Source organism: Chelon labrosus, assembly GCF_963514085.1.
Source record: "Chelon labrosus genome assembly, chromosome: 7".
Classification (NCBI taxonomy): Eukaryota; Metazoa; Chordata; class Actinopteri; order Mugiliformes; family Mugilidae; genus Chelon; species Chelon labrosus.
This window is the reverse complement of record NC_140343.1, coordinates 25,117,057-25,261,235: the sequence shown is the minus strand read 5'-3', so window position 1 is coordinate 25,261,235 and position 144,179 is coordinate 25,117,057. Positions and strand designations below refer to the sequence as shown.

General features: G+C 41.3%; 1 protein-coding gene across 1 annotated transcript; it reads right to left on the bottom strand.

The window, feature by feature from the left end:
* Positions 1 to 70,990: 70,990 nt before the first annotated feature.
* LOC311491190 (cadherin-2-like) lies at positions 70,991 to 134,954 on the bottom strand (the record flags this gene model as incomplete). The annotated part of the gene is made up of 16 exons (XM_084549047.1): positions 70,991 to 74,948; positions 79,774 to 79,935; positions 84,974 to 85,113; positions 88,624 to 88,857; positions 89,371 to 89,604; positions 92,688 to 92,830; positions 94,553 to 94,806; positions 95,624 to 95,809; positions 96,213 to 96,350; positions 97,637 to 97,809; positions 97,911 to 98,055; positions 100,516 to 100,671; positions 102,467 to 102,640; positions 105,282 to 105,511; positions 134,129 to 134,270; positions 134,883 to 134,954. The coding sequence occupies 16 exons, from the start codon at positions 134,952 to 134,954 to the stop codon at positions 74,742 to 74,744; spliced, it is 2,790 nt and encodes a 929-aa protein (XP_084405173.1). The 3' UTR covers positions 70,991 to 74,741.
* Positions 134,955 to 144,179: the final 9,225 nt, after the last annotated feature.

Below are 144,179 nucleotides of genomic sequence, written 5' to 3'. Positions count from 1 at the left end.
GTAAGTATAGTGGTTTAATTATTCTCTTATTATGTTAATATTATTTACAGGAAAAATGGCCACGTCCGTCTGTCTCAGATGGACAAGAGGCTGTATTGTTCTGGAGTTCTTTCTCAGCCCTTAACCATTCTCCTGACAATGCTTGGTGGACTTCAATTCAAATTTTTAATATTCACCAGCTCTTCAAAGAGTTGTTTATGAAATTAGTTAGTCCTGCAGGCCCTGGCCTGGGGCTAAAAGAGACCTTCTAGCACTTCATACACACATTTAATATCATTCATCTTGCAAACAGTGGAGAGATTTCAGCTGACCGAACTCAGCCTCCAAAATAAAAGGTAAAAAAGAATGAGGATAAAGTCTTTTAAGAGAATTGCAAAGCCTTGTTTTCAAGACTCTACTCTGAGATAAAGAAACATCTCTCTGAATGATGTATGTGTTCATAGACACTGCATGTGATCTCTGGTTTGAATTAGCTCTTCTTGCCCACCTCCACTGTTTTGGTGTTTTGATGTTTTGGCTAACGTTGTTTTAGCAATAGAAATGTCACTGTGCTCTCCACACAACAGCAGCTAGTCATTGATGCGGTCCTGTGATGTGCAAATAAGGAATGAACAGATGAATACCTTCAAACAGGCAGCAGTATTCAGATGGTACAATGTTTGAGTCCATCTCCCCATCCTTCGCCTTGAGAGCAGGAAAGACGTGGAGCTTCAGACTGCCATAATAGGAAACTAAAGGTCAGCGACAATTAACAACATCCGTCCAGGCTGCATTATTAATCTGACTGCTCAAAGTGGATCAGGATAAACTGGTGTGGTAAATCGTATATGAACTGTTTGATATGTCGAACATGACGGTTTGCAGGCATATTAGTGGCGTGGTTAATATTAATGCTGCATGTAATGGTCCTGCGTAACAACAGCTGTTCACCTGGAGAACCCCTCAGATGTGACAAAATCTGTAAAATTGCACCTCTTTACACCACTTTTCCCTGACTAGTTTAATGTAGCAGGCAGAAGTACTGACATCCAGACAAGTATTTCTATCTCCACTTAAGGCAAACTGTCGGAGTGGAAACTGGATTTGTGCCCGGTGTGTTCCTTCCCTCAAGTACTGAGGTTTGTGAAAACCTGTGCACACCCACAGCTTTATTTATTTGATGGAAATGTGTGTGGGGGCCGACCTACTTTTTGGAATTTCTTACCTATGTTTGAGACCACCGGTTGTGTTGTTGTTCAGCAAATCACCCTATTCAACTCATGTAGTAATCGATTTTACGGCAAGAACACCTCGACTAAGTTAAGAGAGACAAAAAGTAAAAGCAAGCCAGTCCAGAAATTGGAAGACCAGGATTGGCTCCCACAACTTTCTGGTTTGTGCTTTGGTGGGTAATTTGTTTACACTGCATAAATCCAATCAGCCAAGCATCCATTCGCAATCCAAGCTGGCATTGTGTAAGAGGTTAGATTTCCAGTCCATCAGGGTTAAGACGACTATTCACTCTGACGTTCACACCCACAGACAATTTGGAAATCACCAGTGAACCAAACGCCCATGTCTTTGGACTGTGTGAAGAGGCCAGAGCACCAGGAGAAAACCCACACAGAGAAAACAAACCTTTGGCTCGTACTGTTTTTATACTATTATATTTCTCTTCTCGACGTTTAAAGATGGTAAGGCACTTGATGATATTGGCAATAAGGATGATTAAAAGTATGTCTTCATCTGAATGAAAAGCTGTTTGTCACTTGTCCTTTTGTGTCCTCAGCTGCAGCGCCCGATCATCTGGTCTGTTACCAAATTGCGTAGTTGTCTCCGGTAGCGCCACTAAAAGAGTGAAAAGGAAGCATGCGCCGTTGCCGTGGTTACAGGAGCCCTGATGGAAGCAGACAGCCCTGGGGGAGTTATTAACGGGAAGACAAGTTTCAGATGATCGCGGAAATGTGTGAACTGCTTTCAGTGCTTCCATCAGACGTGTACATGCTTATTTTACATCAGTCTCGCAGGTACGGATTTAACCAACTCATCAGCACGTCTACCCTTCTAACCCCTAATCCACTGTGGTTTGACAGTTACTCCAGCTTGACACTGGAGATGGAACAGGTATCTGTTGCCTTCAGATAGCTGTAAAAAGAGGCACTGGAGGGAACACCTGTGTAATACATATTCAGTGTCATAGATTGCAGAGTAACCATTAACCATTAATTATATCAAAACAGCAAGAGACACAAATATCAAGCCTCAGTCTTGTTTAAAAGCCAAAAATATTTTGAAATGTGTCTTAGTGAGGTCCTGACACGAAAGAGACGGCTGTTCCACTATTAAGAAGCAGCTCGGGCTGTTGCCTAATCTCTTCAATGATTTAATCTCCACTTCCAGATTAAACAACCAGAGGCATGTGGTCAGCAGACCTGAATGATCTCATGCAGAATTAAAAGAGGAGAACTATAATCAATCCTTAAACTCACTGGGAGCCAGTGCAACAAAGCCAAAAACAGGAGAGATAAGGTCTCACTTAGATGTGCCTGTTAGAAAGTGAGTAGCAGTATTTTGAACCTGTTACAGGAAAAAAGCAGAGACCTTCACAAAGTCGGTAAAGGAGAGAAAAGACTTGACAAGGACTCTAGTTTACAGAAACTGAAAATGTTGCCAAATATCACTCTCATTACCTCTCTTTTTATCAGGAAAATATAGTTGTTGTTTTTTACATGTTGCTTGAGGAGGGCTAATGACGGTGGTATCCTGTTTATTTTTGCAGAGAGTTCCTTAACATGCCTAAGGACACAATAAAAATGTGTTGATTTTCATACGGCTCTTCTACAGACATGTCTGTCTAAGAGACATCATTCAGCCAAGGTGCAGATTTGGGTTTAAGACACTTAGCTGTAAAACAGTAGATGGAGTCCAACAGAGACATTGGTCAGGTGTCACGAAAGAGAAAGGCTTGTCCAGAGAGTGTGCAAATAGTATTTTGAAAACAGCGGAAAACTTTCAACGTCCAACGTTACTTTATCTTAAGCAACAATATTTGAGTCATATTTGAGATTTTGGCATGGGCAGTTTGTTCTCTGGAGTGCTTGGAGGCCACCTAAGGTGAATTTTTTCCTACCACATTCACCCACAGTGTTAGGCTAGCTGTCAGTGATTGTCACTGTTGTAGACATTTTGTCCTGGTGTCTGACTATAGCCCAATCAGCGTAAATCCATAGAAAGCCATACTTCATCCCCTGCACTGCCCCTATGAAGTATGGCTTTCTATCCCCAGCTCACTGGGGAGAGGGAACTAGTCAAGAATATGACTGATTTCAAATAGAATAGAATAAAATAGAAGTCTTATTGAAATTGTCCAGTAAAAAAAAATACAAAAACAACAAAATATAGTTAAGCAGCTCTCTGGTTCAGTAGCAATAAAACTAAAAGCTTTAGAAAATTTACTGTACAGATAAAAAGCACACAGTAGCGTACGCATAAATGTAATTAGTAATCGTAGTGACCTAAAGTGAGGGTACCTGATCGTTTTGCAGCTACGAAAGAGAGATCATCAAAATGTCAATGCAAGTGAATAATGTAATTTAAATAGTCGATTGTGATTGTGCGCAGTGTTGTAAATGTTTTAATTAATGACCCTAGTGCCACTGCTCTTTGATATGCTGATTGTCAATTGTTGCTTTTACATCCAGTGGTGTTGACTGATAAATGAAGATCCATCTTTTGATGATCAGTCCATTCATTGTAGAGCCAAACTCGTTACAGACCTTGTACTGAGGCAATGTCAGGATGTTCACAGCTCTCTAAAAATACTGCAAAGGTGCCATCTAGTGGTTACAGATCACACTGCTAACTGAACAGCAAAAATCAATAGTTAAGTGAAGTGTGACCAACAGCTCGGTTTAGCAATCCTTGCAACAATTGCCCCTCCTGAGACATCTGGAAGGAGCCATCACTGGATTATGTTTAGCACCATGGACAGAGTTGCAGCAGTCCTCTCTGACAATAAAGGTCTGACCTCTCTGCTGTCTTCTCCCATCGCCGATCTCCTGGCTCCCATCCTCCGGTGTCCTGCCTGCTCTGCCATCTCATTCAGAGCATTCAAAAACAGCATTGCTAAGAAAAATAACACTTTATCTTTTCCGTAACCCACATTAGCCCGTAGCCCAACACTGTGCAACTTTGTTCCACATCAAAAAGTAATCTATTTTGTGCAACGGTTAAATTTGAGCAGGTGGATATTGAGGAGGACTTTGAGGTCAGATATAGCTTTTGGTAAAAAATGGATTGTTATCAGGACACCTGCAAACAACATTTTTGTCAAACAAAACAAGGTTGATACTGTATGTGTGTGACTGCCAAAAAACAAACAAAAAACAAACATCATGGAAAGAAAAGTTTGTTAAACAGGTGACCGCATTGGATTAGCTTCACCACACCTTCTAGTGCCACTGGAACATGTCAACACACAACTGCAACACGTTTTGAACCATGCACAAATTTGAAAAAAAATGACCACTTTACCTTGAAACACTTAAACCAGTAGCAACATTAACTCAGTCCACAGAACTTACTTGTGACGTTGGACAATGATTTCATGAGCAGCCTCAAAACTGAATGCACATATTCTCAGCACACTAGCAGGATAGCACTAGCTCTGCAGCTGACATGGACAATCCGAAATGAATTAGCTTCTGATGATGACTGTCAGATATGAGATGGAGAGAAAAGGTGTTAGGACGATAAAGATAAACACAAAGAGTAAGAGAATGAATACAGAAACATACGAGGTGCATTATCCGTCTATGTGGTACATAATGCATGTCTCTGTATCAAGATCTGCAGAGGATCTTCCTTTCATCATTAGCCTCTATCTACATCTATGATCACCTGATGAGACCTTTACCATGTAGCCTACCTCAGTCTTCACAACCAAAGACTATTCAAAGAAAATAACTTGCATTACTGCAGCAAAAAAAACAAAAAACAAAACAAAACTTCACATTAAGAGCTGTTGGCAAGCATCCTTGACTAGTGTTGGCTCAAGTCTCATGAGCCAGCAGAAATCAGCAGAGTGTTGAGAAAATGTGTGCAGTCACTCTTTACTTGTTACCCGACAGAAACAATTACTTTCTGCACTATCAACTACACTATGGATGTAGCCACTAGCAACTCCAAAGCCATGCACATCAATACTTCCCATCTTATTTTGCCATGGTGCCACCTGAGTAGTCGCTCTCCTTTCATTGAGGCCCTAAGTGAGTGATTTTCCATTCAGGGAATTATGCTTCCTCCTTGCACCTTTGTCTTCCAACCTCCAGTAAGTAGTGTTTATTCCAACTCCATAAGGGTCATCTTATGTTCTCAAAAAGTCAGAGAGAATGTTTTTACTGGAAGCCCCATTCAATAAGAATCAGTTTATGATAAGTCACTTGATCAAATGGGATACAAGGAATGGCTGGGCTGTTTGGGAAACTGTAACAATAATTTGTTGTAGTGTACACAATCACAATCAGGCTAACATTATGACCATAATATTGTGTAGGTCTCCCTTGTGGCCCCAAAACAGTTCCGACTCATCAGAGAATGGACATGGGCCTTCTGAGGGTGTCCTGTGGTGTCTGGCAACAGAATGGCTTTGGGTCCTATGAGTTGAGGGGAGGGTCCTCTGTGGATCATCCCACAGATACTTGATCAGTTTGGGATCTAGTGAATTTAGAGGCCAGGTCAACACCTTGTGCTGTTTTTATGTTCCTCAACTGTTTTTGTGTGTGTGTCTGTGTCAGGCTGCATCCTGCTGGGGATGGCTGCATCCTGCTGGGGATGGCTGCTGCCATCAAGGAGTGTCATTGCTATGGGGTGGGGGTGCCTGGTCTGGTCTGGTCTAGGTGGGTGGTACATGTCTAAGTAACATCCACACAAATGCCAGGTCCAAAAGTTCCCCAGCAGAACATTGAATTGTATTGTCACAAGATGGTCAGTGTTATTTAGTTGTCCTGTCAGTGGTTTTAATGTTGTGGCGGATCAGTGTAAATGACACAGTATTGCTGCATGACCACAGTACATAAGCTTAAGCAAATTTCATGTGGCTATAGCACCAATGGCAACTCTGTTAGTCAGGCTTTTTTCATAAAATCGAAATGATTAGATGTGTTTAAACTGAATCCTAATCATAAACACTCAGCTGCAGCCTTGACTACAGTTTCTCCACTAGCCTAAGGCGGCTTTCTGCTTTTGTGTTTTAAGTGGAACACAGAACAATAGGATTTCTAATCTTTTGTTCTTTTAGTCATCATTAATATTAGTGCTCATGGAGCATTTTTTGGATATTTTTACTGCTCTATCGTTGCATAGTTTTCCTGAGTGACGAAATGAATGAACTGATCAAGCAGTATGTGTTCACCGTGTTAGTATTTCTGTACATTATAGAACAGTTGTGCACCATGACTGGTTACCATCATCTGACTGATTTCACATGTTCGTCTCTCATCTCGAGGCAGACAAATTGTGGTATTTGCTCCGGAAAATCGGTTAGATGTTGTCAGACAACAATATAGTAGTAAACACAAAAACCTTATTCAGTGTGAGATGCTTTAATCAAATAGGAACTGCAATGTGTGGTTCTACACATGCAGCAGGTCAGTGAACAACCCTCTTCATTTACATAGTAAAAAGAAGAATTATGTTTATTTTTTATTAGCTGATGAAAAAAAATATATCAATCGGCAACGTATATATAGTTTTTGTTGGGAAAAATAACACTGTATTAATCCTGTTCACTTGAAAACGAGTTACTGCCAGCAGGGATCTCCCACCAGTCCAGCTATATATTGATGAGGTTGAAATTCTCAAACCTTGCTCTGTGGACAGAGTCCCTGCCAGTGATTTACCAAAATGTTAATCGGCATTACACATGATGCGGCTAGCAATATTAACAAGTGACAGTGAGATATTCAGAGTCTTGAAGAGAATGGTGTGGTTGCTGAGAGAGTTGGTGACAAAGGCATCATCTTTTATGTGTCTACTGACAGTGCAGCTGGCCATGGATTAAGTGACTTTGTAGAGTCATTTCAAGCAGACAATGAGTGCAGATTCTCGTTGGAAACAAGAGAGCAGTTCAAGCAAGTGAAGTCGGATATAAAGAGAATTTTTAGTCAGGCATAACCTTCATGTACAAAATATTCCAGAAAGTGATCTAAAGGCAACGTGGCTGCTCGTCCGGTGACACATTCAAAAATCACAAAAAGCATGACAATGGTTCCTATTTCTAACAGCTTTCAAGTCATCTCTCAAAGATGGAATGACATCCAAGCAACACATAATTGAATGTATCCAACTCACCAAAAGCACAAATCCACCAAAATAATCCCATTGCTGCAACTAAGTGTAACATGAGGGTTCGATATATAGTTGTTGAATCACACTTATTGAAAAGAAACAGATGCATAAGTTTCTGATGCAGTGGGCTAATTTATAGTTCTCACTAGATCAGCTTTTAAGGACTTGACCCACCAACACGATGGTTGGTCGATGAAGAGTGTCGGGCTGTGAGCTGGCTGTTGGCTGTAGGTGCTCGTAGGTCTGAGACAGGGGTCACGTTAACCGAATATATTCCGTCATTGACCGTTTTTTTAAAACTGTGACGGACAAATCTGAAGGCCATTTGTCATTTTGAAAGATTGCAATTCACACCCTGACCACTCGGTGGCGAGTGACGTTATTAATTGGCTCTTTTCTCTAATCGCAGTTTGCATTCCAAACATCGCAGAACTTTTGTCAGTGCACGATTTCATGGTACACTGATTATACTGATGCACACATCAGAGCTCGGCTAACCATAGACATATATACAATATATATGTATATATGTCTATGTCTATAACGGCTACCAAAATGGAATTTGCATATCACTGATGCACTTCAACCCTACAGTACCGTCTAAGAGCTGTTAGCGCTAGCAGTCCCGTTCTGAGTACGGGCAGCCCAAACTTTTTTTTTTTTTTTTTTTTACCATTTAAAGTTACAATACTGTTCTGAAAAAGTACTTAAAGTTAATGAAAATTTAATGAAAATTAAATGTTAAATGCTAATGAATATGTCATTATCATTTTAAAAAATTAAAGTGACGGGTAAAAATAGATTATGACGGGATTTTTATGACAGTCAAAATGACAGACAACGAAAAAGTCTAGCGCAACCTCTGGTCTGAGATGTTGGTGTGGTGCGTCTGTATATTAACAACAAGACTATGTGAGTGAATCAACCAACCAGAAGCTTGAAGGTCTGATACTGAGCAAACTGTGAGGAACCACAGGGTTAGGCAGATTATTATCAGTTTTCAAAACTTTTTTTTGGTCTTAACAGAAACTTTGTTTGCAACTTGTTTACAATTCATGTAATCACCCTTCTTTTCACAACTTCCACTTCTATACTAAATCTATTCTCAGCTATAACTTCAGCTAGATTACTATTGCTTCATCAATTTTCTTTGGCTGTCAGATTCCAGTTTATAGCTGCCCATTTTCTTCTGCCTTTTTAACATCCCTCATCTTACAAGTTATACTTTTCAGCTTTAGCATTAACCTTTTCAGCACTCACACATTTTCTTCAGAAAATGCCTTTTCTAGTTTGTCTTAGTTTTTCTAAGCTCTTAATAATGCATCTGTTCTTTTTCATCAGGACACTGACACTTTGGCACCAGTGCTGCAAGGTGTGTCTGTTGCCATCCTCACGGTGCTACATTTTGACATTTTGATGAAGCTGACAACGCTGCGTGAGACCAGGCGGTTGTGTTGGAAGGGAATATCATGCTGCATTATATTCCAGACCTCTCTACTGCCTTGGCATACCTCTTTGGCCTTCTGTATGCCCTCAACATTGATTATCCAAAACAGACGAGGCACACCTTTGAAGCATTTCAGACCATTTTTTTTCAGCTTGGATGGCTCTCGATGCTCACAGCGCACGAGGTCTCTGAAAACAAAGCTTCTGCTGTGACTGTTATTGGGGTTCTTTAGCCTGTTCCAGTGTATCGTTGTTACACTGTGGTTAATGCTTATGTAAAACAAAAAAAACAAGTTAATCTCCTTGGCCTCTGAAATATATAATTATTTGGCAGTTACCAAGAGGTGCATATCTAGTGTTTCAGCTGTTAAATTCATTATTGTTTTGGTATAAATTTAATGTGTATATGCAATAAAAGTCCAATGTATTGTTGTTGTTGTTTTGTTTTTGTTTTTTATAAATGTCGAAGGTGGTTATTCCATCTGTCCACAAGTTGAATAAATATTTCAGATAACATTCAGCTGTAGTCTGTTTTTTAATTATCCAGCTATTGAGCATTTTTCAAATAAAATTACAGCAACATAAATTTTGCTTGATTTATAAAGGTAAAATGTATAGAATATGTGTTTGGTGAACCTAGAAATATACGCCATTGAAGGAATAATTGTACATATTCAACAAGAACATCTATGTTTAAAGAAGGTACACATACATGAAACTGAGGTGAATAATTGTTTGTTAATACAACAGAAAAATCTGAGTTTGATGAAAGTAGAAATACATGGCATTCAAGCAAGAAGTTCTTTATTAGTCTCACAGTATTATCCTAAAAAGGTGAACAAGAAGATCCAAGTTGGCAGAACTCTTGGCAAAACTTAAAAACCTAAGTTAAGTCAACAACAGCAGGCAAAAGTTGAGAAAACTCAAAAATCTCTTGCATCATGTTGCCTTGATATTTTACGTTCTCTCAACTTTTTCTTTTTTACATGTGGGCATTACAACCGACGGCGCGCCATCCATGACGGGCAAAAGAAATGGACTGGTAGCACTGGTTCAGAGAAAGTTAGCGGAGGAAAAAGCAGACCCAGCGGTGGCTCTGCACTGCATTATACATCAGCACACACTGTGCAGTAAATGCTTGAAATTTGAACATGTCATGTCTGTCGTCCTGAAATGTGTTAATTACATCAGTTCCAGAAGGCTACAGCACCGCCAGTTCTGGGCTTTTTTGGAAGAAATCGAAGCATCATGTGGTGATGTACTGTATTTTACTGAGGCGCGCTGGCTCAGCAGGGGAAACGTGTTGAAGAGATTTTTTGAGTTAAGAGCTGAAGTGAAGAGATTCATGGAAGATGGCAGACTGGTGGTTCCTGAACTGGATGATCCAGAATGGATAATGGATTTGGCATTCCTTGTGGATATAACGCAACAACTAAACATCCTGAACTTAAAGCTGCAGGGTCCTGGTCAGCTCATCGCAACAGCCTATGAGAGCGTGAAAGCCTTATCCACAAAACTGAGACTGTGGAAAAGTCAACTGTCTGCAAAAAAACCTCTTTCATTTTGCTGCATGCAGATCTTTGATGGGAGCGGGCACAGCATTCAGTGGTGATGAATATGTCTCTGCTATTGAAAACCTGCAGCAAGAGTTTGATGAGCGATTTGCTGACCTCAAGGCACACCGTGACACTTTCCTGATGTTTGCAGACCCCTTCTCAGCTGATGTGGAGAGTGTCTCCAGCATGTTGCAAATTGAACTCATTGACTTACAGTGCAACAGTGAACTGAAAACTAAATTAAGAGAGGCACAGGGAAAAGCAGGCAAGACTGGAGAGTTTCTCAGAGAGCTGCCTCCTTCCTTCCCAGAGCTGTCCAGAGTTTTCAGTGGTGTAATGTGCCTTTTTGGAAGCACATATATATGTGTGAGAAACTGTTCTCTACAATGAACTTTAATAAAAGCAAGTACAGGACAAGGCTTACAGATGCTCATCTCAAGGCTGTACTCAAGAGTTTCAACTGCAACCTCCATCAGAGTAAATATGGCTCAGCTATGTGAGCAGAAGCGCTGCCAGGTATCTGGCAAGAAATAAAGCGCAAATGGACTGAGGAATGATGTGTCTGTTGAGTGAAATGTTAAAATAAGTTATTTAAGGGAAAAAAATTAATGGCACTAACTGTCTGTGAAGGTTCTCAGTCACCCAGGTCATGGTATATTCAACAAAGGTTCAAAAAAGGCAACTGGACTTGTAGAGTTTTTTGAGAAGACGTTTCAGACGTTTCACCACTCATCCGAGTAGCTTCTTCAAAAACTCTACAAGTCCAGTTGCCTTTTTTGAACCTTTGTTGGATAACTGCACTAACTGATAAAATGTGCATACAAAGCTAGAGTTCTGTGTTATTTAATATGAAGACAGTATGAACAGAAGTGCTGTGAGTTAACTCATGAAAGGCTAGTTAGTTATTTAAGAATGAGGGAAGAAACATTTGCACTCACTGTTAATTTAATAGTTTTGTCTTATTATCATACAATATTTGAAAATAAACCGCATTTTCAGAAATATTTGTGCTTTCATTTTGATGCTCGAACACTGAAGTGGCCCCCCCACTGAGAAGACAGACAGAGTATTCATTATGCGAGTGAAAGTCATGCTAAGATGTTGTATTAAAAGCACATTTCTACTAATAATGAACTTCTGCAGCGGTTTATCCTCACATATAACACACAGATAACTGTAAATTGCCAGCCACTGAAGCATATTATCTGCACACATTAAGCTAAGATTATTTGTCCTCCTGCAAAGTCGACCGTGTTCGTCAATACTGCTGCCTGGGGGAGCAGCATTTGGTAAAGAGTCACGGAAATGACCTTTATTTGATGATAGTGATTGAGATATCTGACATTCTGCCAACCTTAGAACTCTAAATACTAGACCGCTATTATTAAATATAGTGGATATTAACACAGATGAGCATACAGTAGGTTTTGTGCAATACTTAAACCTCAACCTTAGAAAATTTCATATGAGATATTACAAGAATTGGATTCTATCAGTTGAGAAATATATCAGAAGAAAAGAAATTATATGACATATTCAGAGAAAAGCCTATTAAGACGTTTACGTGTGTGTGTAGTTGAAACCAGATGTTTACATACACTGTGTTAAAAGACAAACATTTTTCTTAGAGAATTTTGTATTACTTTCTTCAGACAACATTTGATTTAATTGGAGGCACACCTGTGGATGTATTTCAAGCCTACACCTCAAACACACTGCTTCCTTGTTTGACATCATGGGAAAATCAAAAGAAATCAGCCAAGACATCAGGAAAGAGAATTCTGGAGCTCCACAAGTGTGGTTCATCCTTGGGTGCAATTTCCAGATGCTAGAAGGTGCCACGGTCATCTGTTCAAACAATTATACGCAAGTATAGACACTAGGGATGCACCGAATATTCGGCCACCGAAAATAAAAAGACTTTTATCGAAACAACACGGCCGAAACAGGATGCTGTGATGATGCAAGCAACAACCGCAGCCAGCACGGGCATGTCTCCCGTGTGGACGTCTCCATTTTCGGTTTTCGGTTTTGGCCAAGAATTTTCATTTCGGTGCATCCCTAATAGACACCATGGGAATGTCCAGCCATCATACCGCTCAGGAAGGAGACGGGTTCTATGTCCCAGAGATGAACGTGTTTTGGTCCAAAACGTGCGAACCAACCCCAAAACAAAAGCTAAAGACCTTGTCAAGATGATGGCTGAAGCTGGTAAGAGAGTGTCATTCTCCACAGTGAAACGAGTCCTGTACCGACATGGACTGAAAGGCCACTCAGCGAGGAAGAAGCCATTACTCCAAAAGCAACATAAAAAAGCCAGATCACAGTTTGCAAATACACACAGGGACAAAGACCTTAATTTTTGGAGACATGTCCTGTGGTCTGATGAAACTAAAGTGGAACTGTTTGGCCGTAATGACCGTCGTTACATTTGGAGGAAAAAGGGGGAAGCTTGTAAGCCTGAGAACACCATCCCAACTGTAAAGTATGGGGGTGGTAGCATCATGCTGTGGGGCTGTTTTGCCGCAGGAGGAACTGGTGCGCTTCATAAGATAGACGGCATCATGAGGAAAGAACATTATGTGGAAATATTGATGCAACATCTCAAGACATCAGCCAAGAAGTTAAAGCTTGGACGCAAATGGGTCTTCCAAATGGCCCAATGACCCTAGGCCAAAGTAGTTACAAAGTGGCTTAAGGACAACAAAATCAATGTTTTGGAGTGGCCATCACAAAGCCCCGATCTCAATCCCATAGAAAATTTGTGGGCAGATCTGAAAAGGCGTGTGCGAGCGAGGTGGCCTACAACCCTGACTCAGCCGAAATTTCACCAAAGATGAGTCATACAAATGCCTGTACCGTCGAACTTCCACAGTTAACCTTTCCTCGATGTGCTGATCCAAAACAATCAATTCGAAAATTGCAGAGAAGCAGCCGGAAATACTAAAGTGGAAGTTTCATCCCAGTTCACACCTTGAGACTGGAGCCTCTGACTGATAATGGGTCATTTGAGTATCATCGATTGGAGGAAGAGGACAGGGCCAAACAGTGTCCCCCAACGATAGTTAAGTATGTAGCCGTTAACGGACACTAGTCATGTAAGTATTTGGTCCTTAACAGACACTAGTCAAGCGAGTTTCTGATGGGTAACACACACAGATGTTCCTATTTAAACCACACCCCACCAGACATTTAAAACTGAAGAAGCTACAAGAAATTCTACAAGACCATTTGCCTTTCTTTAATGTTTTTGGACTCTATTGTCCTTCTACATTGTCATATTTTCTCTGCAGAAATTAATATATCCCAGCACAGAATCTGCATATTCCTCCACATCTTTTCTATCGGCAAACAGCCACCAAACTACGTTATCAAAAAGGGATGGTTGATGGTTGGTTGGACCCTCCAGTCCTCCTAAAACTTACTCTTACGTAGAAATACAGTATGTCTCCATCATTTTGTTTATTGGGAGGCTTTAATCGAAACTGTTGTTGGATATTTCTGACAGGATTTATTGCACGAGTCAGTCCTCTTGTTAACCAATGTAACATGATGAACAGTACAGTTTCTGTGAGGTTTCAGCACCAGCTGTTCAGCCTTTATCACGTGACCTGCTGTGTGCAGGTAAATGGCTCAGTTCCGAGGCCGCTGATGAATTGTTTCCCTCTCAGCTTGAAGGCGTCATGGTGTTCTGACACTGTGTTCAGTTAATTGCTGATTATTCCCATACCAGTGGTAATTAGTATTTCAGCATAATGTAATTGATCCAGTGTGGGGGGTTCTGAGCAGAATGTGTGATTGGCTGACAGCTTTTGATTCCAGAATTTTAACCCCCCGCAGCGTGTCTCTGCAGAGGGACACTGGGTGATATTTCTGCTGTTTTAATTACAGTGCTTGGAAGTTGGCAGCAAGGGGGAGCTTCACCTGCTCAGATTTCTTAAGGTCAAATACGGCTCAATCTATAAAGTCACATATAATTAATTTACAGAGGCCTCAGCAACAAGTTAGTCTAGAACACTGTGAGATGTGCAGATAAAAACTTTCGGGGACAGTGTGACAAGGTAAGGTAGCATTCATATTAAGAATAAGGGCAGACTTAAACACAATACTGTATATACCAGCTCACTGCTCTTATCACTTCTCCTCCTTAAACAGCGCTAAACAAGACTAACAAGGTTTCATAAAAACAAATGACCATCAACACATCAATCATATAACTTGGATATAATGATGCCAAATGTAACCCAAAAAAGTTTGTGTCTGTATTCAGTCTGCCCAGAGGATGGAACCTTTCTATTAGAGCAATCACTTAGGTTTTCACCAGAAGCCTCTTTTAGGGCCAAATGTTTGTACAGAGCAATGTTATTTTACATCTAAATCAAAAAAAGAACTTGAAAAAGAAAGAACTTACTCCCTGTAGGGTAATTCCTTTAGACTTAAGACTTTAAAACAGCACAACCATTACTGCACTGTTGTGGTGTATGCCATGTCCATACTTTACAAAGTAAAAATTACACAATAAATTACCAGGCAGATTTCTCTAAACACAGTGGTCCCATGATAATGACAGCCCCAGGTGAATCAGTTTCTCCATTTGTGATTTATTTATTTTGTGTGTGTGTGCGTGCGTGTGTGCGTTTCTTTCAGGGAGTTTTATTTCCTCTGTGCGTTTTTCTTCTTCTGTCTCTTTCTCATTTGAGCATTGTGGAGGCTGCAGTTTGGGTGTAAATTCAGTAAAAACCAAGCTCAAATCAGAAGAGCAAAATCTCAAAGGATGATGAGATGGAAGACATGCCTGGGAGCACATTTTGATGTATCAGATTTTATCTATTGATGCAGTAATGTGTTCATCACATCGGTAAATGTGGATTCTCATGATATCATTACTTATTATCAACAAAACGTCAAAATATGTGAATGTCAATCAATGGCCACTGAAAAGAATTAAGTCTTCATACCAGCAGGTGGCTGTAGTCTGTGTTTGTCATTCAGCGAATCATTTTGTTGCTTTGAAAGAGAGATGTGAAATATTTGAATATAAAAGAATGTAAATTAAATAATGATTTAAGCAAGTTTCTCTTATTTCATTATTAGTTGGTGTGTAAATAGATTAATTTCTTGCTCTTTAACAATGACTATATTTACATGGTCTTTAGTATCCCGGTTTTGAGGCTTATCCCGGCAGTGGGCAGCCGTCAGAGATCGGGATAAGGTGTATACATGCTCCAGTATCCCGGCTTCTATCGGAGTACTCCAGGTGGCAAAACCGGGTTTCTTGAAATCGGGAAATGGGCATAACCCGGTTTCTGAATTCGGGATATGGTGTTTACATGGACAAACACAAAAACGTGATACTTCAAAAACCCGATCAAAACCGGGATACTAAAGACCATGTAAACGCAGTCAGTGTCACTGATCATTATCCTGGATTTGCTGCACCTAAAATGAAAAGTATGTGACGTACTGAATTAGATGATTGTGATGGTGATGGTGATGCTGAAGTTGTTTTTTTCGGTAAGTGCTCTTGAATTTGTATGGTGATTTTAGATCGACATACAGCATCCATTTTTTCACACAAACACACACGCTACTACAATAGACTGGCAACAACTCTGTCTAGCTCGGGGTTTGTGGACCCACTCTTTCTACTGAGCCACAGTCACCAGAAGTTATTTACATCCAGCGATGCTGAACTGATAAACCATCTGTTATTAATCCCTATTTGTTCTAAAGCCACATTCATTACACAAATAGTTTGTAGTTTAATAAGAAATCCTCTAGGGGTTATGGATGGTATTGCTACCTGAACTGAAGAGAAAAAAAATAAATTAAATGGTCATGACATCTCCAACCTGCACACTAGTACTTCTCATCATGATCCCTGAACATCACACTGCGTATACGAGTACTGACGTGTTAACGTGAATTCACAGAATTGTATAAATACCTTGATACCTCAGGCGCATTTTGCCAAATTAAGGCTGTGGTCCTTCATCAAGACACTGCACTGATGAAATAAAATACAAATACTAGGGATGCACCGAAATAAAAATTCTTGGCCGAAACTGAAAACCAACAGTTATTAATTATTAGTACCATTGCATTTATGACTGTTTACTAACCTCACTAAAATCAAGGCATTGCAATTGCATAAATTAAAAGTAATGTTTCAAAGAGTAAATCAATTACAAAATTCTGAAAATATTTATTTAGCTCATTCTCGGGCTGCTCGATTATGGCAAAAATCATAATTACAATTATTTTGATTGATATTGTAATCATGATTATTAAAGACGATTATTCATTGATTTGAGAACAAGCATTTATTGAACTTTTAACTCTGGTATTTCTTTTAACACGATAAGTTTGAACTGAAAAACAAGAAAAATACAAATAAATAAGAGAAAAATATATTAATAAAATTAATTAAATAATATATAAAAATAAAAAATAAACACTATCCCAGACTTTGGTAGGGCCAGCGTGGTTAATTTTTTTTTTCAACAATTTATTTTTAATACAAGATTAGCAAGCAACGGTACCTTGACCAATGAGGTGAGCGGGATTTCCGATTGGTCACAGAGCAGGAGACAGCCTGGGAAAATTTTTCGGTGGCCGAATATAAGGTGCATCCCTAACAAAAACCAAATAATACATCGAGACACTCAACCTGACTTGGCATCTTGGCATCTCTGAACCCTTTCATTGAACAGGAATCTCAGAATGATGCATTATGCAAAATAGTTGCATGAAGGTTATTTTGAGGAGCCAAGGTCTACAGAATCATATTCAGTTGCTGAATATGTAATACTCCTCACATCACTTCATCACTGTATAGTAATGGTGTCTTTATGTGACAGTTCATTTGTGCAAGAGCAGAGAAAATGAGACAAACACTGTATGCATGCCTTCATATTGCACTCCTATACATGCTTTGACAGTACGGTCTGAGTGGTGGTGGATGTGACAGTTGGCTGTTTAGTTCCACCTCTGCTGCTGTCTCCTCTGTCAGCCTCCGACACCTCCAAGTTCTCCTCAAAAAGCCCCCAGGCTCTTCTGGTACACCCGAACCGGGAAACGTTCTCTGCCCTTCACGCTCCGCTAGTCACCACCTGACATTTCTATGGTTAAAAAAAAAGCATTTCGGGAGCATTGATTTGTGGGAAAAGGCTGCTGGGTGGGAAAAGAGGAAAATCGATGGGCACTACAGAGATGGGGCAGGTACACCTGCATCCTACACCTCCTCAACAACAAAAGGCCAATGTAGGAAAAGAGAGCTCAGTGACTCCCAATCAACTGAAAATCACACGCTGCAGGCTGCGTCAGCAGCTCCCACTGAGAGTAAATTGTCTGTGTTGCTATTTCTGCTGGGTTTCTGCTGTTGGTAAAAGTCAGATGCACAGTGTGTCTCTGCATCTCCCTCTCACACACATGCACATGGCCTGACAGATAAGACACACTTCTTTACTTCAGGCATTACCTTTGATCCGCAGTGGTTAATTAATCTAATTTAAACACAGCACTGAGAAGAATGAGAAAGCCATTTCTCTGATTGGGTTCTTTAAATACAAGCACTGACTTCAGTAAAACTCATGTTATTAAAAGACAAATGAGCTGTCTCAGAGCTGCTTCTGATATCCTGATTTCAACTGAATCATGTGGATTATTCTGGGCTCTTGTTAACTCTCTTTCACATCCTACAAATCCTTTATTCCACAGCTCATCTTTAGCCATCCAGTTTTGTTTTATTCACTGCAGCTTAAACTCCTGAAATCCACAAGAGCTTTAATGTTTGGATCCTTTCATTTATTTATTAGTTTTTAAGTGGTTTGTTACCAAAGCACAAGTGTAGAGATTGTTCATATTGTTTGGTATTTTCAATGCTATTTAAATTCCAGTGGCAAGGTGTAAGATTATACATTATTTTCCCCTCAAGGTTTTCCAGTGTTTCCACAAACTGTGGCCAGCTTTCATAAACTTCTTTTGAGAAACCTGCAAACATGGACTCGCTATTATCTTCTTTGCTGAAATAGCGATATGCAGAGAAACAGTGTACATTTAAGAAGATATTTAAAACCAGCACTAACACAACACTAAGTTTGCTAAAATTTATCAACATATCATATATGGATCATATGTTGATATGTGACAGAAATCTAACATTATTTTCTATACAAGCTATAGACTTTAGCTGTATTAAAAAAATGTCATTATAAAAAGGATAATCTAGTGATTGTTTGACTAACTGGGTTTGATAAAAGAATTGTTCCACATAATGGAAAATATACTTTTCTAATTTCTTGAAGAGTTTTCAGATCAATACCTTTTTCATGTATGTAAATATGAAGCTGCAGTTGGCTAACTTAGCTTAGCACAGAAATTGTAAACAGGAAGGAACAGCTGACTAATCCATCTACTGGCACATCTAAAGCTCATTAACTGTCAAACCAGAGACCAAAAAAAGTAAGTCATTACATTTTGTAATTAAACTGTTATGTGCACACAGATGATATTTTATACATCAGCCAAATTAAATATTATGCGTTAATTTGTGGTATTTAGTGGTCCTGGTAGGTGGATTTCATTAGAAAAGGGTGGAATGAGGGAATGTTTCATCCAAAAAGCATTAAAGAAAGGCAACTCGCCTTGTAGAGTTTCTTGAGTTCCTGAATGACTAAGAACCTTCATGAGGGATTGTTTCCATCATTTGATATTGTTCGACCTCTTAACAAGGTGGTTCGTGTAGTTTGACTAAGCTGATGAATTGGATATTATCTGTCTGGTCTTGTATTTATCTAGGGGCCTTTCTACCTGTTGATACTCAAAGCACTGTACAGTCACAATGACACATCTACCCACTTGTTCACACAAACGCACACACATTCACACAACAGTGCCAGCACTGGGAGCAAGTTGGGGTGCAGTGTATTGCTCAAGGATGCTTTGGCATGTGGTCCATGTAGTCAATATCGAACTGAGCTGACCCCACAGAGCTCAAAGAAAAGTTGAGAAATTTAAACCACTGGCATCATTTAAACATGCTGGTAAAAACTATTAACCAAGACTCACACTAAGAGACACAAACATGGACACAAAAATCCATGTGTCTACACACCGGGCACAATGGATAATGTGTGCATAATGTGCATTTCCCCCAATCCACATGTCACTCAGTTCTACACCTGAATTTGAACTTAAATATAATCATTTAGTAGTGTTAGAGCATTGTTTCCTCAAAGACAACCCAAGGTTAGGTTAAAGTGTCGTATGGATGCTGCATACTTAAGTGCTTCAAATTCTGGAGTTGTCCCTGCGGTGCATTAGAAAAGCAACTGGCCCAAGACTTCAGTGTTTATCAGCTGGTTCATTACTTGCACAGTTGTATATTATCTTGTGCACTTGTCGGGGGCTTTATATCAAAATCTAGTTAACACTAGTCTAACACTTTTATGACTTTCGTTTCTGCTGTGCTGACATAAAGCAAATCTCTAAAAGTTCTGGTTCATCACAATGACATAATCCATCACAAAAAAAAAAAAAAAGGCACTACACCTGAGAGTAAATGCAAGCTTTGCCCACAAAAATGGAATGTATGAGAACATGATACAGGGTTTCTCATTCAATGTTAATACTATGGCGGTCCACAAGGGGCCAATTTGCTTCGCCATGGTCTCATAACGAATCGGAAATATTTTTGCACAAACAACGTTGTGCTGGTGTTGTGTTTTTCCTACTGCTCCCGAAAGCATCTCTCCCTCCCTTTCCTCCCCAAAGTGGCCTCCTCTGAGACCCTCCACACACGAGAAAACAGCACGGACAACTGATGTAGCATGTGAAGCCATTTCTGTTGTTCACTAATAAAAATTTACTTATTTATTTATTTTTTACAACTTTATTTATTATTTTCAACAAAACATTGACATAAGTTCAGCATTTCTTACAAAAGTTGTGAACCCCACCCCCCACCCCCCACCCCCATCCATGTGGCATCCCCACAAATAAGAAAACAAGTATACACAATACAAAAAAACAGACAAAAAAACAACAAAAAAACAACAAAAAAAAAAAAAAACTCAAACCAATCTGTGTTGATCATTATAGCACCAACATCCGGACCTCTGGCACATGAGAGAGACATATTTACCCTCCAAGCCGTGCACTGTATACCTAATTTTTTCCAGAGCTAATCCCAACATCACCTCTCTAATCCAATGGACATAGGAAGGAGGGTTCTTCGCCTTCCAGTTCAGCAGTATCAGACGGCGGGCATGCAACGAGGCAAAGGCTATTGCATTTTTATGGAGGTGGGAGAGCTTCAGCTCATCACGAGCTACACCGAAGATAGCTATCAAAGGGTCAGGCCGCAGTGTTTCGCCAGATATAGCTGACAGTGATTGAAAAATTGATGACCAAAAACCATACAAAGATTGACATGACCAAAACATGTGCCCCAAAGAAACAGGAGAATAAAGACATCTAGGACAGTTTGGTGCAACATTAGGGTATAATTTAGACAGTCTGTCATTAGAATAATGCAACCTGTGGACAACCTTAAATTGAATCAAGCCATGTCTAATACAAAGAGAAGATGTGTGTATACGCTGTATGGTATTTTTCCAGGTGTCTTCTGGTATCATTTCTCCGACCTCTCCTTCCCATGCTGCCTTGATTTTGTCCCATGTATGAGGGCAGCTATCAAGAATTAATGCATAGATCTTTGATATTGCTCTTTTAGTGGGTTGACTCACATTAAGAACTAAATACAGTAGGTCTTTAGAGGGTGGAGATGGGTACCCTGAGAAAAATTTAGAGGCAAAACTCCGAGCCTGAAGGTATCTGAAGTAGTGAGACTTAGGTAAATGATGGTCTTCACATAGAGATTTAAATGAAACAAAGCCATCCTCAGTGAAGAGATCTCGAAAGAAGACCAAGCCACTTCTGTGCCAAGCTGCAAATGAATGATCTATTTGAGATGGTGCAAAAAGATGATTAAACATTATTGGAGAGAAACTACATGTATTTGTCAAATTAAAATGTTTCCTGAATTGACCCCAGATCTTAATCGAATTTTGAACCACCAAATTTGAGTTCAGCTACTTATTTATTTTAATACCCGATATTTTGGCTCTTGACTTTATAGACCATGGAGGTATACAATTATTTAAAAGAGTTGGTCAAAACCCGGAGGAAAAGACGTAACGTGAACTAGCAAAGTTAGATTGAAAGTCAACAGTTTACTATAAATTAGATTTATTTGCTGATACTTTATTTAATCTTATATACATTTGTCCGTAGAGTGCCACGTCTCAAAAGTATTATGTTTAGTTTTCCTCTACATGAACTGCATAGACTGCTGCTGATGGTCGCTAAATCCAAAATTCGAGTTATTGCGGTAATTTAAAGACGGACTGAAACAAAACAGATGATCTTTGTTTTTAATAGTTGGGAAAGCATCATAATTAGCGGCTTTTATTTAGACAGTAAAATCATTTTTGGGAATTTTGTGGGAAACAATGATGATACATGTGTGAAATGTATCCAAAAAGCTTATTATCACATGTTTTAGTAAAAGAAATACAAATACTACTACTACTACTTTCAATTGTAACAGTATAACAAAACACATTTGGAAACTACATTAGAGTCCCATTAGAGTCAGGGCCTTGATCAAAGATCACCGTGATCAAAGGAGTTGCACATCCATCATAACCGAGCCACATTTCCCTTTTTATTAAATGAGCAAACCAACAGTCAATACACCACTGTTGATTTTTTCCTTGATGAAAACACTGTAGCGGAGCACTCATAAAAAAAAACAACAAAGTCTTAGTGTGTGTGTGTGTGTGTGTGTGTGTGTGTGTGTGTGTGTGTGTGTCTCTGTGTATGTGTTGGCAATAAGTAATAACAGAGAATATAATTATTGGAAGCAGGTCTGATTAGGAAGAGGCGAAGCTTCTCACTGCAGACTGGTGGGGCTGAATAATAAATGAAACGCACAGATAAAAGAGACTGCAGGTTGTTGCCCCCTGCACGTTGACACTCTCCCAGCAAGCTCCGAGTTGAGCATTCTGGGAGAATAAACAGGTTATTTAAAGATAAACAAATGTGGACGCTTCCCGCGCGACAACATGAAATTGTGTGGCACTGTAGCAGCAGGAGGGAGCAGAAGCGAGGACGCAAGTGACGAGTGAGACGATAGACCTGGCTTAAAAGTTGACCGTATCTGGAAAGTGAACAAAGGCAAAATTCAGCATTCAAGTTTAGATGAAGCTGCCGGGAGTTTATGGCACAATGTTTCCTTAACAACCTAAAAAATCAAGTGTATCTTTCTCCTTGCCATTACATGAAACAGTATATGACTGCACCTATTTTTGCTGAAAAGATATGTACCTCTGCATCTCTCTGAAGTGATAATCACTAATCAGAGTGACGGAAAAGGCTCCCCAGAGACTTCAGTAATGTTCTGCCTCTTTTAAAGGAACAGTGTCCACTTTTGAATACTGATGGAGGAAAGGATAAAAACAAATGCTTGCTGTGAGTCAGTGAGAGCAGTAATGCAACCAAATTGGGGATGAAGCTGTAAAAGTATGTGAACTGAGAGTTGCTGATGATTCTCTGTGATTTCATCACCACAGGTTAGTCCTACTCTTCCACCATTGTTAATGTTAGAACAATGATTATACACTAATCAGGCATAACATTTTGACCACTGACAGGAGAGGTAACATTGAACATCTGGTGATAATTCAATGTTCTGCTGGGAAACTTTTGGACCAGACATTCGTGTGGATGTTACTTAGACATGTACCCACCTAGACCAGACCAGGCACCCCCACCCCATAGCAATGACACTCCTTGATGGCAGCAGCCATCCCCAGCAGGATGCAGCCTGACACAGGCACACACACAGAAACAGTTTAGGAACAAATGAGAAAACATGAAAAACAGCACAAGGTGTTGACCTGGCCTCCAAATTCCATAGATCCCAAACTGATCAAGTGTCTGTGGGATGCACTGGAACAAGGCCAAAGGTCCCCACTAACACTGGAACAACCCAAAGGCCCCCACTAACAACATCCTGTTTGCCAGACACCACAGGACACCCTCAGAAGGCCCATGTCCAGTCTCTGATGAACTGTTTCGGAGCAGAAGGGAGACCTACACAATTTAAGGAAGGTTGCCATAATGTTATACTTGATCTGCATAGCTGCTGTCACCAATATAACGTTTGTACACACTTTTATCATATGTCCTAACTTTCCATAGCTCTGGTTGATATAAAGCCAAGAATATTGTGAATAGAATGTCAATATTATCAAGATGTTTTTTATGAAGTCGTTTTTGTGTTGATATTATTAGCTTGTGTTTGTAATGACTGATGACAAAAAGATTTGAACTGTTCAACTTCAGCCTTTTACTCATTGTCTGTGTTTGCGTATGTTTATGTGTGTGTGGGCGCGTGTGTACGTGTGTGTGTCAACTGCAGATGTGCAAACAAACATAACCCACAGCACTGAGACAAAAACTTTACTTTCAGATCTGTGGGATCTGGGGGAAAGAAAAAGCCTGGCATCTGTGTTTCGTTTCCTCAGGGATTTGAAGAACTCCTACCACCACAAGTCCTGAGAAATGAGAACAGCCGTCTCCCTCTCATTTACTTTTCTATTCCCACTGAGAGAGAGTTGCAGCAATGGCTACAGAGGCAAACAGCAACAAGAAGAAACGTTTCTTACAGTAACTGCCATCTCTGCCTCGGTAACAAGCATCAGACTCCTACCAACCTTGGGGATCGTGGGATCCTGAGAGCACCCATGAAACCCTTGGGGACCTTCTCAGTTCCTCCCCATACTCTCTTAAACACCAGAAGCACATCTCAACCAAATGTGGCATTTTCGCAGTTGTTAATTACTCGTTGTCCTTGCATGTCTTTCAGTTTAATTACCCAATTAATTTCCCTCATGCAATTACAACCAGGTGTACTCTGCAGTTCACGGCAAGACTTAGAAACAATCAAGCACCAAATGAAGAGAAAGAAAGAATAATCCATGGTGAGGGAAATAATGTAGTTACCACTCATTAACTCACTCAAGAAGTTAACCTTTCCCAAACATCCTATTAGAATGACTGACTTAATGTTGTTTCAAAAAAGGTGGTGAAGCATTATTAAATATAAAGAAAAGACCTTCCATACACTATTTTGTAAAACAAAACAAAACAAAACAACAAAAAAAAAAAAATATATATATATATATATAACAATGAAATTATATACATAATACATAATCAGTAATGCAAAAAATAAAGAAAATGTTATGATATTATCCATCATGTAATAAATAAAACAGACTATTTTATGGCCTACGTCACGTCACAGCGGTTAGCTGGCGGCAAAAACCACAGTGCAGAATATAAAAATAAAAATAAAACCCACAGAGCAGACTATGAAAATAAAATAAAAATAAAACCCACCGCGCAGAACAGGGGGCAGATGTTATTAAAATGTAATCCTGCTGTGCTGTAGTGTGCCAGAATCGGAGCAGTACGTTACTAGCTAAATAAATGCGATGAAACGAGAGAACTAGACCGAGGCGATCATTGAAAATGCTTATATGTGCAGCGACAATAAATAAAGTACTGTCTTTAGGTAGAAGGTTTTATTACTCGTCTAAAGATTGGTCATGCCCAGCTAATCGCAAATTAGAGAATTAAATATGATACTACTAGTTGTGTGTATGCGTTCACAAAATAGCATTTGCTTGCTCTCCCACTAGAAAGTTAGCTAACGTTAGAAATAATGCGCTAAACCGATACCTCGTAGCCTCGTAGCCACTAGTCCGTATAACAGCCTTCATTGGCATATTCATTATCGTATATAACTATCGCATACAGTATATAATACACGGTTGACATGTACAAGATGTAGCTACTTACCCTGCCATGCTAGCTAGCGCAGTTAGCTGTCAAGATGTAGCCCTTGGTTCGGTTCACAGTGTCCCAAGCCTGGTGTAGGTTTGTTTTCCGGCCTTGTCTCTAGCTAGGCAGAACTTCGACTGACACAACACAAAACCCATCTCTATGAACCTTTGAATTAAGTCCTGTTCATGACAATTCATGAAATAGTTGTAGGCATCAAAAGATTTATAGGTATGCCCATTTTCTCCTTAGTGTCCGTCCACGCTTGGCTTCTCTGTCAAGTACGTGTAAATGTCTGGCCGTTGCACAGTAGGTAATCCTGTTAGATCCTCCAAACATTGTGTTATTGGCACGGGCCGGCCAACCTGGTCCCGTCTATTAATGTTAACTTTTTCAAGGAACACCCTGGAGAGTGGTGACCGTACATTGATATAAAAACAAAACAAACAAACAAACAAACAAACAAACAAACAAACAAAAGCCGGCATTTTCTTCCTGGCCATGTAGAGCTCCGGGCGTCACGTGACTTTTTTCTTTAGTTGACACCGCCATATTGGCAGGAAAACTCTGAGGAAAGATGAATGGCGCCCCCGCTGATTCAGGCCGTCAGAGTTTACTGCGCACTTTCAACAGATAGAAATTGACCAGTAGCCTACAAGGCAAAACTCGACTGATTATATGTCACGGCCCCTTATCATGCTCCAGGTGTGCTTTTTTCAAGCACTGAACCACTGAAAAGCATACACTGAAAAACATTTCTGAGGAGGAGGTTTATGACAGTAACTTATCTACAATAACAAGGAACTGTTTAATCCAGAATTTCTTTCTTATTGTGAGTAGTTTCAGTGCTGAATGAGCAACATCCCTTTGTAATCCACAATAAACATTAGCCTAACTTGCTTTTACGAAAAGAAATCTTTTGGACATCGTGTTAAATAAACAAGCAGGGCCGTTTCTAGCTTTGTGGGGGCCCTAAGCAAGATGCTGTTTGGTGGCCCTTAGTTTGTCAAACCACGATGAAGAGATTCCTAACCCTTAGATGGTCCGCTAAGATGCCACAATATATTACGCTTCATGAGCAAAACAGGCTACAGTTAAAATTAAACATCTTAAGTTGAGCCACTCAGGCAAGTTAAACTGATAAAAAAACTGTAATACAAGGAAAACAACAATACTCTATACGTCAATAAATAAAACAGATTTTGTGTGTTTATACTTTAAATAGGAAAATACAACAAACCAACATCTATTTTAAAGTGCAACAATGAAAACAAAACAACACTTAAAATAATGCTTATTTAACATCACAGTCTCACACTTATCAGCATATGCCATCGCTCCATGTAGGGATGGGCGATATGGACTAAAAATTTTATCCCGATAATTTCTGGTATTTATCACGGTACCGATAAAAATGACGATAAATAAACACCAATTCAGCCTAATCTTTTTGACTATAATGCATCGGCAAGTATCTGAGTTGTTTATTTACCGGACTCTTTGGATGAAGTCGATGCTGCTTCTGCATCCTTGCGCATTTTCTGGCTTTCTTCATATTCTGGTTTGTGCTTGTGTTTGAGGTGGTGGAACAAATTAGTGGTGTTACTGTCCTTTTTATGCACTATTTGTTAGCAAACCTTGCATGTTGTAATTTGCTGCTCCGCATCAGACTTTTTAACCCCTTCATGCCTAGTGTAGCGAATTCGCGATGCACTGTTTCCGTTCAGACTGCAGCTGAAATAACGCATTACTCCAATGTCGGTTTATGCACATTCAAAAAAATCTTAGGAACCTTTAGCAAGCACTAGTTTCTTTTTTTCTTTTTTCTTTATTTAAAGTGAGAGAAGTGAAGTGAAATCAGAATTTTTAATCCAAATCAAGGGTGTTTCAGCACAGATAAGTTTACTTGAGACCCACCCAATAAAAATAAACCACAAACCTACGCTCACACTAGAATGCATGCAAGTCTCATCTTCTCACCCACACTAATTTAACATTCACACACACACAAAGGTTGGCTCATTGATTCACTAGACAGAGCGTTATGTGGAGTGTGACCTTTGCAAGTGTTCCCTCTGATGGAATGAAAGGTACTGAAACACCCACGACGCAGCAGCACCCCTCAGGAGAAATGTCAGTAATTAGCACTCAGTGCCAAGAGAGGTAACAGGCTAGATCACTCCACAGATACAAATAGTGAAGTGCGAGGACCATGACGATGGAATGAGAGTTACAGGTGACTTACTCAACAAATTCCCAACGGTGGTGTCACATGGAAGTTAATTAGATTCAGATATTTCAGAAATATTCTTTTAGATCCAGGGGTGCCATCTTTTCTTCTACTGGGATGTTCCACATTCTTTGTCATCCTCTGACTCTGCACTGAATTTTAAAGTGACATATCATAATGGTATGTTTCATACTTCTGTTTTTTTTTTTTTTATTCATACGAGCTACCGTATGTAGATTCCAGAATAAGCAAATAGTAAAGAATTTCCATGGGAGCAGAAGAACTGTCAGTCAAAGCAACCATTGTCGAGACAGCAGCCCATTGAAGCAAGAGTGTACAGTGGCAGCTTGAATGTACTTGTAAAGGTTCATATAAGTATCTGTCACACTGAGACATATTTTGTGTGAAGCCAATATTTGAACAATGCAAATTTCATGCCAATGTTTTAAAAGTCATATAACTGCCTTCAGGAACAGAATGTGAATGTTTGTTGTTTTCTGATCTGAGTCATCTATCAACTGGACCACATAATTTGTAACATTCTGTTTGATATGGGATTGCAGGGGAGCACTGTCTAACAAGTCAAAAACCCCAAAAGGTACTCAATTAGGTGGAGGTTTATTGGCTGTGAAAGCCATGGCATATGATTCACATTGTTTTTTTACTCATCAGTGCTTTCAGTGACCCCTCATGCCTTGTAGATCAGGGCTCAGTCATATCAGAAGAGACCAAACCCAACTAGATGGAAACATTTCATCCCAGAATAAAAGTGGTCACTAAAAATGTCCTTGCATTGTTTTGATCTGACCTTTCCCTCTAAAGGCTCCAGTATTGTATTGCCCTGGCCCTACACAAAGCTGCTAGAGAGCTACCAGATGTAGCAGTTTTTGTTTGGGTTAGCTTTGCCCTTGCTATGGGAACAACTAGACAATGTGCTTTACATAAAATACCCAGAAATGGATAACATGCAATGAAAGAGAAACAAAGTACAAACAAACATAAAAAATTATTTAAAGCTATAAAACATTGCATAAATCCACAAGTCCAGCCATTCTAGAGGTCAAGGCAACATAATCAAGAACCAGATACAATTTGCCCATGTTGGTCTAAAAAAGTCTAAAAAAAAAAAAGGCTTGTAAAAATAAGCCACATAGCAGAAGCCATGATGACCATTAGTTTTGTAATTTGAGAGGGAAATGGAAAGAAGGCCAAGACTGGAAGACAGGAGTGGGCGAGTTGGAGAACATGGGGCCCAGAGATGTCACTGGAGGGAAGGCTGTGTAATACCTTATGGGATATTAGCAAGACTTTGAATGTGACCTTACATTTTATTGGAAACCAGTGAAGAGATGATAATTTGTAGTCAATGTATACGCCATTTCGGATTTCTGGATTTTTGGAGGACTTGTTGCAGTTCCCATAACCCTTTAAATTGCTATTTTTTACTTTGATAAGCTTTAAAAGTACTTCATGTTGTCTAATAACATTTTTGGTATGAACTGAACAGAACTGAACTGTGTACACTTTCAGTTTATTTCCAGACAACTTGTTGTTTTTTTTAAGGAAAACTTTGAGAGACTTATGTATGATAGTAGACACATGTAGTTAGTTTAAAACAATACATATGTTGGAAATATAGTCTCAGAGTAAAGGGGTAAAGTCTAACATGTTATAATTATGACCACTCTACCACATGCCACAGGTCCAGTCAGCAGCGTAGTGAAGGGACACTCATCCTACCATGTCTGTAAACCATTGCTTGTGTTGTTGTTTTTTTGCATCACTGAACTCTCAAATGGGCATCTTTTATGAAAGGTCTTTATTCACTGTGACCCTCTAATATCACTCTATATAACTGTGAGTGAACTGTTCTGACACTCATTTGTCGTCACTTGTTTTCCGCTACATATCACATACTGCATGAGCATCACGTTTGTGCGCCGTCGATCACAATTTTCTGTTTACTGATATCTTTCCCATAGCTCTAAAGTCATATGTCACTTCAGCACACTGCTCTTATGAGCGGTCTGTCTGACTGCTCAACTGCCATCTGTGCCCCAACAAGTCACTTAGAGCGTTTCCCTGTTGCTATGTTGATACAAAATCAGAATCAAAATGCCCTGCAATAACTTTCATGCATGTTGCCAAGCTTGATTGGCTTATCATGCAGTGCACCTGTCTAGGCATCTACATTTGTTGTGTTTCTCCACATTTATTCTGGTTTACTCTTTAAGTTGTGACTTGTCCGGTATTTTATTGAAAGGTGTATAGATATTTGAATCTAAGTTGCTGCCTTGAACAAACTCCTGACCCCCAAACTCCAACACAATAAAGTAAAAACTATCCTCAGGGTACTTGATGCAAGAATGACAGTAATCTTTCCAAATTACTGTAATTTCTGTAATTTTCTAACATCAGAAGTTGTGGCGACTTATGATAGTGTTTATAACCAACATCAGCTATTCATAGGCAAAAGCACCTACTGAAAGGCTACCACTTGTCTTCATCCTTTAATGTTAACTTATATAGCATTACTACATTGAAAATAAGCAACTCTATTTACAGTATAAAAAACTTTTCGACAACAGGTAAACAGAAAAACAACTCTGTTTGCTGTCCGTTGGTAAAACATATTTATTTGAGCGCTGCCATTATCTTTTTTACATTTTCACAAACATTTTATTTCAAACTGAGGCAGACCTTCTTAATTAACCACACAAAATTCAACGTTTTAGGATTTGAATTTGAATTTGATTGATAAGTTTCCTCAGTCCTGCACACAATTTGGAACTTCCAAGTAACTAAGCTTGGATCAAAGAAGACTCTGTACTGGAGGGCTTATAAATTACCACTTATGTCAGATGGTTTGAAATTTAATGTGGAGTGAGAGAGGATAGTGAACGGGTGTAGGCTTTGGGATTCAAAGAGTCATAGTGTGCATGCACCTGTGTGAAACCAAAAACAGAAAGCTGTTCTTTTTCAACATTCACTCTCGTATCTTACTATGGGACATTCCCTCCGCGGCGACCTCCATATATAACACTACACCAGCAGGGACTTCCTCCTGCCATAAGAGCCCGACATTACGTCATTTCCTCAGTCTGAAACCTCTGCTCGTCCCAGAAGCAACCTCTCAGACGTGTAACTACGGGCTAGCTTTACAGTGGGTGGTGTCATTGGGCTTGGTCCCAAAATGTTGTGGCCATTGCCAAGTTTTGGTCTCTATAACTTGCGTCCTCATGCTGCACTACTTTCTGCCCTTTCTTAAGTGACAGCTCTCGCCAGTTATCGCTGAGAGTCTTGCAGGTGCTGGGCGCATTGAACCATAAGCCACTAAACCTGAATCTGAGCCTGTGCAAACCATACAAATAGGATGAGTGATGATGATTTCATTGTTTATTGACGTCAAAAGCAATGTTATGTAGTTGACTTCCCAGCAGGGTAAACTGCGAAACTGTGCTTGAAGTGCTCTTGAAGCATCCATTGGTCCCGTCTATGATGACTCCTAGCCAGTCCTGGCTTCTTGAAATGACTTCTAATACAAAATGTTCAACAGGTAAATTAATAGCAGACTAACTAGACATTGAAAAATTGCATTGAACAATTGGTCAGTAAGACAAGTAGCAAGACCCCCATAGATGGTGTCATTTATGAGTACAGCAACTTTGAATGTAAGGACTACTTTAGTATTATAACACATGAACTGACTCCTCATAATATCTAATTCAGTTCACATTTCATGTGGAGCTACTCAAGAATAGAGACCAGCAGGAGTTGGGTTGATAATGTGGAATGAATTAAAACAATCCGGGCGATTTGCCACCATATTAAAATCACCCCAAAGGAGTAGGCCACTCAGACCACTGCATGAGGCTGACTGGACAATATCTGGAGGCACAGCAGCAGTCTACAACAAACTGTGATACAAAAAAAATCCCCTTTTATTTCCTTTTCGTGGCGATTGCCCCAACGAAGAAACCGCCACTGTTCCACTGTTCCAACCTCAAAAACATTAAGTTCTATGAGATGTATTCAGGAAGAAAACAGCATTATTTCTATTTATTTATTCATTCATTTTATTTACCCCAACCAACTGTATCTTAATATAATCAGAGGGAAACTGAAAAGGCTGAATTGAAATGGGTGGCTTTGATCAGTATAGATACAGTTAATAAGTTCACTGCATAAACATACGCACTACATAAAAAGGCTGGTTGAGCAGATAACAGACTGAATAAAAAGACAGCAGGAAGTGCAGTGATGCAGGCGTCTTGCACACCCTCTCTGAGTCAGTGTGATATTTGATCATTTGATCAGCATATCAGCCTGATTCGAAAAACACTGCAGGCATGGTGTGGTCATGCACTGGAACAGAAAGGTTTTCAAAAGAAAGAAAGAGAACAACAAACCAGTTTTGCTTTGCTTTATATTACATTCGAAAATTCAGTGAGAATTAAGTAGCTGTCACACATTCAGCTGAAAATCTGCTGTGGAGGTTTCGAGTCTCCTTCTAATGAGTACATTCACCCAACCAGTTGAGGTTTGCCACAGTAAATGCAAAGAACAGTGACATGTTGGTGTTATGAATGTGTTAATTCATGCACTTGCAACCTACTTGCAGTATGTTTAACACCTCTTGTGCGACTGTGACTCGTGTAAAACGCTTTATATATATATATACATATATAGCAAATGAATGAAAGTAAGTATCCTGGTGGACAAGGCTCAGTGGCTCAATAATTCAGCTCAAAAAGTAGAAAATTACATTACATTAATAATAATTATGAGTTACATAAGAGTATGCAGCTTGAATCTAACTTGGGGAGAAGTGGTCTTACATTGCCAGGAACTATAAAAACCAATTTAGAAAAAAAAAAAAAAACAGTAAAAATATTAAAGGACCTGTCACATGACTTTATTTCGGCATGTCATTTTAACCGTTCAGCCATTTTAAGACAATTAAAATTAAATACATTCAGTGGAAACCAGTGCAGATGTGCTACATTATGAACTCCTCAATTATGTTTCGGCATGCTAAGCTCCAGCAAGTTTAAAGTCTCTGACAGTTGAATTTCACAGCGAGTGAACTGAAACCAATGGGCCCTCGGCATGAAGGAAAAGACATTTATAAATGAACACTTCCACCTCCCTGTATTGGGAAATAGTTGCCGGTGATGATATACGCCCAGGGGATCTACTATGCTTGTTGTGCATATGAAGTTGCGTCGTCCTTTAAGGATTTAACATTTTGGAAGTGAGGTGAGGTGATGAAGACTCAAAACAAAAAAAAAAACACCATACCAGATGTCTTTTGTTCATATTGAACTCCTGTGTAAGATTTCTTTCAGCACCAAATGTAATACTTCGCTTCCTATACTTGCTTTTGATGCCTGAATGCAAATTGAGAGTTAAAAATCATCAAGCCTGTGTTGGCGGCTTCTTAAGCTTGCACTGCCCCCCTCCCCCCGCTCTGCTGGTCCCTGTGTCTCGGGGACAGATGGTGAATGTCAGCAGCATGCCAGTCCCCATATCTCACCGTGGGCTTCTGCCATTGAGAGAGATGTTTTTGCATGATGACTGGGTGTGTCTTTTTAATCCAGTGAAGGAATGAAGGGGGGGGGGGGGGGGTGGAGGAAGGAAGACAGACAGAAGGAAAGATGTTAAGTGCAATTGAGGGCGAAGGGAAAAAAATATATAGAGATGGAAGTAAACCAGACAATGAGAAGGAGGGAAATAGGATGAGAGGGAATGAGCTCGGAGGAGGGAGAGTGAAGCAGGGAAGGATGAGACAAAGAGAGAATGGCACGGCAGTGAAAGTGACAAGGAAGGGAGAGCTAAAAAAAAAAGAAAAAAAGAAAAATGAAATTGCATGAAGGGAGGAAGGAGGATGCGAGGCCAAGGGATGGATGAGAGTCGGAGGGAGGCGGTGAGGAGGGATTTTCTTAGTCTTTCAAGTCGGCCTTATCTGGCATATTCAGTGAAGCTGATTGGTCCGGTTGTCATGGTGATGTAGAGGGCTTGGGAGAGAGAGAGAGAAAGAGGGAGACTTTCGAGTTTTGATGCCCTTCAATAAAACATGCCTCATAAAAGAACCCCGTGCATGCACATGCAGGGATACATTGACGGCACCACAAATTCTGGCACCCAGAACACACACACACATCCACACACACACACACACACACACACTGCAACTACATACAGGGAAAACAGCAGTATATATAAAAGCCTATACAGGTTTCTACAAATGTTTCTGCTTTTAGAAACACACTCCACTGACCTCTAATGGTCTTTTACACTTAAGCACGGTAGGGTGCACAAAACTAATAGCAGTTAATAGTAATCATTTTTACTGCAAAAACTAATTTAACTAAAACTAATTTGGAGTTAAAGCCTTGGTTTGACTCTGATTCAAGTTTTGAGTCCCATATTACTAAGCTAGTCCCAATTAGTTTTTACCATATGAGGAACATTTTCAAAATTCGGCCCATTTTATCTTTTAAAGACACAGAGACTATTTAACATGCTTTTATTTCATTGTGTCTGGATTATTGTAACAGCATTTTTACCTGTCTGAACAATGAATCAATCTCTCCACTTAAGGCGGTTCAAAATTCAGCTGCCAGGCTTTTAACCAGAACCAGTCAAAAGGGTTCATATCACTCTGGTTTTAGCAGGTCTCCGCTGACTGCCTGTACGTTGTTTTAGAATTGATTTGAGTGGGGGTGGGCCGGCGCACGCCCGTGTGTCCGGTCGCTGCCCTGGGGCCCAGACCGCACCCAGAAGGGTGGGGATTAGAGAAGGGGGGGGTTGGGGGGGGGGGGTACATGGGGATTGGTGTGCGAGAGTTGTGTGTACGGGTGTGTGTATGTGTGTGTGTTTGGGGGGGGGCGGGGGGTGTATGAGGTGCATGCGGATTGGTGTGCGAGAGCTATGTGTGCGTGTGGGTGCGTGTGTGTTTGGGGGGGCTGTATGAGGTGTATGCGGATAGGTGGGCGAGAGCAAGGTTGTGTGGGCGGGTGTGTGGGTGTGTTTGGGTGGGGGCTGTGTGAGGCGCAGGTGGGTTGGTGTGCATGGGGGGAGCGTGTGTTTAGGGAGGTATGGTGTGTGTGCTTCGGGGGGGGGGGGCGCTGCCCTGTCCCGCTGGTGCCGGTCGGGTAGGCGACGGGGGCTCCTCTGGTCCTAGCGGGGCCCCGTGCCCCGATCCTCCTCCGGGTTGGGTCTCTCGGCCGATGTGCTGCTGCTATGGGGCTGACGGGGGCAGAGGCCCACTGGGGCGGTTCAGGGCCCTCTAGCTGCAGTCGGTGTGGGCTCTGGCCGTGGGGGTGGCCGCTCCTGTCCCGTGCCGGCCTCCGGGAACGGGGGAACCCTAATGCTGGTAGCGGCTCGTCTTCTGGGGGAGGTTCATCTGACCCCAGACACACATTCCCGGGACCCCTCCCATCCTCCAGCCTAACTCACTCACACATGTAGGGCTTTGGGGGCATGCACACCATGGGGGGCGCAGCGAGGGGGGGCATCTAAGTGCCCTCGTTTGCTGCACCCTGGGATGACATGCTTCTCAGTTTTAATCACACTTAGTCATTAAACGTATGGAACACTGACAGCACACAATCACCCATGGGGGGTGGGCTATGCAGTGTCTGGTGGGCGGGGCCGTTCAGGAGGATAGGACCGCTTGTGTGGCCTCGCCTCCAGCGCAGTGTGGTCACTACCTCCCAATTTTAATCGCAAACAACTCACATCTCACAAATACCCATAGGTGGGGGTGGGGGGGGCGACTGGGTCGTCTTGTTCCCCTGTTCCCTGGGTGCGCCGGGGTGGCGGTGGGGGGGCTGGCAGCTCTCCCATGGGCCTGCGGTACCTGCCGGCTGTATCGCTGGGGATCTGCCTGATCCGGTGGGGACCTCGTTCTGGCAGGGTGGTGGTCCCGGTGTGGTGGCAGCGAGCCGTGGTTGGGGGGACTGCTTGGGGGGGGAGTACGGTGGGGTGGGGCCCTGTCGGGATGGGGGGGTCCCTGGGTGCTTGTCTGGCCGTTGCCGGCGGGGGGGGTGTAGGGCCCTGGAGATCTGGGGGATGGGTGTGGCTGCCGACTGGCGGTCACGGTTTGTTTGTGGTTTGTGTTATTTGTGTTCGACTGGGTGAGTCACAGGGGGAGAGCGTGTTAGAATGAGGGAGGGGGGAGGTGAGTAAGGTGAGTGCACGGAATGAGTGGGAGAACCTGGTGGAGGGTGTGAATGAGTGAGGAAATGAGAGGAGGGCTGAGTGGGATGGATGGAAGTGTATGAGTGAGTGGGTGTGCAAGTAGGTGGCAGGGGAGGGTTGGGTGGGTGGGTGGGAGGAAGGGAGGGGGAGCGGGGGTGGGTGCTGCCGGGGTCCCTGGGCGCATGGCTTGGGCGTGGGGGCGGGTGCTGGCCCGTCCCGGGCGGCCGTCTGGGGCGGCCTGGTCCTTGTGGGCGTCGGCTGGGCCGCGTGTCTGGTGGGGGTGGGGGGTGCTGCCCTCGGGCTCGTGGGGCCGTGGACCCTGCTCCGTGCCTGTCCCGGGTGGCTGGTTGCCTGGCGAGGTTGGTGGCTGCCTATCTGGGCCGCCGGGGCCTGCTCGCTGCAGCTGGGGGGGGGGGCTCTGGCCGGGGGCCTCCTATGCCACCGGCTGGATGGAGGCATGTCCCTCTGTGGTGTGGTGGTGGGGACACGCACCCTGGGGTTGCTGCTGGTGGTTGGGATCCTGGGACTTCCTGTCCATTGACTGCTCTCCTTGGGGGAACGGTTGCACCATCACAGCCATCTTTAAACACTCTTCATCCTCATTCTGCATGGTGACACAGTCACTGCATCCTCTGGTGAACATTTAAACCGTGTATACAAACCGTGAACATTAAGGACTACTGTGGTTTAGTTATCCGAGACCGGGTGATGTTCTTTGTTGTGTTTCTCAACAGGTGTAGCAGTTGCTGCTTGGTGTATCCCTCTTTTTCTCTCCATCCCCCCCCCCCCCCCCCTTTTTCTCTCAACTCCTGTCCACTCTATCTTTCTTTCTCTTTCTCTCTCCGTGTCAGGTTCAGCAATATTATGTAAAGGTCCATCCACCAACATGTATAAAAAATAAAATAAAGTTTAACTGAGATTATCAAGAGGAGCCTTATCATTCATAAAGCTCCCCTTGGCAAATCAAAATCTGCTCAGCACAATATGAAGAACAGATCATTATTCTGCTTGCCTCGATGCTGGACAGGACAAAAAAAAGAGAAAAAAAAAAAAAAAAAAAAAAAAGAATTGATTTGAAGACCTTTCGGATTACTTTTAAAGCCCTCCAGGGCCGCGTGGATCATGCTGGGTCCCACCACGTTGGGCATGGACCTTGTGAGGTCTACAGTGTGCAGAGATGACATGGTGACACATTCCACAAATGTGTTTTTTAACAGAAAAAGCTTGGCTCTTGCCAGACAGATTCTGGTACTTGTCAGTGGGAGCAACAGCTGCTTTAATGTTGCTGGTCTCTTGACATTCTCCCTGACCGTTTTCTTTTTTTTTTTTTTTTGGGTCTTCACATCAGTTTTGGGCGGGGGATGTCCCGTTGATGTCCCCTTGATACTGCCACTGTTCTGCTGTGTTCTATGTAATGCCTTGGAAGCACAACTGGAGCCCCAATCTGAGCGATACTTTTCAACAGTGAGGCCCTGTTGATGCTCTGTAAGCTCTCTCTCTGTGGCCCATGGCTATTGTAGTGACATTACATGTCATGTGAAAAAAAACCTGCTGATTTAACAAGAGCGTTTGAATTTTTATATCTATGGTACTAACTGAAAAGAATGACTCCTATCTGAAGAAGCTTAGCCTGAGAGAGAGACAAGTTTCTTGCATGTCAGTGGTCCCAAACCCACTGGAGCAATCACATGAGAAACCAAGTTGATTTCCTGACTTGAATTCAACACAAAACCTTCGAAAAATGGCAGTGTATGTTTCCACAGATGTTATCCATGATCCATATTCATATTTATTTTGCATTATACTGTATGTCTCAAATGGACGGGAGCATCCAGCTGCTCCAATCACACCAGTGTTAACTAAGACCAGATACACACACAGCAGGTTTGGGGACACACAACAAACATGTTAGTTTAATATTTTAACATTTTGAACTCAAACTACTGGCTAGAGATCAGTAATTACTGGGTTTAGACCTCAGACCATTGTTTTAGTCGCATTCCAACCCAGACACATATACAATGATGCCTCAACTCCTCCATACTCTTAAGCTCAGGTCCTCACACTATACCGCTAATTTGTTACTTCTCTATGTTTTACCTCCTTTACCCATTCAGTTGAACTTTGTTTGCCAGTGAACAGGAGAAGATACAGAAGAAAACTGATTTTCTGCTGTTGCTCCACAGCTGCTTGGCTATGGTCGGTCACGCTCTAGTTGTTGTTTTACTCCAAACGTTGTGCACTGAGCTGTCCCACTTGATTTAAGTGATTCGACTTATAGAAGAAGACAAAACTAAACCACAAATACCTCAAGCATGAGACAGATTGTCCATCATGGTCTCAAAAAAATATATATATAAGATGGAGCATATTGAGACTGACAACCAAACAAACAAAAAAATAAATAAATATATATAGTGTGTGACTCTGAAACATGTTCCATGCTAGAAATAGAAATCATAAAAAAATAATGCATTCAAAAAACTCAAATAAGAAGATAGGAAGGGAAACAAGAAGGGAAACCAAAATGTTAAAATTGAAAGTATTCACTTTGAAACTGAAGTCAACGCAGCTTCATTCTTATCTGAACTATTGGCTAGTTATTCTCGCAAGCAGTAGAGCAAAAAAAAAGAGAACCCCCCCCCAAAAAAAAAAAATAGTTTTTTAAAAGCCTTCCTCATGTTAGTTCAGAATTCCCCTTACTACTTAAGTAGTACTGCTTAATCTTATTTGTATGCAAGTATTCTCACTATCTTATGTCAAAACAAGTTGACAGAAAGTGGCAAGAAGCATCTGGTGACTCAGTGTGCATCAGGAGACGCAGAGGGAGGACTTCAGCACAGAGGGAACTGTGTGGTGCTGAAATCTTGGAGGAACAATCTGGATTTTGATTAAGAAGAGCTTAATATACTATATACTACAAGTCATCTGTTACTTATTAGTGATTCATTTTAAATGTCTATAGGTCCACAACAATACATTTTCCTTTACAGAGGAAAGAGGGTGTTGATAATAGTGAGAACAGAATAATGCATGGCAGCACATGTAGAGCATGTGTAGAGTTTTCTATGAGCCGTGGAAGTAAGCTGAACTAGGTTGTTCCAGACTCCCAGGGCTCAGTGTATAGCAACACTCCTATACATTGACTTTCCTGACACAGTACAATACTGCATTGTGGAAAAAATAATAATTGAAAAAGCTATTGCAACAGAGTTTTCATAAAGAGAAAAGAGGCAGGAGGTGCCACATGTTTGAATGAGAGACAAAAAAGACAAGACAACCCTATCCTTGACAGTTTCCTTGTCTGCCTCAGCTTTCACTTATTGTACATTGTAATAAGAGCACACAGCGTACACAGGTATAGACGTTGACTTCAAAAATACAGAATATATAATACATACGTACATATATAATCAATACAGAATATATATATATATGTAATTCTCCTGTCACCCCATATCGTTTGTTTCCTCCTTGTTACGCCTGTCGTCGTAATGGTTATTAGTTGATGTTTGTTTGTCTTTACATTGAGTAGGTGTGTGCGATGTCTGTGAGGTGATTGGTGGGAAGGTCCCGGTCCTGGCTCCCGATTGGCTGCAGCACGGAGCTCCCTCCTTTAAAAGCGGCCAAGATGGCGCGCCTGCACGGGCAGCAGGATTCTCCTCATCCTTCTCATCTCCCAACCGGCCACAGTTTTTGCTTCTTTGTTCTTCATTAGTTTTGTTTGTTCGTTTACTTTGAGTAGTAGGGGTGGACTGCTAGTTTTGTTACCTTATTTTCTCCTGTTTATTTAGATAGGGAGGTAAGTGTTTTGTCTTTTGTTTGCATTGTTTAGGTCATCTGATTTATTTCTAAGTAGGGTTGTTTTGTTTGTTATTTTGGCCTTGGTCCACCCCGACGATACATCCACTCATTGTTAAATAGTTTTATTTTTCTGTAAATAAATCATTTCTTTATATTTCAATCAATAGTGTTTTGGTGGCTACTTGGGACTTGGGGAAGATGGGGGCCTTTAATCATGTTGTGTCCCAGACACCCCTAGACGGGGCATAACACTCCTCCTTCAAGCTCGGGTCCTGGGAGCTTGAAGGGTCCTGTGCAGTATCGTAGCTATTCCAAGATGTTAACCTGAAGGAAGCAGTTCATGTGAGGAAACCCAACAATCTCTTAGAACTGAAACTGTTCCATACTGAGGAATGGAGAAAGTTCCTCCAAGGTTTTAGACATTTTATCAGAAGTTATTGGAGACCTTTAGTTGCTGTTACTGCCACACCAGAAACCAAAAACAATGGTTTGCTTACTTTTGCACCTCATGTACAAATTATTACTTTTCTTGGATAAACACAAACGTATAATACTTTCGTTTTATTTGTTTGTCTGGGTTCTCTTTGTGTGAAAATCCACTGATGTTTTAAATACTTTATATGCACAAATGTACAAAATTCTGAGGGGGCAAATACTTCTAAGAGACACTGTATACACAGAGGCAAGGGTCCACCACAGCAGAAGGGACACAGTCCAGTAAATCGTAGCAAATAGTGGAAATATGTACACTGCAAAGCATTACCAAGTAGCTGTAATACTGTACAGGAACTGTGTGCAGGGTACAACTTTGAAGTCTTGATGGGACTCATCAACAAAAGTGGTTAAGAAGAGCAGAGCAGAGATCCAGTGGGAATTCCAGACTGATAAACAGCCGCTGGCTAATCAACCAAACACAGGGGTGGTGGACAAGGAACAGGACAGGGCAGTAGTTGTGATAATTGTGGCAATCCCAGCTGACTGCAACATAAGGAAGAAGAAGAAGAACCAGGAAGGAACAATTGAGAGAGATGTGTAAGGTGAAGTCCACAGTGGCCCCAGTGGTAGTAGGAGTATTAGGGGCTGGGGCCCCCAAACTTGGAGAGTGGCTACAGGAGATTCAAGGTACAACATCTAAGATGATGTCCAGAGGAGTGCAGTACTAAGAACAGATAAGATACTGGGTAGAACCTCAAAACTTCAAGGCCTCTGGTAGAGGACCTGAGTTTGAGGAAGCTCCTTGAAACGTCTTTCACTAACAAGACCACACCTCGGTAGGTACAAAGAAGTTTATTTTGACCAGGTTTGGGGGAGGGAAAGGTAGAGGATGGCATGAGAGGGATCGAGGGGATGGGATGAGGGGGGATGGGATGAGAGGGGATAAGAGGGTTGAGGGAATGGGATGAAGACGTAGAGACCAGTGGTGGTCCTCTGATGTTGGGATGGAGGAACCCAGGGAGTGAGATTCAGGGTGGGGGCATCTCTCTGGAAGCTTTGGCTCTGTGTCCCCCCCGGTTCCTGCAGTGAGACTGTAAAGAAAGAACAGAGAGGGTTGTGGAGGAGAGGGCTTGAGAACTGAGCCAAACAGGTGAGGAGAGGTTGCTTGCAGCGAGGATGTTTGCGGCGTGGACTTTTTCCTGAACCTGAGTTATATAACTTTACCTCAAATGACCATACAGTTGAATTTGCACCTTTCTGATGCCATTTCAACATCAACTGAGTATTCATGAAGAGGATTTAGTGCAAGACTCTTATATTAGAGCATTTGTTTTCACCGTACCTATATATAGATATATATATATATCTATATATATATACAGCCTACATACAGTACACATTTGCACACACGTACACACAAGCATCTGTTTTGCACGACAGGAATAACAAGTCAGATAAATCCATGCTTGCCGACGTGCACACGGTCGTGCAGACACACACCTGGTCAGGAGAGATAACTGTTAAAGCTGTGAACAGAGCCAGAGTCTTCTGAGCCTGTAAAGTGGAAAGCTACAGTGCTGCTTCCTTCACAGCCTGACTGCTCACAGCTACACTGCTGAGAACGCCACGCAACCATTCATTCATTCAGCCACCCCACATTTTCCTCCAAAAATGGCCCTAAAACTTTCTGTCACGTGCGTTACACTGACCACTGGAATTTATGAAGAATGAACACGTGCACACTTTATGTATGGTTGTCAATTATCTGTCTGCCAAAAGCTCCTGAAATTTAGAAATCATTTTTAGTTGTAAATAATTAAATTTGGCAGGATGGAGAAAAAAATAATACAAGCATCTATGTCAATCTGACTTTTGTGCACAAGCCTGAAGTTAGGTCCTGGCACTCTTTACCCAAACTCGGTTAAGAACTTGTCATGGAAGTATCTTTTTTTGTATTAATCAGCCTACACACATACGCTACTACACTACCCATAATGACAAACTGAAAACGTGTTAATTTCTTAAAGGTAAGCACTCTTAGCAGTGGCTCCAAATGGGGATTAGTTTTGTCCTTTTCCTGTGAGGAGTATACAACTAGACTCAGTCCACTCGTGACAAATCAGATGGACTGTACATAGAAAAGAAAGAAACGTGCATGTGTCCCACAATGCACATTGCATTCGCATGAAATCAAACAAACTCTATGTGGATCTCCATGATAAAGTCATGGGATCAATCAGGGGTATAAAGCCATTTGTAAAGCTGTGTTCCAACTGCTCCACTGTTTTATAATGGGAGATTGGAATGACCAGGAGTCTTCCTACCCCACACGGAAAGAACCTATATGAGGATATATGCGCATATATGAAACCTATATGCAGTTTATCTGTGCACATATGCTGCATATATACATTATATATGCACATATATGATAATATATATATGCCGCATATATATAGCATATATGTGTATATATGAAAACGGACAATTTTATGTATGTCACATATATTCAAAACCTATATGTTTATATAGGTTCTTTCTGTGTGGGACAGTAGGGCTTCCATCCAAACTAAGAAGTTTTCTGTAGACAGGACAGACTCCAAGCACGTCCAGATATAATGTTCGAAACATGGTGGTAGTTGCATCATGCTATGTGGCTGACCGTCTCAGCAGCAGGGACAGGGAGACTGGTGAGAGATGAGTGAAGAATTCATTCAGACAAATGCAGAGAGATGAAGAAAACCAGCTCCAGAGTGCCCCAGTCTGAGACGGGAGCAATGGATCACCTTTCCGCATGACCCAAAGCAAAGGGTAGACGGGAAGACAACGCTGGGGTGACTTCAGGATAAGTCTGTTATTGAGTGGTACAGACTTTAGACCCATAAAATCCTGCCATTCACAGATGCTCCTCATCCAATCTGATGGACCCAGAGGATTGGAAGCAACCAAAGGGTCTCCGCAAAGAACTGTAGTAAAAGACCCTGTTGTACACGAGAGATTTCAGTATTTAATTTTTAGAGTTTGTGCAAATCTAAACCCAGATCATCACTTTTTCATTTATTGTTGGCCAAAAATTTCAGTTTGATTCATTTTAATAAGAAATACGGGGGATATAGTAGACTCAATAAAATGTGAATAACTGTGATGAAGGGATTAACTTATGCTGTATGTTATAATTTTTGAATTACTCCATGCAATTCAATTCAAAGTAAAACTTGTGTACCAAAATTGTCTCCCAAGTTTCTCTGTCGCTTCACATTTCTCACAGAAAACATGCACAGATCTCTCTGTTCCCACTCTCGCCCACCCGCCTGTCTACTTATCTAAGCAGATTGTTCAAAGGAAGAATTACTCCATTACTTTTATAGCTCTGCCAGTTTTTCGCCATTAATGAGACTGATTTGGGATCTTAATGCTCAGCTTACACAATTGCATCATATATTTCCCGTTTCTATCATTAAAAAGAGACAGTCTTGCTATTTTCAGTGCCTACCTTCAATTTCCATGTTAAAATTCTGTCTTAAAAGGATGAGAGGGCCGACAGTCGCTTTCACCATTAACTACTGTACTTGAATTTCAATTCTTTCTCACAGTCTGCAGGATTTGCTCCCTGTTATTAAGCTCAGATCATAAACCAAGAGAGAGGGGAAGTGCTCCTTGGCCCCAACTGACGACAGGCACACATACATTTGTCTGGCTCTTTGTTTTATCATGCGCGCACGTACAGTACGTGTGCATGCATGTGATCAGTGGATGAATGAATATTTGAGATCAGGTGGCTGGTGGTTTATCTCCTGTATGATGAGATAATGTATTTCTCTTTCAAGCAGATTCTTGACTTAAGAGAATATTTTTTTCTTATCTTATATCCCACACATATCCATACATTTAGGATTGAGACAGTATATTAATTATACATATTTATAGAGTTACTCATGAGATTTATGTGTTGTTATAGTGAAGAAAAAATTCCAACTAGAGCAGGAAACTGTGGTTTGTGATGTCTTTTAAATAGTGTAAAACATTTTGTTTGTTCAATTCACAATTCACACATATCAACAGATCATCGATACCCTGCCAAAAGTCACTTTTGAGCTTGTTTGTTTCCATTTAATTTCACACCTGTCTACCCACACATTCAAGCAGCACGGAAAAGAACGTGTCGATGAAGCTCATAATGTGTCTACTTGTGCGCTAGACATGGGCGTGTGTGAGGACCGAGACTTGAGGTGCGTCTGGCTTTGTGACACTGTGAAAAACCTACGGTGGTATCGTGGCAAGCTGAACTGAAATCCACTAGTAGAATTTAGGAGTTGCATGAGTTCAAATTTTTTAAAGTCATGTGTTATGTGATGAAAGTCAAGTCGACACTGACTAGTCTCTGATAATAAAAACACAGCAGAAAGTAATGCTTTGCAACAATGATATATTCTTGACCTGAATACATATGCTGAGAACATACAGCTCATGTGCTACATACTATGTGATGCACATATGTATAGCCTGTATAAAAACAGGCTGCAACTCAGCACCGTCACTAGCATTTAATAGTACTCCAAAGCATGTTGCTGGATGGGATATGAATTTGACGATGAATTTCACCAGCAAATAGTTAATTTGCAGCCTCCTCCTCTCTGTCATCCACACTGGTTTGTTGAAGTTGTTAAGTGGCTGCTGTCGAGAGGATTTGGACTGTTCCTCAGTTAGCGTTAGCGGGTGACTTTCCGTGACTGGTCGACATGATGCTTAAAGCGTCATGGAACAGCAATGAAGTCGAGAAACCGACTAGTCTGTACAACCCCTAGTAGAATTTATTACAAGTATTGAAACAAAGTCATGTCGTCCCCAATGAATCTGATCGGTCAGAATTAAGATTTTCATGAAAATTGTGTTTGAAGTAGATCCAAAGAGAGGGCCTGAAGGATTCAGTCCATGATCAGGGTTTAAAGTACTATGTTGTACTAAGCCATCGCCCATTCTGTTTTCAAGTCAAGTCAAGACAAGTCAAAGTTTATTTCTAAAGCACATTTTAAAACAACCTCAGTTGGACCAAAGTGCTGTACAAGCAGAACAATACAAACAAATCAACAATCCGTTACATTTAAAACAAATAAATATGAGTTGAGCTATAAAACATCAAATAAAAGTAAAACTGACAATTAAAAAAAAAAAAACTGTGCTAGCAAAATAAAAACAAAACAGGGGCAGCCAGTGAAGAGCATGAAACATTCAACAAAGCTCTGTTGACAGCTCTTGGAGGGAGCTGCATGATGCCTTGGTCTCAACTATGTTTTCTGAGCCGAAACTGCAGCTCACCTTCAGATAATCACACCGAGAACCAGTTTAACCGCACCGTCTGCTCACCGGGAAACTGCTTCACTATTTATACCCGAATACCTGTGCTGAATAATTCACAGCTAAGACTAACAGATACTGAATGTAGCTGTGCTACAGAAGGCATGGGTCACTGAGGTGATCAAAGCTAATCCTTCTGCTTGGTTTTCACTCAAAATTTTCTAGATAAGAGCCAAGAAGACTCATACATTTACAAATAAACATTAACTCAATGCTCATTTTGATCATTTTAATAAGCAGGTGTGGGAAAATAGGGGAAAATACTAAGCTGAAGAAAGAAGTTTCAAATATCCACCAAGACCAAAGCATTTAAAGGACAATGGTATTTTTATCCAGCTGCTGGTACATCTGCAGGCTTACCATTCCACCCCATAACCTACAAAAGTTCAAAGATTAATTTAGATGTTTGCAGCATAACTGTATGGATCAGTGGCATCTTTAGTAGAGAGGCATGTGCTTAAAGCTGCCAAAGAGAGCCAGCACATTTTTCTTTGTCTCCTCTTTTCCCTTCTCACACATATACTCCTTGTATGTTGAATGATTCTCATATGTTACAGCTTTTTGTTCTAGGTTTGTCCATAGTTACTAAGGGTGGGTAACACAACAGGATTGACAGATGTGACTAGAATGAACCTTTTGTGACTTTGCTACATGATAGCATGGAATTGCATACAAATAATGTGCCACTCATGTCATGTCTACGCATTTCCAACTTTTTTGTGCGTACAGATTACAGTACAGGGAGATCGGGTATGGTTGCAACACTTTTTGCTTAAGCAGACTTAAAGTATCTACATTTAGTTTTTCTACAAATGATACCAAATCAAACCAGTTCAGAACTGAAACCCAAGAAAGAATAAGATTCCATATCCACATGGTCTCCAAACACCATAATATCAAGCTTCATACCAGCAGACGATCATCAGTCAACTTCTGTATGTTTAACTTTCCAAAAGAAACACGCAAAGTGTACAAGCCAATGATCTAAAGATAATAGCAGTGGAATAGGGAAACTGTAATGTCAGAAAATGTCAAATAAAACAAGCCAAATAAAATCTCAGTCATTTCTTATATAAACATTTATGGGGATGTGCAGAAATGACCATTAAAACCAAGGACTATTTCAACATGAAAACATCATTTTCAAAGGTCATTCTAAATTACATGCAGACGAGTCGTCATATACTTTGCAATTATTTCTGCTGACATTTATTCATTTCTCACTTAGAGTGGAAAATTGCAGGCTTTTATGGTTTAATAATCTAAAGTATTAAGATGATGGGTGGTTACGTCAAAAATAGGTCTCTGTGAGTATCAAAAATGGTTGTTTTTACCCATGTGTAGCTTTATTATTATTATTATTCGCATGCTCTTCTTTTGTTTGTGGCTTTTATTCACTTTGATATCTAGCGTATCTACTATGGTATCATGCTCATCGGCTTGGCTGCTGTATCTAGTCACATTTTTACAAAGCAGGCGTGTTGTGTCCAGCTGATAAAAGACTGTCACACAGTGTGGATTTATGTTCACTATCTGAACATGGCCATCTCTGAGTCAGACTGAAAATAAATGCACCATTACTAATCGTGTTTCAGTTTTTCTACAAAAATGCACCCATAGTCGTAAAGGCCATGAATATCACAACAAAATGCAACATGACCTGTGCTATGTGTCATTCCAGCTCTTAAGAAAATTGTGAGGCTTTGGTATGTTTTGGCTGATCACTCTTTTTTGCTCTTGTCCAAAAACTGAAGGATGGAGGACATTTGCATGAACTCTTTTTTAACATTTTTCTGGAGTCTGGAACAAACACACTGTTGCCTACAACAGAAAATAATTCTAAAACTTTGTATTTTTTTTACTTGTTCCTCTGTGTGTTGTGATGCTTTACGTTCCTGCAACTGCTTTATCGTTTTATTTTTTACCCCGTGAATCCTATCCCCACTTCTGCTGGCAGGACGCACTGTATTTGTTTTCCAAAAAAAGTCTCGGTACAAAAGAACTGGTACAAAAGGTTGAAGAGACATTCTGATGATGCTTCCTAATATCCACTGATGCCATTTTCCTGACACCATTTTGAGGTTGACCTTTTGGTTTCCATCTGGTTGACTTACTCTGGTGCTGGAGTTTTCATCAGCCATTACACATAGACAGATTTTTTTCCTTTTTTCACACTTTTATTTTTATGTTTTTCTCTTCAGCCAGCCGATGCTGATGCAAGTGTCAACACTGGAGGACATTTCTCAGACAATAGAGGCGTTCTATTACTTATACCCCAACACAGTATTTTTCAGCAAATAAAATTTGGCATCAGAATAATAATAAAAGTTTTGGTTAAAAATTCAGATAAAAGTTTTTAAGCAACTATAAACTTACTTCATAGATGTGTATATATCCACGATAGACAAAAATTCAAAGGAAGCAGGTTCATCAAGAACTTTTGAAATAACTGAACATTTCTCTTTCTCTAGAACCTGTCAGGGTTGTCAGGTGCTGTGTTTGACAGAAAGTCAAGGTGAAGCAGGAAGAGATGAGGAGGAGGAGAAAGGCAGAGCCTGGTGTGAATAGAAAACTGCCTGACACTCTTTCTATTGACAGCAGAGGACGACAGCTGTAACACTCTGAGTCAGTTCTCCATAGGATCTGTTTTTCAGAGTTTGAATCTGCAGTTAGGCTGTGTTCCTGCTGGGTCTGCCTATGGAAGCAGCTGTCGGGGCTCAGTCAGAATGCATTCACTGAACACCACTGCAGCGTTTCCTCCACATAATACCACTCTCACATTTAACATAATTAAGGCAGATTCTGCCAAAACTGACACAATACTCCTGCGATTTATTTTTTGCAAAATGTCACAAAAATGGTCTGAATTGAAGGATGCCTGCAAATTTGACCACTGTCTCCTTTATGGTTAAAAAATTGTAGTGAAGAACCACTGTTCAAAAGTTCAAGATCAAAATCTGTTCACTGTTCATTGAAAATCAAGTGAAACATTTTCTATCATGTGAGGGCTTAGCTCTCTGATATCCAGTTTTTCCTTGAAGCTGCCTGCTCACACATCTTCTCTGTGACAAGCATCACCAATTCAAATCTCAACGTCTGCCGGCACTGATTCTAAAAGTGTGTGGGTCCTCCTGTGCATGTGCAGCATTCATGAAGGTACTGTATGCGTGAAAGTGCGATGGCGTTGCTGTGAGTGCGTGTTTGCATTGTAGCATTACGACCCTTGACTAAACCTGATGCATCATCAAAGGCAATTAACAATTGTTATTGGGATTTCAATTCATCAATTCTTATCAGAATATGAGTCTGGCAACAAGTGAACTGGATGTCATTATGGGGCATGTTTCAACTGATGCTTTGGATGCAAAAAAAATTGAAATGACCATGTTTATATCATCAAATGTCTTCCTCTTAATTGTCATTGTAACATTAAATGCATTAATACGTATTTACTATTACAAAATTATCTATGTATGATTAGATTCTTTTTTGTAAATACATTACTGAATAAAATTTCTGCTCGCCAAATCCTCGCTCTGCAAACACACACACGCACACACACCCCAGCACAGATAATGAGCTCTGATTGGTCCACTCAGTGACTATATACCTGCAATTAGTGTCATAGTGTTCAGCCTCCTGCCTCTCTGGAGTCCAAGAAGCTAAAAAGCCTGTCAACCTTCTTCATTAGCTTAGAGAATAGACTTCACTACTCTCTCTCAAACATGCACACACACACACTCACACAGACCACTGCGCCCACACAGAATTTAGTAAATGTCAGGGCTTTGGTCCAGGCAGACGCTGGGCTCTGCTCCTGCTGACAGGAGCAGCAGCAGCGGGCAGCGGGGAGATGGCTGCTGGATTCACCATTGTCTTGTGTAATTAAATTGACTGAACCACAACCTTCCGTGGCAGAGTTCACAGAACTGACGTTCTGCTCTGCCTACAGTCTGACTGTAATGTTAAAATGTTCGCGAAAAGGAGAAGAAGGATGTTCACATCACAACGGGATAAAATACTTCTTTTAGATTCTCAAACGAAGCCGAGCGTGAAGAAACAGAGAAGTCAACCTGCCATGTGTTTGCCTTCATCTCGCAGGCACTGTAAAGCTTTAAAATGCATCTATAAGGGTGTTCACACTGTGCTCAGCATGGAGTTACTCTCAGCTGATTCAGGCACCTCTCATAAGAAAAACCTCCTCTTTTCATCTGTGAAGTTAATATTTGCCTTGTGCATTAAAGATCTCTTGCAGTTTTGTCATATTTGAACTGTAGAATATTTCCTGCAAAGAATATCAGTATTATACTGTTTATCACTACCAGTTCGAGTGAGTCATCTTGAGAAAATCACCAGCAAAAAAAGTTTGCCTATGTTTATTGTGTGTAACTTGGTGATGCCAGAAAGATAGAAACCTATTGGTAACTAAACTGAAAAGTACTGCAGCATGCAAAATTATACCATACAGAATTCTAGTTAAATTCAATAAAGTACCATTTGACCAGTAAATGCTGGATGATTGGTATTAAAGCATGATCCTCTGTGGATCATCCCACAGATACTTGATCAGTTTGGGATCTAGCGAATTTGGAGGCCAGGTCAACAACTTGTGCTGTTCTTCATGTTTTTTTTGTGTGTGTCTGTGTCAGGCTGCATCCTGCTGGAAATGGCTGCTGCCATCAAGGAGTGTCATTGCTATGGGGTGGGGGTGCAAAAGTTTCTCAGCAGAACATTGTATTATCACACTGTGGTCAATGTTAATTACTTCTTCTGTCAGTGGTTTTAATATTGTGGCTGATCGGTGTATAGTTCTACCAAATTATTTTAATACACTTTCTCAGGAGACAAGTGAGGAGAAGTCAGAGAAAAGGACAGGAAGCGAATATAGAAGGAGAGAGAACAAAAACTGTACAGCAGAAAAAGACAAGAGAGGCGAAGATAATAAATGTAGAGCTGAGTCAGAAAGATAAGGGGAGATGAGAAAGTCACTGCAATTGCTTTGCAGTTATTGTTGCAGTTATTGATTTTCGCCCAGAAATTGTCTTAAAATGAACAAAAGTAGATCAGGGAAATCAAAGATTTACACACTGAACCTGTAACTGAGATGTTTACACCGAATATTACTGTCTACCAGCAGAACCATTCCGCTCATTCTGCCAGTATCAGTTCTAAGAATTATATGATGCGCATGAAGTAGCAAACATGATGATTTTTAATCAATGCGTATAAACTTTAAGATATTGGCCATGTTAGTCAGCATATCAGCTCAGGCTGAGTGAAATGTTTTTCATTTCATGTTTTGCTGGTATGTTCCCATACCCTGATGGTTCTACATAAAAGGTTATAGGATCATCAAAGTTATCGTCAGTCATCCTCGGAGGGCGAGCTGGCCTACATTTATTTTCATGCATTTATTCATTTGCCGGCTTTTGTCCAAAGCGATATGTGTACAATGAAAAGCACTTTTAAGTTTTATTTGTTACCTTTGATGCCAAGTTTACTGAATACATCCAGTGAACAAAGAGGCGCACCGTGACGTGACTTGATAGCTGCGGCAGACTTTTGGTATTTCAGGCTAGATGCTACTTTTTTCAGTCCTTCAGTTTATACACCACATTCATCTGGTTGTGGTTTTTGCTGAAGCTGCTGATGTCCACTGCTAAGCTTCCCTACGGAATATTGCGTTTATTTGATAATTAAAATTTTCTCCAACTCAGCCCCTTCTTGGTGGTCCTGCTTAAAGGTGCAGAGGACTCATTTGAGGTTCCCATGTTTTTCTGTATTCCATCACCACATTCTGTTTGACCTCCATCTAGATAGATCCTCCTGGGAGGAATTAACAATCCGTGCATCAATTAGGTTACTGTTACTTAAGGTATGCTAACAAATGTGTACAACCTTTACCACCTACAACACGTGAAGGTTGACTTTGAAGATCTTGTGGCTAATAAGAGAGGAGGACCTGAGGGAGGCACATAGGAGAGACAAGGGACTCATACAGGACATGGTTGAAACACGATTTTATTTGTGTATCTGCGAGATGTGAACATTAAACAACTTACAAACCATCACCAAGTTTCACCGTTACCTTGGTGATTTCATATAATCAGCACAGCAATTCATCTTACGCGTGTCATTTTATGCCTTTAAACAACACACTAGATGGTAGGTATGTATTCTTTCATAAAGATTAGGCTGCACAAAATAAAGTGGCACAAAATGCATGGGCTACTGATCACACACAACAAGACTCAGTACGTTACTCATTCACCGTGAGATGACACCAAGCCTGCTGTTCTGCATCTTTACATCCTTGAAAATGTTCAATGCCACATGATGCCGTCAAACTCCCCGAGGGAAAATAGTTTCCTATTCTCCAGAAATGCTATGTTTTTCTGTGTGGGATGTGAGCAGCAGGCCAGCACATGCCCTAAATTATAGTATGAATGGAAGTGCATGCGCATCGCTACATGCACACTTTCACGATTTAGATGGCATGTCATCTTTGTTCTCCTAGTCGCACAACATCCATCATAAAAAATACACACAAAAAAAATAAATAACAAACAAAAAACTACTGTACACAAGCTAACAAATATAACAAAACTTTAAAACAAGTCATTTCCACTGTTGTTTTTTTTTCAAGTAAGATGCCCATCAACCTGATGGTGTTCTGACAATGCTATTGAGGTTGGTAATAATGTTGCTGTTATCTCTGGTTCAGTGGTTCCTCCAATACCACACAGCCCTCTCGTGTTACTCATGAATAGAAATGTAAAGCTGTCCCTAGATTGCCCCCCTCTCCCTCAGACTTCCTGTCACTCTCGGCTGTACCAAACAGATTATGATGCTGCGCTACCTCAGAGTCACTGGCGCTGCGTCCAACTAAATCCTAAAGAGTCCAAAAAGGCAAAATCACATCTCGGAGCATGGTGCTGTAGCCAGCAGGCCGTCTGTCAATCAGCAGTTGACGTCCGAGGCGTCCGTCCAATTTACATCCAGATTGCATTCCTGTTCATTGGAAAATCACCACATTCTGACTCACCACCCAGGCTGTGGATCCAGACATTCTTCACCTCATCTTCTTTGTTTCACTAAAGCAGTTACCTCCTACCAGCTTGTGGATGGTGATTGGAAAGTTCTGTTATTACTGACATTTAAATTATATCATCAGTGTATACTTGATGCTGATCTGAGCTTTAGAACTCAATCGTTCTTACAATCTGAGAACCTTTTTAAAAAAATTAAGTCTTCCTTCCCCATAAGCCCCTGTGTGAATGTACAGAGTTTGGTTTGTCTGATCTAGGCTACGAGGTGGTGCAACATGGAGCTACAGAACATGGAAGAGGAGCTGCTCCTCATATCTGTAGATATGAAGGGCTCGTTCCAAGCTCACAAAAACATAACGATTCTTAGTCACAGATGATTATACTCATTCAAATATAGCTATACACTGTAGCAATCTAACTTTTTGTGTTGTGTGTTTATTCATGATTATAAACTGACTGCAGTCAGACAGAGCATTGTTAAACTGTTTGTTAAGTCAAAAAAAAGAAAGGTTATGGATAGAGAATTTAAATATACCCAATAAAAGTATTATATTCTTAGAAAGGTGAGTTGTTATTAACATAATCCTTTAAGATAATCCTTTCATTTATCCCATCCTAGCAGAGACAGCCATCAGTGGGCACAACACCAAGCTTGATTATATCTTTGCACAAACCTCAGATATGAGTGATCATTCAGAAAGACCCTGACACAGAGAGAACACCTTCCCACCAATTACTGGACCGCTGCAGTCCAAAGGAATGGCACTAAAAAAAAAAAAAAAAAGAAAATCATTACAAGCAACCTCACAAAACACAGTTTTCTTCCGTAATGATGTCTTTCTACAAGGTCATGGTCAGAGTCAGAGTCAACTCAGATCCATTTTTGTTTTTTTAACACACTGATCTGCTTCAACACAGCACCACAGCAACCCATTGGCGGACCCAGCCTCTAGGGAGTATGATTGTCCATTTCGATGTCAATCTGTGTATGAGCTGCAATTTAGACTCTGCTTCGGAAAAGAAAATGTACACTGTGAGGGACGGACTCAGTGATCACCACACTGAAGGTCTGCCTCTAAACTTAAATTAAATGATAAGACGTAATAAGGCATAACAGAGTTTGTATGGGGTAGTAAAGCAGGCCTTGTCCACAGTTACTGCCATTCAAAATAAATCTCTACCAGATGATTGAATCCATAATGGGATGAAGATTATTCTCCTTTGCGAATATTAAAAAATGGAAAGAACAAATCAGTCGCATTCAACAGCAGCTTTAAAAGACTGCTGCGCCTCTGAATCCACTGCACGGAATATTGGGATGAGATCTGCTAAATGTCAGATCTATTCATAATATTACAAGAAGCTCATTCATTTAATCTCTCCTTCAATGCACTTTGATAATCACGCGTATTTAACTTTTTATACATATATAGTGCTGCTGTATATTGTATTTAATCAGAATTAGGACGCATGGATACAATTTGCTCAAAACATTTATAAGACCACTTTATATACACGGTACACTTAAAAATTTCAGTACCTTGGGAGAACAAACTATATCTCAAGCTTTATGCCTTAGAACTCCAGTGAGCTTCACACTGTTGTTCAAAAGGTATGTGTGCTGCCAAGTGTGAAATTGCCTTCCATAGCAGGCATGCTATGGAAGGCAATTTAATGGTGCTTATGTACTTGAAGTCTTTTTTTTTTTTTAAGTTAAAGAATAGACTTGAAGCAAAAGGAAGTACACATTTAAGACTATGCAGCAATGATTACACTCACACAGGGCTTGCATTTGGAGATAGCAGTGACTACAATATCATGGGCTGGTAGGGGGGACATTTGGAAAGGTGGCATTGCAAGTTGTTTAGCCATGATGTGCAAATTAGAAATGAACAAAAAATAACCCATTTCTTCAATTCCTCTTAACACATCATGCAATTGCTTGCATATTTTATACATGCACCTAAATTGACATTCAGCTTATCATATTACATATTAGGAAATCCTTTCTTAAACTCAATTGTGTGTGTGCATCCATCTTTCTGAGGACCAGTTTGAGGTTTACACCATCAGGAGTGAGGTGATATGGTGGCTGGAAGACAGAAAAGGAAGTCAGTGGAAACTGATAGTTCGCCAAGTATGAATCAGGGCTGGCTGCAGATGGGCTTAGCATCTTTTCCTTCAAAGTTTTCAACTGCAGCAAACTTTTTAAGGGCAGGGAACTGGAAGAAGCTTTGCCAGCCAGCGTGAGTCTTTAAAAATCATGAACAGGCCAAGTGACTGTGAGAATCTTCTTTCTTAATTATCCAGTAAGACAGCCTTGTGTTTTTGGCCTGTAATGATATGCAAAGCCCTTATGCTGGAAGTCACAGCTGAGCTGCTTTCACGGAGCTACATGCTACACTGTGGAGAATGACAAGAGAGTAGATAAGTGTATCCATTGCTCAGACTTATCAAGTTCAATCAGATGCATTTGTTAGGTGATAGCATCAGTGTAGCGGTTACCCTCCCTCTAGTCACATATGATGTGTTTTCACTTAAATATACTCTATGATTGCACTAATCAGGAGTAAATAGCAAATATACACATATAGGGTGAGCAGAGTATACATCAGAGCAACCAACTGTTTGTAAAAAAGCATACATAAACTATGATTCTTAAAGAAGCTGTATAAGAGTTCTTCTGAGTTTTGTAATTTTTCTGTATTCTTCTGAAAATGTGCTTCTAGAGGCAGTGAACTGACAGTAATAGTGCTGCTGTTGTGTGTGACAATTCTGGTTTTCCCAAGGCCCTATACACCCAGACAACTGTTTTCTCATCTGCTATTGTTAGCCCATTGTTCAGGTTGACCTTAAGTGGAGCAATGCAGTGAATGGCAAGAGGTTATAAAAATCTATGTACTAGAGGGTGGACTCTAAACCATACTGGATGGGTATGGTTTCCCACTCAAAACTAGCTCCAACTACTTTCCAAACATACAGTATTTCACGGATATTATAGTAATTAAATACAAATAGTCGCACAATAGTTTCTCTGCCAAAAAGCTAAACACATGAAACACATCAGACAGAATTAAAGTGAACCATGTCTCCACAATCTGCTGCTGTTTCATCAGCTCAGATGGATTCCTTGATCTCTCCCACATATCACTTCACATGATGCCTGTGATCTATTTAACAGGGTTTTTGCAGTCAGCGCCTCTCTTAAACTAAGAAATCATGCACAATGAAAACTTAATGAAAACACTGCGAAACATGATGAAGAATGTTTGTTCAAGTCAGGAAATGACTCTCTTCAAACTCAAAGAATTAAGTCAAAGGAAAAACATTTTTTACTGTGTCAGAAACTTACTACTCTGTACAGGAAAATCAACGTAAGGGAGTTTTCACACCTAATCTGTTTGGCTGGGTTAAAGCAAATGCTAGCCCATGAGCCCTATGTCCAGCTAGTTTATGCTGGTGAGAAAGTGACCAGTGCAGCATACTGTGTATTATTTTATTTCCATAGGACAGGACAGTAAGTACACCGTCTTAATTATCAATAGTGAACCTCTCTCAAATTGTCTCTATCTTATACTGTAAATATAATTGGACTTCAAGCATTTCAGTATCTAACTTAGCACAAAACAACTACTTGTTCACACATACAACATACTCAATCCATAGAGAGAGAAAATGTAGCGAGCTGTCTGCACAAGGTGGCAGTTATGTATTCATGCAGAGGACAGTCTCCCCACAGTCTTTTACACTTGCCTTGTCTTTCTTGTTGTATTTTATAAGTGCACTCTAAACTACACCAATCAGGCATACCATTACCACCTTCCTAACATTGTGTAGTTCTCCCTTGTGCCTCCAAAACAGTTGTGACTCATCAGAGAATGGACATGGGCCTTCTGAGGGTGTCCTGTCGAGTTTGGCGACAGGATGTTGTTACCTTTGGCTCCTATGGGTTGAGGGGAGGGGGCTCTGTGGATCAGGCTTGTTCCAGTGCATCCCACAGGTACTTCTAGTGAATTTGGAGGCCAGGTCAACACCTTGTGCTGTTCTTCATGTTATTTGAGTTGTTCCTAAACCGTTTTGTGTGTGTGTCTATGTCAGGTTGCATCCTGCTGGGGATGGCTGCTGTCATCAAGGAGTGTCATTGCTATGGGGTGGGGGTGCCTGGTCTGGTCGAGGTGCCAGGTCCAAAAGCATCCCAGCAGAACATGGGATTGTCACAAGATGGTCAATGTTATTTACTTCTACTGTGGTCATAAGGTCAGAAAATACCAGTTCCTATCTACAAACTGCTAAAATACTAGGTTGTTGATGTTTAGGAAAAACATGAGCTGTGGCTAACCCCACAAACACCATGGGTGAGGAGGTTGGTGTTGCTGAGCACTACAAGTACATGGGTGTCCATTTGAACAACAAAACTGCCACAATTACTAACCCCAATGCCATGTCCATGACATGGGTTGAGCAGAAAAGTTCTCAACTAAGCTCTGATCTTTTTATGTATACAGCAAGATGAAGGAGATTTCTCACTAGTTTGAGCCGGTGAGTGCAAAAAGGAGCAGTCTCAGTGTGAGAGATGCCAGCAGGATTAAAAAGAAAGTCATTCACAAGGCCAGAACTATCATTTCTGAAAACCTAGAGCGATTTGTGTCAGTATGGAGCAGGAGGTCACTGAACAAACTGCTCTCCATCTTGGACAATCCATCCTCCACCTCCCATGGAGTGCTGCAGAGACAGTGAATTTTTAACAGCCTCATTCGGCTCTGCTCACAGCTTCGAGAATCATTTCTATCTTTCACTAGCTCACCTTTGGTACACAGTTCCACAATACAGTACACACATTTTTGTCTTGATTTGTTTTTACGTTTCTTTTATCTCCACACTGTTGTATTTTCTCATTTATTATGAAAGCCGGGTTTTGTGCAGATTTGTATTTAGTGTTCTTTATAAATATTTCTCTGTGTAGATCTGAGAAAAATAAGACTCATTGTAGCTCAAAGGCAAATTGTTATAAGCAGTTTTTTGGGGGTTTTTTGCCTTTTGGACACAGAAGCCAAATCCAGACTGAAATTGCCAACAGTTAATCACAGTTTTATTGTAGAATAATGGGGATGGACTGATGGTGAGACAGAGGGAGCAGATGGTGGAGAGCTGGGACCAAAACTCTCTGAGGCGCGTGGCAAGCAGGTGCTGCAGTGTGGCAACTGAGTGAGTGGCTGTTAGCTCTGTGAGCTGAGCTGAAGTACAGACTCGAGAGGAACGTGACATGCGGGGAGGGTTGGATTAATCACAGGGTGTAAATCTGAGCCAGGTAACAAGCAAGCGAGGCGAGGAGGTAGTGAATCTGAAGCACAAGGTAACAGTGTCGACAAAAAGCTAAGGAAGTGTAGGACTGAGCGAAAGTTGAAGTGAAGAGCTGGGATAGACACAGTACGTTGCAGAATGTGATGAGTCAATCTCAGGTGTGCAGGTTGATGGCTGCATGTATGTGGCAGCCACACATATGGTAAGGGGAGGCCTTGAATCCTGTCCATAAAAATGAACATCAGGCATTGTCCACGTCTCATCATCCCAGCACTGGCCAGAAAACATCATAGAGTATTCAGATTCAGATTCAGAAAACGTCAGTAAACATCACAGAGTATGATATACCATGACCTGGATGACTGAGAACCTTCACGGACATACTGCTGCACACTGTGGGACAAGCACCCTTTGACTAGTGCGGGAGTATGAGAGGACACTGAGGAAACTTGCAGATTACAGGAACCACCCATGTTTCTCCACAAGTCCAGTGGCCTTTCTTTAACGTTTTTTGGATATACCATGACCTGGATGACTGAGAACCTGAAGAATCCGAGTACCAGGTCCAATATTGTGGAGGGGGTGAACACCACAGGTAACCAGGCCTCTCCGAAATCACCTTTCTAGGTATGGTATAACTAAATTGAACAGCAAAATAAGAACGTCAATTTCAAACATCATTCGGTGACTCATTGTCTAAGGATGTCGATGGTGGACAGCCCAAACTGGCACTTGCCCGCACAACTTTCCACAATGTGCTGGTGATATGAAGATTTTTTCTTGATATGAGACACCGTTACAAACAGCTGTGTGCTGCTCGACTGTTAACAGTTTCGTGAGACCTCTCGAGTTTCTGAGGACCTTTGACAGTTGCCGGTTTCCCACCTCAGATGCTGGTTGGCCAAGTACGCCGGTGAAGTGGACCCTCAGGACCATTTAAATGGCCCGTCCGACAATGGCCGAAAGGGTCCTGACGTGCTGCCGGAGCCGTGTTTCATTTGAGAATTTGAACGAAGCAGTAGGAGTGAACTGCCATTTTCTTCTGATCACTGTTTTCTCCTGTTTTAAGCATTTAGACGTATTAAATTTCTTTTGGTTTCTTTTGTTTGCACTTAGAGTTTAGCTAGTGGTTTTGAGAATAAGATAGCTGGGTTTTGTTGGTTATGTTGGCCTGTGTTAACCCTGAAGCAGAGCTTCACCTTGTATATAGACTTGTATATAATTCACTAGTTGTGTGTTGTGGTGTAAATAAAAGGTTCACTTTGTTGGCACATCGCGTTCCTTGCTTTCTTTATCCCCTAAACTGGGGCGTAACCCACCTGAAATCACACTGCACATCCTACAGATCGATATATCTGTTTGTGCAATCACCAAATATAAAAAGACTCTTGCGTACCTGTGAAAACTTTGGGCGTTGGTGGAACTGGAAAGAGACCCCCAACTCATTTTCCTTCAAGCTATCTTGTGTGTGATGGACCGACAGACAGAATGACGAACTTGACACCATTCGGATGGAAAGAAATACTAATACTCTGCAATGGTAAAAAAAAGATAGAGACTATACTTTGTCTTTATGAAAGGAGTACGTTATTTTAATCTCATTTTCTCTTATCCTGGCAAGTGGAGGAAGATGGGTTTGCTTCAGTCAGTCACCCAGAATTACAATGTTACCCCTCAGAAATGTCTTAAAAGAGAAAAAGATCAGGTAGTGACCAGAACAGTGAAGTGCTCTGAAAATAAACAGAGTGAGCCAGAAGGGATTTTATTCTTTTTAAGGCAGCATTATTGAGGTATAGAAGCCATGGGTGGCCTCCCAGCTTAGCACGCTTAATGGGTGTGTTTCTCAAACCTGCCTCTAGCTAGAGGAGAGAGTAGAACCAAATCTCAAACAGCAGCCCCTGCACATCCCATTAGCAGCCTCTTATTTTATAGAAGCTGCACAGGAGCAGTGAAGAGATTCTGTTTCACCTGTTTCAGCAGTCCGTGCCGAATTACTTTCTTTACTTTGCATAGACAGCGAGGAGGTGATGGCCTCTATGAGTGGGAGGCAAGCTGAGAGCATACCCAGCTAGCAAGGGTCAAGCATTTATCTATAGGACAGTAGACTGGCCTCCCACATGGTTCTATAGACAGACAGCTTTACTCTCTGACACACACACACCTACAAACAGTGAAGCTTTCAGGCAAGAGGCAAAACAAAAATATCCTTTACGTCCCTCTGCACCTTTATTGGCACTGTGGTGGCAGTGCTCGTGTTTTGGGGTGGTGCATGTGCTTGAATGTCCTATACTGAAGAGGCGTGAGAAAACATCGCTATTTGCAGAGGATCACCATGGCTCACTCGTCACCTGTTTGTGTTTCACACAATTTATTGAAATACATTTTATTTTTGTTAGTACGACGCCTGCCTCCACTCCATGCCACGGCCCTCGGGTCGCCTCATTGCAGTATTGTATCATATGCTCCAATCCTAATGTTAATACTAAAATGGAGACTGACTAAAGCAGTAAAGCCTTCTACTTGTGAATTTTACATATTTACAAATATGTATAATTACTAGTTAAAGTCTCTTTATACGCTCCAAGTTCTGTCAGGGTTACATCACAAAGAGTAACAAAACTACCCTGTAATTATAATCAGATGTACTTGTGTCTTATTTTTAGATACTTATAAGAATGCTAATTTATGCATTTACATTGTCAGCAGTCTTTGCTCAGTTTTCTTCCAGGTCTCCCAGCCTTTTTTATGTGAACACACTTGTGACTAAATTCAGAAAACCAGAAATGGATGATTCAACTGAGCAAACAAAAAATGGCACGGCTATTTTGAACTTGCGTCCTAATATACGATCACTTGAGTTAGGCTTTTTTGGGATGAGGTAGAGTGAATAACAAGTCCTTCAGGATATTTGGAAAAGCAACCCAGGTGAAATCCAGGACGCTGAAGTAGACAGATTACAGAGGGATAAGGGATCCCATACCCCTCTGTTGCTCCCCAGTAATCTTGGAGCAGATGTTAATTAAGTTGCTCAAGCTATTCTTGGCCCCACCAGTTATGAAACAAGCAGGTCAAATAACCAGAGGTCAAAAACTTTGAATAAAAGGATGAATGATAACAAGGGTAAAAAAAAATAAAAAATCAGAGCAGAGCAGAGAAAATCTGCCTCAATGTTTTCATCCAACCTTAGCTGGCTGTGATACTGTACCTGACTGCTGATAAGAATCAAGTGATTATTACAGCTTTTCCACTATGTTATTGTGGACCCTGAGGAATAAGCTGCTTTTTTTTTCTTCTAAAAATTTAAATTAAATAACGTGAAAACAGTTTGAATTGACTCAATTAATATGTAACAATCTTTTGCAATTTTATAGCCATTTGTGAGCCATACACACACTTGCATCACACTTAATGATATTTGCTTCGGTTCACGAGCCGCCATTCCAAGCCTTCTCCATATTTATTTATTTATTTATTTTTTTACCCGTCAGTCAGGTACAGGCTGATCTAGGTTTCATCTGTTCAAAGAGTGCTGTTCTAGAACTGGTCTGGCTTTTTAGATGCTTTTGGCAACAGCTATTCATGCCTCTCTTCTCTTCTATTCTTGAGGTTAAAGAGTGGATCGTAACCTAACAGGAACCCTCTGTATTTGCTCGAATGAAGGCTTTTTTTATATATATACACTACTCTTGGATAATGATGTGTCTACCCCCTGCAGAGTGTTCTGCACTTGGAGACATACTGTGTGCTTTTCTTTGCCACGGAAAGGATCCAGAGATCATGCACCTCTGCTGTACTCAGTGGATGTGCAAGGCTTTTTGTGTTGCAGAGCTCACCAGCACGTTCTCAGAATTAAACAGGGAATTTGGCCACCCCTAATGTGTCTGCTATTCTATGATGGATTTATTTTGGTTTTGCAGGGTCTGGACTATAAGACAATTGTAATGTTATGGCCGCTACTTTTGGTAAACAGATAAAATCACACAACTGTCAAAAGAAGAAAACAAAGAAACAAACCCAAAAAATAACACACTTTGCATACTCTACTTAGCTAAGGGAATTTAGTCAGATTAGATTGTACATTGTGTTTCACCTCTATTAACTTTTTAATGCTGCACAAGAATGAATGTTGCCAACCTCTGCGAATCCTTCAGTCTTTACTAGCTATAGATGCTCAAATTTTGACTGTAGTTAATTGATTTATTTATCGATTTAATTATTGATGAGATTTTCTTATTTAATGATACAGATCAGGATCACTCTGCTACACCTAATGAGCTAGTTTAAAATCAGAAAGAAGCACAAGCTCTCTAAGGGCCACACTTGAAATGTTATGCAGAAATACACTTGGTCAGAGGGATTTTATTGCACCATTGCTCTACTGTAGCATTAGAACAAAAATGAAATCTGCATCATTCAGTTTTATTTTAGGTCAGCGTAGGGCAGTGAGGCAAAAAAACCATTACCTCCAATGGCCGGAAAGGCAAAGGTGAAGTAACACATAGTGCTACCTTCTGGACACACAAAAACCTTAAAAAAAAATTTGAAAGTCAGTTAGTTACATGTAATCTTGCAATGTTTGATAAGGAAAATGAATGACAACTATTCGACAATCGATTATGGTTTAAGTAATTGAGGAGAACATAAATGACAGAAATGGTTATTAAATGTGAGAATACACTGCATTCTGGAAACACAAGGTTACCCAGCTCTGGCTCCACATCTAGTCATTTTTCTCAGATGCTGCGTGGCAACTGCTTAGAGCCAAGAAACAGTCTGATACATAACACCCCATATGACCACAAATTTGTCAGTTTTACGCTTTTCTCACTTGAGTTGTCAAATTTATAGTTTTGTTCATATATTGTTTGTTATTTATTTTCTTGTTACTTGTTTTATATGTGTCAAGCTTCCGGTGAAGTTGGACTCAAACGTAGGACACAGAGGGAGGCAGGACCAGGAAACAAACCAAGGAACAAAAGGCGCTGCAAGAAAGGCAGAGTAACCAAAAAAAAAAAAACACAACTACAAAAACAGGTAAGGACCAAAACCAAGACGAGAACGCGAGAAACCGAACAGCAAGACAAACATGGTAACATCACAGATGACTGGACAGAGAACAAAGGTAAAGGCAGAGCTATATATACACATGGGCAGAGGGGCTAACGAGACACAGGTGAAACTAATGAGGGCGGAGCACAGAAGGAGAAACCAATCCAACAATCAATAGGGGGAAAACACAGGACAAGAAAAAAAAAAAAAAAAAAAAAACAAGACAAAAAACACCAAGGAACAATTTCACAAAATAAAAACAAGAAACATAAGGAAAACCAAACAGGGTCACAGAAAATATTCAGAATTTAAAACCATGACAACATGACTATGTTGGTGGTTACATGTGTTCAGCACACATGTACCTCTAGGACAAAGCTCCCCTTCAGGACCATTTAGTATCATATTCAATCGTATCTTATCGTATCTTATCATATATTGCATTGTATCGCATGTGTGCAGCACACATGTACCTCAAAAGAATTTGCTACTCCGGACTATTTAATGCTTATCATATCGTATTATATTGCATTGTATTGCGTATCGTATATCGTGTTGTATCGTATTGAACCGTATCGTACATCGTATCACACTGAACCGAATCGTATCGCATCGTTTCATTACCTTAGAACAATTCTTGCATTTGTCTCGGTTCCTCGTCTTGTTTAGCAGCCTATCCAGTTACACGTTTTCACATTTAATATTATACAATAATTATCACTTATGACCAGAGTAGTAGTGTTTCAGAAAAGCTTGCATAGACTTTCTTTTAGGACCAGACATGGTCTTGCACTGCAGGTTAACTTGTTCACCGGAGCAGTTGTGGAGAACGACAAAAACAAAACAAAACATGGACTGTCAGAATTCACAAAGCAGTGACAACTTTGTTACATTCATGGTGTACTCAATTCACAGTGGCTTGAGTACCAATATGGTTGCCTGGACATTTCTGTGTGGAATTCCCATCTTGTGCTCCAGAAGTTACAAATACTGCTACATACTGGAATACCTAATGTAAAGTTTTTGAGTAAAGAGAAAAAGAGAAATAATTCAGGTACTTCATTTAAAAGAACAACATCAGTTTGAAAATCAGCACTCTGTGATGTGATTATTGCTGCAGTTGAACAAATTCCTTTTTGTCCAGAAAACAGAAACATAAAGCAAATTTTAGCATCTGTGTTTAACATATTGGTCCAACTTACACAAAGATGCACACGCAAATGCTGACACACACACACACACACACACACACACACACACACACACACACACACACACACACACAGAGGCAATGATGAACCCAGAAAAGGAGAAAAATGGGAGAGGATTAAGATAGGAGCTGTGTTGTGCATTCGTCCCCTGAGGAGGTCTTCTTTTTGGTTTTCTCTCTGGAAGGAGGTAGCCAGCACTCAATGCTAAGAGGTTTATTTGGATCCTATCTACAGTATACAGTATGGCAACACTGTAGAGGAAAGATCATGTAAAAGCTATGCATTGAAATGTTGCATCTGACCCATACACATGCATCAGCATACGCCTACATGGGTACTGGTATTCCAATAATAATCAGATTAATACGTCATCCCCATAACGATAATGATTTTTCTGACAGTTTTCCTAGGGTAGTTGTAAACCTAGGAATAATCTGTCCAGTAGCAAAATGTTAACTCCTAATAACCTGTAAAACCTCATCTGATAATTTCTCTTTGGTCGGAAAACATATGTACTTTCTGTACATGTTTACCACGCATCATGTGGCTCAATGAATTTCTGGGAGGGACAAAAACACAGCGATGGCAAATTGAGTTGTATTTTAAAAGGCGATCATAATTAGGATCGGCGTGAGGCTTTTTATCAGACTCACTTCAATGGCTTCTGATTGTACTGGCATTGTTTGTTGTCACAAGCTTTTGGTGTGCTCCCAGCATGATTGGTTTAACATAAGATAGGAGATCATGTGTCGGTTTGCATAAAACCACAGCCTGACTTCTATAGACGTTGGCAGGATTTTCAGGAGAATGACTTGCATGCAAACTGTCACTTTAAATGGACCACTTCCCACCACAGTGGGTGGCCACATAACCACACAAAGAAAGCAAATGTCAGATCCTTTTGATCAACAAAAAGTCAAAATGCACCCCGTTTGAAATGTTCCCTCACTCGTTCCCTACACTTTAAGGTCTTGATATTGAATGCTACACATACCACATCGTGTACGTTTGATAACGAAAAACTATTATAGAGTGGTTTTGTTGTGAGGTTATGTAGAGATTTTGTAACCATATCCCCAAGCCATAACTGCAGTTGCGTTTGTTTTATTCCAGTGAACTAGTAAAGTGTGACAAATAATACAAGGACCCCGAAACTGAAACAGTGAAATGGGATTCAGTAATTACTCATTTTAAAGTACACCTTTGACATGCCTATCTCAGGCTCAGCTCATTGAACAGATGTTGAATAGAATTACAGACTAGAGAAGTAGAATTATAACAAAACTGCACCACATGATGTAAAGCACATAAGGTAAATAATAGGAATTCTGTATGGTAGTATTCTGCAGTGCTGCAAAACTGAGCAGATCTAAGCAAACAACAGAGGTAGACAGCACACAGTGTTTGTCCAGATGTATCCAAATACACAAGTTTCAGAAGGAATATTGTATGCAAGCCGGAAACAAAAGAGAACCATGCTCTGCCTGCCTTTACGTGCAGTCTAATGAAACAGTGTGATTTAACAGGTAAAATATCCCTGCAGCTTATCTTCTTATTGAAATGTAAAATTATTTCTACTGTCTACTATGGCAGCAGATCTGGGCATAAAGTGACACATTTGTAGATCTCCCGCAGTAGAGGTAATGAAGCGGGAAAGAAATTACTGCTGTTTCAAATAAAATAGATTTTCTCCGGGTAGTCGTCGTCTGCTGGGAATAAATAACTTCACAATAATGACAACGTATCAGATTATAATTATTAATGCTAAATCTGCAGGGGTTGATGTCATTCTAACAAACAAGCCATGCACTGCATCTAAACAGCAGCTGTCAGACATTTGGGTCAAAAATACCAAAAACAAAAAAAAAAAGAAAAAACATTGAGAGAAATTGCAAGACTTCAATGTGAATAATTTATTTCGATCTAACATCAAAGTCACATTCATTTTCTAATGTTTTAACCCAAACTTGCTTCCTTTAAGAAATTAAGAATAAAAATAGGTGACAAGGTTTTCTCCTGAACTTGCTGTGTCTTCATAAGGAAGAAATAAAGTTTGGTCCATTGTGTTTCTGGAAGGAACTGGCTGACTTGCAGAACTCTAGACAGCAAAAAAGCAGTGTCATCACCTTTATCAGAAACCCTGTCTGGTAGAAATGCAAAGGTTGTCCTTCACAGGGCTGCCATCAATAAATAGTGGTGAAACAATGGGGGGCAACAACAAAAAACATGACATGGTTTAAGGTTTTAAGAATCTGTAAAAGATGTGATACATATCAACAAACCAACAGCTGCTGCCACGGCCACACCTAGTCCTGACTTCATGCAGTTTAGCAATGTTTTTTTTCCTTTTTTTTTTCCTAAGGATAATAATAAGGTTCTTCATCCACAGCAGTCAGCATCTCATAGCGCGGTAAGTGCTGCGACTGCTGTTGTGTAGGAAATTGTTAACTCATTTTATAAATAGCAGCACCATACTGCTCACTGCAAGAACTGTCCGAGCATTTTGATACTGCATTTGATACTGCTGATCTCAACATCTTGCCAAACATTCTACATTCTGTCAATTTTCATGTTCCTATTATAGCAGGATTTATTTCCCAGGAGAGCACTGTAAGGTCAGTTTTTATGCTGATGATATCATTCTGTATCAGGGGTGTCAAACTAATTTTAGTTCAACATTTTTTTTGACCAGGTGGTCCCCACCTTAGAATTTAATATCAATTAATTATATCCATAGAATAAATTATTCTATGGTACCAAACCGTTGGCGCACGCACATGTTGGAGTTCATTTGAATCCAGTTCAGTGTCTCAAGTACTCACAGTTCCTGGGATGCAGAGTGCTCTTAGATATATTGTGGCAAACCCTCCTTCAGCAGTGTCCTGTCACCGTGGTGTAGAAACACGTCTTCAGGCTCCGTCCACGCTCATAAGCATCCAGTGGGTTCTCAGCAGCTTGGTGTCTCTCATACTGCTAACACGAGGAGCTAGCTAGCAACAGTCCACAGTCTGGTCATGGTTCAGCATCAGTTAAGTTGAATTCCCAACAGAAAATAGCTCCCACTGAGCGTCCAGTCCCTCCAGCAAACAAACACTCTAAAGGCAAGCATGTAATTAAATTACACTAACTTAAAACACTATAGCTGTAGCTGCTCAGCACCCAGACTCTGGAACTCCCTCCCCCCTCATATACGTGCTGAGCAGCTGAAGGTGCGGGCACCCACAGCTATAGTGTTTTAAGTTAGTGTAATTTAATTACGTGCTTGCCTTCAGAGTATTTGTTTGCTGGAGAGACTGGACGCTCAGTGAGAGTCATTTTCCATCAGGAATTCTATATGGAAACCAGGTAGGTTAACTTGAACATCACTAATTGGCTAATCAAACAGACTGACACCTGTCCATACCATTTACAACACAAGACTGTGGTACATTCAGGAACCATGTTGAACATAGGACATCCCAAGTACTTAACCTCCTGACTATTGTTCTATGTGGAGGACATTTGTAAACCTGAATGTCTCCCACCCACTGCATACTACTGAACTCCTTTTGCTATCTACAGAGGACATTTAGGGCTTTTCAATGATACCAAATGTGAAGGGATGGGCTTAAAATGTTGTTGGCATATTTTAACTGTATTTTAGCATAGTATTTAAGTGTTTAAAATATAGATGCCGTGTTTGAAGGAATGGCCTTGTGCACAAATCAGCGTGAAGTCCTTGTGACTGGATCACCAGTAAATACCACTCCTAAAGAACTGAAGACATTCTTTGGGAATTCTATTTACATAGGCTGTTTAGGATATCCAAACATCCAAATGTATTTGTATTGTGTCAGAATCCATGACCAGAAATCGGTTTTACAAGCTAAGAAATTCCATTAAGATCATCATCGACCTTGATATTTTTAGATGATGAAAATAGAAGTGATCTCTTGTGGAGAATCAGGCCCCTCTTGACCAAAGTACGGCAAGGACGTCTGAGTCTGCCTAGAACAGGAAAACTGTGCATTGACAAGCAAATTGTTCCATTTATAGGTCGATGCCCAGTGCGGCAATATGTACAGGGCAAACCATACCCAACTGGATTGAAGGTGTTTGTCTTGGCCACACCAACTGGTCTGGTTTTAAAATTTGTGGTCTAAAAAAGGCAAGACGACCTTCAGAGTTACAAGAGGAAAGGGCATTCCAAACAAGCTGTTCTTCATTTGGTTCCCCAAGGAACCCACCTGTTCTTTGACAGGTTTGTTACAATGATCAACCTCCTCGACACCCTGATGACAAAAGGACTGACAGGGACTGGAACTCTCATGAACAACAGGGTTTCAAAGGAGTGCAAGATCATAGGGGATAAGCCCTTTAAAAAGAAAGGAAGTGGGACATCAGAGATGGAAGTCAGAAAATGTGACTTGTGGTTGAACAACAAGCCTTTTTTGACCTGGCAATCACCAACTCATGGCTTCAGTATAAGAGTGACTGCCAGTTTCTGAGGACGAAACCATTGAAGTTCCTTGACTTCAAACTGGTCCTTGGTGAAGAGTTGATTACTTGGGCCAAAGCAGGAATCGCAAGTGACAGCAAAGATGACTACACTCCCCCACGTCAAAAGTGGAAACTGCAGCCAAATGCAGCTCTGAGATGGCGTCATCCATCTTCCAGAGATGGTGGACGAAACACATGCATCAAGGTGTCGCAGATCCAGCTGCAAGAGCAAAACATATGTGATGTGCAAAGTGCAAGGTATTCCTTTGTGTTTCCAAGAAGGGGAATTGCTTTTTGAAGTATCATACCAAATAAGTGCAACAAAGCAAAACAACACAAAACAAAACAAAAGTGATGATGGACAGTTATGTGGATGTTAAACTCATTCTTATACTGACTTTTTGGTATTTTCTTTAGGCCATCAAGGTCCAGTTTCACTTGTATGGCTTTCCGACTATGGTGAACACATGGTATCTTTTTTCAGTTTTCTAATTACCTTACAAAGATTGGAAAATTGTGATTGGAGATTTTTTTCTCCTGGTAGTCAGGAGGTTATTGAACCTTCCCAAATACCACTAGTCTTTGCACATTGCAAATTCATGCCAGATTAGATCCTCTGGCGGGCTGGTTTTGGTCCGCAGGCGTATGTTTCCTCCTGTTCTATATGCGCCGCTGTAGGCCACGCCTCCTCCTCTGTTGTGAGGATCTGACAGTGACAAATCCCAGACTTTTTAAAAGCCAAATGGGGCACTGTATAACACAGGAGGATCCCTACATTGATTGGAAATTAAACAGATGTACTCCAGTTGGTCTCAAAACGAACCTGTAATCCTAGAGGTACATTTACCTTTGCACCTCACAGATATGTAATACTGGCTTTCTGAATAAACAAATACAAAAACATAACATTTGAGTTTTATTTGTTTGTTTGGGTCCCCATTGTCCACTTTCAAAAATCTACTGATGGTTTGAGTGAGGCTTTGGACAGGAACAGCTCAAGCCATTTATTTTTTACCAATGATTTTTACTCACCACTCAGAATTAACATTTAACAGTACCAAATGAGTGTTTGTGGGTTGTTTAGTCAATCAGTCTGGCCCACTGCCTAAAGAGTCCCAGTGAAGCAGATACTCTGAAACTGTGAGTGGTCATCTCTTAGAGGACCCTCACATGAAATCATGATTGTTCACCCAAATAATTTCTACTGTCTCTGCTGGAATAAAGTATTTAGGTTTATGCTAGTAGATGACATGACACAGGCCACACAGACCGACCTCCTGTTCTCCTTTTGGTCCTCTGAGCGACTCACGGAGCTGACCTTTGTGACCCCTCTTTTTACAGGTTCAACCTTTGCATAATTTCAGTTTTTATCTTGAAGCCTAACACGAGCAACACCACTACTTCTCAGATTTGACCTTGGGTTTAGTGGGGGTGTTGACCTAATTGGTATGTAAATGAGTAGATTTGTAAAGAGCTGACTATTAATTGTCACTTTGTAGACTCAGTTGCACTGTCATTCATGTGGGATATGTAACATAGTGGACAGATACACCAGAAACTTGCTTCTCTGACTGAAAAGACTCCTGGTCTTGCTGACCAAATTAAGAGAATATGGAAACAATGAACGAAAGTAAATAAATAGTAAAAGTTTTTTTTTTTTAAATGGCCATTAGAATTTCCATATAAACCTGACTTCAGGACCTCATTTTAAACTATACGTTGTTCAGCTGATTTAACATTTGGAGATACAGGATTGATCTCATTTCAAGAATCACTTTGATTTTGGTTAAAACTACCAGCCTTGTATCATGCAATACACCATGTAATCTTGATGAAGGACTCCTTACTCCCGTTCTTGGCCCCGATCCTAAACATCTTCACCAGCATCACGTCTAATACACACAAAAAAGCTTAAAATGTGTTGCAGAGTGGTTTGCTAGTTATACACAATCCAGAAATCCGGAAACTACCTGAGATGGGTGATGGCAATCAACAAGAAGATCCACATTTTTATTAAAACTTTCTCACTGTTCTCTGCAACGGGGACCGAAAGCTAAGACATCACCCCCTTCCTAATTTGATAATGATTTTTATTTAGTGTGTCTTCTGGAAATCCTCCAACTTTAAGGATGTGCAGAGCTAAATTGTCCGTAACTGTGCTATAGTGTGTGAAAGAAACATTTTTAACTGCTAACAACGCCACACTCCTCTATGAAACCCTTTTTCCATTTGGCATATTATTAAACGATTTTGTTTTATTGCCTCTGACTGCAAATGTAATTTATTGTCGCGGTTCACGCTTCACATGAAGCAACAGGCACCTGTTCCCAGTGATAAAGCTCTGCTAAACCCACTTAGCACTGAGCGGTGAAACAAACAACAAATGACAGACCAATGTGGATAAACAGAAACAGGTGAAGACAGGGGAGAGTTTAGCAGTTAAAAAACACACAATTGTCTGAAAATACGATTAATGCTGCTGTACAATTTAGTTGATCTCAGTTAAGGATTGGATGAGTTACCTTTGTGAGCCCTTTGTGGGCTTGTGTATCACTTTGTGTTTGATTAATGTTTAACTCAATAGCTAAAGATCCAAAAAAATACTGTTTTCCTATAATAAAAAGATAAAAACATGCAAAAACGTTTTAATTTGTAATCCAAATTACACATATACAAGGATTCAAGATATTAGCATGTCATTTTCAGAGACCACAGCCAAAAGAACAACAAGAGAAAAAATACAATCTGTACATATTTCAGTTTACAGTGAGTAGCCAGTTGAAGAGTACCAGAGAACACTAAGGCCAATCATCAGCAGACAGAACATTGCCTTTTTTTTGTATTTAATCCACCACAGCAGAGTATCAAGAAGTATTTTTGCTACAAAACAAGGACTGATGACCCCTTTATTAGCAGTTAGCTGCATAAGTTACATTGTGATAAAAGCAAAACAAAAAAACAGAAGGTATCTATCTAAAGTCTAGCATTTCTGTACATATCTTCTCACTAGCTTTGGAAAAACCAACCTGGCAAAAATATGCAGCTCTTTTGTACAGCTCCTGGTCTGACCAACACGTGTTTCTCACAGCAACAGATGCTGTGATCCATTTTGGAAAATGCATTTTTACCGCTATGGAATACTGGTCCTGAGAATGGTGCTTGGATTTTTAGTTTCAAAAGCGTTAATACCCTTCGGAGCAAGAAGGTATTCTGTGAACTAGGTTTAGATTTAAGCTGCAGAAAACTCAAACTCATGAATTTGTAGCAGCTGATTTTCACACTGGCCTGCATTATAGCACTTTATTTGTGCATTAGATTTGACAATAACATATTCCCAGCAGCACATGTTGTCACTGATTAAAGAAAGCACCAGCTCAGAGTGGTGCATTGTGGGTTGTTAGTAATTTTAAAACCAAACTTTCTGTTTGGTTTTATGATTGGGCTGAATGGGTTAGGCTTAATAAGCTAAGTTATCAACAGAATTTGAGGAAATAACAGTTTTGATATTATATTAAATACGTTTACCTACTGTGTTGCAGATTATGTGCTGAGGATTGGATAACCCCCAAACTGCTCCCTGAGCGCTACACAGGTTGCAGCCCACTGGTCCAAGTGTACACAATACTGTGTGAATGAATGGATGGGTCAAATGCAAATAAAGAATTTTCCCATGTAGGATCATTAAAGGAATAATTACTATTATAGATATCTATTGAAGTTAGCATGCTAACATGCTAGTCCCAGCCTGTCTTGTAATACGACTATGAACCTCTAGAGGGACAGTGACTCAGTGTAGCATCAAGTCTGCCCTAAAGGTACAGACACACCAACAAACATCAAGGAACAACCGGTAACCAAGGCCAACCATGATGTAGGCTTATGCAAGACCACAAAGTTGCACTTGAACATATAACAAAGCCTACAGCCAATGGCCAACTGGCACATACACCAATCAGGCATAACATTATGACCACCTTCCTAGTATTGTGTAGGCCTCCCTTGTGCCTCCAAAACAGTTGTGACTCGTCAGATAATGGACATGGGCCTTCTGAGGGTGTCCTGTGGTGTCTAGTAACAGAATGTTGTTCGTGAGGGCCTTTGGGTCCTGTGGGTTGAGGTTGATACTTGGATCAGTTTGGGATCTAGGCTTGACAGCCAAACAAAAATCTGTCTACCCAAGTAATTTTCTTCCGGAAACAACTTCTCTCAGAGTTTTGCCAGCTGGGTCAAACTTTGTGAATTCTTACCTTATCGTGAATAAAGTTAGATTGTAGGGACCCAGAAGTGGACTGACTAAAAATGGCAATTCAGGAAGATGATATGAGGAAAGATTGGAAAAGTTTGCTTTTACCATCCCATGCATTGGCTGCCTGTAGGGGCCTTTGGGTGTTTTCAACATGACTGACAAGAGGCTATACCCTCTGAGCAGTCCTACTACTTCATCCTCTCATGTTTACCTGAGGGGAGACTGGAAGCTACTCTGACTCACCTTCGCCCCTTGAATTACAAAGTGGTATTACTATACTTACATTAGGTCCTTCACATATTCCGTTTGCACTGGTGAATCTTGAATATCGATGTAAAAACTTTGTGATAATATGTCCAGAAGTCCAGAAATTACTGGCACGGTAAATAAAGCAGATGATTCCTGTATGTGACTGTTCCTCAGCAGTAACCACAAATAGTTCAATTAACTTCTTTCCTGACAGACAAATTTGTTAACTCCTATCTTTTTGAATGATGCATTAGCAGAAAGTAAAGACAGCAGTTTGGCTAATAGCTTTTTAAGCAGCAGATCTGAATATGAGTGAACATTCAGTTCCCAACCTGTTCAAACATAAATATTCATCTGTAAATAAAAACTCCATCCAGAACCTTCAGCAGACACAAGCATCCTCTTGCTCACTCTGTCAGACTTAACTGATTATCATCTATGAAGAGAATTTCAATGTTTTTGTCATTTCATTTAGTGTTGGCCTTGTTACTTTGTAGCTGTTTCTGCTGTCTCTTTGCTTTCATCCACTCGAACACAATGGAAATTTTATTTCATAACCATGTTATTTTACCACTGTGATTCCGTTTTGTCATCCTGCTAATAAACTAACCCGTATCTCATTTTAAGTTCCCCCTTCTTGAAACGCAGCAAGGACGTTACCCCAGTATTTAAAATGCACCACAAATAACATTTCTGACTTATTAAACCCTCCCACAATTCTGATATTAAAATTCAATTAGGCACTAAAACTCATATACTGTCTAAGAATGCTGGAAGCCAGAGGAGGCAGCCATTCTCCACATCTATTGACTCAAAGCTTTGACCTGATGTGATGTTGATGATCAGAGTTTACAGAGCGAAATCTGGGTGGCGGTGCGGGGAGGAAATGAAAACTTTTGATCTTGGCCAGCTCTGTTAATGCACATAGTCACATTAATACCAGAGCAGTGTAATGAAAGGAGCGCAAATGCGTGCGCTTCAAAAAGCCAGGTAACAAATATATTTTTATAGTTGATCCGCTGTCTCACATATGTAAGCAATGACAACGGTTGCGGTTGTGATCAGAGGAGAATGTCCCTGCAGGGAGCATTATTGTCGGAGTATTGTTTGTATGCGATTCATTAAAGACAAAACTTTACATCAAATCTAGCTGTATATTTTTAATTTTGTGTGCCTATTTAACGCCCAGAGCTGCACACTAAAGCCATGTTTTTGCTGGTAGGGTCGTCCAAAGCATCTCACAGTAGGCTTTGCCCTCCTGTGTATCCATCCAGTGTGTCTCTGTGGAAATGATTCACATATATTCTCTCTCTCTCTCTCACACACACACACACACATACACACAAGTAATGAGGTGGATCAAAACACACTCACACATGCACTCATTATCATGGCGAAGTACTCCAGTCGCTGTTGCAAAACACCAGGAGCTTTAAAGCAACATACAGAATCAAGACTGAACACAATCAAAAGAATGTACAAAAAGGCACATTTGACCCCAGTGCTGCTTGTACTGTGAGATTCAAGTGTAAATGAGCGTCTGTAGCATGGCTGTCATAGCTCTCAACCATCACAGAGGCAACATCCCGTCGCAGCGCATCGCTCTGGCTGCTCGCGTTTGTTAGCACGGGGGCTAAAGCTCAGATGATGTCCACGAGCCTGAATGCTAGCCAGTGCCAGGCCTTGCAAGGCCAGGAGTCAGCGTGGTCCCTAGTGTCGTCAACTGTCCTAAAGAGGCAGCAAATCTCTTTACAAGCTGTCCCATGGAAATACAGAAGTGCCGATCCAAACCCCCATGTTCGTCTCATATCATCTTTCTCACCCCACCCGCCACTCGAGCCTTTGGGGAAGGGTGGGGGCAATAGCTGTTAGTGGGGTTTGAGGATGCTAATCATCCCCTCCACCATACAGGTCAGCCAGTTTGCGGAATCGTGGCCCCCAGTCGCCGAGGTAGTCATAATCCTGGTCTCCGGAGCTTGAGGAGGAGTGGAGGGAGCTGAGGGAGCCGGCGGTGGAGCCACTGCCCTCATAGTCAAACACCAGCAGGGAGTCGTACGGGGGAGCGGTGGGGTCGTTGTCGGCTGCCTTCAGGCCCTGAAAAAAAGGAAGGAGGGGAGGGGAATGTGAGCAAACAGCATTAAAATGGCAAACAGTGGCATGAAAATTGATTCTTTCTAGCTCCAAGATGAAAATGAAATGAGTTCTTCTAGCCACCAAATTCTGACCAAGGCCTGTTTTTTTTTATTAACCTTGTCTGATGGAAGAGACAGGAGTGTAATAAAGTAGAAGACTGAGAAAATAAGGCTCACTCAGTAATACAGGCATTTATACCAGACTGGTCACAGGTTAATCTTTAGTGTTCCCTACTCATCTCTTCTGAACCAGTGAAGAGCGTATGAAATCTTTACTTCATGGACACTTCCATGTTTGCACCGGAGATTTTCCAATATACAGCAACTTGCACCCCAGAGTATCCCTTTGACTGAGAGAAGCAGAATTTATGGTTGAGTGAGCTACAAGACTCTGACAATATCTAGTAGAGGATTATAGTAATCCTATATTTCTATAGTAACTGCATAGTAAGCCCAAGGGTATTATAGAAACTAACGTTAATGCTTTCATACCAGAGCAATGTAACACCAGTGTAAAACCACAGAAGCCCAGTCTGATGACCCTTACTGACTCACCGAGACCCCCAGAAAGGAGCAGAGCTCACTTCCCCACACAACCGGGATTCAAAATGTCAGCGTTCACTCCTCCTTTACTTAAGCACAACTAGAGACTAGAGACATAAATCTGGGGGACATAATTCGGTCATATTGTGGGGACCCACTTCCCTACATCGTTGTTAAGCGCTTACAGACAGGGTTAGTGTGTGTGTGAGTGTGTGGAAGAGTCGGAGGGACAGTAGGGAGAAGGAGGGAAGGAGGGATTACGGAGAAGTGTAGGAGAGAGGGGGATTTGGGTCATGCCGGACAGATGCTGCCTCTATATCTAGGAGGAGATTCAGCAGATTACCCAGTGCGGCCTGAACTTCAAACTGCCACCCCCTCCCACATCCGCCTATGTGTGTTAGGCACATGCACAAATAAAATGTAAAAAAAAAAAAAAAAAGACAAAAAAAAGTAGAAAAAAGGAGCCTCTATAATTAACATCTATAAAAATAAAAAAGTGCCCTGCTAAGGATCCAAAATAATGGCTGTCTTTTTGCCTCTTGCTGTCGCTCAGAATGACCGAAATGGAAGAAGTAAATCTGATAAGCTGTGGAAATGTTCTGTGGGCCCCGTCTGTCGTCTGACTGAAGACACTCCTGTCACTCTGGAACTCAATGGGAGGAGAGAATTAACGCAGAGAGGGACAGGCAGGATGAGGAGCATCAGCTTGTCATGTCTGTCGGATTAAGCTGTCTAGATCAGCTTGCCATGTCTGACAGCTCCCGCTCATTATTCATAGCTGCGCTTGGCAGATGCCTTTATGCAGCCCAACACACACACACACACACACACACACACACACACACTGGTGCAGTAAAAAAAAAAAAAAAACAATATGGAAGCAACTAGTGCACAGACAGCAACATTGACAGGGATGACTATTTACACCTGGTGATGATGACGGGTATTATCCCCGTTAAAGAAAGAGTTCCCTCCAAAAAGCCGATCTGATTAGCCCTGAGAGTCGCGTTAATCCATCTGAGAGAATGTAACACTGTTAGGAAGGTTTAAAGGTATACCAATACCAATTCCTTATCCTGATTTATACAGTCCATAAACTCCATTCACTGCATCAGAGCTACAAAGAGAACCAACTGTTGAGAAGTGATCAAGGAAGTGGTGGGAGGTAACTCGGTAGAGGCTACGACAACAGGATTTTCATATATTTCTCTGAGACTGGTTAATTTGAAACATAGTGAATTTAGCTTCTTGATCGTCGCCATAGAAAATACTCAGCCACGGGTCCTACACATTTTTCATGATAAAATTTTACACCAGTTTTTCAGGCCCACATTTGATATCCAAGTACAGCTATTTATAGAGTTCTGATTATCTTTGCCTTATTATGTTGTCAAATAATTGCCAGGACATTGTGGCTGTATGTAATGCAGGGCATACCAATTAACACAGAGCACAGACAAGTTTAATGCATAGCATTTTATTCAAGCTACAACATTAAAGCAGTGAGAAACTAATAAGAGCAACACTATCTCCCTCAAAAAGGACCGGTTCCACCTGTTCTTACTGTCCCTGTGAATACACAGTGAATAAATTATATTATTCATTCATCCTCTGAAGGCGCGCAGGGGGGCTGGAGCCTATCCCTGCTGTCATCGGGCGAGAGGACAGCCTGGACAGGTCTCTGGTCTATCGCAGGGCTAAATTATGTTACACTGTTTCCTTTTATTTTTTAGTCATTTTTTTCTTTTTTAAATAAGGATGGAAAATTAGTTGAAAAAAGTTCAATGATTACAATGTCACGGTGTCTGTGGTGCCTTTTTGTCCCCTTTTCAGTGAAAAGGTCGCTGAATGCAACCATTGAGAAATTGTTTAATCGTGAAAAAAAGTCTATTTACTTACACAAGATAGCTACAGCACTGCATAATTTAGACAGGAATAGAGGCAACAGTCTGGAAATACAAATATTTTTACATGCTCTTGTGTTTTTCCATATTTATCCGAACCCAGAAATGATTAAAATAATATCCCATACTTCATACTTTTTTATACTGCATGCCGATCCTGTATTATCCAATACATATTTTTTGTAAATACTGACTTTTTTTAAAGATAAAGATATACTATACATATATTGGCAACAAATATTGCTACTAATAACATTTTGAACACAGTACTATGATGTGACACAGCCTAAAGAGGTCAGGGTGGCTGGATGGGTAAGCAAAGCATTTGATTTTATCACTGGACACTGTTGCTTGTTATTACTGTTTTCTTGGTTAGATCATTTTAACGTTGGCAATGAATGGTTAACCTAATCCCAACTAAGGATTTCAGATAAAAAGTCCTCCTGTCAAGCTGTGTTGAATCATAGGTCGAATAAATCATTCTAAACACAACACTCTACTGTGAACAATAGTTTCCATCTCAAATATATATTTTTTAATAAAAGGTTCAGTTGTCTAGTAAAATATTATTAAAATGATATTTGTCTCCCTATGAATATAGGTTTTAATAGGATGCTCTGAAGGTCTGTTCACAGTGTTTGCGCCTCAGGCTTCACTTGTCCATGTCACACTGCTGCATGGTAAGTAGCCAGTTGGACCTAGGCTGGCTTCAGACCAGTTGTGTTGTGACAAATCCTGCTGCAGGCTAATGCCTCCAGCTCAGATTTTAGGAGGGTTCAGAAAAAGCTTCGTCTTTAATCAGAATAATTAAAAAAAAATGTCTTCTCTCGTGAGAAACTCTGGAAGTATGTAATTCTGCACATTGAATTTCAAAGCAGACCAAATGTTTGAGCGGTTGTGATGGAAAACCATTACTAGCACCATCTCTCCATCAGCTTTATCAAGCGCCTTAATGTCTCCAACTAATTATTTTAGTTATCGTGATCCTCGTTCATATCAGAATATGTGCATTAATAAGAATAGAAAACATAATGAGTTATTTTCTACAGAAAATAAGACAATGGACTACAGTGACAGGGTATACCTAGCCATCAACTGTGCCTTTAAAGGTCACGGGGAGGGCCTGCAGCCTGTCTATGGGATTAACTAAAAATAGTAGATTTACCGAGAGTTAGGTAGCCAGTCTGCTGGCAAGTCTACGGCCACCTAATCCAGACCATTAGCAAAGCTAATTAGGAATTATACAGACACTGTCCTTTGTGTCTTTCTTACTGTCACTAACTGTTTTTATTCTAGAGGTGGATTATTTAAAGGGCTTTATTGAAGAGATGATTTAGGGGGAATATATTAGCAAAAATGGTAGATATGCACATCAACCACAACATTAAAACCACCAACCTGCGGAGTGAGTAATTGGTGTATATACTGTGTAAACTCAAAGGAAGAAAGTGGACTTGGCATGTTCTCCCTGCAAATGTTTCCATGATGGCTCTGTGATGGACTGGCAACTTGTCCAGGGTGTTGCTCCCCATGACCCTCTACCTCTGCTTGTTTTAGCTTTAAGAGAAGAGTCCGCTTCCTCAGAGCTGGCAATGGTGCACCATCATGTTTCCCCAATAGACCAGAATGACCCAAACACTGGCTCTAGAGAGAATCTTTGTCAATTTTATTAGCAGTAGCTTCTGGCTTCTGTACAGTCTCCTACATGCATGCCACTAAATCCTGCGCGCTGGTCTACCGGCGTGCCTCTTATCACCCATGATTGCGTATTCCTTCACACTAGGGGAGCTGACTGTGAACACCTGATATTAAGACTAAATACAGTTTAAATCCGCTTCACTTTGTGTGATGCTTCCTGCGTGTGCTTTGCTGTTTAGATAGGCACTGTATTCTGTTTCAAATAGTTGTAATCAAAGACTCTGAATGTCACAGTAGATACGTTCCCATGCTGGCAGCTCCAAATCCCTACTCAGAGCCTTGAAATAACAGTTTGAACTTTAATATCCTAAATCTTGTAAGGTGATGAAGTAAACTGCACACATCCTGCCCAGTCTTTGATGCTTTACACCAAAGGAAAGAAAAGGGATGAGAGGAGCAAAAGAACTAATGTTGGCAAATCCAGCTTTTTGTGGACACAGTGTTCGCTCACTGCTTGTCAGACAGTTTGTATTACACTGAAGTTGTGATTCCTCACTCGTTGTGTGAGGAGAAGTGAATGTGTCTGACACGAAAACGAAGCCTGGGCAGACTGAATCTGACTCAGTGAGAATGGACCACCTCCTCCACAGAAACTCACAATTGTGTGTTTTGGGCCCTGCTAATAGATTCACCGTTCCATACCTCGTGGATGAAGTCTCCTATGTCTCCTGGGTGGGGGGCAGCAGAGCGGATGGGGTACTGGTGGTCATGATGGAGGGGTCTCTCATCCAGACGTCTAATCCCCACTTTGACGCACTCTGGCTCCAAGGCATCGGGCTGCTGCAGCTGGCTCAGATCATAGTCCTAAACGCCCACACAAAACCGGACATTCACACGTTGGAATTACAGTCGTATGTATTTGTATAACATCATAAATCACTATTTTGCCCTAAGGGTTTTACAACCGGTAAGGATATAAACTGACTCAGAGTCAGTGTACTCTTTAAATCTCTTGTGCTACTAATAAATCAAAAACAGCTTTACACAACCACACCACCTCAAGGATTCCCAGGTTCAACACGAATAGTAAGAGACCTTGAATGTATTAAATTGTTGATCTGAATGCACCAGGATTTATGTCATTTACTATGAAATATAAACGATTTCCCATAGACTATTAGGTGAAACATACTACAGCATACTAACAAGACTCCTACGCCCACACTAACATCTCTGAGAGGCTAAACTTCTGCCAGTGCTGACCTGCTCACAGTTGCAATGTTAACATGCCGATGTTTCAAACTAAATTATTTAGCTGGCTGTCTTATTTTACCACATAAACATAGGTTATTTGCAGTAAACACAGAGTAGACCTAAGGTTCACTGGATTCATATCGAACGGTTAGAGCTTTCCTGCAAATTAAATGTTATTAGATGAAAACTATAAATGAAAGAAGCACTTTTGATTTTAGGAAAAATAACATTATACCTTTTTTTTAGCTTGATGTGAAGTTTTGGTATATCAACACTCACATTGTTCCTTTTTTGGTTTAGTTCCTAAAGTTAAGAATCTATTTGTGTGACCTTACCCAAACCTGAACCTCAGCCCTGCCTAAATACAGAAATGGAACTTACTATTTTGTCATGATAAAGGTGTTTGAGGATATTATTTTCATATGGGTGGGGGTTCTTCCATAGTTTTTTCTTTGCTTATTCTGATATAGTATGATGCCAGTGTTGGGAACTGTGCATGGCAGTCCATCACTGAACAACCCCTCACTGAAAGCACCGTCTACTGTATATAATTTTGCACAGCATGAGTCCCGGAAAATGAATTCGACGTCAAACACAGAGACATTATCAATCTTAGCAGAACCTTGAGCAGCTGCATAAATTCAATCAAAAATACAAACGAGGAGAAGGAGTTATTTGCAAGCAATCGTAACTATTACTGTATGATAACGTATTTTGACTCTAAGTGTACTTGAAGCCTCTGGCAACAAAAATACCAAAGGACTGGACCTCACAAGGGACTTCACTAATATGGGAAAGTAGGAGTCTTAGACTGGCAGTAAATCGACCTTTCCCCCCTTTCTGTTCTGTATTTAACAGGCAGTGTGAGAATTTCTGGGACTCAGTACACTGAGCTCCTCTGACGCAACCGCTACCATTCCTCCTGCATCATCCATACTGAAGGAGAATAAAACACTACCCTAATGTTTTCCAATTAGCATCAACTTAAAGAAACCATCCTTTTTTTCACCTTCTACTATTCTATATGACCACAACCAACAGACAGAGGGGAAGTGTGCGCCATGGACTCTGATCTGTTCATGCTGAATGGTAGTGATGAGTCACTGCAGCAACCATCCAGAAACCATTTCGACATTTCTGGTCTCCAGGGAAATCGACTAAAGCGGCTTTTTCGGGACAATAACAGCAAGCTCTGGCCTGACCTTGGGCTTTGTTCACAATACCGACTGACCAACAATAATTCTTTCCTCTGAAGAGCATCTGAGAGCCCTGGAATAGCCTGGCAGGAAGTGCTGCACGCTCCTTCATGTATTTGTATACTTACAAGTACCTGAGACAGCGGCGTCCTCAGAGGAAGGACATATCATTTCTATTTAAAGGAGTCTGCAAGTACACATGAATTCTCAGGCCTTTACTGGAGCTAAGAACAATTTTGATGTCTTCATAATTAATACATTTTTCGAGAAACGAGAGTGGATCAAGAGCCAGATTTGATGACATCCATGTTAGACAGTATAACATGACATGATCCTACAAGGTTCTGATGATGAACCTCTGAGACATCTTTAATGTGTATTCCTATGCATTTGACAGCATTTAAGAAGGAACCTGGTACATTCACTTAAATGTAAAAAATTGAGGAATTGAGGAAGAAGCTTCAGTATTAATGTGACTAGAGTATGTTGGTGTGCATTTCCCATGCTCAGCAAGCTTAGAATATGCATGTATTCCTGAGAACTGAGTCTACTTTTTATCCGAAGCTTTTATCAAGATAAATAAAGACCCAGGCTGTTGTAGAAAAATCCAGCGTGAAAATCTAATCAAACAGAACAGAGTCCTGACACTATGCAAGGCCTGCGCAATGTGCGACTGTGGCAGTAATTAGGGAAGAAGCAGACCTCGAGTTTCTTTTATAAACTTCGTGAACACCGCTGATACCGCAGAGAGACTACATGGATCTTGGTTCCTTCTGTATATTGAATGACAGAGAATAAACTATCAACTCAACCAAAGTCAAACAGCACAGCGAAACTTTCATTTTCTGTGCTTCACTGAACGCAACGATGAAATAACTTGTCTTTATTTCTGACGTTTGCACATTAAGCATCATTTGGTGGAGAACAATTTGTTATTTGGCAAAAATCTTCATCACTCACAGAGATTTGTGTTCCAGTTAATTTGTCTTTATTATCTTTCTAAGTTAAAAACTGTGGCTTCAATGGAATGTGCTCAATGGCCAACAAAAGGAGCTATAGCTTGAAATCGCCGTGGAGAGACATTCAGCAAATTCTTAAATAATATGTAAACGCGGAAAACAGAAGGAGCCATGCATGAAAGACAGTGAGTGAGGAACAATATCTGATCCTGATGACTGAAGTGACTTCAATGAAGGCTACAACAATAAAACAGATGGTAATAAGGCCATGTCAAGGTGCACGATTAAATCAGACATTTCCCACTTTGATTTCGGTTGCGGTGAAGTATGGCTCCAGTGTGCTCCGAGATTTCACACAGCAGCTGTTCTCTGTCTGTCATTGCGCTACCAGTGTCATGTTGAACCTGCCATGGTATTTTCTGTAATTCTGTTTTCTTTGTTTTCCCTGTTTCGGTTTTGAAAGTTTCTTCCTTGGTGTTTTGTGCCTTGCTTTATTTCCTGTTCCCTCCCCCAATGATTGTTTGACAGGTGTCTCCTTGTGTGCTCCACTCCCTAAATAGTCTCACCTGTGCCTCATTAGTCTCAGCATGTGAATATATCGTCCTGCCTTTCCCTTTTTCCTTTGTCAGATTGTCTGTTTATTTCTCTGTTTCCCAGCTGTATTTCCTTACTTCGAGTATTTTTTCCTCCAGTGTTCCTTGTGTTTGTTGGCCTTTTTGGATTGATTCAGTTTTCTAAGTTGATTATATTTGTGTGGGCTGTTATTTGGATTTTCCTGCCCTGAAAGTTCAGCACTTTTTGTTCCTGATTAGTACGCTTCATTAAAGTTCTTTAGTTTCCTATTCCTGCCTCCCCTTGTGTATGCGTTATAGGTGGTTTAGGCTTCTGTGTCAGTTTGACGCTGTATCTATGGCGACAGCGCAGAGCTTACGCAGACCCTACACAAAACCTAACGCCGTAGCTGAAGTGCGAACATCGCTGGTGTTTATTAAATATAATGTGCACCATCTTCACTGTGATATCACCATATCTGCAGGCATACTACTAGCATGGCCGTCTTTATGCTTTAACTGAGGGAAATGCATTACGATTGTTGGGCTAATTGCTAATAGTAGTTTATCAGCAAATAAAAACTACATGGATCATGTTAACAGATTCAGAGACCTGCAACATATTTGGAATCACATTGCTCCTGATAATTAAAGTTCTCCTCTCCCTGTAACGTATTTTATAAGTAGATTCACCAGTTTGACCTGTGGCACTGTCAGTAAGACGCTCCTTACACTCATGCGTCAGTCAGTAATTTCATTTCCAGAACACTGCTGGTTCTTTGACACTGAGTTAAGAAGTAAACTACAAATCTACAGATTGGGACAGGATGCAGCAAAAAACAGCTCCTTTATAAAAGGTAAGATGTGGATGTAGCTTCACTTTTGTAACATTTCTTTAATGTTGTTGTCAGAACTGTTACTGTAGTCCATATAAACACAGACACCAAACAGTACTTTGGTGAAAATAAAGTAAATCATTTTCTCTGTAGACCCTCAGGACTGATGTTAACACCAGGTCTGAACAGGGTATGAGTTGCTGTTCTGTGCTACTGCTAATGCTGGATGAGCAGCGCCGACACAGAGATACAGACAGAGTTTAGAAATGATAACATTAACTGCATTTACTGCGGAGGGCGTGGGGATACAGACTCTGAACCTTTTCCATTAACCTTGCCACAGACCAGAAAAACACCTGTAACCTTGGTAACAGGTGTAAAAATAGACGTTAGCCTCGAAAAGCTAATGCTGCAATGTCACAGAAGGAAGCCCAGCTGAAATGGTTTGAGTTTTTGTTGAGTAAAACTAAAGCAACCAATGATCAACTCAATTTATGACAAATTGTGTGGAGAAAAAAAACCACAATCAAAATCAGTTGTTGGCAGTTAATGAATATATGCCATAAAACTGAATTTCCACTTCATGTACTATAAAAATGTAAAGATGTGTACAGTATCATTACAACAGCATAATTAATAAGTGAATGGGCTCCATTTATGTATTTAATTCAAGACTCCAGGCTCTGATGGCAGCTGGATGGTATCCATGGGATTCAGGCTAACAAGTACCAAGAAATAAGGGTTAAATATTTCCCCAGCACAAGTGCAGAGCCGCTTATGTGCTTGGCACAAGTGGCGAAGTTGTGTAGAGAGACACAGGAAATTGTTCTCCAACAGAAAGCAATTAATCCTGTTTCGAGGTCCTCATTTGTAGTACACTTAATCTTAGCTGGAGGGCCGATGATTGAAAATTGTAGGGAGGCAGAGTGTGTGTCTCTGTATGGTTTGTGTCTGAGAATGCACGCGTGTGTTGTTTCATAACTGTGAGTGGAGGTAAAGAGAGACAGGGTTATTGTGAATTATTAAAAGAATCTGAGCCTATTTAATCATGATAAATACTGGTCTTTTTTATAGCTTTATGTTTTCTTAATTGTGCGTGTGTGTACCTGGTCCTCCTCTCCGCCTCCCTCCTCATCATATTTGAGGATGTTGTCCCGAACATCATCCTCTGGGTCGATGAGAAGCTGCTTGGCCTGGCGCTCCTTATCCCTCCTCTTCATCCACATCACAAACAGCAGCACCAGCACTGTGGGAAAGTGTGACAAAAGAAGATAAGGACCCTATTTAGGGGGGGGACAAATCAATTCTTCACTGAACATCGGCGAGTTTCCATAGCGGACTTCAGGGACCACCTGGTGGTTAATGAGAGGCTTCCAGGAGGGACTGTGTGCCAGTTTGAAGCTTAAACCCAATAGCGTTTCATAGTAGGAAACAGTGGACGAGCAGACAATTGAAGTAACAATTTTTCTGTTCTTTGCCCCTTAAAACCTCAGTGTAACCTGGGACGTTGTGACTCAGAAGGTAGAGAGGGTTGTTTATGCAGGGTTGGAAATTAGTAGACGACACCTCATCAACTGAGTCCCTGGATAACTGAAAGCTGGCCGAAGCATCCTTGGGCAAGACACTGAATCAGAAATTGCTCCAAATGGCACTCGAGCATCTTGCATAGCAGCTTCATTGTTGTGTCAGTATGTGTGTGAATGAGAATCGCTGCACACTGTACATAGGTGGTTTTATACACCAATCAGCCATAATATTATGGCCACCTGCCTAATATTATGTAGATCCGCCTATCGCAGCCAAAACAACCTTGACCTGCTGTGGTATGGACTCCTCTGGACCTCTGAAGGTGCGCCGTGACATTTGGCACCAAGACGACTCGTTTTGTCCAGAACATCCCTCAGATGTTCGACTGGATTGAGCAAAGCATCACACTGCCTCCTCCGGCTTGTCCCCCTCCCATGGTGCATCCTGGTGCCACGGTTCCCAGCAATGCATACATACCCCGCCATCCACCTTATGTAAAAGGAAACGTGATTAATCTGACCAGGACCTTTTTCTATCGCTTCGGGGTCCAGTTCTGACGCTCACTTAGCCACTTTCGGCAGTGGACAGGAGTCAGCATGGTCATAATTCTGTGGCAGATCGGTGTATATGGCATGTAAGACTGCACGGTGTGGAAAAAAGTAGCAAAAATAACTATATAAATACATGGAGAGAGAAAAAGGCACACTGCTAATGTGGTATTTTGTGGCTAGTAATATTAATCCTGATAACAGTCATGAAGACTATGACAATAGATGGACTGTATGAGTATCGGTAGGAAATGAATATAATGTGTGGTATGCACACACACACACACACACTGGTACACACACAGAAACAAACAAAAGAGTACAACAGTAACAATGAAAAGAAGAAGGGATTAAGGAATAAGGACCATCAGGGAGCCGTGAGTGGTACAAGAGGGTTAGTCAGCCAGGGAGGCAGTATTGTGTTGTTGTTGTTGTAGTTATTTCCATTTTATTTTTTTTATTTTTTATTTTTTGAGATTGAACATTTTGCAGATCTGAGTCACCCCAAGACCCTGCAGCAAGAGAGGGGACCCATCACCGGCCCCCACATCCACAGTGACGGCAAACATCTGTACATTCTCATGATTCTTTACATTTAGGGACAGCATTTTAAAAACGCACACTAAATTAAATTAAACTATTATATTTGACACTCACATTGCAGCACTTTATCCATACGGACTGTGTTTTGCTGGGCTGGTCCAGCATTCAGACAATATCAGCCACATTTCATTATAACTGATGCAATCATTTCAATCACTGCAACTGCAAAGCCTCTGCTATCTCATGCACCTAGCACAAAGACAGTCATGGCTCAATACATAACAACAACTGAAATCCCTGCATACGGGAGTAAGTATTTTGAAGAAGGACAGAAACATGCAGCTCTTATTTTGAAACAGCTGGTGGGGTTTTAAAAGTCAACGTGAATCTCCCTCTTTCTGATTGCATTAATCTGAAAGGATTTATGAGAGACACAGGAGACCGTGGGCGTGCATGTGTTCATGAACCCGCACAACTGTACTTCCACGGGCCAAAATACATTAGGATGCTGAGTGAGGACAATTTAAACCCTAGAGAGGCCATCGGAAAATCATTTCTCAGTGAAAACCAGCAGGGAAGGCTGGCTGCTAGCAGCCTTGCAGTCTTTCAACAAGACATCTAGTCTATTCAAAATAAACTACTGCTTGTGCCTAACGCCACAATTACGCTCATTGTATAATCTGGACAATGTGCACATTCTGAGCCTTAATACGGTTCAGTCTTTGGATGAACAGGTCTAAGGCCAGTGGCAAGGTTTTCAGTTTGTCTACTTATAGAAATTAGAAAAACAGGTATCACTGCAACTTTCGCTATAATGCAGGCCAAATTAAGAAGTTTCCAAACACACTGATGAGGAATAATCATGCCCAGCAGTCTCACAAAATCTGATTAAGAGATTCTACCTTTCTTTGCTGCTACACCAACACATTTCCAAAAAATCTGCAACAATACTTTTAACATGCAAACTAAACTACAAACTGACTTCATCCTAAAACATAAAAGCTCACCCGAACGTATACTCTGTGGATCAGGCTTGTTCCAGTGCATACCATAGATACTTGATCAGTTTGGGATCTAGTGAATTTGGAGGCCAGGTCAACATGTTGTGCTGTTCTTCATGTTTTTTTGAGTTGTTCCTAAACTGTTTTTGTGTGTGTGTCTGTGTCGGGCTGCATCCTGCTGGGGATGGCTGCTGCCATCAAGGAGTCTCATTGCTATGGGGTGGGGGTGCCTGGTCTGGTCTAGGTGGGTGGTACATGTCTAAGTAACATCCACATGAATGACAGGTCCAAAGGTTTCCCAGAAGAACATTGTGTTGTCACAAGATGGTCAATGTTATTTACTTCTTCGGTTCCGAGTACACTAATATTTTTTCTGCCACAACTAGTCGCAGCCTGCAAAGCTTTAATTTATTTAAAAATATTCTAGTTGACTAAAATGCCTTTATCCTAAATGTCTAATCAAACAGTTTTATTGGGTGAGTCATCTGAGTCATCTTGACTCAAAAGTGTTAAAATCAATTCTAACACATGCTGGGAGCCAGAACAAGCCTCTCTTGGTTCTGGTTACAGTATTGGAAGCTGAGGTCTGTAAAGCCTCCATCCATTCATTGGAATTTTGGTTGATGTCAATTAAAAAAATAACACGATGTGCAGTTATTATTATCATGTTTGACAGGTATACTGTTTCAACCCTGCAGCATTCATTTCGACCCAGTGCCTCAGGCTGTCTGACAGAAGGATGTGATCAGCCACTGAGCTGTTTATAACCGAGAGAACCGTGTTTAGACTGTGATGTTTGTGGAAGTCAGACAGAAACCTGTAAAAATGCTACTATTTTCGTTACTTTGATGCACATGTTTCTAAGTGGTAGCTTGGTAATTGGGCTCTAATTCTGAGTGAGAGCAGAATTGTTATTTTTTTTAAAAAAGAGTTGGCAAAATTAAAGTAGGACGTCAAGTTATCACGGGTGCTTTTTTTGTAAAGGCTTCACCTGAATTTAAAACAGGCAGTTATATGGTGGTGGTCATTTAGACTTAGGAAAGTAGTCACTGTGGTTAGGGCAGTGTACCAGAAAATTAGAATGTAAGTCTATGGAAATTCACCAAAAGTGAATGTGTGTGTAAAAGAGAAGCTCACCTAAAAGTATGATGATACACATGAGGATGGCGATGATGGCTCCGGTGCCCAGTCCAGCTGCAATGATACGCTCCATGTCCACGCAGTCTCCGTGGTGATCACACTGGCAGACCTTGACCCTCAGGTAGGACGTGTTGGACATGGGCAGGTTGCCGGAGTCCGTGATCATAATGGGAACCTCGTAGATCCCACTGGCCAGGGAGCCGATTCGCAGTCGGAGCTGAGCGAACTCACCTGCAGTGTGGCGAGATCAAGATGGAAGGATTAACAGATGCATATACAAATACATACAGACATGTTACACAGGCATCACAGCAGGTCTAGACCCATTTCAGTGGAAAGAATCTGGAAAAAAACATTGAGAGGGAATCTGTAAATAGCTCCTGCCACAAAGTGCAAATGATTCCAAGACAAGTGATTCAAATAGTCCAGCAAGACAGGCTGCACCTTAATATTTTATTGAGAGGATTATTTCTCTTGTTTAGTGCTGATAATCGGAACAAGGAAATGGGCTGCAAGTAATTGTGATAGAGACAGATTCTAGGGGAAATGTGTAAGTGTTCATTTCTAGGAACTAAAGATAACACGTTATGTTCAAAAAGCAAAATTTCTCTGATACAAGTTCACTGGTCACCGGCTTTCCCCATCAACTCTTTCAAAGGCTACACCAACTCCTCCATCTGATCAGTGAATGAATGAAGGCACTTAACAAAGGTGACAAACTCAAAAACATCATTCCATACTGACCATTCACGCGACTGAGGGTCCAGTTGCGACGTATGTCCAAGGGACGACCGGCTAGCTCAAAGGCAAAGGGTCCAGCGTTCGGGGCCAGGTCGGGGTCACTGGCTGTGATGTTGATGGCGTTGGGGACTGGCTTTTCGCACATTTCCACCTCAGGGGGGAACACGTGAGGTGCATTGTCGTTAATGTCCAGCAGGTACATCTGAAGAGTGCCTGTCCCGCTGGCAGGGGGGACACCTGGAAACCAGCAAGGAAAAAAATAAGTGAATTTTATCTTTAGTAAAAGATACGGGTCACTTAAGGTGAACGTGTACGCTATATTTTATACCAAATCTTCTGCCTAGTTCCCTTTCCCCAGATAAAGCTGATAAATAAACATGGTAGGAATGGAAAATCTCGAAAGAAAAAAACATGAATGTGCATAAAACACAGACTAAAAGCTTGTAATTAAACTCCACAATGATTCCTTTAATAAATGGGGCAAAGCATCTGCCTTGAGGACTGTGGTAGAATGAAGTTTCATGGTCATTAAACCAAAAAGCTTTGTACTACAATGCAACAGGGAACAGGGCAGATAGAAGATAAAGCATTATGTAAGCAAAATTGGATAGGGACAATAGTTTGTGCAGAATCAAAAATAAGAAGCTTTATTGTCTCGGGAGGATTTTGTTCTCAGTGGTACAGTCTGTCCATCAGATTTGAATGGTCGCCAGAGAGGAAATGGAAATGTTGGGAGCGATAACAATAGGGGTCAGATTGTCATGATAGTACAATACAATGCAGGTGGTCACCAAAATCATTCAAGTGAAATTCTGTCTCTTTCCTACTTTTTGTGACCCTTTGAAAAGAACAAAACCTTCGCTGAGTCAACTAGAGTGTGTCTGAAAATGACGATGATTTCTCCTCTTTCTCTGTGCCTTAGAGCTCCATTGTTGTCCAGGAGCCATTAAAAAAGTGAACCCCGCTGTCAGCCTGGCAAACATGTTCCTTCACTGCCAAAAACGCACACATTGCACGGTTGATTATATAGACCCGGTCCACACTGTCCACTAACTACTAGAGCACCAAATGTGTATTAATCCACTGCTGAAGATTAACTCTTTCAACATGCAGTGTCTTAAGTGTACTGTACATACTGCACAGTATGGTGCAGGCCGAAAAAGGACATTTAAGAGCTTCTACAAGTGTGTGTGTGCCTGTGTGCGCAAAAAGTGCAGAGAATGTGTTAAGACAGTGAGTTAGCAGGAAGCCTGTATCACAGTGGGGTCTCTGTATGAAGGGGTGCAGAGTGGAATGGATGGACTGAGCTGCTGCTGAATAACATTCCTCCTCGACAATTTTCCACTATGAACACAGAATCTTCTTTTCTACGGCTATAATGCGCTGTTGTCATCAGAACAAGAGCGGAGTGGGGGGGTGCACTAAATAGGCCGGACAGCATCCCCATTACAAATCAATGGGAGGGCTCTGTCAAAAAAGACTGTCCAAGGAATTCTACAAGTGGTGACGTGTAATTAAATATGGACGGGACAATCGTTGCTTACAGGACCCGTTCCTCTGCCACAAAACAAGGCCTCTTTCCAGCTGAAAGGATGCGTATGGCACTGACAGTAGGGTTTGACAATTTTGCATATACAATGCTGATGCGGCATCCAGCTCAGTTAAACTACTGTTTAAAACTTTAAGCTTTCTAGACTTCTTCTCTTGTTTCCAGAAGTGAGTTGGCAAAGCTTAGCTCGTCAAATTTATTGTGGTTTACACTGATCAGGCATAACATTATGACCACACATGTAATATTGTCCTCCAAAACAGTTCTGACTCATCCAAAAATGGACATGGGCCTTTTGAGGGGGTCCTGTTTTGGTCCTATGGGTTGAGGGGAGGGGCCTCTGCAGATCATCCCGCAGATATTGGATCAGTTTGGGATCTAGTATGTGTGCCTGTGTCATTGCTATGGGGTGGGGGTGCCTGGTCTGGTCTAGGTGGGTGCTACATGTCTAAGTAACATCCACATGAATGCCAGGTCCAAAAGTTTACCAAACAGAACGTTGTATTGTTGCAAGATGGACAATGTTATTTACTTCTCCTGTCAGTGGTGCTTCTCCAGGACCACATTTTCCATACCATGGAGCTGCACTGTGACGCTATGACACTGACTGAGAGTCTTCAAGGTCTTGTTTTTGTCAGTCAGGGCGCATTATAATAAGAGGATAATAAAAGATAAACGCTTATAACAACATACAGGATTAACAGTTCAATTGGGAATTGTAAATAATGACGATAGTGAATTAATTTTTATATTAAGCAGGGCTAGCTAAGGACAACTTTAACTGAGTTAAACACAACCTTTGCAAGAGGTTGTTTATTAATTTCTTTTGGGAGGGTATTATTGAATTTATTCAGTAATGTGTTTTAGACCAATGAGCATACTCGTTGTTTGTGAGGAAACACTGTCAGTTTTTGTGTTGAGGTAACAGGCAGTGAGTACATGATAACGTCAATGAAACTTTTAAGTTCCCCTATGGATGTTACGTTTTTCCTTTAGCCTTTCTATAAAAGAAAGTGTGTGAACTTTCCCTCTGAAGCTGCCCCAGCCTCTTCATTTCCTCTTCCTTTCCTGTCAGTTCCTTTTCTGGTATTGAGCCAATCATTGCGATACTTATTCATCTGCATGGGCAAGAGGTTGCTCTCTGGATATCGCCTCTGTTTTTTTGCTTCTCAGTGAACTCGTGGGTTTAACTGCTAACTACTAACTCGGCTCGACCACTTCAGATCCTTTGTCGTTTTCTCCCTTCAGATGAGTGAATACCCCTGCTGAAGCGCGTCTCTGCGTCTTTGTGTTCTTCTTTTCCTTTCATAGCGATGCTGACCGTAGATCCTCTCTTTAAGGGTCTTATCATTCAGCAACATCAAACATTGCAGAACCACTCAAAAGGGGCAAGTTGATTTCGGCTGTTTCGTAACGGTTATATACTTTCCACTGTTTAATGTGCTGTGTGTTTGGTTTAAACAGAAATACATGTGAGCTGCCTGTTCCATTATTCCACTCAAATGTTAGTAGCCCGGCATTATACTTACAGCTCAAAAATATGTTCTCAGGGCTGTTGCACATGATTGGTTAATGTGTTTAGAATCGCACTCCGGAACTTGGAGAAAAGATTTTTCTGATTGCCAGATGAAAAAACAAAACAAAAAAAACAAAACAACGAATGGATAGTTGAAACCAGCAGGAGCAGTGACGCACAGTGAACACAATGCACCTCTGTATGTGGGGGTGGATGGGGTTACTGCAGGACACCAGCAGTGCCCAAATCTCTCACCGTTATCAGAGGCCATGAAGGTAACGTTGTACAGGTTGTTCTTGATATATGGCGACTCTCGGTCAAGGATGGCGATGGTGGAAATCCGTCCGTTAAGCGGGTCAATCTGCAGCCAGTTGGCGGGGTCATACATCTTGGAATACCTGCGTTCAGTAAAGAGAGAGCCAGCGTGAGAGGCCACCACAAAGAGGCTTCTTTATCTGCTGCCCTGGCTACATGCCAAGCAGCGACGGGGGAGCTGATACATGGAGGCTGCAGCACTCTCGAGAAGCAGCCACCATTCATTCATTCATTCATTCATTCATTCATTCATTCAGTCTCTCTGGAAAGGGTTCTCATTTCTGAAATATATTTAAATATATTTAGTTGTATGATCGTTTGATAATCTAATATAGCACGTTATATTTTCTAGAACTGGAAACCAAGAAAGCAAGAAAAGCTGCTGATTTATCTTACAGCATTTACTCAAACATAGCCGTTAGCATCAAGTCATGTTTCTAGCAGGAAACACAGTTTAGATAGCACAGTTCAACAAAGCCAATCAGGGCTGCCAAAACGTCACCACCCACAAATACGCCACATTGTCCATTTAGTTTATTTCTAGTTGGTGAGAAAAAGAGGAGAAAGGCACAGTCATGAACAAATGCAGCGGGAGCAGCAGCAATGAAAGAACAAAAAGGAACAAAAAAAAAAAACAAAAGAAGAAGGAAATCAGAAACCAAAATGCTCTGCTGGCCCACTCCATAGTGCACAACACACTCGCTTTATGTGCGTGAACATGTGAGCGTTTATGTGAGTGCGCGTGCTCGTGAGCGCTCTGCGTCCACCATTGGCTGTTGCTAGGCTACAAAGACTTCAGCACTACATTTAGAAACTAATAGTGGGATGTAAAAGAAAGAAGGATGGGGACAAAAAGCAGCAGTCCTGCAGGCTCTCTGCGCTCTGCTCTGCTTGTTGCTGAGCTGTTATGTCAGCGCTGCACAATCTGGAGGCATTCTGATTATATGAACTATGTCCGTGCACTGTACAAATATGCATTTTCTTCCAGTAAAAAAAATAAAAAAATGTATCCGTCTCATGAGCTTTTATGTGGAAATAGAGCTTAGAGTTGAAATACAGACGCCAGTGTGCTGTCCTGCTTCTTGAGAAGGCAAATTAAATGGTGTTGCTGAATATGAAAGGAAATCGCAATGAAAGCCAGGAAAAATAAAAAAGTCCAGTTCACTGACACAGCTGGACACTTCCACACACTCTTTCAGGGCATTTTATATCAAGTGTTCCTTAAAAGATCATGGTCAAAATATTTAATCACCCTTTAGCTTATGTAACCATGTAAAATCATTAAAAAGATTTTATTTTGCTCATTTTTTCTCTTATTAACAGAGCTACTTTGAACGAAATGTCATTTCAAGTTTCTTCATTTTAATTTTGGGACATGTTACCCACTGTTCCCACACTAAGAACAAACTAAGAACAAACTAAGAACTAAGAACAAACTAAGAACGGTCCATGACAACTCTTGAAATCACAGGGCTTTATGAGGATGTACATTGTATAAATAAAAATACAATGTACAGCTGAATTGAATATATAATAATATGAATAGTTCTTCCAATCACACTTTTTCAATGGCAGTCACTGACAGTGGCTTTAGAATTTATTCTAAAAGATGAAGGCTAATTTAAAAGATGAAAAGACATTCAGCTGTTCAGATGATCTTCTTATCAAAGCAGCTCTCTACTTAAAGCTGTTTCACTGTTAACATAACATTTCATGGTTAAATTACACACTTGAACTATACATGGAACTATACTAACTATACTATACTAACTTTTTTTTTAGAAATCTTCCAGTGGGTTTCTTACCGAACAGTTTGCCTCATGAAGCGGTCCGGGTCCTGGGCAGTGAAGGTGGTGAGCAGAGACCCTGCAGGCAGACCTTCCTCCAGTTTGATGGATTTGGGGTTGGGGCTGAACTCGGGACTCTCGTTGATGTCCAGGATTCGTACAGAGACGGTCGCTGTGGACTGGCGAGGCAGGTGGATGCCGCGGGCCAGCGGGACCTCATTCTCAGCCTCCACAGTCAGCATGTAGGAACGGGTCAGCTCAAAATCTATAGGCTGAGCAGGAGAAGAAGAGACAGACGAGGTTATACGGTGCACCGGGCTGTCATGGAAATCCAACACAGGCAACACTGAGCACACATTTGAGTGTTTCCAGAGCACCTCAGAGATTATATAATCTCTCTGAATGTTACCAACTGGACTACGTTTATGCTGTAATAGTTTAGCTTTACAGTGTAAAGTGCCCGGATGATATACAGTACGTTGTTTGCCCAACATTGTACCACTGTTGGGCATCTTTTCATGTCATTCGCAATCTCTTGCACATTTCCTGCCATCTGTCTACAAGTGAACTAAAAGTGAATCAGTTGTAATGACCGCCTGGGCCGATGATCCAGGTCAGAAGACATCATCCGGATAACAGGATAACTCAATGGGGAATAGCATTAGCGTATCATAACAAAATATTGGTGAAATGAACGAGTTTTGCGGCAGATAATGCGTTATTTAGAGGCTGTGTTGCGGTGCCCGGATCACTCTCGCTAAATGGATATACGCTGATCTAATTACCTCCTGAACAAGTGCAAATGAAACAAAAGTGATATTGGTGAGTAAACGATGGTATTTTATGCTAGAAATAAGGTCCAGGTTGTAAAAAAACAGTAGTTCCCCTTTAACTGCTGTTGTGACATCTGATTTGAATATGTGGTCAGTTTGAGGAGTCACTCAGTCGACCTTGTCTTACCCTCAGTCTAAGATAAGCTTCTGAATGACAAGAAGACTGATCATATTTTTATATTAAAGGCTTTTATTATTTGAAAAACCCAATGTAACTGAGTTGCTTTAGGACCGTGTGTGTCTGCCCGAATCCCACCTTGACCACAGTGAGCAGGCCCTCGTTGGTGGTGGGGTCGGTGGGGATGGAGAAGCGTCCCGTGGGGTCTCCCGCGATGATGCGGTACACGGTGCTCCAGGCCGACGTGTGAGGCTGGTCCTTGTCTGTCACAGTCAAATTAGCGACGATCACGTTCACCCTGTTCTCGTGAACCTCGCCGAAAAACTAAAAGAAGAAACAACATTCAGAACACTCTGCAGCATTGCATGTGTTAGTGTAAACACAGAAATATGTTAATACCTTGTTAAGCATTACTGTAAACAAATGGTGCTTGACGATGCAGTGCAAACGACTGCTTCTGTCTCACACCAGAGCCAAGTGGCTGCGTTTCCCAAAATAAAGACCACCATCTCCTGCAAATACTGCTTCTTCTTGTCCAACCTGTTCAGCGTTACTGAGGAGGATAAACATATTGGAGGTTTCATTGGCTTTTCACTCCTCCACCATCTGCCTGCTGCCAATAAAAGCTCGGAGAGCTTTAGTGCCGTTTAGAGGAACAGTGCCTCAGACCCATTTGCTGCTTTAGAGCCACTCCATTACCTGTGTGTGTGTGTATGTGTGAACCTACCGAGTCTGTGGTGAATTCAGGGGGATTGTCGTTGACATCAGTGATCCTGATGACGGTGGTGGCCGTGTTTGAAAGGCCGTAAGTTGGATTTCCCTCCATGTCCGTGGCCTGGATGATCAGGGTGTACTGCGTGACTTTCTGGAAACGGGAGCGAAGAGAGTCAGCCATTTCTTTTTTAACATGCTCAAATGTACTGTGGACTAAATCATCCACCATCAATAATGTTTAAGCAGATCTAAAATATACAGTACGTTTAACAAGCCTGAGCCCAAACGTAAATACCACGGACAAATGCGAATGAAAGCCATTTGACAAGTGGGCTGTCTTTCTGTCATAGCGCCATCAGAGCTAATGATTCTGTCGCTGCAACTTCACTATTATATTGAGAGAGCTAGTGACTGCTAAATGTAACGGAGGCTCCACACATCTGCAAAAATGTGTAGAAAAATGTTCTTCCAAAGGACATTAACATCATTTTTGCATGATGCTCAAATTTGACAATTATTCTTCATGGCACTTTTGACATTTAAAGCTCCAGAACAACAGAGTGGTGGTGGCTGACTTCCGTTTTACTTTCAAAGTATAATAATGTTGCTGTCACCAACTTAACTGGGGGCTACAACAATTTCAGGATGTTCGGTTTGAGCTCCAAACAGAGATAAACCGCTGGCACGTTCGGAATCCATCTGTATCTCTGGAAGCTTGTGTTTTCTTATCTCACTGGCTGTAGCAAGTTTTCAGATCTCTCCCAATAACTTTGGAGAATGCGATGTTGTCTGTCGTGACTAATGCCGTGGCAATATGGTCTAGGCTGAGAACAAAAGTTTATTTATGACCCTGAAGATTCTTTCGAAGTCTGACAAAATGAATTTAACTGAAGCTTCAGTGAACTTGCAGTTTTATTCTACCATGTATACAATACGAATGTGACCGACAGCTGTCATGTCACACAGTCACACTGTGACAAATGTCCCTTCTCTAAAAACAACTGAGCTAACTCCATACGGAGACACAGAGATTGAGACGTGGTTGGAAGCGCCGCAAAAAAAGTAGAAGAGTGAGTTTAAGCTACAAGTAGTTTAAAAAATAAGTTGCATCATCCTTCAGGTTGATTATTGCTATTCATCAGTGATATTGTACAAGGCAGATTTCGAGCTATTAAATCATCAATGAACGTATCCTGGCGTGCAAAGAGCAAACTTTAGAACAGATGGAATTCTGAAGGATTTACTGATGTAAGAATATTACTGGGAGAAAATAAGGCTAAAAGCTGTCTTTATGCTGCAGGAAACACTGCAGGCTGGACACACATGTACAGACTGAGAAGCAGCTGCTCCATATGGGTTTAGAAATGAGCCTTAAAAAATGTCCACCCCGAACACACACACACACACGCCCACACACACACACACACACACACACACCTCCCGATCAAGGCCGGCAGCCACGGTGATGATGTCACCAGTCTTGTTGTTAATGGTGAACATGTTGGAGGAGGGACTCTGAGGACTCTGGGACAGGATCTTGTATCGCAGCATCCCATTGGCAGTTTTTGGATCATCCTTGTCCACTGATGTCACTGTCATCACAAAGGATCCTACAGAGAAACACAAAGCAAGTCAACACACATAGGCCTATGAAGAAGGCTTTAATTCTCATGCTACTACTCTGAGTGTGTGCTTGAGTGTGAGTCGGTACCAGGTTTGGATCCCTCGGGGACAGAGCCATTGAAGATGGTGTGTGTAAACTCTGGTCTGTTGTCATTCTGGTCAATGACATTGATGACGATGTCGATGGGGTTCTCCACCTGATTCCCATTCAGGTCCACTGCATGGGCTCGCAGCTGTAGGCAGACACACACAGGAGCAACTTAAGAACGATCTCCAAGGCGTAGGCGAACGTGTTTACTCGTCAACAATAAAGACACGGCGACACAAAAACACACTAGAAGAAGTAGTTGACCAGTAAAGTTGTTCTCTGAACGGGTGAAACAGCAATCAGCTTCAAATAATGGAAAAAGAAGAACATAAACATATAGCCAAAGCAACCAAATAGCTTTTTTAGGTTGAAGAGGTGGATTATCTAAAGGCTAGTACATACTCTGTGAGAAGTTTGTTCTCCCAGCCCTCGTTTGGGAGCTTGTTCTCGACACATCAACCTGGCAGAACTTTTTTCTCACGTCATGTGGGGCAACTATTCTGTGATTGGTCAGAAATTAAAAGTGGGCGCAGTTAATGCAGAAAAGTGGAAATGCTAGTGGCCACTCTGTGAGCTCCCAGATGCTAATATTGATGCTGATGCTGAGTGAACGCGTGATCAGACAGACACGGTCATCAAAACGGCTGGCCGGCATCTGAAAACAATAAGTGTGTCTCGTTGTCTATCTCCCACATCTCCCACAATGCTAAGCACATGTGACATATGCTGCAGTGGGAGGGCCATATGAGGACTTCCCCGGAATTCCACACTTGAGTTTCTAATGAAGTATAAATTACTTGGCAAAAACAGCTTAAGTCAGTTTCCAGTTCCTTCATTACATGAGCTTATGTTTGGTCAGTTGAATGCGTCATTCTTAAGTGCCAGTTTTAGATCTTGCTTTGCTATACAGTATGTTGTGCAGTACAGCACGCCTTTGCAGGTTTGTTCATAAAATCTACAAAATAAAATGTGTTCTAAACAATATTTGCCCTACAGTGTTCGGAAAAAAGCACAACAGTGCAATATTTACAGAGAATAGAAGTTCAGTTTGAACATTAAAAATCTGCTTTATAACCTTGATAGTTAAAATGGAGACTAATGAGATGAGTTTATTTACCATAATATGGTCAAAGATGCTGAATATAGCTATTGGCTAGTCCTAGTTGTTCCTTTACAGTGTATGTAGCATCTGTATGAGGCTCTGAAAGAGTCAAAGCCTCCCTCATGAATAAACATGCGGGCCAATCCCAGCTTCTAGCTCTGACAACTACATCCAGTCACATGAATATTCATCAGACAGCTTAAATGCAAATCACCCTGCTGCGACTCCAGATTTCCACTCCCCTGTGTGAGTTGTGTGCATTCCTACAGATCAAAAGGTTAGACTCTGCTCTCTGAGGTGTTTGCGACTGTATTAGATATAGCGAGCAAACACCAAGTGCCTTCTTAAAAGAATTTCTTCTTCATCTCTGCACATGAGAGAGAATAAATTCAGAGAGTGACGGCAAGGAGGAAAATAAAAACACGGGGATGACACAGGACCAGCGTGGTGTGGCGTGCTGGGTGAGGATTCATCTGAAAGTAGTTTTGCGATCGTTATCAAACCCAAGATTCAACTTTTAACATTTAAAAGAACTCACGTTACCAAGATCATTGGGTGAGTACAGAAACTTGCTAATCGCATTTTGCCCATTGGTAGAAGAACTTATACTTGAAACCCAATGATTAATGGATAAAAAGACATGTCTGAAATGTGATTGTTTTCTAAAGATAAAAGAAAATAAGATTAACTACTTCCCCCTGTCTACAGTCTTTATGCTAAGCTAGTCTAATCAGCTCTTGGCTCAAGTTCTGTGCTTCTTGCACAGAAAAAAATATAGTCTTCTTTTGGATACTGATATTGTCTTGGGAAGTATGCAAATATGTGCATTAAAGTTGAAAACTACTTCAGACTACTACACTGCAACAGTCTTATTTCCCTGATTCTCTGTAACAGACAGATGGAGACAGTAGGCTGGGGTTGGGATGTCGGTGAGCGTCTGTGGCCTCAGATTTGCTGGTTTTCAATACATTTAGCATGTTGAATCAGAGGTAGAGTGCGTATTTGACAGGGATCACTCTGACTGGCTGATCTGATCAGCTTAGCAAACCAATGCACAACAACAAAATAAAAATAGAAGGGTCACAACTGTTTTGGAGGCACAAGGGAGACAATATTAGGAAGGTGGTCATAATGTTACGCCTGATCAGTGTAGAAGCTCTCCCCATTTCCTCTTTTCATTGACGAATACACACTACTACTGCCGGTATAAGAGTTATGCATTGGCTGCAGGCTCTTGGCAGTGTCTTCAAGTGCTACCTCTACGTCCAAACTCAGGTCCTTACCTTAAATAAACAGGAGCAACTTTAGAACCACATTTTATTCAATAAGCACTCAATGATGTTTGTAATCTGTAATTTTAGCTTTTTAGAATGTGTAGTTAAAAAAACGTGGACAACCACAGTGTTTTTAGTCAGCACATGTTTTCAAATCGTACAGTAACCTGTGTTGAAAAATCCAACGATTGCATCGCTTTGACCTTAGCTGCCATTCACAGAGCCTTACATGGAAGTTTGAGATGTGCTCTCTGTCCAGAGGCTTGGTGACCGACAGCTGGCCTGAGATTGGATTGATGATGAAGATTCCAGTCGGAGGCTGATCGGCTCCAGGGCCCGTCACACTGTAACGCAGCATCCTGTTCTTATCCCGGTCTGAACGGATCTAGAAAGCAATAAAAACAGAATAAGTGAAATGCAGCATATCAAAGTCTGCACAAAATAAACACAATTTTTCATTTCTTTTTGTGTGCGTGTGCCGCTGTCACTGTATTTTTGGAGAAGCGCGAGTCCCTGTTTAAAGGTAAGAATAAAATAAAATGCAAGAAAAGCTCAACTCTCTGCGTTTGACCTGGATGTGTCTTGTGTGTGTCAGGATGACTTTAGGTTTGCACAGGCAGCAGTCAGCACTCGAGGCTGCTGCTACATAAATACAGGAAATGTGATTTGAGCTGAAGTCAAAATAAAGTGTGATGTCTCGTGCTCCATTAATATCCTGCACGTTGTCCGGATCATCAAAGCAGAGAAGAGAAAGGAAGCACTGTGAAGACTAGCAGCGACGCTCACACAGACATGTTTACAAAACTCACAAAAAGGATGGCTGACAATTCATATTAATCATTTCAGGTTTTAGTGCATCCGTTATTGAGTTTAATACTAACACGTGGCAGTGATCATGAAGTACTTATACTAGTAGAAGGACTGAACAAATACACAAAACAGATCACTCTCAGTCTGATAGCTAACCTGACTTTCCTCTCAAAAAAGATCAACATTTACTGAGGAGGACAGGCTGCAAGAGATCTAATACATGCACTAATTTCCAAAGCCACAACCCTGCTATCATTAGAACAAAACAATATATTATTTTTATTTTTTATTTTTTTAAAAAAGAAAAGCAAAATGTGGTCGACTAGGGTTAAGACATTTACCATGAACCTCCATACCCCTGGTTCAAGTGTGGCCGGGACATTTGTCGCATCTGCCTTTCTCCTACGTGAGGTAATCTCAAAGTCTCCTAGCTTTATGAACTTTAAGCAGTACCTTCAGGTTGTTGACACGTTTTTTGAGAGATCATTTTGTTACATAAAGGGGCTCGACAAGGTAGATTAATTAATAGATTAATAATACATTCATCTGTAATGTAGCTGTCATAGGCTGCATGTGAAAAGGCCAGCTGCTCACCTCCTGCTTAAAAACATAATATATTTCTACATCTCTCAGGAACTTCGGGCTGGGTTCAGTGTTTTTCGGCGCAAGTATCGTGCTTTCTGCCCAAAACATGATTAACAATGTAAAACAGACACACCACACTAGAGTCGTGGTTTGTGCGTAAAAGTGGCTGCAAGGCGCGGCCCTCCTCTCATTGCATATCCATTTAAGGAAGGTGCATGCAAATAATAGGAGGAGAGGAGACATACAGACATGTGGGAGGTTCGGAAGAACTGTGAGGAAGGCTGCAGTGGACAAAGGAATACGTTAAATAAAGACTTCCATGCAAAAATGTTCCCTAGAAACAAAAGGGAAGTCAACAGGCCAGTGAAAAGTCCTAATTCTTATTCATAAAACATACAATCTAAGTGTGCTGCATAATTATTCATGCTACCATTTTTGATGTCCGCATCAGCTTCAAGATTAAAATGCATATTTAAATGTTACTTCCTGCCTGAGAAGTACTGCACCCGATCCACTGTCCAATTGTGACGGACTTGTCAGATCTCCAGGCTCATCTATCTGATAAGGGCTTTATAGACGTTGCAAGGTTTCAGTGCAAAGCTGGAAGTTGCAGCTCCCCACTCTGTTTCTGCCTCAGAGTTAACAGTTGAAAGCGGGCTAACAATGCCCCTCATTTCTTGTGCATTTAATTAATCCAATGTTGTTGTGGTTTTATATTTAAATAGCTGGTAAAGGGTGCCTCACTGCTACTGTGCATCTGCTTTGCTTCTCTGTGTGTGTCTTACCCTGACTAGGTCTTCGGGGAACTGTCCTCGTGAGTTCTCGGGGACGTTGATAGGCGGAATGACCCAGTCCCTCTTCACCCGCCTCAGAGTGCCATCACCCCTGACAACCACGCTGCGCCATGGAAACAAGATCTCTGGTACCTGCTGAGTCAGTGTTGCATCACTGGGCTTCACCTGCAAAGACAGTAAACAAGCTTTGTGTACATCATGCACACGGATAAACACACATATGCGCAAACACACAAACACATGGCACAGCCCAGTACAGTGCTTGGTGACTCAGGGCATTTCTGACCTCATTCCAGTGGCTTGGATTAATGCTCTCATTATAGTCTGCCTGATAAATGACCACCACCTGTCACCGCGTGTGGGTGTGTGAATGTGTTTGTGAGTTCTCTGCAACGACAGATCTGTGAGACTAGGCGCTGAGCCAGACACTCCTGAATGATAAGGAACAGGAAGATCTTCTCATTTGCCCTCCCACCATTCACCTGCTGCTCAGGAGGAGCTCAGTTCAGCTCCTTAGAGACAGAAATAGGTATTCTCAGTGGCTATCAGTTTGAACTCTGTTTTAATTATGGTTATAATATAGTACTATACACTACCCACAACAGCAACTCAATTAAAAAAAAAGAATGAAAAGGACAAAAGAAAATGACTGTTTCTGAATAAAACAGTGGGTAATGTTAATGACGGACTGTGTAGGTGATTTAGTGAGTAATAGGCAGTTTAGACTTCTGTGTTAATTTGACGCAGATCCCAAAGACATGCTTGTTAGGTTCATTGTGATTCTAAATTGGCCGTAGGTGTGCATGTGAGTGTGAATGGTTGTCTGTCTCTCTGTGTTAGCCCTGCAATAAACTGGACACCTGTCAAGGGTGTACCCTGCCTCTCGCCCAATGACACATGGGGTTGGCTCCAGCCCCTCCGCAACCCTCCAGAGGACAAGTTATGATTATGTTATTATAATAGCTCAAGGATATGATAACTGATTGTAAAAATGACCTGACTTCAACACTGCCACTCATGGAGTTATTGTTAAATAATTGTGAAATTTTTTTTCAAGGCTCTTATATACTTCATATGGTATAACTAAGGTGAATTGTACTGCCAGCTGGAGCCAGCTGAGCTCTAAATGTGTCGCCTGTTTGTCACACCATGCAGCTTCATTTGATAACAACCCTGGTCCGGCCTCTCAGCTGAAGAGCTCAGTGATGACACTGCTCCCCTGGCAAATGGCTGGCTGTTAACAGCCATAGCTGTTGCTCATGACTTTTTCTTATGAGGGGCTGTTGACAGCTTCGTTCACTCTCTGTGAATCTCCTCCTCACCGTTTGCAGCGAGTGTTGCTGATAGCAGCTAAAGCATATGGCAGCCGGGCTATTTGTGGGCTCTGTTTAGACGAACAGCCAATCAAAGCCGCTGCCTAGTCTGGATACATGCGGAGGGCCTTATTATCACTGTTGTACATGAAACAAACTAACAGATGGCTGTTTGACTCACTTTGTCTCCGCAATCAGCGCTTGGCCAACCCCAGACGCCTGCTGGGCTGAAAAAGCTGTGATTTTATATCTGTTCATACCGAAGCAGTGGGGTAGGGGTGGTAGAAAATTACACTTCTCTCACACGCTGGCTTCCTCAGACTCAGACGCAGGTATGTGTTAACACTGTCAAGCTCTGTATATGTTAATGAAGTCACGATTATTCAGATAATGTGCCTAATGACTCTGGATGAATACCATTCACTTTGGAGTTTAAATACAAAAAGCAGGGATGAGCCTATATACCAAGCTAATGGAGGAATTAATGCCCCAATATATCATTCAAGTTTTAATCATTTACATCAAAATATCCCAAAAAAAGTGAAAATGGCCATCAATACTTTCTGGAGACCAAGGGTACATGTTGCTATAGAGACACTACAAATTTAACAGAATTTAAATAAATACTAAATAAGCAGTGCTTTCGGAAAAACTGAATGCAATGAATCCAGAGTCACCAAACGCATCTTCATATAAATATACGGATATAGTGTAGAAGTTAAGGACGATAATGATACACTGATAGCTTACTAGTTCTTATCACAGTACAGTAGGGTTGCACTCATGTGAATAATCCAAATAAATACAGATTCAACAAGGTGTGTAGTAGCAGCTTTCAGAACCAAACATTTGACTCATGAAGAGCAAACCAGCTTGTATTGTGTAAGAAAAGGAAGCACTCATTTCCACTTGCAAAAATACATTTTCTCCCATGAATTAGTATTGTTGTACCACATCACATCAAAGCTATCATTAAGTAAAATATAAAGGAAAAAATGAGAACAGTATGAAGAAAAATGTATTAATTCCACTCGATATACTTCAAATAGGCTTAAAAAGAAACCCTTAACGTAAATGTTCACAGCACAACATCTATGGATGCAACAGCTAAGTCAAGTCAGACTGACCACTAAAATACTGTATTGAGTTGAATGAAATGGAGAGAATGTGCCCTTTAAACCTTTAATATGAAAGAAATACTGCATATGCAGGAATCCACAGCCAATCATTGACACTGGCTTTAAACCACCAAACAGGAAGTGGCTTAAAATCTTTATTAAATCCAAACAGTATTCTGTGGTGAGTACTGTGATGTTGTAGTATTACTGCTGTAAACAACTCTTGGGTCACTCCAGCTCAAGTACACAGTGCAAGTAAGGAAAGGAAAATAAATATGGGTTGCTGAAAACAGTTCTTCTGGTTACTGACAATAAACACAGTGATACACACTGCACGCCCTGCTAAAATCTACAAGAGGGACTGTAAGGTCGTACCTGTTCAAGTCCAGCGCTGCTGCCTTTTGGGCGAACGTGGAGATGCACTCTGGCCTTCCACACCTCTTTGGACTGTAGGTCTTGAGCGTAGACCACGACCATGACCTGTTCCCTTCCCGCCAGGCTTAGTCGCCGCAGGGCATGAACCCCACCTCGCTCTCCAACGCCGAAATCAGATGACTCTCCAACCTTGAACGCCACCTTCCCTCCACTGCAGTCCCTGAAGCTCACTGTGGAAAACAGACAGATAGACAGACATCAGACTGGGAGTGGGAAAACACACCTGTAAAATGTGCTGCGAGCGTGTTTGCCTGGGTACAAATACAAATACAGATACACCCAGCCGCCAATTCACAGGGTGTTTATCTTTTCCATCCTTGCTGAACCCACCAGAGAGTTCATCTTTACAAAATGTCTTTTTTTGTTGTTGTTTTTGAAAATGCTGTTGAGACTCAACGCTATTAAATACCATACATGTCTGGCCAAATACCAGGATTATAAAAAGTTTGTAAGATAGAAAAACTTGCCACATAAAGTTCAGTTATTCATTCATTGTTATGAAAAAAAGTAAACTAATTCCAAATCTCTTGAGTGAAGTTGAGGTCAGGGCTCTGTGCAGTTCCTCCACAGCAAAGTGAGAATATATTTTCTTTATGCTGCTTGCTTTGTGCATTGTCATATCGAAAAAAATTACTTCTTAAGACAGACACATAAGTCAAGCATTCAAGCATACTGAAAGCGCTCTATTGATTAAAATGTTATTGTGTGTTTTGTAAGGCTGGGTTTACAACATCCATTTTTGGATTTAAAACTATATGTTTGAAAGATCCATTATCGATTCATATATTTTTAAAAATACATTCCATTTCCTCCCATTAGAAAAAAAGGTTTTGCATTAGAGGGAAGGAGATCCAAAGCATGACAGAAGGTACGACTCCAAGAGCATGGTCAGGCGTTAAAGGCGTTAAAATGATGACGACAGAGATGAGCTGGACTGAAGCAAAGCCATGTAAAGGATGTGTCAACTAGAGGTGAAACAGTGTGCAATTACCACAAATCTCTGGAATCAACAACATTAGTTCTGTGACAATCATAACAAAGCAAAAATGCTTCAAAACTGACATATCTCTAAATGAATTGATATTCAATTGAATTAAATCGAATCAGGACCTTGCGAATCAGAACTGGAATGATACAGGAAATCAGTATCGATAACCCAGTCTAAGTGATTTCTACAATTACCATTTTTGTTGGTGAAGATTCTCAGTTATCCCTGTCATGACATCTAGAGGACAAAGACAACTGTTTCTCTGGTGACATACAGCCATTGAACTGTGGTTTTACAGCTTTTGTAGTGACAGCGGCCCAGCATGAAAAAAAATCGACAGTTGATACAGCGACCTACTTTCGCCAGTAAGCAAGGGGCCATGGTGGCCAATCAAGTGCACCACAGCACACGTTGCCAGGTGCTTACTACTGTTTACCGTGTGTGAATCACAACACACGACTATTCCTATTTAAACTGACATCCCTTGCCCACCAGAAAAGAAGTGGTGCAACCTGGGGAACCTGTGAATGGTCACAACAACCTGGAGACAAACAATCATAGCAAATGCAATTGCCCCCTGGGGCCAAATAAAGTTTTTCTGAATCTGAATTTCCATCCAAAGCTAGCCTGAAAGCCAGCCTCAACTTTCCCTGCCCACAGTATCTTGTGGAGGAAAGTGGCTCTGATTTGTTGTAGGACTATCTAATTGCGTGCAGAGATATTGTCTTTTCTGTTTTAAACACACTCCATAATGAAATCTAAGTGGTGTGTTACCAGACTCATATTCTGACAAGAATTGAGTCTGGCTATGACAGGCTAATCCACGTTGCTTAAAAGGAAAATTGAAGAGATAAAGAGACAAGAAAAAAGTCAAGCGAAGCCTGACTTACATTTAGATGAGCATAAGAAAGACTGATGGACCTGACCAGAGAGTTTAGCCTGCCCATAAATCCCAAAGCTGAAGACGGGATTTCCAAAAAGAAAACCTTTAATGGGCAGAAAAGAGACCTTTCTCTTTATTTGTTTGCCAACTATAGCCTATCTCCGCAGAGAAAATAGCTCGGGGAGGTACACAGTGCTGTGACTGCAGTTCAGCAGGAATCATCGCAACTTCGTTAACAGTATGATTTGAGCAGACACAGCAGGCTCATGCAGAACAAAGCTGTCAATGCCAAATGTCAGCTCATCACAGTCAGCATATTAAGAACAAGTCAGTGGATCCACAACAGCTACTTCCAGCTCAGCTGTGGAAGAGAGGAGGACCGAGCCAACAGCTTGGTTTCTGTCCAAGCATTGAGATTTATACAGTAATTCAAAAGGTTTTGATGTGTGAGTCATTCAGAAACATGTACATAGACCTTACATGGACCTTACTCAGATTGCTAATGTTACCTGAATGTTCGGCACATTATTTGCTTAAAAAACAAACAAAAAAAAAAACTGGACTTATCATCAATCACTGGCTCTGTGAGTTTATACTTAAATATATTGTGTAAAATCTATTAATATGACAATATTATAGTGTCAAAGCTAACTCACGAAAGCAACACATGAGATGATCATTTATGATGTGCCTACGTCCAGTAACTGGTTTATTGTAACATAACCCAACTCAGCACCACTTTTATAGAACAATATGCAAAATATCCATATATTGTATAACACTAACGGGAAGCGTGCAGATTTTTTTAAAGACTGTTTTTCACATTCAGTGCTAATTTATTCACTTCTCAGACGGCAGAAGCACATTTTATTCACAGCTTATTTTTAGTGGTGTTGTAATGATTTAAAATGTGCTTGATGGCGGAGAAAAGGCAGCGGCAGAGGAAACCTGAGAGCTGCGGATGACTGTGTGAAAGCAGCAACGCAAGCTATTATGATCCTCTGAACCCGAGTGCATCTGCCCAATGTGCATTCTTGCCCACGAGTCGGATGTCAAATGACTGCACTCCTAATGTTTCGTATTTTTGGCTATAACTGCTCTTATTTATTCCATTTATTGTTATGTGAAATGCAATACAACGCAATAAAAATTCTGTTTCAGTGCAGCAGTTGTATGATGTATTTGTATGTGACACTCATAGCTTTTTCTGCACCAATGAGCGCAGTTGTCATTTAAAACATGGATTTTGCGTATTCTCAGTCCGCCTTTGCTTTATGTTAAACATAGTTTGAACGCATGACCCAGCTTAGTATGACGTACTGTCACACAAGACAAAAGAAATCAAGAGGGGGTTGAATATTTTTCATGGCACTCTATGCTGCTCTGTGATACTTACCAGTTAGAGGGATTAAATATATAGTTTGCCTGAGGGAAAGAAATGGGCTTATTAAAATCAGAAGGGTCTGATCTTTATCACATGAATATGTTCTCTAAAAACCATGTCTCCCGGCCAGTCAGTGCTTTCTTCGTCTAAATATGGTTTATTGAGGTGGTTGAGAATCTGGTCTGAACATCCTCTTCTCCTGCCCTAATAGGCTCTACTAGCTCGTTGTAAATGCTCATATATTATCTATGTTCCTGCTCAAAAACACTCATGCTGCTACATGATGTTAGCACCGTCTGATTTAACACGCCCCTCCACCAACCACGCAGAGGGAACTGGGGCAGAACTAAGCGTGAGGCCTTCAGATGTTGGTGGGCAGCAGTGGGTGGTTCCCAGTTCAGCCTCTCACATTCAGAGAGCACAACACTGAAACAGATCAAGGAGCTGTAGCCCGAAGCTCCAAGTGTACAAAAACGGTACACGGGTAACGTAACACATGTAACGGATTTCTCCAGTTTTACTATTTTCTTTTAATTTTCACATCATGATTATTGACCAAAAAATCTCTTCACATTTTGAAGGATGCATCTAAGTACAGAAGCTATAGAAAGTGTCCCTAATCCATGTAGATAAATGTAGTTGTAATCCCTGAAACCAGGGTTAACAGTTGTTTTGTGAACATTACTTTCATAAATAAGCAAAATTGTTTAAAAAACTAAATGAATTGATATGGAATTAAAACGGGCAATACTCAGCCCTTGTTATTAGCACAGACTGTATAAAGATAGACGGTGGAACTGCTCCTCAAAAGTGAAGCCAAAGCAAGTAGAGCTCCCCCGATGGCTGGTTGCAGTACAAGTCATAAGCTCCACCCCCTCCATGTTAGTGGATGGGACTTGGGCCAAACTACAACAACAAAGTACACATCAAATAATTTTTTTTCAATGATGGTTTCTGTAATTTTAGGAAGTTAATATAATACTGATGCATACTCAAGTGTCCATTTTTCTGATAAGTTTTGTTTTAGTTCATTATTTGACGCTTTAGTAACGCGATGTGACATCATGATGACTACAAGTTGCCATGCCAACTGCTCCGTGTCCCATAGGACTGTGAGAGTTGTAAAAACATAAATAAATAAATACATTTCTTTGTAAGTGGTGGAGGTAGAGCAGAGCGCAGTTTTAATTAAATGAAAGTGCTGGTGAGTCTTGTGATCGGGTCATCAGTATCATGGCTAAGCATGGCTCTACTCTCAGACCGTACTGCGCAGACTCTGGCTTCAAAGTCGCAATTTGGCGCCGCCCCGTATCCCTGGGAAAATAGCATCAATTTGACGCATTGTCCATATTTATATACAGTCTATGGTTATTAGCAGGTCTGTAAAGCTGGCACATTTGTGCTTTGAGGCAAATTTTAACATGAACATGCTAATATACTCACAGCAGCATTGCTGAGGCCTTGTTCCACATGAGAGAGAGAGAAAAAAATCTGTTTTTGAAAATTAGGATTAAATTGAGTTCATTCATGTTCCATGTATAACAGGGGTGGCTGCTTATCATCTAATGTTAATGATTATCAGTAGCAGTGATGCTGGACTGTCCACACAATGAGTGACCAAGGCCATTCAAAGAGACCAAAAACTGTAGGCATATGCAGAATGGGATTAAATTGGGTGGGATTCATCCTGTCTATCTGTCTGGTTAGTGTAAGAACATCATAAAACCTTTTACAGATCAATGAGAAGTTTTTGAGATCATCAGTCTATGGGGTCTTTGTTACAAATTCAATATTAAGACACAATCAGGTAAACATGACATGATGCGGGTGTCTGGCTCAAGTAGTGCTATGCAGATATGAGGATACACACATCAGTGAACACACACAAATACAGGTACATGTGAATGTGTACACACACAGACACACACATTTAAGCAAAGAATAAAAGGCAACAAAGTGAACTAAATGGGATTAAAGCCTCACTGGTGAATCTTCCGAAGCAAGTTTCTGTCTGCTAAATACTCACAAACACTGTTGAACACTGTTGAGGCTGTGTGTGTGTGTCTGTGTGTCACAGTGACAGCTGGGTGTTGCTAGATAAACTCTGTCTAGGAGCAAAGCCAGAGGCCAACTTTCTTCTCCTCTCTGTCAACCCAACCCATGCAGACACAGAATATGAGAGTATAATATTTCATGAATTTAAATGATATAAAGAGGCTTCTGGCAGGCTGGCTCATTTAGAGCAACTTATCTAGGACATTAGAAACTGACATTTTGCATGCTATGTTCTGGCTCCTCAGCAGGAGAGATGGGCAGTGCTTTTAGATGCGGAAACATTGATGATTTAGAGTGTGTCCACGTTAACCAGGTTAAATCTATAAATGAGTGTGTTTTCTGTCTGTTTTCATCCTCCAGTGTTCCGTTGCACTGTGTCTTTACCACAGTCGACCGGTGTGGAGCTGAGTGGCTGTCATTAACCAGGTGACATCACTATGAAACAAGGACTTTATCAGTCGGCTGTCTCTATCTTACAAGGACAAGGAAGAAGAGATTTAGGTTTATATACACCGATCAGGCATGACATTATGACCACCTTCCTAATATTGTGTAGGTCTCCCTTGTGCCTCCAGTTGTGACCCATCAGAGAATGGACATGGGCCTTTTAAGAGGTGCGTGTGATGTCTGGCATAGAAGGTTGTTAGTGGGGGCCTTTGGGTCCTGTGGGTTGAGGGAAGGGGCCTCTGTGGATCAGGCTTGTTTCAGAGCATCCCACAGTGAATTTGGAGGCCAGGTCAACACCTTGTGTTGTTTTTCATGTTTTTTTGAGCTGTTCCTAAACCGTTTTTGTGTGTGTGTCTGTGTCAGGCTGCATCCTGCTGGGGATGGCTGCTGCTACCAAGGAGTGTCATTGCTATGGGGTGGGGGCGCCTGGTCTGGTCTAGGTGGGTGCTACATGTCTAAGTAACATCCACATTAATGCCAGGTCCAAAAGTTTCCCCGCAGAACACTGTATAGTCACAAGATGGTCAATGTTATTTACTTCTCCTGTCAGTGGTTGTAATGTTGTGGCTTAACCGGTGTATTGCTCAGATGTGTCAGGGCTGTGGCTACAGAAACCACCTAGAATGAATGATGTGGACATAATTTAATTTATTTCACATGGAAATCCAGGCACAGTATAGTACTCAGGGAATTGTGGAGGCTGAAGGCCAAAACGCTTCACCTTCCTTCAAATTACAACATGGTTAGTATTTCTGTGCAGAGGTCTCATTATCTTCTGAAACTGTCAATTCATTTAACCCATCATATATAATTACTTTTTGAATGTGTCTGTTCTTTTCTTTCATATGTCCTGATCATTTCAATCTTTGTATTTTGCTAAATTATGTCAAATCAGTTTATCTTTCTATTATATGTTTTTACTCTCTGATATGTGTGTAGAAATAAGAAACTAGCTAAAATCCTAATGAAATCAATACCCCCTTACTCATGGAATGGGCATGGTTTGTCAGCACCAACTTGGCAACTGCCCCACTTTCTCCTAGGAACTGCCCCTGTTCAGAAAGACTGTGCTTTCCCCTGGCCTCTGTGGGCGGGACGGCATCGCTCCACCACGGTCCTTCTGACAAAGATAACACTGGGAAGCATGCAGAATCAATCAGACACAGCCCTGAAAGGCCAATATGTTGCTGATAAACACATAACACAACAGAGTGAATGCTCAGCCGCTAGTCAGACAAAAGCAGTCGGAGCTCTGCGGTCCCATACCTGCATTACACACTCTGTCAGGGTATTACCATGTGAAGAGAGCACTGGGCTGATAGATGAATCACAGGCAATAAGAGCTCACAGTCTCTGAGAAGCCCCGGCTCAACTGCTATCATCACCTGCTGCTCACAGGTCCATCCATTTACTGACCCACCGTGCCTTTCTGCTAAACAGCAGGCTGCCTTAATGCACTCGGATATTTGTGTTGAAAGAAAAAAAACCTCCTCCCCTTAAACACACTTCATGGATGGCTGCTGTCCAGAAAGCGGCAGCTTTACAAAGAAACTGGGTTGTTTCCTGCTCTATAGGATAACTACAGTAATCTTAATGTAAAGAAACAGTGGCTTTAGGAATTTATGCTCACTTTGAAAAATATTCTCATGTTGTCAGAATTGAGAGAAATAGCAAACATACACCCAATCAGGCATAACATTATGACCACTTCCTAATATTGTGTAGGTCCTAGGGGTTGAGGGGAGAGCCATCTGTGGATCATCCCACAGATACTTGATCAGTTTAGGATCTAGTGAATTTGGAGGCCAGGTCAACACCTTGTGCTGTTTTTCATGTTTTTTTTTTAGTTGTTCCTAAACGTCGCCTGCGTCGCCACAAGGCACAGCTACATTTGTGGGGAAGTGCACAGAAGTAGCATCAGGCTACGGCGTTAGGGTCTGTGTAGGGTCTGTAGCTACAGTGTCAATGACAGAAGCCTAAACCGCCTATACATAACATCCACACTAATGTCAGGTCCAAATGTTTCCCAGCAGAACATTGTATTGTCACAAGATGGTCAATGTTATTCACTTCTCCTGTCAGTGGTTTTATTATTTTGGCTGATCGGTGTAGTGTTATATAGTGTGTATTTAGTGTGTTGTACAGCAACAGTTAAATGCATAACTGATCATAAATGCCTTCTTATGTCATCCAGCTCTTCAAAGATCTGTATTACTGCTGGTACCTGTATCTGACTGTCTTGTAAATGTTTTCAAGAATTCCAACCTCAGCATTTGAGTCCACTGTTTCTAAACAGACTGGGAAATACATAATCCTGGATGGACTACAATGAAACTGGGTTTCTGGGTTTGAATAAACCTGTATATTTAGTATATTCATCAGTCTTATTGGATGAGACTGTATTTATGGCTGTCAACAGATTAAAATATCTAAATATTTAAACTAATATTAGATAACTGGATCAAAACAAACTCTTCTGTATAGACTTTAGTGAGTCTAGACGAGATTTCATGAAGGAGACTGTGGTTTGCGCCCCAAAATAGATTACAATAATGTTCACTCGAACTGTATCTATCCTTGACCATAACCTCAACCCTAGCTGATAAGCCCGAAACATTATCTCTTTCAGGGATTGACCACGCTGTGGTTGCCAATTGTAGAGATTACAGGAAGAGCTGATTTTAAGTGCTGTTGTGAAGAAGAGCTTGTTGGTTAAAAAAACAAAAAAAACAAAACAATGGCTCCATAAATTGGAGATGGTTCAGATTTAAATTGTCAATTGAGCAGCAGAAGAATGCATTTTGTAGAGAGTTTCAAACCAATGTCTCGAGTGCGACTAATCTTTTATATCATTTACAACTACGTTATAAAGTGCAGTACGAAGAGTGTGCAGTGAGGAGTGGAAAAAATATTACTAAAGCGGTGGAATATCACATCGCCAAAGACTTGGTCCCTATTTCAATCTGTGAAAATAACACTTTTTAAAGAGGATATCATGTTTGTAATTTTTTTTCTCTGTTTTTTCTTCTGTTTTCACATCTGTGAGCATTGTTATGCAGGGAATGAATATACTTCATTATTTCATTTTACTTAATTGAAATATATGCCAGAAGTGTATTTTTACAGACATTTTTTATATAAATGTACAGCATTGATTTTGACTTGGAACCGTCTTATTTAATATTAAATGGAAAAAAAATGATATATATCAAATATTGCCTTTCAACTAAAACATATCGAGATATGATTTTGGATCCATATGGCCTTAGCCCTAGCCTCTTGTCTGGATGTATTTTGCAGCTGTCATGTAAATGAGCAACACAGGCTGGCATCCTTATGCTACATTTAATATATCATTCTGTTTTGCACCATACAGTGTTTTATATCATTGTATATTGTATCTTACTGCATCATGCAGCATAAATTAACAATGCCACACTGAAACGCTGACTCGCCCAGAGATATAAATCTTCTTTATGAATGCGATATAAATCTGCTTTACGGTGGATTTTCCATTCAACCCACATACACACACCCAGAGTAAAATCAGGAGGGCTTTAAGGAAAGCCTCATCTTAACCAGAGTTCCCATCTGTTATTCCGGCAGTGTTGGACAGACAATCGATATCTGTAGTGCAGATCTGCGACAACTGCTGATTGTCTTGGTGGACTCGCACAGCTAAATGAGATTTACTTCATTACACTGCTTTATTTAATTGTAGCAGCGCCAATACAGAACCACGAAATAGCCCCTGGAGAAATCAGACCAGCAACTGGACCTGTGGTCACACTTTTGTGTTTCCAATTCATTTTTAATAGAGCAATTCCAGGAACAGTCAACTCATAACAACACAATAGTCTGGCCAATTACTCTGAAGCTGAATAACATCGGTAATATACTGTCTCTGTATTTTACAGATATTTTTACTGGCTTCAATAAAGCCTCAGGCGTCACATTTTGTCATCAAAGACAGCAGTTATTTCAGCAGGGGGCCCAGAACACCTTTGTAACGTTTTCAATATAAATGTAACACAATAGAAGGCCTTCGGTTTCAGCAGAATGGCTCATTTCATACTGCGTGCAATCTTAAGACTGAGCTGCGTGTGAACAATCCACATTCAAATGCACTTATCGTGAATTCTTAATGTTATGTTTCTTAAGACTCTGATCAAGCCCTGCATTGATCTGCCTCTAATCACACGACACACATTAGCTGAGTGGCTTAAAGGGGCGCACAGCAGCCATGTTGAGGCTGATCCACCCACCCTCTCAACACTAATAAGCTGGAGCACGGATGAGGGGGCGTTTGGGAACAAACACAATAGAGTAACTGGAGACAGCAGGGATGTGCACACTCGTATGCAAACACATTGCTTTAGCACTGAGAACTGATCTAGCTTAACTACACCTAATCACATACATGTCACATGACTTCCATAATATAACATATTGTGGCATACTTAGATTGCTGATTGAATATTTAAACCAACCAGTACATATTGACTTTTAATACTTTTAAAAAGATTAGTAGAAATGTGACACTTGTTTGCATTAGGTAATATAATGAAAAATGTCTGTGGGACTGCAATGCTCTGGGAAACGTCTGGACCTGGCATTCATGTGGATGTTACTTAGACATGTACCACCCACCTAGACCAGACCAGGCACCCCCACCCCATAGCAATGACACTCCATGATGGCAGCAGCCATCCCCAGCAGGATGCAGTCTGACACAGGCACACACACAAAAACGGTTTAGGAACAACTAAAAAAACATGAAGAACAGCACAAAGTGTTGACCTGGCCTCCAAATTTAGATCCCAAACTGATCAAGTACCTGTGGGATGCACCGGAACAAGCCTGGTCCACAGAGGCCCCTCCCCTCAACAAAAGAACACAAAGATATAATAAACAAAAGGCATACTGACTTTTGGTCATGGACTAGTCAGGTAATCATTGTAGTACTTGTGTGTAGCACTAGTTCTGGAGCACATAGTCTGGCTATGTGAACTTGCCACATAGTGTTCACCAGCCGGAGTTCTACACAGCCATTCATGAAGCGCAATGACAGTTAAAATTCGGTACACAATACCATCTAGCCCTCGTCAGAGAGAGAGAGAGAGAGAGAAAGAGAGAGAGAGAGAGAGAGAGAGAGAGAGAAGGCTTGGACACAAGAGAGCAACAGAGAGAATGTGTGAAGAAAGGCATGAGAATGAAAGGAAAGAGAAGAAAGACAGAGACACGCAGAGACGACCACGGGGGAATCTGGACCCTCAAAGCCAATGAGACAGTGAAGATCTCCACTTTAAGATCTGTGCCTGAACAAACATGAGACTACTACCAATTATCACCTCCTGCACCTGCCAACACACAAACGCATAGCACACCATGTTCCTCCCCAGTCTATCAGTGGGACTCTCTTTTTCAGCAGGGCTGCTGGGTGTTAATGAACCCATCTCCTCGTGTTAATGAAGCCATTCACAGGTCCACTCCCTCCTGCTGCTCCTCTGCCCCCCTCCCCCTCAAGACTCCTCAACAACCACCTTATATGTAGCGTTTTGACAAGACTAGAGTTTCGTGTGAAATAAACCTTTGATCTACCTCAGGATCAGTACATTTAGATTTGTTGCAAGGGCAAACATCTTCTTGACTCGTTTTTTTCCTGGGAGCTGTAAAATGGCAGCATGCACCAAAGGTATCCCTGGGGAAATGCTTCAGGGAATCTGCGAGGTAGAAACCTGAGATGTTTAGATAGTCTGGTATCAGGTTATATGATGTAAACAGTATGATGGCTGTGTGTTAGCGAGCTGAGTGTGACCCTGGAGGAGTAAATGACACAAGTCTACTTTCTGCGGGGAAATCGACCACAGAGCTGGAAGAACTAAGAAGCCAGGATTCATCACATCGATAATCACAGTGTTACAGTACTTGAGGGCCTATGTGATAGCTTTAAATACACACTATGTCCTAATAGTAGATTAATAAGCCAAGACGTCCGTGAGGAAGATGAGGCTATATATGAACTATAGACTCCTTTTGTGTTAGTAAACATGATGAAGCTTTTTAGTGGGCGGGGCTTAATAGGAGGCAAAACAGTCTACAGGAATGTGTTAGTTAACACGGACTAGCAGCTTCTGTTGGCTTGTTTTTGACAATGGTGGAAGAAAATGTGATTTTTTTTTTTATCTGAACATGAACGGGCACTCACTTACCAGGACAGCAAGTGTTACCTGAAAAAGTCAACATTAATAGACGGGATCAGATTGGCCAGCAAGCATGTACACTAAAGAGAAAATGAGTTACGTCTTAATAGCTAACAGCACTAGCATGGCTGGATAAGTACCCTACATCTCGTACATGTCAAGCATAAAATGAACTACATACGTGTTATATATGAGATAGTTATATAGGCTAATGAATATGTCATCGGAGGCTATTACACAGGCTAATGGTTAAGAGGCTAATGTAAAAGAAACGTGTTGTTAGCTGCGTTATGTTGCAAAACATGAGGTGAATGAAGCCAGTTATCAAAATATCAGTGTAGCGTATTATTCTAATGTTAGCTAACGTTCTATTAGGAGCTAGCAAAAGGCATTTTATGAAAGCACACTCAAGCCTTTTTGATGATCGCCTCAGTCCAATCATTTTATCTCATTTAGCTATGGATTTCTCTGATCTTTCTGACTCAGGGTGGCAGCCGGTATGCGATAAATTTTCAGTTTGGAGCTATTAACCGTACTCCTCTGATTTTGGCACCCTACAACAGAGCAGGGTGACATTTTGATAACTGTAGCCACTGTGGTTTTTCATCTGCAGAGCTGTTGACGTCAAAACAACAGATCTTCACTGATATTAAAGCTTTAGCACAACAACAGCACAACAGACAGTGTAAGGTAATACCGTGGTAGTGGTTAATGACGAGGCAAACTCCTGTCTACTGCATAACAATTAGAAACCCCAGACATCTGCCCAGCATCTCAACCTCCGCCTTGCTGCATGAAAGGCAACCCAAATAGCCTCTAACTGCATCTGTCTGCTGTGTGGTTCTGAGCAGGTACTTTACAATGGGTTTATCGCTCATGCACGGTAATAAGAAGAAGATCAGTAGAGCAGAAGGGAGCAGCAGAGTTGGTGATAATTCCCCGGTGGCTGCTACCAGCATCCCCTTTCACATTATGTGTAGTCGTTAAGTGCATGCCTAATACAAAAATACAGAATGCAATATTGGAGTCGAAAGTCATAGCATTAAACATAAGCATGTGTTTGCTAAGATGTTAAAAACGACTCTGATTCACACCTGATGCATTAAAGAAAAAATAACAGTATAATGTGAATTACAGTATCCTTTGTAAGAAGGTAGATAAGACATGTCCAGGTAAAATGTCCAGGTTTCTGTTGATTTTTTTCTGCTTTCATGTGTGCCTCAGACTCTATGAAATGGTTTCGTTTAGGGCTGTGATGAAGCCTCAGTTCCGTCGATGGCATTCTGTAGATAAATATGTCAATTTGTGTGGTAAATGCTGATGCTTCGCCATGTTTTACGTGTATCCCCAATTGGCGGGCATGCTGAAAATGACAGACAAAGCCTGAACCCGTTCGAGGTGTGGGAAACAGCGAGCCAATAAAATGCACATATAGTAAAAATGAAACGGCTTACCACAGCAGCACAAAGGCTCAAAACAACAAGACAGCAGGGTCGGTATGAGAACTGTTCCGGTGAGTTATGTCTGATTGTGTTGGTTGGTCGTCAGTGCCTGGGAGCGGTTGCTGTGTCCTGTGTTATGCTCTAGAATTTTCTAAAGTATAAGCTAGTGGCTAATTTGGCAGTGCTAACCTCACATAGCCAGACTCAAATTTCATCAGAATATGAGCCTGGTATCACGCCTTATGGATTTCACCATGGGGCATGTTTCAACCGATACAAAGTAAAAAAAAAAAAAACTTCTGCACGCAGCTGGACAGTCTTACAACCAATCAGAGCAATTTTGTGGTAAACAAATTCAACTCCATGGCGCTCAGATGACGTGTGTGACGACATCACAGTTACCCTTTTGTCCATTACCACACAAAGACCACCCAAATAATTTGATCTTTGCCAGAACATAATCACTTCCCAATGGAGTGGCCCAGTGCATCTGCAAGCTGTAAGCAGTTTGTTTATGCACATATAAACCTATAAAACTTAACAACATTTCGATGATTTTGATTAATGTTACACTCTAAGTGGGTTGCAATTTCAAACTGCAATCCGCACAAGCCATTGTGTTAAGTCACACTAAACATTATCTTGGCTAATTTATAGCAAACTGTGGTTTTACCAGAAAATGTTGACATGTTGCTTCATTTAATGATTATTCATATCAAAGTCTGGACTTTGCTATGAATAAACATAAACACACGCAGACAGTACTTAAAGTTTTTATGGGTCAGGTCTAATTCACTGTTGTGCAAATATCTTGGAGAAGTGGGCTTCAATGACAGAAAGAATACATTTATAAAACATCATGGCTCAGCCTTGTCTATTGTCAGTAACCATGGTGACATGACGACTTCCTTTGTGCTACTTTTTCATTTGTATTTTTTGTATATTAAGTAACTCCTTCCTTCCCAGCGCAGCACGGTTGTATCTTATCGAGGCTCTGTTTGCCTTGTCTTATTTTTTAATCTATACAAGAACAAGTCGTCACTTGAGCTATTACACTAATTTGAAAGAAGCTCAAACATTCTACACGTGTTTTGGTTACTTTTTGCAGCTCTTACATTTATATGCTCTTTACAGTGATAATCCATAATCCATCATAATCCATGTTTTGGGTCTCAGACCTTTGCTAAATCACTTCAGCCATTGTTTAGATTGTTTTTATTATTCCAAACTAAGTGACAAACCACCAGATACTGTTGCTCCTTTATTATGAGTCTAGAAAAAGAAAAAAAAAACTATGTTAAGCCCCAATCTAAAAGGAAATAACTGCGAAGTCTGATCTGCTTTCCGCTGTCTAGTTTCTGCTGCCATGGCTTAGGACTGAGTGAATGTTAAGACAGATTTATCTCCAGAAGTAGGTTACAGGGACCCACTGACTTCTCCACATCTACTCTATGCATATATCTACAACTCAGAAGGAAACCTGAAATTTCAATCCAGATCTTTGGCAATGTTGTTAAACGTATTATTTAAACCAAAAAGGGAAATGTGTAAAGACAGATAAAATTTGAATATGCAATACACAATGTAATGTAATGAAGAAATCTCAATGGCATGGACTCATCCCAGTATCTACCATGCTGCCGTGGTCACATTGTGAGGAGCAAGCTGTCACCAGAAATGCAAGCAGTTAAGAAACAGCGGAGAGCAAATATATATTGTGGCCTTCGCACTATTTTACAGCCTAAGGGTGGGTAGAAAACAATGTTGAAAAGAACGGACTGAAATGCTGTTCAGTTTCACCCAGCTGTTTTTATACAGGTGAATGGAAGGGATTCTAATGGTCGTCATCGACTCAGGTAATTGCAATCGGGCGACAATGTGATAGTGGTGACAGGCCTAATTTCAGAGTGCTTGTGCAAAATGTGAGGTTGTCTGTCTGAAAGTTAAAGCTGAAACTGGAAGTGGATTTTTCTGGATGGTAATGATCACAAGCACACATGCAATTCCACCCAAAAATGGCCAAGAAAGAATAGATGGAGAGTTATGGCATGGCCGAGCCAAGGCCCAGTTTTAAAACTCATTGTAATGTGTGGGGATATGAAAAAGAAAACTTGCGACTACAGAAACTTCTAATGGAATAGTGGCCAAAAATTTTAGTCCGAAGATGTCAGAGATGGGATGACAATTATGCAAAATATGTTATTTCACGATCAGCCACAACATTAAAACCATTGAGAGAAGAAGTAAATAACACCGACCACCTTGTGACAATACAATATTCTGCTGGGAAACCTTTGGACCTGGCATTCATGTGGATGTTACTTAGACATGTACCACCCACCCAGACCAGCCCAGGCACCCCCACCCCATAACAATCACACTCGTTGATGGCAGCAGCCATCCCCAAGCCTCCAAACCTGACCTGGCCTCCAAATTCCCTAGATCGCAAAATGATCAAGTGTCTGTGGGACGCACTGGAACAAGCCTGATCCACAGAGGCCCCTCCCCTCAACCCACAGGACCCAAAGGCCACCACTAACAACATTCTGTTGCCAGACACCACAGGACACCCTCAGAAGGCCCATGTCCATTCTCTGATGAGTCACAACTGTTTTGGAGGCACAAGGGAGACGTACACAATACTAGGAAGGTGGTCATAATGTTATGCCTGATCAGTGTATCAAATATACGACATTTATCTGAAGGTACTGTATCAAAGAGAATCAAGTGTCTTACACATGCATTTTATGACTCAGTTAAACCAAAATGAACACTTCATTGGGGACGAATGTTGCCCATGGATTCCCTGTCTAGGGTATGGGACTGGTATGGGTATGGTGGAGCTGCAAAATACATTTCAGAGATTATGAGACACAAAAGAAAGCAATAAAAGTTTCTGTAACACAAAATCATGGTTAGTATTCTAGACTGTACTCTTTGCTGGAACAACAATCATTTGTGATTAGTGTCACAATAATCTGTGAGACTGTCTGCCGCACACTGTCCAATGCTTCATATCTGTCCAGTGTCTAAATAAGACACAACAACAATGGAGTCTCGGAAGACTCTGACCCACAAACCATTCAAAGAAATATGTCATGGATATATTCTCAAACAAAAGAAAGACTCAACCTAATCTTTAAAGCCATGTAAACATCTCCGAAGCATGCATTTAGACCTCTCGACCTCTCTTCCGCACCGCTGTTGGAAACCCTGTCTTCATGTTTTTGGACTCTATTTCCAAAAACAGCTCTATTTATGTTTGGAGCTATAGTTTAACTTTAATGACGGGTTATGAGTCACACTTTATAGTTCCTCTCGAGACAGTGCGACTGTAGGTTGAGTATAAACATCTGAGTGAGTGCATGTAAGTAATTATGACTGAAAATCTGGAGGCTAAGATTATAGAGTCAGACTGCCGCTGTGCTCGTCTGTATACGAGGAGCAGACTTAACTCAGACTGACAGGACGTGCACACTTTAGATACACGCAGCTAATCCACATAGGACAGCTGTCGCCCTGTCTTGATTGATCTGATAAACACACACACATGCACCGACATAGACTGCACACAAACAATGTGGCTGAGGGCTGTTTCCAGCCACACAGTCTATCAAACAGTTGGATTATGGCTGTAATGAAAGCTGATTTTGAAATTGCATCATCTTAAAATCAGCAGCCCCCCGCCCATCCCTCTTCATCATGAAAAAAAAAATCCCATAATCCCCCCTGAACCAATCCTTCCTCCCTGAGATGGGACCACACCCTGCTGGTCTGGGCACAGGACTGGACAGAAATATTTGTGTTTTTGATGCATAATGAACTTGAACGTCAACTGACGAAAACCAGACGTCAAAGCAAGAGAAACATGTTTTCTTTGGCTTTTAGGGTGGATTAGATATCTCAGTCGTTTCTGAGTCTGCTTCATCCAGCAGTGGATCCTGATGAGCGCGCTCTCATCCCCCCGGGGCATCAAATGCTGCCGTTTTGTCGTAGCTGCAGGCATGGTAGAGATATGCACAAGGTGCCCTTTGGCTTTGTGCTGTGACTGCGCAATTGACTCCCACATTAAAAACACCCACGGAAATATTAGATGCCGCGAGGCCGTTGCCAAATGTTCCGTGCTGCTCTCGTCACCTTCCAACATGTGGTCAATTTTAACCAGATGTTATTTTTTTAAATAAATACAAAACATGTTAAGTTTTTAGTTTCTGAATAAATCATGTGTTTTTCTTGTAAATTCAGACACAGAGAGAGCAAACAACATTTAATTCCAAGAACGGAACAAAAAACTGATCTCAGTAGAAAAGCAAGAATCCCATAACAGCTATGGACTGCACCACCAATCCAATGTCTTTCTTTGAGACATTAAACTTAACACTTGTAGACGTGTCACCAGTGTTATTGCTCTCTGTGTCTAATATTGCAGTGGGTGGTTAACATTAGAACACCAGCATATACTTTGATCAGGCATAACATTATGACCACCTTCCTAATATTGTGTAGGTCTCCCTTGAGCATCCAAAACAGTTGTGACTTATCAGAGAATGGACATGGGCCTTCTGAGGGTGTTGAGGGAATAGCCTCTGTGGATCAGGCTTGTTCCAGTGCATCCCACAGATACTTGATCAGTTTGGGATCTAGTAAATTTAGAGGCCAGGTCAACACCTTGTGCTGTTTTTCATGTTTTTTAAGTTGTTCCTAAACCGTTTCTGTGTGTGTGCCTGTGTCAGGCTGCATCCTGCTGGGGATGGCTGCTGCCATCAAGGATTATCATTGCTATGGGGTGGGGGTGTCTGGTCTGGTCTAGGTGGGTGTTACATGTCTAAAGTAACATCCACACGAATGCCAGGTCCAAAAGTTTCCTAGCAGAACATTGAATAGTCACAAGACGGTCAATGTTGTTCACTTCTCCTGTTGGTGATCATAATGTTATGCCTGATCGGTCTACCTGTACACTTCACCTCATGCAGTGCCTGTGATTTAAATCCTCCCGCTCTGCCTCCCCCACAGACCTCTGCACTACATCAGAGGAAGAGTTCAGTGTCCACAGCCAGACGAGGGGCACCAGCCAGGTGGGTTCAAGGACTGGCCACCACTTGCGCAAGGGAATATTATTCAAATATGTTACAAAGTCCAGTCCTACACACAGAGTCTTCCCAGTCACACAACGCACGTATGAGGGATAAATAAGTGGCAAAGGGAAAGTCACATGATTATGTGTTGTGAATCAAACATACTGACACACACACACACACAGTGGAGAGCCACAGGAAACCCCAGATTAAAGGAAATGGTCAAGCAGTGATATGACATTCTCTGTTCATGCATGCCGAAGCATTTAAGCTCCTCACAGATTAATTGCTGTCAGTAGAGAAATACCAGACATATGTTGAGTTCATTTAGAAAAAAACACTCTCTCCATTAGATCATCAGAACGTACAGACAGCAATTTTACTTTAACATTGTAAAAGGCCCCACTCAGTACATTTGGGTATCTGGGTCAGTTTATTTTTTTCTAGTGAAATTTGAGGGTTTAATACTGCAATCAAGAAGAGTTATTTTAAACATCCTGCCTCAACAATCAAGTCGATCTCAGAACAGAAAATAAAATAATGGAAATAATGATGACATATATTGTTTAGCAAATTTTAAATATACAAACAGTGTCCGTGTCAACTAGTTTACCAAACCGCCATTACAAATTACATTACCCTGTCAGATCAGAGTAAAGATGTTTCTTCCCGTATGTGGGTATCTAATACACCAACAGGTCCCTAATTGTCACTGATGTGAGCATTGTGTGTATGTGTGTGATTGTGGTGACAACATGTTTTTAGAGTTTATGGCTGGGCAATAACTGGAATAATAGCCGCAGATCTCTAATAGACCGTGACAGACTATACTGATTACATTACCCCACGACACAGAAACACACTCGCACACCCACACACGTACACACACGCACACACACACACACGCACACACACACACACACACACACACACACACACACACACTCTCACACAGTAAGACGTGTGTGGTTTGCAAGGGCACTCACAATGTACTACACACACACCCGGGTAAAAATGGTATTATGAGTCCGGAGGCCAGCGGGCTCAGACAGACAGAGCCGCTGTCAGTCACCACATGGAGACAGACCTGCGTGAACCTAAACGCATCTAGACGTCAGTAAGCACTGATGGAGGTTGCCTCCTGTTCCCCTCTCAGCCTCTGACACGCTGCGTCACATCCACTGAAACACCCAACTCCTTTTATTTTTAATTGAGAAGCCACACTAGTCAGGTCATCAAGTACTGAGCACCTAAAGACATATTTGACTGTGGGAAAGTATGATGGTGGACATTTTAATATTCTTTGACATTTTATTGACGGAAAAATTAATTAACTTGTCAGATGGATGAAGAGATAATGAAAAAAATAAAAATCTGTGGATATGGCCTAATATAGACAGATGCCTGACATTGCATCTGTCCTGAGCTGGTCCCAAGGATAAGGATCAGGACTAGGGAGTCACAAGGTCCTGATTTGATCTATTTTCACAAAACTACAAAGACTTTTACGTCTAGTTGGTACTTGTGGCACAAAGGCTTTGCTTTTTCACAGCTCCTCTTATTTTGGATCTCCCTTACATGTGGACTAATCTCGCGTGTTCACGGTCTTGTGAGATTTATCGTGCGAAACCAGTCTTCCAAAACAGTTGTGACTCATCAGAGAATGGACATGGTCAACACCTTTTTTTTTTTGGTTGTTCCTAAACTGTTTTTGTGTGTGTGTGTCTGTGTCAGGCTGCATCCTGCAGGGGATGGCTGCTGCCAGCAAGGAGTCACAAGATGGTCAATGTTATTTACTTCTCCTGTCAGTGCTTTTAATGTTGTGGCTGATCGGTGTATAACAGGCAGGATGAGTGAAATGATGACCATGAGGACAATGAGAAAATGTTTCATCTGTAATATCTGAATCTGCCATAGATCTTTATTTAGCAGCTAACAAAAAGCCTCTTTTGACAGTGATAACTGCTGCTTGGCATCACCTGAAATTTCCACTGTTGAGATGCGATGTAGCAGAACTGTAAACAGCAGAGGGCTGTGATGGGGGAGTGTTGGCAGAGTCAGCGAAGCAGTGTGTTTTCTCAGTGCCAGTGTGTTTTACACGGAAGGGTAGGCTTGATAGGGAAAACGCGTTCTTTTTCTCTCGAAGGGATGATACATATATTGCAAAATGGAGCAGTTATCAGCCATACAGACACAACGCAACCTTTAACACTGGACTAAGCAACAAGAAAAGCTGAGGCTGATGGAAATGTCACTACTTCTGCAGGTATTTGATTTGAAAGTCACAGAAGTCTTTTATCCTCTGGAGACCATCGATGTCAGACATTTACTATATGTGTCTTGTATATATTCAGTCAGAAACCACACCAATCAGTTCATCAGTCGTCACCACTGTTCCGGAGTTCTCCTATAATTCCATTAGTATCAGGTTAAGTAGTGGATGTAAATCTTTTGTGCAAACAGAAAGCATCAAATAGATGAACAACGTTTTCCCCTTTCACTAGCTCTGAAGTACCCACACAGCCCGAGCTCTACCACTCATAAATACACACAGCTGTGCTCTCACAGTCACTCACGCACACACACATTCATTAGTCAGATGTGAGGTCAGGCGTGCAGCCATCATTCATTTAACAGAAAATGGCTGCAAGACAGACACAAAGACATAGAGGAAGATGGAAAGAGGCAGAGAAAGAAAAATGGCAGGACAGGATTTAGTTGAACTTGGTGAACACCCGTGACAGTGCACATACACGCACACATACACAGATCAGCCACAACATTATGACCACTGACAGGAGAAGTAAATAACATTGACCATCTTGTGACTGAATACAATGTTCTGACAATGTTCTGATGACACCAGATCACATCACAACATCAATGACTCAAAAAACATGAAGAACAGCACAAGGTGTTGACCTGGTCTCCAAATTCACCAGATCCCAAACTGATCAAGTGTCTGTGGGATGATCCACAGAGACAACCCCCCGCAACCCATAGGACCCAAAGGCTCCCACCAGACACCACAGGACACCCTCAGAAGGCCCATGTGAATTCTGTCACGAGTCAGAACTGTTTTGACAGCAAAAGGGGGACCAGCACAATATTAGAAAAGTGGTCATAATGTTATGCCTGATCACCGTATACTGTATGTATGTATGGCTATTTTTGCGGTGACATTTACTGAAAAAAAATACATTCCACATTTCCTCCTGAAATTAACCATAACCATCACAACTAAATGCCTAACCGCGACTCTTATCATGAACTTAACATTGACCCTAAAACCAAGCCTCCTACAGCACTTTATAGAAAACTGAGGACCAGGCAAAGTGTCCAGTGGTCTAAACCGCAAACTGGTCTTCTCATAGATAGTTGTACACACACACACACATGCACACACACTCTCACATATACAGTGTGAGTGCACTCAGGACATTCCAGCTATATCTGTAGAGTCAAGAGTGGAACTGCCTGGGTTTTGTCAGTTTAACTTACAAAGGTTATTATAAGAACCAGACCCGGAATCTCCTCCTCCTCCTCCTCCTCCTCCTCCTCCTCCTCCTCCTCCTCAATACACACACATTCACACACACACAGTGCATAAACATAAACCATGTTTCAGGGAAAGTGGGCCTCCTTCTGTCTTCACTGTCTGCTTTGCTTAGTGGTCCAGAAGTGTCTCTAGCAGATGTCTGAGCATTGTAGTCATGATGAACACTGGCAGGCAGAGTGAAAACAATAATCTGCTGTTACCAACATCAGCAGAGAAAAGACATCTTCAGAAAGCAAAGAGTTCATTAGTGTTTAGAGAAATTCTGCTAATGCAGGCTTTTAACAAGCGGCGTATGACACATGTGGATTTGCCTCATGGGGAAAAAAGTTAAAGAGCAGCTATGGCCTCAGACATGTCATCTACACTGTGGTTGGATGATTTATTGCTGGCCGCCTGCAACACCTCAAATTCCATTGCACTTACTGTATCATGACCAACAATAACAAACATTAAAGCTTAATTAAAAGCTGCATTCATCATGTTTTTTGTTGTTAACTGTCCAGCTTGGTAACCAATTAAACAGCAATGACTCAGAGGGCTTGGGGTCATTGTGTCTAGTTTTAGTCTACGTTGGAAGAAAGAAAGTCATTCAGTTCAGTAAAATGCATGTTTTGCGTTGAGACAGTGGATGATAAAACCCAAAACACACTAGATGGGAAGTGGTCTGAATTAGCTCATCTGACCAGACTGGTAGACGCTTGAACTGAATGTAAAACAACTGGGCTGATTTGCAGTTTGCATCATGTGTTTATTTGATCCTAACAATCATTATGCCAACTGTACATAAGTGAGCTATTGTTTTTTTGTTTTTGTTTTTTTGTGTGTGTGTGTGTGTGTGTGTCGTGGTGTGTGTGCTTGCGGTCTTTTTAGTAAATTGCCATCTTAAACTTTGGACACGTCACACTCACATGCAAACACGTGATGTTGCCGCTTTGAGCCCTGATTGTAGGTCAGTTTTATCGATGGTGATGATGATGGGAGAGTACAGATTGGTTTTAGCCAGTGAGAACATGAATGAAACCCTGATTGGCTGTGACAGAAGCTGCCCTCCTCCCTCCCCGCTGACCAATGTTAGTGAAATAAACGGCCACTGCTCCTGATTGTTGCTGACAGAAGCTTCCCACCTTCTTGTCAGCAGCCCCCTTTACTGCGTTTACTGCAGTTTAACTGACTCTCGAGTGGATTCACAGCGATAACAATGGTCAGTTAGAATTGCAACAAACAATACAGTATGAATTATATATCTCCTGAAAGGAAGAATTGCTGCATCTTTTAAGTCTCACCATGAGTAAGTGGCACTTTGGTTCAAAATCTCCAGTAGGTGTTAAGCCTTTAAAATGTGTGGCGGTGGCACATTTGCACAAGCACACTTTGGGTTACCGTACTTCCGTTAAGGTTCGCGGATAAATTCCAGCTGTGTCTGAAAGCTGAGACGTCGCACTTTATAGTCATTACAGTAATTTCACTTGCGCTGCTTCCAGAAAGTTATTCCACTCTTATAACATGCTGTAAATCGTAAATAACTTTGGCATTGAAAGGTATTTCAAGGTATTCTTGAAAAATGTGTGTACTTATGAAGGCTTAGGTAATAAAGGGTTAAATTGAGAATGGTGACCGCAAAGGACATAGTATAAGATTCACATAATTTTCATATTCATCTAACCCTTCAGTGACACTTCATGCCCAATAGTTATTTGTCATCCTGGAAGAAATCAATGCCATCAGGATGGAAATGTTTCATCGTTGTATAAAGTGATCACTCAGAACATCTTAGTATTGATTTGTAATGGCTCTTCCCACTAAAGGGACAAGTTATTTCAAACCTTTGCCGCAGAGCCACCATATCCCCTCCCTATGCAGGTCAAGCATTCAGGCCCGTATCATTCTCTAGGTATACCCCCACAATGTCAAGAACACCCCCCCCCCCATATATATATAGGATGACTCATCAGGTAGTCAGGTCATATATATTTTTTCCACATTTCTGTAGACCAGTGTCTATGATTTTTCACAACTGAACTCTCAGATATGCTTCCATCTTTGTAATGAGAGGTTTTTGGACTGCAAACCTACTCTAATATTCCTCCCTGTGTAATTGTGCTTGTCAATCACCTGAGAAAGAGATGCTCTTGTGTTGTTTTTTTTTTAGTACATATCCAACTAATGTGCAAGCATCAGTCATCAAATGTGTGACCCTAGCCTCAGACCCCTATTAGACACCGTTCCCATTCATCTGTGCAGTTGTCACTTTATTCGCTGTTTCTATTAAATCACTAGCCAGCTGTGCCCCAACAATAAACCCTATTTCAAAGTCACTCCATCAACTGGCTCTGCTCAGCTTTTTTTATGCATGCCACACAGCACAGTTTAATAGTTAACTGTGCTGTCCAGGGCACCTGCGTTGAAGCATGTGCAACGATTGTGTTTTTCTGTATTTAATTGTTTCTTCGCTCATTTACTGGACATGGGCATTGTGAGGGGGTCCTGTGGTGTCTGGCAACAGAATGTTGTTAGTGGGGGGCCTTTGGGTCCTATGGGTTGAGGGGAGGAGTCTCTGTGGATCATCCCACAGATACTTGATCAGTTTGGGATCTAGTGAGTTTGGAGGCCAGGTCAACACTTTGAGCTGTTCTTCATGTTTGTTGAGTTGTTCCTAAACCGTTTTTGTGTGTGTGTGTGTGTCAGGCTGCATCCTGCTGGGGATGGCTGCTGCCATCAAGGAGTGTCATTGCTATGGGATGGGGGTGCCTGGTCTGGTCTAGGTGAGTGCTACATGTCTAAGTAACATCCACATGAATGCCAGGTCCAAAAGTTTCCCAGCAGCACACTGTATTGTCATAAGATGGTCAATGTTATTTACTTGTCCTGTTAGTGGTCATAATGTTATGCCAGATATCATTCTATTTAGATCTGTCAAACAATAAAGCTTTATACCATTTCTGCTACGACTGGCATTGCTGTAATACCTTTACCAAAATTTACACATTTTGCACCACATTATACAAAGATGTCGACAAATGTGAGCAAAGAACATCCGACAAACAATGACAGGATCAGGAATCGAGTGAAAGGGGGGGAAAGAAAAAAAAAAGTGGGACTGATTCAGAGAGGGAGAGGAAAGAGAGAGCTCTCACTCTGAATCTCTGCCGCTCTTCCCGAATCCGGCTGAGAGGGGGAGACAGTGATTTATGAGGCGAGAGTAAAGTAGGGCAATCCCCTGCATGACAAGAGAAAAGAACGAAACGGGAAGAGAAAGGGAAAGAAATGGCGAAAAAAGAGGGGGATTCAGAGGGAGGATGTGGGGAGATGAATGTGCTCAGTGTCTGCTGGCTTGTGGGATGGGGGTTTCCACAGCTGTGCGTGGCAGTGCTGACCAGCAGCCGGCTGTACGAGGCTGTATCGCTGACTAACACTCACTGCCTTAATAGGAAGGATGGCTGGGAAAACGGGAAGGTCAGAGCAGTCAGCCCTGCTGCACTCCACAGGAAGTACAGGGCAGCCACTGACCTCAGCCTGACGCACACACACACAATATCAAGCACACACATACACACAGAGATACTGTACAGACATGCGAGCACAGCAAAAGCAAGTACTGCAGCTCAGATATACACATGCATGCAAACACGTACGCATACTGTATGTGAAGGAAGAAAGTGCACACACTGCAGAGATAAATGCTTGACACACACACACACACACGTATGCGAACACAGAAACACATACCTAAGATGACAAACAGGAAGAAGACCCGCACAAACACCTCCGCCATGGCTATAAAAGCAAACGAAACTGCTACATTTATTTATTCTCTCACACACACTCACACACACACACACACCCCCACACATGCACCACATTACTGTCCACTGACTCAAACACTGCCCTGGCAGCAGCTGAATCAACTTTCCACCCCATTACTTATTTTTGTTTCCTTTCCACAGAAACCTAACTCAAATAGACTTTTGTTTCCTGTAAATGCTGAATAATTACACTGAGAGTTGCTCAGTGTGACCACCGAAACCTCTTCACTTCAGCAGAAGGGGCTGGCTTTAATTTGAAACGACATCCTCTGACAGACGCCATTTACTTGGGGAAATATAACCACACCCCAGATTAAATTGTATCTTAACACAAGCAGGTATGGAAAATGTGGACTAAATAAAAAAATCTGAAACAGTCTGGGCTTCAATCAGAACATGTCTGTGTTGTAGTAGAGTATCAACAAAGAGTGGGGCTTCAACCGCTTGGTCTTATTTGCAATCATGCAAATACCCAAGCTGATTCCAAGGGATGGGCTCCTATCCAGGTTTTTTTTTTTTGATGGATTGTTACAGAGTGCAGCATATTGCATAATAAACAGACCAGACCTATTTCCAGTCCAACGGTTTATTAATATACATCGTTTTATTTTGGCTGAACTAAAAAGGCCTGAAGGCAGTATTTAAATCAGCAGGCTGTACCATAGGACCTTCACTTGAACTTCCTGTCGCCTGCTGTCTGTCTCTATCAGTCTGACCAAGGCTGCTGCTGATCCCTACCTCAAACCTCCTTTCCTTCACAACCATTCCCCCAGACGCCCAATCTGTCTGCCTCTTTATAATTATGCTTCTCGCCTCGATCTTCTCACTTATCATTCACTCTTCCTCTGCTCCAATTAAATAATTAACAGTTCCCCGAGCCATCAGACTGTAACCCAAAATACACCCTGCGCTCGCCCCTGAGTTACAGTATCTGCTCCAAACAGCTCAGTGAGTCTCTGACACACTGTACACCCCAAAATTATTCAAAGATACACCGATCAGCCACAACATTAAAACCACTGACAGGAGAAGTGAATAACATTGACCATCTTGTGACTATTCAATGTTCTGCTGGGAAGCTTTTGGACGTGGCATTCATGTGGATGTTACTTAGACATGTAGCACCCACCTAGACCAGACCAGGCACCCCCACTGATCTTTGGCTAACAATACTTGACCAGTCATTTGACGATAACCTGAGCTCTTTCCATTAAAATCAAGCAAAGCATGCACATGTCATCAACAGCTACACTGAGATGTATCTCAGTTACCCACAATGTCCTCACTCCGATGGTCTAAAGTAATACTGGTTCTCACAAGCACACATACACACACATGGGCCACAAGCATCACCACAAAACCACACAAGTAAACACACTCTCTTCTCGTTCCTTCAGCCACTCTGTCAGCTTTGGTCACTGTCGCCTTGTTACACTTCACAGAGCCCACACATGTCCACTGAAGCACACTAACACGTGATCACACCCTCAGACCCACATTCCAGCTCACACACACAGACAACATCTCAGGGCTGCAAAAGCGGTTACAAAAGCCCAATTTGCTGCTTGGTAGTGATCAGCTCTGACGCCATCCGTATCCACATGAATGCAGAAATCATCCACCCACCACACACGCAACTAATTGTTTTTTTTCCCGATTTGGGGACCCGCACCCAACGTCACTCTGCCATTATTTCTCTGTGGGGTTTCCATGATTAATCTGAAGCAGGCTCAGCAAAAGTTCTCGTTATCTGGTAAAATGAAAAGGGAAACAAGTATTTCCACAATAGCCTGAAACCATAGCTGATACTGTCAGTCTGAAACTAAGTGACTCAAACTAAAACTGGGAATTTTCATCAGCCATGAGTAGCAGACATTCACATTTTAGAAACGTTATCTTCATCACAGATGCTTGGTGTTATTTCACACACCCACAGACCATTAATTGATATTAATCAGAAAGTTTATACATTCCTTCAGAATAAAATCATTCAATCACAACAGAAAGTGATTTCATCCCAGCTGAGAGAAGTCTCTTTCTTCACTTTTTCCCATGTGTGGTGTAAGTGTCCACTGCTCTGTCCAACCACAGCCTTCCTCTTTCGACCTGAAGAGCATTTTTTACAGCCCAGGAATTCAAACTGCCTACCTCCCACTCTGAAGGCTTAAACACAACTTTCATCAGAGCAAAACGAAGCTAAAACATCTCTAAATGCTTTCGCTGTTTATTTGGAAACTGCCACAGTCAAACACATGCTAGTTTAGAGTCTGAATGCTTCCTATACAGAACAAATAAGTAGACGAAGCAGCCAGACAAGTTTTGTGTGTCAAGGTGTAAACTGACAATGTGCGGTATTGCCCTTTACAGTGGTGACGAAGTTCACCCAGCAACCCCCCACACTCCAATCTGTCACCATTCCCACAAATATCCACTACTCATTGATCAGCCTGCTGCTGATACCCCGAGGTCAGGTCAATACTGATCACTCCAACCCGTCTGACGCCCACAACACAGAGGAATATCACAGTGATTTATCCGACTTCATCAGGCAAACAGCACCAGGCCTCGTAACCCATGTTCGCCAGCTTATTTGGTAACAGAAATATCAAGCACACTAAACCAGAGATTCCTAAAAAGGAAGGAAAAGTATCCACTTCTGCTCTCACAAAAACGTTGCCTATGTTTTATCACAATACTGAAACTAGTAATCAGATCAGCCCAGACTGAAGCACATTCATCGCAACAGAAGGGCTACATCGGCTCAGAGTATCAGTCTAATCCACACTCAGTCTTCGCAAAGGTCAGTCCTCTTGAAGGTCCATTATGGTTCAAATATCAGCGGGACTCTTAAACAACCCCCACCCAACAGCAGGGGATTATTACTGAAGCTGTCCCCGCTCCAAGTCTCTCCCTGTGTGTGTGTGTGTGTGTGTGGAGTGTGCACTAACCGTTGAAGACAGCCTGTCCCTTTGCCAGCTCTTGGTCTGTTTCGATGATGTACTCTTCCTGTGCAAACCCCCTCGTGCATGGCAACGACCCTTGCTTGCCTGACGACGACGACCGCTGGGCCTCTCCACCCAGCACAACAACCTGCCGAGGGAGAGAAAAGAAAGATGAAAGGGGGTAAAATGAACCTCATTCAAAACACCATTTGGTTATTAAAAGTTTTATATTAAGAAGGGACTGACACCAAGGAGGTAAGTCTAAACATAAACACGGGGGGAAAAAAGTACAAAGAGAGAAGCAATTAGCACAGACCAATGATTTAATTTTTCCACAGTTTATTAAGAAGATTTGTTGTCCTGTCTCACAACAGCGAGGAAAATGTTGTGCATCAAAGGGAAAATGAAATCCAGTTCAGCACCAGTCCAAACCAGGAGACCATTATTAATCACCAGGAAGAGCCGCAGACAACTGGGTCAATTAATTTTGATGCTAATTAGCGTCTAGACGTTTGTCTCTCCTGTTGTTTGAGCGTCAGCCCGACACGAACCTCCCTCCACCTCCTGTCCCACATACACACTGACACAAACACACACACTGACGCGTATTCCCGCTCCTCTCACTCCACAGAGCGGCATAAAAGCATCTGTTGTAGGTTGTTAGTATGTGACGGGGGAGTTCTTCTGTGATTAAAGTAACGAAGCCAAGAGGAATGCTGTGATTTGCTTCCACTTAACCCAAAAAACTTTAAACCCTCACGTCCTCCTCGCTGCCCATCGTGGCATGTTCGGGAGGGGTGGGACAGAGGGATTTAGAGCGGCTGGCTTTCATCTTTTCCCCCCTGTTGGCTTAAGGATAGAGGAAGTAAACACACATAGCAAGACTGTGGCCTGATGATGTGTTTCTGCAGAACGCTACGCTACAATTCAGTGTTGACATTTAGCAGGCAAAAAGGAGAAGTGGTAATTTTTTATAACTTTGGGTTTTGGAATTTTGGTCTGTTGGTTAGTTCCCTAGACCAACCAATCAACTAATTTATACAGAAAGTACTCAGTACAGATAAAAACAAACTTTAGGAACAGCTCCGATTTGATGTTCAGAACTGAACTTTAACGGCATAATGTATTTTTAGATTTCAGTGAGTGAGCTTCAGACGTCACAGCATGTTCCGTGACATCCACAGCACAGAAATTACAGCCACAGCAGGTATGTGACAAGGCACACGCATATATATAGCGAGGACGTGAAAGAGACAGTTCTGCGCACCGACTTAGGTTTTAATGTTGCTTGATAATACTGTCATTTTGAGAATGAACATCAAGGGAAAATGAAAAACCTTAAGGTTTGTTCCCATAAACAGGCATGCAGGCTTGTAGGCTGTTATTCTGCATCAAAGTGAATCCTGGCTTCAGGGCCTTTCTAAAATAAAATGCTGAGACCCTGTTAAGTTGCGCTTGGAGCGGGGACCCCCACCATGGTGCCCGGCCTCTTTATCGGAGGCAGGACTCCCTAGCAGCGCGTGCTGTAGTAAGAGGGGAAAAAAAAAAAACTGCTTTACGTGCGCACAATGATCTGTTGACTCGAGCATCATGACGGGAACTCGCGCAAGGTTCCCATGATTTCACAGAGAACGAGATAATCAAAAGGACGCACGGAGAGGAAGAAATCAGGTCACGCCGAGAGAACCCTGAACAGTTTATTTATTTTATGCAGATCAGCAAAGATCAACTTAGGAGCTGGAAGAGTCCACCGACATCTGTACTCAAGCACCACTGGCACACACAGTGTACTGCTGCTAGAGCTAGAACTGATGATAGTTTATTTTACATGATTATTTTCATTATGACTCAAGCTATGGATTGTTCTATTATCTGCATACTTATTTGCTGGACAAAATGTCAGAAAACATAAAAATATACTAGCCACACATTCTGATTTTATTGGCTGCTGATTGACTAATCTGTGGAAAGTAAGAATTTTCCAGAACTTAGACTCTACCCTTAACAAATGCCTGGAAACAAATGGATTATTACCTTACTAATGATGAGTAGTTCCTTACCTTAGCTCCAGCAGTTAAAAAGTCAGTTAGTAGCAGCTGTTATGTCTCTGAAACCAGCTATTCTTTAATCAAACTAACGTTAAAATTAAAGTTTTTGTGCTCTTAACGCTTCAATGTATGAAAAACAAATTCTTTTATCAAAAAATAGCACAATGGTAGCGCAAAAAAAATAGTGTTACAGATGAATCCAGTATAAACAGACTCTTTAATCTATAAGTGTAACAGTATGACGCATTTTCCATTTAAAAGCATCAGGCTGCATGATGTCAGTGAGCCATGCGCTGACACCACCACCCAATACACTGTCTTCAAGAGCGTGGTCTTTAAACTGTACATACATACGTGCCCAAGTCGAAAAATACTTATTTGGCAAACAATTGTTTTATCTAGTACACGGAATTAAAATCATACACGGGAATGTGACGCAGGCAGAAAGAACACCTGGACATCTGCTCCGGCTCCTTCTTTACACCTCTTTTATTTGTTGATAATGTCTTGATGCTGTAGCTTCGCAGTTGTCCATAAAGGACTAGCATCCCAAGCTTTGATTGAAGCAATAGAAATGTGTACCAGTGTCATCAGAAAGCACAGGATTGACAAATATTTAGCATCAACCTCCACACCCCTGGAAAAAATAGGTCAACAGACAAAGGGGCATTATCAGAATGGAGGCTAGCTGATTTGACAATTTGTGACACCGCAGATAAAATCAGAGCCAAATCAGCTTCCTGCAAGGAGTTCTTTCAACTGTTGTATCTCGAGGCTACGGGGGGGAAATGGGGGTCATTATCTCCGCAAACGTACTCAGTGCTCTACCTAAACTGCTTTATCTACGAGCCCTTTAAACCAGCCCATTGTCATGTGTAACTGAATCATTAAGCATATCATCACACCTGACGTTCACACACACACACACACACACACACACACACACACACACACACACACACACACACACACACACACACACTCCACCATCCACCACCATCCACCAGCAGCCGTCAGGTACATGATCAAAGCTCAGACGAAACGATACAAATTGCAGCTGCGGTGCAACAAAAGCACACTGATCAGTTCTTTCGCTGACCCCGCTGTTTTGAGGGCAAGGCATTGGTGATGGGTTTATTTTAGGACCTGACCTTTGACCCTTTGGCACAGCATTGTCCGCTCTATCGATCTGCGCACGTCACGGGGGGCCGTCACCTTTTTCGCCTTCATTAAATCGTGATCAATCCGACCTTTAAGGCTCGCACGTGATCATTTGTTTGGAGATATGGGTGTAGCAGTTTGCCGATCGATCTTGATAAGTGCCACTTTTTTAAAGCCTGTGCATTAATAATTCTGCTTTTTTTAAAAAAAAAAAAAACATCCAGCCAGCGTAGCACTTTTTATTATATTAAATATATTCAAAACAGCCTATCAGTGTCATAATTTGTCCCTGACTTAACTCTAATCCTAAACTTGCAGTAAATGGATTTAAGAATGTATGGTCCTTTAAATGTGAACTCATCCCACAGCCTTGACTGAGGCCCCATGAATGTCCTGTTTTCACTCAGACATTTGACATGCCATGGACACTGTCTTTATCTCAGTTACACAATGTCCTACGCACAGGCACAAAGTGATAATACAAAAAAAAAAAACCATGAGAAAAAACTCATGGATGGAGAGTCTGCACTGAATTAAATGCAGCCTGCTCGTAGGCTGCCACTGAACCTGCCGGGGGCCAACACCAAGGATCAGACAAGGCTCTTAAACCTTGCTCTAGAATAAATGCACGGGTGTGAGAGGACAAAAAAAACTTAGACCTTTTAAAAAAAAAAAAAATGATGACCATTATTTTTTATGGTGATGCAGTCGGACTGAACGATTCTGCGACCCAACAAAAGTCAAGCGTGTTATTTTAGCTGAAAGCAACACGACTGGTGGAACAAGGAGCCGCAGAATCAGGCGACACACGGCACCCTGTCAAAGAGGACGGGTGGATATATGTTGAGGACCCTACTGACAGATCGTCTCTGCTTGTGGCGTTCTCCACCAGCAACTGAGCTGAAACCCGCAAGATTTTTTTTTTTTTTAGCAAGAAACCATCACGCACCGAGAGCGTTTCTCTTGTTTGCTTGATAGATTCGGGCTAGCAGCGTGTGCAGCGGGACCGGAGCAGGTCTGGGATCAGCGGCATCGTACTGCCTCGAGGCTACACCGTACGATCAAGCTGCTTTGGTCGATTTATTTTAGTGAGAGGAGCAGAAAGAAATGCGCCAAATAACTGGTATGGAGAGGATACCGAATCGGGTGCGATTGCATTGTCCTCCCTTCTCCGCAAAGCGCTCATCTCCTCCTCCTAACGGGCATCAATCTGTTCTGCTGCAGAAGCATCCTACCGCAGCTCACTCATAGTAAAATGAGAAATATTTACCTGCGCAGTCGCCACCAGCATCCAGACTCCAAGAAAATGCATTTTGTTGCGTTATATTTGCTCCTTCCGGGGCCAGCAGACGTCAGATTTTAAATTCCCGGTAAAGCCCGGCGGCATGAGGTAGCCTTCCTCTTTCCACCAGCCTTCCTCCGGTCTGTCTGCTCTGCCCGGCTCAGCGGCACTCCTGCCTGCCTGGGACTGGCTCAACGCCAGCCCCTCAACGCATGCGCCTCGGTGTCGCCCTCCAGCGGACACCAAGTGAACTTTAGTTTAAGAATCACCAGTTTGCTGAGCCCTGGCATCAAACAATTTGCTTTTGAGTTCTCATAAAGCAAACTATTTCAGCATTATCACAATACACCGGCATTTCACCATCAAAGTGGAAGAATAATTCATTTGCAGGTGCACTTCAATTCTTTGTAGAATTATACATCGATCAATACACATCGATAAGGCACAACATTAAAACCAAATGCTTAATATTGTGTAGGTCTCCCGTGTGCCTCCAACAGTTCTGACTCATCTAAGAATGAACATGTGCACCAGGAGCCTTTGGGTCATACGGATTAAGGGGAGCAGCCTCTGTGGATCGGGTTTTGTTGATTCTCAATCTTTTTGGGATCTGAAAAGTTTGTAGACAAGGTCTCCATGTTTAACTATTTATTTTGTTTTTTTTTGTTTTTTTTCCTAGCTGTTCCTCAGCAGTTTTTGTGCAAGCTGCATCGTCTTGCTCTATAAGGCTGCTGCCGTCAGGGTTGGTTGTTGCCATGGGGTGGACGTGCAACAACATTTAAGTGCGTCGTACACATCTTCATGAATGCTAGGATCAAAGCTTTCCCAGAAGAACAGTGCACTGTAATGAGACGATCAATGTTATTCACTTCACCTGTCAGTGGCTTTAAGGTTGTTGCTGATCAGTGTACGGAGCTCATCTACATCCAACTCCTCCAAGTGGGCTTAGCCACGTACCCTTATCTATCTCAGTTACATTAATAAAGTGCAAAGATGTTTTTTCACAAGGGGCACGGGTCACTGAATGTGACAGCAGTTTAAGATCACTTGATTCTTGATTTGTCTGATTTAAATAAACCTTCTGCGTTCTACACATGTCTGAATTTCATCCTAGTTGATGTGCTGCAATTATTTATCACTTCATTTAAAGTGAATATCGCACTGACGTGAAAATGACTCTCACAGAGGTGTAAACTTGGAGCTAACTTTCCACACTTTCCTCAAAAAGGCTTTTGTTATTTAACTTAATAAAAAACAGAAGTATGTGTGCCTCATACTTGAGATGAGCACATAAGCCTTGTTTTAGAATACAGATATTGCAGTGGTGATACATTTGATCTTGGAAGTCAGTTTTGCACCTTGAGGAATAAGAATGTGTTGTTGATGGAAAGCGGTGAACCCTAGAGAAAGTGTCGAAGCAATGCCATTTCTTTCTCATGCTGAACATTTACGATGTCGGGAAATAGATTACTCGCTTGCGAGTGTGACCTTGCCCTTGAACTGCCAGTGAGCATTTCTGCTGCGTTCATGAAGTACAAGTGTATTCATCTGACCTATTTGACAGTTGTACAACAGGAGAAAAGGAAGGACCCTGAAATTAAATTGTAGCAGTCAGACACAAAATCAAGCGAAGAATATCCGACACAAAAGGCTGAATGGGTGGGCCATGTATATCACTAGCACACGGTCTCTCGAGCGAGACATGTGCTGCTTTACAGATACTCCAGAGGCATCTCCAGTGTAGAGCTAAGTACGGGAACAAAGTGACGGACGTAGTTAACCAGGCTGTGGAAAAGCGTGCTGGTGGGGACAATCACATCACGACGGGCAGGACTACGCAGCATCCCAAGCATCCCCTCAACATACTGAGGCAGGGTAGTGAGGATGTGGTGGCAAGGGGCGTGGACTCAATAGGAGCAGAAAATAGACCAGAAGAACACCCCATATCAGATTCAGTGATATCTACCCCAGCCCAAGCAACCTCTTCTCCTTGGGCATGGCAGAAACACCCGCAGTGTGTGTGTGTATTGACTGTACCAGGGAAAAAGGTCCATAGGACATATTTTAAGCTCATACCCTAAAGCCCTGAGCCACAGCAGAGGTGCTGAGAAGCAGCATCTTCTGCTGTGGATGCTTGGAGACAATGAGAGAGCCAGTGGCACGTCAACATTGATATGTCATGAAGGCGATCCTTAAGCATTCAGTGGTTTTTCATGTTTTTAATCACAGTAATGCACTTCAGCTGATACGGATGCTAATATTTTACATTCATTTACTCTATGCATCTATGCGTTTTACATGCCATAGATTGCTTAAAGGGGCACACCACTTTTACATGCTGAAGTTAGATAATCAAAGGTGGTAAAGCAAGGCACTCTTTATAGTAATGATGGAAACGTGAACTATCACAGAGTGTCATTAAGGACGGTAAAAATAATTAAAAGGAAACAGTACAGAGTTTTTTTTTTTTTTTTGTATAGGACTGTTATTTTTGTTATGCTACAAGCATAATGGATTGCACCGAAAGGCATTTAGTTTAAACTGGCACACGCTCTCTTTTTAGTTCAGGCTGTTATGCTCCTTCCAGTTTCAGAGCCTCTATAATTATTGCTAACTGTGGTATCAGTGCAGGGCAAGGTATACATAACCAATCTCAGCTTTAGCCAGTGAAAACACTGTGACTATAGCACAGTTGTCACAGTTTGTCTTTTGCTGGTACCAGCAGCTGACTATGGCAAGGTTAACAAATAAACTGACCTCTCGTTGCCATGTGACAGATATATTGCATATTTGCAAAGAGAGCTGAAATAACAGCTGCTGAGGCAGATTGAACTTTCTGAACTGGAAAAAATAATTTGATGATGAAATCAGTGTTGGTCTATCGCTTCAGGTGTTGGGTGACCATGGGATCCAGAAACCTTAAGCACCTGTATCTGTCTGCGTGCAGACCAACAGATGGTTCTCTGAGGTGCAGCCTGAGGTAAGAGATCAGGAAGATAACAGTCAGTACTGAAAGTTTTTACTCAAAGTAACATGATCTTATTTGCAGACTGTAAAGTTAAAGTCAAATAAGAAAGCTCTAAATCCATAAGGACCGACAGGGAAGCCAGTATTTGGATTTGAAAAACCAAAGACAAATATTGATTCTGGGGTTTAATGGTTAAACATCAGAAAAACAAAAAGTGTATCTTGTGTGAGAGGTTTCATTAGTTTGTGTAATATATAGTGTGATGGGGGGAACACCCGTTGGCAGACTGGACTCTTTAATTTGCACAGTAATAACCCTAAGTCATCATCCAACAAGAGCACAGATGGTACTCCACTATTATTCAAAGCCACCTCTGATACATGATTAAACATGTTAAGGGCACTTCTCTAACCAAATGTTAATCACATAGGGAAATCAAATTCTGAGTTCCACTTTAATCCACTTAATGAGTTGGCACCAGTTTAGAAGCATCTACATAGTGGAGAGCTGCTGTTTTCTTTACTATTGTTCACAAATCTGCGCAGAGCACAGAAGTTATTTGTAAAGGTTAATGCACATGTGAAATCTATCATCCTGATGACTGACAGCGTGTGACCTTTACGACTGGTTTGATAATTCAAAGCCAGCAGGGACCCAAAGAGAACAGTGGACTTCTTACTACGACAATGCATTTAGCACTAAATGATGAACATTCATGAGTGTGTGTCCTATTCTTAACCTTTCATTACCTCAGATTGCTTCTGACAGTGCTGTGTGTGGTTTGAATAATAGGCGGTTTAGGCTTCTACGTCACTTTGGCACCATAGCTACGGCGACAGCCCAGACCCTACGCAGACCCTAGCACCTTAGTCTGACGTGCACCTCCCTAAAAATGTAACTACGTGTCACGGCCCCCCAGACCGCAATAGCTGTGATTGGTCCCTTTGGTAATACCATATTTCTGCTTTAGTATTTCCGGTTGCTTCTCCATCTCCACAATTTTTATCAATCACTTAAAATGGCAGCAGCACCCCCCACGACCCTTCACAGGAACTAGCGGTTACCATTGTTGAAAGTGAAGCAGGAAGTAGAAACAAAAATTAACCTGACTGGCAAAAAAGACACAGCACCAACTAGCGTTTGGGTGGTGTTTTTACAGAGCGTAGGTTACGGCATCTATGAAGGGCATAGGCATAAACCGCACTTGAGACTACTCAAGCTTATAGATATAGAAACAATCCAAAATATGTTACAACAGGATTTTAACCTGTAACCAAGTGAAAGTCAAGCACAGTTGAATGCGGTGCGATTTCAATAGAGCTGCAAAATGGCAGGAGGGTTTTCACTATATAGTTTGCGATCGAGACCAAGATCCGCAAAACGCAATGGGAACATCTGAACTGTGAGACAACTAGTCAGGAACATGTCTGATTTCAGTGAGAGGGCAACTGATCATTATGCTATTTTGAAGAAGCAGTGACGAGTTTTCAAAATAAGTCAGTTAAGTAATTTAAATGACACAGAGCTTTATTAGCAGAACACTGAATTGTCATAAGATGGTCAATGTTATTTACGTCGCCTGTCAGTGGTCATAATATTATGCCTGATAGGTGAATGTTGCTACAAAGAATGAATTTACAATTTAATTTACGCCAAACTATTTTTTACGCTTTTTAAGAACCATAACACTACCTCTTACCATTTCCTGTACCAAGACTGATGCTACTAAAGAGAAGCATTGACTAAATGCTCATAACATTTAGACGGTGGTCTTCATGTTAGGTGGCTATGCTGCACATGTATGTTTGTTGCAGGATGCGCAGCATATCTTCTTCAGGAAAATTTATCCATTGAACGGGTCGCCTTAGTCGTCGTATAGCAACATTGCCGAGCATTGCCTGCACTGCCCTGCCGTCACAAAATCGGACTAAGGAGGCAGCAACAATGCTACAACAGTACTTTCACAACAACAAACACACTGAAGATGATCTACACTAAGCCTGAATGGGCTAAAGGTGAATGGGGTTTATAGTCATAGATGATGCTTTTTTAAAAAAGCTGAAGCTTTACGAGGGTACTGTATGATATAAAAGCCTTTCAGTTCTCTAGTCTGATGACCGTGACATGTGCAAGTGTTTCCTGATTTGAATGGAGCAGAAACCATTGTACTAATTTAATGATGCCGCTTGTGTGCGAATCAAAGCAGAAACAAATATGAACCCTATAACAATCAGGCTTTTAGTTTCCCCATTTACAGAAACTGTATGAGGGAGGACTTTTTATATAAATCACCTGTTTAAGGTTTAAAGGTATAGGGACATGACTGCTTTGAGTCACAGCTAGATGCCGTCCCACGCTGCTAGCTTTACACTGTTCTTCATGAAATGGTTGATGTCACAGATACTCCATCCATCTTTATCCACTGTCCATGACACAGTGACTATAGCAGCTAATACATAATGGCCTAATAAAATTGTAGCCTTGGCAGCTAATTTCATTCGATTTATCATTCCTTAAAGACTCATTTATTAAATGTCCTCTTATCATCTGCACCACCAATAAAAAAAACTCTAGGTAAGTGGACCGTAGACAAGCCAA